The following is a 144,179-nucleotide window of genomic DNA, read 5'->3' on the forward strand; positions in this document are numbered from 1 at the left end:
TCGAGGGCAGGAGCCACAAGTTGGCTATTTGACTGTATTCCCCTCCCCCTCCCAAACCCCAAAGCTCCATCCAGTTAAGCCACTGAAACACAGCAGAGAAGGGGGAGAGGCTGAGTTTTCCCACTGCTTTAGTTGGAGAAATCCACACATACATACTGCCACCCACAAAAGGTGCAGAACTAGAGCCATGGAGAGTGTGGCATCACCATCTCTGAGCCCTCTGGTGTTGTGTGGAGAGTGTCACTAGGAGGGTGAGCACAGAAATAGGCTTCGTTAGGCATTTAGTCAGCAATGCCCCCTAGTGGTGAAATGTATGTCCACTAGTACCTTGGGCATTATGCTGAGCCAAACTTAGCTCTTCCTAAATGCCTCTCCAAATCACAAGGGAAGTGGTTTGGGGTGATAAGGTCGCTCTTGGGAAGCTGATTAGCCTCTCTTACCTTGATTTTCTCATCTATAAATGAGGATTAGAAAAATTTCCCTGACATCCAGAAATACTGGGTTCAAGTGAGGATGTGCTTTGAAGAAGGGACAAGTAATCTTCAAGAGCAAAGTGTGCCCCCCAGACCCTATAGCACAAAATTCTACATACAGTAAATGTTTGTTGAATTCTTATTCTCTTTTCTTGTATCACTGATCCTGGAAAGAAATCAGGGCCCAGGAAAAAAAAATCTGCAATTGCTTGCCATCTCATTCATTCATTCATTCACTCTCATTCACTCCTAGACGTTTAGGAAGCAGCTACTGGGTGCCTGGATTCGTGGCAGGCACCGAGAGGCACACAGTGCTGTCCCCAAGGAGCTGACAGTCTAGCTGGAAATGTGCAAAGCTCTCCAATAACTGGCCTTGATGCAGATCATCACCACAGAAGCCCTTACCTGATGGCAGTGAAATTCAATTCAACAAGTATTTTATTCAATTACTCCTCTGTCCTGGGCACCAGGTGCTCAGGATACAAAGACAGACATGAAGAGTAATCCCAGCCCTTAAGCTGCCCTGGTGAGATAGAGAGCAAGTGAACGACTCATTGTCTCCATTTTACCCAAGAGGACAGGGAGGCTTTGAGTCACAAATCAATTTGCCCAAGCCACAGGTACAGCATTGGAATTCAGGGCTATTCTGGCTTGCCTCACAGTTGCCCTTTCTTTCCAACCCTCCCCCGCCCCTCCCCTTCTAGCTTATCCATGGTGGGTATGGGCGAGGCCTCCAAAATGCAGCAAAACCCAGTTAGTCCCAGACATGGGCCTGCTACAGCAATGTGGAGAGCAGAGCAATTGTGGATGGCCACCCAGGTCGGGGTCCAAGGCAAGGAGTTTTAAAAGGTTCCCCCAAAAGTGCTTCCACAGAGCTAGTGCTCCCCATCCTCCGTGGAGTCATCTCTCGGTCTTTCTGTTTTCTAAGCAGTTATGGACACTGAACAGGCCCTTCCCACTCATTGCAGTGAGAGCTCAGTCCCTTGCAATGAAGCCCTTTTTAGCATTCGGCACTATTTTCGTGGCATGGCTGACATCTCCAAGTCCAAAGTCTCTTTTCTAATTTTCACTCCCAGCCTCAAGTGGCTGGAGAGACCTGCCGTCGCCCAGAGGCCTCCTCCGGGCTCTCAGCACTGCAGTGTGGACAGAGAGCCCTGTGTCTCCTGCTGCTGCTGGAGGAAAAAACAAAATCCCAAAAACCCAACAAAAATTAATACCCAGTAAGGTCGCTAGATGGCCCTCTTGTGATTCGAAAGAAGCACCGAGCCCCCCGCCTCCTCCCGGACCCAAGCGAGCAAAACCTACAGCAGAAAATGAGACAACTTTCTTTGGGCCAGCGTCCCTTAAACGCCCAGTGGCGGTGTTGGGTCCGAGAAGAAACGCAAAAAATATCAGGAAGGGGCTTTGGGTTACTAAGACAGTCAACGCGCTCGCCCCAGTCTGGGGGAAGAGATGGCCAACATCCAGACAGAGTTCCTTGGTTCAGCGGGAAGGACTTGGTAGGGGAGAGGGGCGGCTGCTTCGGCAGCTGTTACTTAAGACCCGCTTAGTGACTGGGGGTAGAGGGGCACGGCGAGTGTCAGAGAAGCTAAATGAAATCACTGAGTCTCCCGCCCCATCCACGCTGCCTCCTCTTTGGGGACCGAGGGTCCCTAGGCCCAGGTTTGCCAAGTGGCTCTCCCTGCTGATGATCGAACTCTCGGGAAGGGGCGCACTGGGCGACAGCCCTTTTCCGTCCCTGCAGGGGCGGGTAGAGAAGGGCACAGGTCTTTAACCGAGGCGCCGCGGGTCTCTGCAGCCAGCGTGCTATAGCAAGGACATTGAACTTGAATGGAATTCTCCACGTTGTCTTGAGAAGACGGTCGAATCTAGCCCTTCTCTGAGCTCTCCCTGAGGGCAGAGGGGCGGCTTCCTCCTCCTCTGGGGGTGTGCATCTCTTTAAAGGCCAGCTGCAATGTTAATCATTTTTTACCTGAGTAATTCTCCCATTGCTTCTTGACCTGGGGGATTGTTAATGGGCAGGACTCCTATTCAGACTATTTTCTCCAGCTCAATCAAATCCTGGAGGCGCCAGTTTACTTTTATCGATCAGCGGGTTCCTGACAGGCTTTGCCACAAGGAAGCAGCATCATCCTTTTTTTTAACTCAAAGGGGAACAGCTCGCCTTAAAGTTTACGGCTAAAAGCCTCTATGCAGAGCATGCAAACATTTTAGCAGGCTGCGAACGGTCCTGTTCGGAGAGAGCGAGCCCCAGACCAGTTTTAGGGAGATGCTAAACGCAGAAATAACAGGGTCAGGGGATCACACCCTTAGACCCCCCGAAAAGGTTTTGGTGGTGGTGGGCGGGGCGGAGGTGAGGCCTTTTTAATTACTGCTAAATGCCCTTTCTTCCCAACCACTCTCAGCAAAGGTAAGTAACTCCGCTCCAGGGAAAAAAAGAGCTCTCTCGGCTTTGCAGAGCCCAGAATCGCTGCTGTCCCTTCACTCCCATCCCCCAGCCTCGGCCCTGCTGGTTATTGAGCTATTTTCCTTCCCCACTTTGCTGGTCCCCACCCCTCCCGGCCTCCAGTCCTGTTGGTTTCCCTGGGCCCCTGCTCCCCCCGCTATGGCTCTGCTGGTCCTTGGGCCCTGCCGCTCCCAGGCTTCCTGGGCCACTTCCAGGATGCTGTCAGCCCGAAATCTGCGCCCCTACCCACCCATCCAAGGGGGGAGCTCCCCGCCGGCGCCTTCACTTGGTGGCTCCTGCGTTAGCTACTTCCTGCCCTAGGTTGTGCCCACCAGAGCCCCTCGCTTCTCCTCGACCCTGCACCCCTCCACGACAGACTGTTCGACGCCGACCGTGTGCTCTGCTGTGGGGGAGGGGGGGTCTCCGCCCTGAGGTGAAGAGATCTCCTGAGAAGTGAGCTTCGTTTGTCCTTTCCTCTCCCTCCCCGCCCCACTGTGAGAGGCTGATGAACCAGGGCCACTGGAGGGGAGGAAAGGAGAGGAGGCAGCAGAGGGAGGCAGGCTGCTAGGAGATGGCAGGTTTTTAAGAAAACCGGTGATGTGTCCAATTTGCTTTCGGATTGTCCCTTTGAGGGTGAAAGTGAGCCTTCTTACAGAGCCGAAACCTTGGGCTGATTTTTGCCTGGGCTAATTACGAGTTTGCTCACCTAGCTGTCTGAACGTTCCACCGAGCCTCCTCTTTGCTCTGGGGGGCCAGCGTTCAAGGCTCAGAGCCGCGTCTCGGTAGGATGAAGAAGTCCCCCCGCCCCCCGCCCCGTCCAGACCCTGCTCTTGCTGTTGGACAAACAACTTCTTCCCCCCAGTGTTTTTTTTTATTCCTACAGCTAGTGACCTTAATTAAGGTCCCTAAGCAATGATGAAGAGGTCCCCCACCCCGAGCCGGGCCGCCGCCGCCGCCTTCATTTATTGGGGCACATTCACTGGGGCGCACTGATGTCATTAGGTCTCCATTCCAGCTCTGTCCTTCCGCGCCCAGCGGGGAGTGGGCCCCTGAGCCTGCTACCCACGCCGACCGAGCCCGGACTTCCCTGGCAAGGACCAAGCGATGGGCACACAGGCAGAGCAATGCTTCTGCTGAGGGATCGAGGGTCTAGACTGGATTTGTCTTCCCCGGCCTATGCTCCATCGACTTGTTGGAACACGGCTTATTTATAGGAAGCTAGATTGCAAGGGGATATAGACACCCCCCCACACTCATACACAGACACACATATACACATATGGCAGCCCGAAGAGCGCAGCTGCTCCCCCACGCCCCCCGACTTGTATTTCATTAGGTGACGAACAAGTGGGAGAACGGAGCAAGGAGTGGAGCTTTAGTTACTGGCATCTCCGCATTCGCCCTGGCTGGGGTGGGGGGGAATGGAAGTAATGGGAGGGGGGTTGGGGGGCTAACAGCAGAACCAAGCTTTCAGAGATCACAGCCCTTTCCAACCCTAGCTCTCCATAAAGAAGATCCAAGCTAAAAAAAAAAACCCCAAAAAACCCCAGAAGCCCCCGAGCTAGATCAATGACTCTCTCTCTCTCTCTCTCTCTCTCTCTCTCTCTCTCTCTCTCTCTCTCTCTCTCTCTCTCTCTCTCTCTCTCTCTCTCTCTCTCTCTCTCTCTCTCTCGTCCCCCATCCCTCCCGCCGATGTTTTCCCCCACCTCAAGTGGAGAAGCAACAGAGCCAGGAAAAAGGGAGCGAAGAAGAGAAAAGATAGAGAAGCGGAAGGAGAGGTGTCTCATTAAATGATGGGGAAAATGCAATCTCCCCCAAATCTTTTCCCAGCATCGCCAAAGAAAGCGGCGGCGAGCGGTTCATCCAGAGGGTGAACTGCGGCGCTCAAACCTAGCCCCTCCCGGCTTGGGTACCACTTCTCTGTGTGTAAGTTTCTCCCTCTTGGCTCCTCCCCTTCGGCGAGCCGGCCCCGCCCCTCTAGCCAGAAACACGTTCTGCCGTCTGCTGATTGGCTGCAGCCTGGCGTAGCTCGGGCTAGAGCAAGCCCTCTCTCCAGATTCCTTGGCCAGTAGTTTGCGGCAACGAGAGGAGGAGCAGCAGAGGAGGAGGAGGCGACGGCGGCAGCGGCAGCAGTGGCGGCGGCGGCATCGGCGAGGTGGTAGAGACAGAGAGAAAGAGAGAGAGAGGGAGAGGGAGAGAGGGGAGAACCTTCAGCAGTACAGCTCGTACGCGCAAATGCATGGCAGTGCCGGGGTGGGATTTTTAAACGCACCCGCAGACGGTCCCCAACTGCTAGTCCTAGGGATTCTGGCTGCCTGAGATTTTGTGAGAACTTAAAGATCTCACCGCCGGGTACCAGCAGCATCTTCAGCTCCCTCACACATACGCAGACACACACGCGCGCGCGCGCGCGCACACACACACACACACACGCACACACACACACACACACACACACACACACACACACACACACACACAGATATCTAGAGAGCGCGGGGAAGCGCCCTTTCCGAGAGCCGCAGAGAGACGAACGAAAGGAACCCGGGCCTGGAAGTAAACTTTGGCTGCGAGAGCGAGCGAGGGAGGGAGCGAGCCGCGGTAGCCTAGTCGGGGCAGCCGTGCGTAGAACCGGATGCCTGCGAGAGGAGGATGTGAGCTCTGGGGGATTTGATCCAGCAGCAGCTGCGCCGATTTCGCACCCACCGCGCCGGAGCCTGAGGTAGAAGGCGAGCCCACACCTGCGGTATCTTAGACATTCTGTGCCAATCCATATCATTGTGACTTCTCCATCCTCCCTCTCCGATCCCCCTACTCATCTTACCCCCACCCCAGCTATTTGAAAGAACTGAGACTTTTGTTTCCTCGGGCAAATCCCCTGGCAGTTGGCTCAAAAACTTGAGGTGGTGGGGGGAGTGTGCGCCGGGGGGCGGCGGTGGTAACTCTGATTGCCTGATCGCAGCAGCCCGCTGCCCTTTGACTCGTTGGGGGCGATTCCCTGCAGGCGGCCCTCCTGTCGGTGGAAACGGACCGACGGGCGTAGGAAAAATCCCTTTGCAAACGAGAGCAGCCGCTTCCGCATCCTCTCCCCTGCCCGCTGACCTGAGCCCCTGGACCCAGGAGCAGCTGAGAAGCTCCAGCGTCTGCAGGACTTTCCGCCAACCTCAGCCACAGACGCGGCTTTCCTCCCCTCCCCTTCTCCAGACATTAACCAAAATATATCTATTTATCTATCTTAAAAACAAAACCAGCATCCAGACTGACCAAGCCATAAGGACGCGTTTAAAGTGTGCCTGTTTTCTGCAGTAAGATTTGTGCATTTTTGGGGAGGGGGCGAAGATATTTGCGCATGCCAGGTGCAAAGACATCTAATTCTCTTATACAGTGACTGTGTGTGCGCGCGGGGCTCTGTGCTTGTATTCTTGATTGTGTTTTAGCTTCTCATTTGTTTCGGTAACTTCTGTTTTTGCCTCGGCTGTTCCTTGGACCAGCCAGAAGAAACCTCTGTGCTCCCCTGTGCCTCCAACCTTCCTCTCCTCGCTTCCGATTTGGGGGGCTGTTGATCGCCTCTAACTTTAAAGCGGCAGAAAACTGAAACGGGGGTGCAATTGACTGGCTGGGCAGTCGGGATCGAGGAGAAGAGCTGAGCCAGCGCGCTAGCTCTCGCACTATTTCTGTCTCCTCTCCCTGTCTTTCCCAGCCTTTCCACATCCCAGGCGTTTGGTTCGCCTCCTGATTCTTTTTGGTCCTGCTCAGTGGGACCTAATCTTCTTGGCTTCTTCTCCTCGCTTTCCCCCCACCACCACCAAAAAAAAAGAGAGGACAAACAAAATAGAAACAAAAATAAAAATCAACAGGCAGACCAACCAGCCAAGTGAAAGGGAGCCCGTGAAAAGGAGAAGTCACGGAGCCAAGAAAAATGGATTCTTTTTTCCCCATGCTCCTCCTCGAAGCTTTGCTGTGGACCCAGGCGGCATCCTTGATCAATTTAAAATACTCAGTAGAGGAGGAGCAGAGAGCGGGGACAGTGATTGCAAATGTCGCCAAAGATGCCCGAGAAGCCGGCTTTCTGCTGGACGCTCGGCAGCCCGCCTTCCGGGTGGTCTCCAACTCGGCCCCCCACTTGGTGGACATCAACCCCAACTCCGGGTTGTTGGTCACCAAACAGAAAATCGACCGGGACCTGCTGTGCCACCAGAGCCCCAAATGCGTGATCTCCCTGGAGGTGATGTCCAGCTCCATGGAGATCTGCGTGGTCAAGGTGGAGATAAAGGACCTGAACGACAACACGCCCAGTTTCCCCAGCTCCCAGATAGAGCTGGAGATCTCCGAGACCGCGAGCCCCGGCACGCGCATCCCGCTGGACGGCGCCTACGACCCGGACTCGGGCAGCTTCGGTGTGCAAACTTACGAGATCACGCCCAATGACCTCTTTGGCCTGGAGGTGAAGACCCGCGGCGACGGCTCCCGCTTCGCCGAGCTAGTGGTGGAGAAAAACTTGGACCGTGAGACCCAAGCCCACTATAACTACCGCATCACAGCCCTGGACGGTGGCGACCCGCCGCGCATGGGCACCGTGGGGCTCAGCATCAAGGTGATCGACTCCAACGACAACAACCCGGTGTTCCCGGAGCCCACCTACTTGGTGAGTGTCCCCGAGAACGCGCCCCTTAACACACCCGTCATCCACCTCAACGCCTCTGACCCTGACGAGGGCACCAACGGCGAGGTGGTTTACTCGTTCTACGGCTTTGTCAACGAGAAGGCTCGCGGCCTCTTCCAGATCGACCCGCACAGCGGTCTGATCTCGGTGAGCGGCGCCATCGACTACGAGCAGGGCCGCGTGTACGAGCTGGACGTGCAGGCCAAGGACTTGGGACCCAATTCCATCCCGGCCCACTGCAAGGTCACCGTGAGCGTGCTGGACGTCAATGACAACGCGCCGGTCATCAACCTGCTGTCGGTCAATAGTGAGCTGGTGGAGGTGAGTGAGAGTGCCCCACCGGGATACGTCATTGCGCTGGTGCGGGTGTCCGACCGAGACTCGGGGGTCAACGGTCGTGTGCAGTGCCGCTTGTTGGGCAACGTGCCCTTCCGCCTCCAGGAGTACGAGAGCTTCTCCACCATCCTGGTGGACGGGCGCCTGGACCGCGAGCAGCGGGACCAGTACAACCTCACTATACAGGCCCGCGACGGCGGCGTGCCCTCTCTGCAGAGTACCAAGTCCTTCACTGTCAAGATCACTGACGAAAACGACAATCATCCGCACTTCTCCAAGGCCTACTACCAAGTCATAGTGCAGGAGAATAACACCCCTGGGGCCTATCTGCTCTCGGTCTCGGCCAGGGACCCGGACCTGGGCCTCAACGGCAGTGTCTCCTACCAGATCGTGCCCTCGCAGGTGCGAGACATGCCTGTCTTTACCTACGTGTCCATCAACCCCAACTCGGGGGACATCTATGCCCTGCGCTCCTTCAACCACGAACAGACTAAGGCTTTCGAGTTCAAGGTGTTGGCCAAGGACGGGGGCAATCCTTCCCTGCAGAGCAATGCCACCGTCCGGGTCATAGTCCTCGACGTGAATGACAATACCCCGGTCATCACCGCGCCGCCCCTGGTCAACGGCACCGCCGAAGTCTACATCCCCCGAAACGCCGGTGTGGGCTACCTAGTGACAGTGGTCAAGGCTGATGACTACGATGAGGGAGAGAATGGAAGGGTCACCTATGACATGACCGAGGGCGACCGGGGCTTCTTCGTGATCGACCAAGCCAACGGCGAAATCCGCACCACCCGCACCTTCGGGGACAGCTCCAAGACCACTTACGAGCTTATCGTGGTCGCCCATGACCACGGCAAGACCTCCCTCTCAGCCTCTGCCTTGGTCTTAATCTATCTGTCCCCGGCCCTCGATGCCCAAGAGTCCGCAGGCTCTGTTAATCTGTCCCTGATTTTCATCATTGCCCTGGGATCTATCGCTGCCATCCTCTTCGTCACCATGATCTTCGTGGCAGTGAAATGTAAGCGGGACAACAAGGAGATCAGGACCTACAACTGCAGGTAACGGCACCTGAGCCTCCCTCCCCCCCTTTGTTGTGCAGTTTTGGTGATGGTGATGATGTTTGTACGTCTCTGTGTTTAGACAAACTGCTTTACGGAAAAAAAAAGAGTCTACAAATGCATAAAGTTTACTTAAATGCTTTTTTTTTTCCCTGAAGGCAGTAAAAGGTTTGTCCCAGCCCGAGGGGATCAGTTCTCTGGCTCTGACACTTTGCTGTAAGACAGTCGTTTACTGTTTGCATTCTGTCATAATGATGATAAGCAGAGAAGCAATTATCTTTCAAAAATTTGCACAGCTGTCTCCACGAAGTTATGGCAGAAAAAAAAATAGAGAAAGAGAAGGAATAGTTTCCTTTCAACAACAACAACAAAAAAAATTAAAATGTACAGAGCCCCAGCAGCCTAGTAACCAGCGACGGAGCCTAGCTTTGGGCCAGGTCTGCCAGCTGCCCAGTCCCGGTGCAGGGGATGTGCCCGGGAGGGAGAAGCAGGGCTGGGAGTTTGAGCTGGAATGGGGGAGGGGAGAGAGGGGGAGGAGGGAAGGAGCGGGGCTATTAGAGAGCCTGGAGTCTGTGCTCCACCGAAGCGAAAAGCTGGATGCAAAGGAAACAGTTTTCTCAGTCATCTGGATGTTTCCAAAGATCTGGATGCCAAAGCAACTGATAGCACTTTCCCTTTTGTATCTAGGCGGTTATTGTTATTGTTATTTATTATTATTATTACAACAATAGCGAGCTGGTGGGCGGGGGCCCAATTCCCCTCCTGGGCGAATTGGTGGCGCTTTGCAAGGTAGAGGCATTATTAGCAAGGGGCCCCCACCAAAGAATGCCACAATGGATACTTGTGTCTCCCAGGCTTCTGAGGGGTGTGTACGTGGCGCAGGTGGGGGTGGGGGTGGGAATGCGAACCGGCAAAGAGAAAGGTGGAAACACAGAAATCGTAGAAGAAACAAGATTTCATGATCCATAGATTAATTAGAGGATAAATCCAGATTCTCTTATGCGGATTCTTCAAATCCAGACGGTGTTTATTATTTTTTACAGCACCACCAAATCAAATGGTTAAAAAAAAAAAAGAGGTTTTTGGAGTTTGATGCGAACGACTGCCGGGTTCCTGTGTCCTCCCCATCCCCCTCCTCCCCGGCCCGCCCGGACCCCGCAGGTGTGTGTGTGCGCGCGCTTTGCCACACAAGCATTTCTCCTGGATCTCAGTTTGACCATCTGTGCTTGACGTATGCCCCCAAGCAATTCGAAGCCGTCCTGGCCTGGGTCCGAGGCAGCGGCGGCAGAGGGGCAACGGGACGGCTTGGGTCCGAATCGGTGCTTAGAAGCCGAGCAGCCCGAGTTAGCCCGACAGAGGCGTACCTCTATGAATATCAATGAGGGCCCATAAAGGAGCAGCTGCGGCATCGCCTCTGAACTGGGGCTAATCCTGTTAGGAGGGAAGTGGCCCCGACTCTGCTTCTGCCCTGTGGGGTGGGGAGATCTAGGGAGAACCTAGCTGCTGCGGCTGCGGCTGTGGCTGCGGCTGCGGCTGCGGCTGCAACTGCCCCCGAAAGGATAGGGCTTCTTCCAAGTTGTATTTGGCCCCCGGCAGGGGCAGGTGATGGGACCCCAGGGCCCTGCCCACCCAGCACAAAGTGAGGGAGTGTCTAAGCCCTTTGCTAGATGAAAAAGATCTAGAGCCTGAACTCGAGAGATCCCGGCGAGCTCTGCACCCTGCCGAGAAGAGAAGCCCCTGGCTGCCAGAGAAAGCGAGCTCGGTCACATAGAAGAGAGCCCTTGTTGAGTCAGGGGCCAAGCTGGCTGCCCCAGGCAAACACCCGTCTGGGCTATTCTCCCCCTTCCCCCTCCAGACGAGTACTCTGCGACTCCGGATGGCTGGGGATTAACGAAGTACAATTCAGTGCCATGGCTGATAAATAAAGGGCAGTGCCCAGGATGCCTTTGCTGGGTACTGTGAATGCCCCTTTGCCAGGCTGCCCAGCCTAGGTGAGCAAAACAAGTGCAGCTGCCCAGTGATTCCGGGCAAGGATGCTGCTATATCTATATCTATCTGCGTTTTTAACAGCCGAGATACTGGGGTGCCCCCCACCCCACCCCCAACCAGTCCTAGCCCTATAGCATCAGTGTGCTCTCACTGCCTGTCTGCCCAGGCCCTGGAGAGACTTGAGGATGCTGGAAGCTTCTCAGCTCGAGGTGTGGGCCATGCCCAGGTGGTAATAGCCTCTCAGCGGCCGTTCTTTCCCTCTCCTACAGTCTACTGCTTGGGTTCCTCAGCGAGCTGGGCTCCAGGGGCCGGGCTTTCCTTTTCTGGGCAGCCTTAGGGTTCTCCCCATGTCCTCTGGCAGGGCCCCCCCCAATTCATAGATGAGACTTGGGAGATGTTATGCAATAGCTGTGTGAATTGCCCTTCCTTTTTGTAGGCAGACAATTCCATTTGGAGAGCAAGACTGCTGTCACCTTCTTTTTCCTTGGAAGAGAAAACCTGTATTATTTATCGGCCCTGCTCTTTTCCTTACTACTGTACAGAGATTGCATTTCAAAACAATGAGAAGTCCTGTGCTGTATAAAGTAATAAACGATTTGGAGAATCTGGCCCCATTTGAATATCTCTCCTTGGCTAAGCAGCCCAATAGCCGCTGTTTTGTTCTGTGCTCGTGTCTCTGTCTGTCTGGGTCTGTGTGAATTGAATCGAATTGAGTTCTCTCTGTTCCGTTTTCAGTCCCGCTGTCTGTAGGTCTGCCTCAGTGAGAAGCCTGCTGCTGAATGCACTAACCTTGACATTCTCTTGCAGCAGCTGTCTAGCCATCCCTCGCCTCTTCTGCCATTTCATAAAAAGGCCCAAACGGCAAGTGGAGGGTCTGCGGCTCTGTTTCTCCTGGGAACAGGGAGGAAGGCACAAAAGCAGGGGAGAAACGGAGCCTACCGGGACCAGGTACAAAAGACACTGCTCCCCATTCAAGCCACCGTGGGCTGGCAGACACGGGGGTGGGGGGAGGTTGGGAGGGGGATGAGACAGTGGCCTGGCACCCATTGCTGTCACCAAGGGGCACTCCGGACATGCTTGGCTGATCAGGCAGGCCAGTGGTCAATGACAGAGGAAGTGAAATGTCTAATGCCCCGATGGGGGGGATTATTAATTACTGGGTTCATTTTCCCTTTCCTTCATCCCCATATCTGTCCTTCCACAGGTTCTCTCAGGCCCGGTGGCAGCTCACGATTTGAGCATCTGAGCATTGTGTTGTATCTTTCCAGTGGGCTCCCTTTCCCCCTGCCAAATTATAACTAGCAAATTCCAACTGGAAGAATGGGGGCGGGGCACTAAATTTGGCCTGCAAACTTTGTGGTCCCTGGCTGATTTTCACATGCCAGAAGCACCAGGAGGAAACAACTCAACATAATGGGTGCAAAGAAGAAATTGAGTTGTCGGAGGAGCAAAGCCCTTTGGGTGGCTGCTCTTTATCACTCAGGGCATATTGCCAGGTAGCACAAGAGGCTCACTTTGCCTTTTCTGTCACACAGGATTGCTGAGTACTCCTATGGGCACCAGAAGAAATCGAGCAAGAAGAAGAAAATCAACAAGAATGACATCCGGCTGGTGCCCCGGGATGTGGAGGAGAATGACAAGATGAATGTGGTCAGCTGCTCCTCCTTGACCTCGTCACTCAATTACTTCGACTACCATCAGCAGACCCTGCCCCTAGGCTGCCGCCGCTCTGAGAGCACCTTCCTGAATGTGGAGAACCAGGGTGGTCGCAATGCAGGCTCTACCAACATCTACCACCACACCTTTGCTGTGCAGAGTGCCCAGCAGCCTGACCTGATCATCAATGGGATGCCCCTGCCAGAGGTGAGTGTGGGGAGCCTTCTGGGCTGCCTGGACTGAGCCCCTTTGTTTGCTAGCTGTCCCTCCACCAGCCTGGGTAAGTGGGGCTTTTCAAGGTAGCCTCTTTGGGGCTCAAGAGCCAAGATGGCCCTTCCTGGGTGCTGCCCTCCTGTGGCAAGGTGCCAGGGCATTTCTGCCCTGGCCTCCATGTTTCACCTGACAATGACAAGGTCCTTTTAAGGGGAAATGGAGTAAAAGAGACAGAAGTTTCATTTGCTGGCAACACCCAAGGAGCAGCAACTAGGATAGGGCTTCTTCCAAAGCTCTGCGGGGCATTGGCCCAGTGATGGGCCCTACATTTTTTTCCATTAAAAATTGAGGTAAGGAGGAAGAGGCCTGAGCCACAAGATATTCTGCCTTATTGGCCTCACTTGCTTCAGGAGAGCCCACCATTCTAGCAGGGGCTCTGGCAGGCTGGTGGAAAATGATCCAGGAGAAGTCAAGTTGTAGTGGAATTCGGACTCTACCCTCTATTATGCTGGGGCTGTGGTTCCAGTTTGGAAATGATTACAGCATGGGATTTGCCATATTTCCTCCAACTGGCATCTTCCTTAGAGGGTGGTTCAAGGGAGAGGGGCAGGAAGCAAAATTCCTTTGCCATTTGGTAGTAGCTCTGGTTGCTGTTGATAAAAGAGGAGGTTGAAACTGTCATTTACCATGTGATTTTTTTGGATTAACTGGATATCAGTTATTCGGGTCTGCCATTACTGTGGCGAGGTAAAATTGTCATTTACCATGATGGGGTTTGGATTAACTGTGGATATTAGCTATCTGCATCTGCCATTACCTTGAATAATCGAAGGTTGCTAATAGTGTTTTCCAATGGAAGCATTTTCTTGAAATACTAGGAAGGTAGCTTATGGCTATTGCAATGCTGGAGGGTGAAAGATGGGTATAGGTGTGGATGGGTGTCTATATGTGTGTGGGTGGGGGGAGAGAAGGGTAGGTGATGCTTACAATGCTGTATCTGATTTTGTTTTTGTCACTGAGTTGTACTTCTGTCTCCAGTCACTTAAGTCATAGAATATCCCAGCTGAAAGGGATTTGGGAAATAATTTAGTCCAACCCCCTTATTTTATAGATTCAAAAAATGAGACCTGGAGCAGGGATGGACATTTCCCAAGGACTACACATCAAGGTAGTGGCTGGTAGTATCAGAGCTAGACCCAAAATCTTCTGCCTCCCAGTCCAATGAGTGCTGTTTCTGTTAGAGCAGGGCCTCATTTGGCATGGCTTTCCAAGCTCATTTGGGCAGGGCAGAAAGGGTGCTAAATGGCTCCCTTATGCAATGGTTGTCCTGCTTTTCCATTCCATAGACCAATTTGGTAAAGCCAAAGATTTTTTGGTATATCTACTCATGCCTACTTGACCCTGAAAAAGATTCCCACCTCACTTATCCATCCATTCATTCAGCAAACATTTATTAAACCTCTACTGTGTGCCAAGCACTATGCTAGTTATGGGGGGGGGGGCTACAAAAAAATGAAATAGTGAATGAAATGAAAAAGGAAATGAAACAAAAATAAAAAAAACAAATGGAATAGGAGCTTATGTTATACTGTGTGGACATACTGTTAAAAATAGATAAGACATGCAGCATAATTTGGAGATGGAAAGAACACTAATGATTAGGGTTATTCAATTCAATTCAATTCAGTACCAGCTGAAGTAGGGTTGGACTAGGTGACCTTTAAGTTGCCTTCCAGTTGTAGATTCATGATCCTATTGTGCCTTGTACTGTGTTATGTGATGGATATAGAAAGACAAAAACAAAACTCTCTGCCCTCAAGGAGATCCCATCTTAGTGTGTGCATGAGTGTGTGTGTGTGTGTGTGTGTGTGTGTGTGTGTGTACAATATTTTAACAGATAAGGAAATGAAATGGTAATTTGAGTCAAGAAGAAGGACCAACAACTGGGAGGTTTTATTTCAGTTCATTTCAATCCAACAGACATTGATTAAGCACGTATTGTGTGCTGGGCATTGTGCTTGCTTGGATCTATGGATAAAAAGACCCAAAGCAAACAGTTTCTTCCCTTGAAATGCTTCCATTCTCCTGGTGGGCTACAGAGGAGACCCAAATAAGTACATGCAAAATATATACACGATGAAGACTGCATAGCTTTGAGGGCAAGGGAGAGCATTAACAACTGGGGAGCGAGTGGTGCTGCTGGGAGGGGGGAGGGGACAGGAGAGGCTCCAGTACAAATGGGAAGAACAGCAGAGCTTTTGGATGAAGACACCAGTGAAGGATATCAGAAGTAAATTATTCATTCCCACAAGAAAGTGAAGCACCAATATAGTCAATTAACCAATCAATATGTATTTATTGAATGCATATTATATGCCCGGTCCTGTGCTAGGCACTGTATAAATATTAATTAGTCTCAGTTGACAGTCCAAGAGACCAGTCCCCAGACTACTGGGAAGGGGCCCTTTTGCACCCTCTGAGAACCAATGTTCTAACGCCTGGCAAGCAGGAGTGTGCACCAAAATAGCTATGTTCCTGTCAAGGAGGGTCTTGATCTCAGTGGCTTTGGCCTCCAGCCTGTGGCAGAGTGAAGACAGCCACATTCTTCATCTTACAATGGCCAGGCCAATGAAGCAAGTGAAAATGATTAGCCCAGCTGAGTCTAGCTTGGCTTGAGGCACTAGGGAACATAGAACCTGGTGGCTATCATTTCATTAGAGCCAGACTGGGAATGTGCCTTGGGCCGACACCCCATAGTCCAGTTAAGGCAAAGAATTGAATTTGGATCATTTCCTTACCCTGTTTCTGGCTTCTGACTCAATGAGCCTGGTGGTGTCTGCTCAGCAGATCTCTGAGGGCAGGCTGGGACCTAGATGTCATGTTAGGTGGTATCCCATAGTGAGGATGGTTTCAAATTGGGGAAAGTCAAGTTGGCTGTGTGACTTGGGACTGGTCATTTCCACTGCATCCACCACAAAGTTCCATATGGGGAAGGGGGAGAAAAGACAAGTATTTCCCTTTTCCTTCTCTAGCTCAAGGTCCCTCAAAGAGAGCCGAGCAGCATAAAGGGAGTGATGGCTAAAGTGAGGGTCTCTTTGTGAACAAGCCTAAGCATAATGCCACAGGAGTGGTAGGGAGCCTATTGGTGGTGCCCAGCCTGTGGGGATGTGGCACTGGTATGCCCCCGGCATCTGAGAGGAATCACTTTTCCAGGCACTCCTCATGTTTATTTTCACTGGATTTCCCTGTCTCCATCCTGTCTTGGACATTACACATCTAACCAAGGTAGCACACACTGTGCTAGGCATGGTGCCTGATACAAAAAGAGTCAGAAGCGTAATTCCTGTCCTCAGAGCACTTACAGTCTAATACAGAAGAAAGGAACAAACATTTGTTACATACCGACTATGTTCCAGGAACAGTGTTAAGCCCTTTACAAATATTATCTCATTTGAATAGAACATAAGCTCCTTGAGGGCAGGGACTGTTTCACATTTGCCTTTTTTATCCCCAGCTCCTAACAGTGTCTAAGAACACATAGTAGGAGTTTCATAACCATTTCTTGGATTGGGTTAAATTGAATCTGGTTGGAGAGGCTAACTATACAGCACAAAATGGCCAGAATTGCACAAGATGGATTTCAATCCAATGCCAGGTTGTACACTAGAGCCTCTGAGGGCCCCAGGCCTCCCCCTCCCTCCATCTGCCATAGCAGTTACAGGAGAGCATATACAGCCTTTCTGTTTAACTGTCAAGGTTACCCACTTTGATGCTGAATTGGGGAAGCTTCTGCATCAATGCACAAACACAGCCAGCCGATGCCAAATGGAGCTGCCCAGAGAGGCGAGAAGCAAAAGGGCCTTTTAAGGCAATTAGGCTGATAAGGGGGTTGTAATAGAGCACCAGGCCCCAGAACTGAAACTCAACCTGTGGCACTTACACAGAGGCACTGATCTGGACCTGGCCAAGCTGCCAGCCCAGGAGCTCTAAGTCGCAGGACAAACTTGGGCAAGGAACTTCCTCTTTAGGGAAGTGAAAGGATTGGACCAGGTCATGGACTTTTAATAGGTGGTCCATGAACTTGTTCTTGAAAATATTTAGATAACTGCATTTCAATATGGTCAGTTTCTTTGATAATCCTACGTATTTTATTTATTAGATGTACCAACAGAGTGCTTGGTATGTAATAAGTGCTTAATAGATACTCTATTTATCTACCCATTGATGCATTTAAAAACATGATTCCTGAGGAGTCTATGACACAAAAAGTGAAAATCCCTGGACCAGATGATTTGATGTTGAGTCCAATGTGTTAAGGTCCATATGTGCATGATGTGTTAGAAGGCTCTCAGCTGAGTGATGTGATTGACTGCATATCCTTCCAGATCTCCATAGATACCTTAGATGGCAGCTTCTTGTATTTTGAGTGGCGGCCAATGAATAGGGATGGTTGAAATAAAATAGTGGGTGGAGATAAGAAGCACCCTGCTATAAGCCACCATGGCAAAATCAAGTCTAACCTTCTCCACTGAGTTCTCCAAAATTGCACTGATTAAGGAGGGGTGGTGGAGGCAAAGGTTCATTTACCCAAAAATATGTGAGACAACTAGAAAGAGCTCTGATAGCATGGCCAACTCATGGAGAAGTGGGAAGCCCCAGAAAGCACAGGAGAAAACAGGCTCCCTGGATGGCTGGAGACAATGGGCAGTGGCTGACATTTTGAAATGTGAGTTGCTTATTATGATGGAGGCCTTGGTATCCCAGAGTCATAGGTTTTGATCTGGAAGGGGCCTTGTTGTAGGATGTAAGCTCATAGAGGGTAGGAACCATTTCAGTTTTTGGCTTCCTGTCTGAAGTGTCTAGCATTGTCCCTGGTTCAGGGTAGGTGCTTAACAAATGTTTGGTGACTTGAACTCCAGGTCCTGTAGTCTAACCTCTTCATTTTTTAGATGACAGAACTCTTGGTTCTTAGCTAGTAAGAGACCTTCTTGATTATTATATGTTGGACAGATGAAGGAGAATTTTTTAGTCAGTGCAAACTGCCTGCTCTGTTGAGCCCTCCTAAGCATCCATTGGGCCTTTCTTCAGTGCTCTCAGAATGTTGAGTTTTTAGGACTGCCTGTTGTCCGCCATTTTAGCTCATCCACTCATCCTGTAGCTAGCACTGGAAAGCTTCTCCCAGCTGCTCTCAGCTTGGAAGACACATTCCCAAATAGCCTGCCCCATTGTTGTCTCCATGCAACTAACACAGAACCCAGTTAGTTTACATTAGGATTTGCTAATTTATTATTATCATTCCTGATTAGCAATTAGCTGGTTACCTTAGAGATCGCTTCTCTCCCTGTACACCATCTCCAAAGTTGTGTTCTTACTAATGATCCTGAGATTTCATCCCCCATGGGGATTGGAGGCAGGGCATTTTCCATAGAGGGCTCTCAGCTTTAGGATTCCTTTTTATAATGGTAAAAAGAATAATTACCATTATGTTTATTGTTAAAGTAGTCTTACCAATATCCACTTCTGACACCTCTTGGCTAGGTGACCCTGGGCAAGCCACTTAACCTTTTAGTACCCCCAGGATAACTCTCTAAGGTTGCAGAGTAGATACTAACCTGCTGGAAGAAATTCCTTATTGGGAGTTCTGTAAATTTTGAAATCAGAGATCTCTTAAAAAACACACATACCCCAACATATATATACATATATATATATATATATATATATATATATATATACACACACACACACACATACATACATACATATATGGCAAAGAAATTGGCAAGCATATATATGTATATATACATATACATATATGTGTTACCAATACTAGTGTAATATTAATTGCTAGGATGACATGGTGCTGAAGAAAGAACATTGGATTGGAGTCAGAGCACCTGGTTTCATAGCCTACCTCAGTCACTTACAAGCTGTGTGACCCTGAGCAAATGGCTTTACCTCTCTGGCCTCTATTTCATCAGCTGAAAAAATGAGCCCAGGATCCCTTCCAGCTGTAGGTCTCTGATCCTAGATCCTGATCTGACATCAAGAAGCCACTGTGGATGGCACACAGAGCCAGTCCTGGAGTCAGGAAGACCTGGGTCCAAGTATTACCTCTGACACATACTGCCTGTGACACTGGGCACCACTTAATCACTCAGTGTCCAGGGCCACTCTCTGGCATGAAAAGTTCTATATGAGCTGCTGATTTGTTTCTGTGGAGGAAGTTTCCACACTAGAAGGGCTACACAATGATGAAATCAAAGCTTTATGCTCCTCCAATTATATAGTAATTTAATTAATGTTAATTAGGAAATAGGGACTGGGCCAGTGATTTCATTGGTGTAGGGAACCTCCTGGTGAGGAAATTCCCTCTACCACCTCAGGTTAGCACCTTTTCTTCATTCTCAAGAACTGCCTAGGTTAATGGGCCTAATGAGGGTCACACAGCCAGCATGTGTCAGAGATAGGTCTGGAATCCAGGTATTCTTGTCTTGAAACTGAGCTCTCTATTCACTATCCAGGGTGCCTCTTTATTTTTTTAATTTTTAATTTAATTTTTAAATATTAAAAATAAATAATATAAACAAATAAAATAATAAAAAAATAAAAATAAATTAAATAATTAAAATTTTAATTTAATTTTAATTTTTTTTTTTGGTTAGGCAACGGGGTTAAGTGACTTGCCCAGGGTCACACAGCTAGTAAGTGTTATGTGTCTGAGGCCGCATTTGAACTCAGGTCCTCCTGAATCCAGGGCTGGTGCTCTATCTCCCCAGAGGTAGGATTTGAATCCTGGTCTTCCTGACCTCAAGTCCAGCATCCTCTCCATTATGCCATGATGCCTCTCATGGCACAGCTATGAGGTAGATAGTGCAAGCACAGACAAGAGAACTGGGGTTCAGGGAAAGGGAAATGACTCCTTCCAAAGTCACACACGGAAGAAGTTGCAGTCACCTAACTAGAAACTTCATTGCTTTAGCTCATTCTTTCCCCATTGACAGTTTTGTAGTTTGAGAGCATCTGGGACCCTCTCCCCCTTCGCCCCAACAGTGAGGCTCTGGCTGTGACATTTGTCCTCACTGCTGGATGTGTGCCCGGGGCAGAAGCACAGGGGGCCACTCATTATGTACTCGAGAAATGCAATGAGCACCACCTCTTGGTCTCAGGGACACCTTCAAATGACTGAAGGGCAGTGAGTCTGAGCTGAGCACCAAGGTCATCCAGGCTGACCCCTCCATGCATCTTTGCTTCCAGGGCTAAGAGGAGGACAAGCATTGCTTGATAAGTGACCATAGACATGGGAAATTAAGCCATTGGCAGGAGAGGTCTGTGTTTGAAAGAAGGGAACCTGGCTTAGCAAGGCAACCATTTTTCCCACTGAGAGGAGGCTGGATTTCTTTAATGTGAGCCTCATTTACTCCTAACAATTAAGAACCTTGAAGTGAAAGTCCCCAAGGATCAGTTGTTTAGAGAGGGAAAGGCTGTTCACGCTACATTTCCTCCTTGGCTGTTGTCTTGGGTTCTGAGTAGGCTTGGCATGGGCTGCGTGGGGAGGCTTACCCGGGTTTGAATAGGTGGCCCAGGGCCTCCACCTGCCTCCAATTGTTCCTGCTGGGAGGGGAAGGGACCTCGCCCTTTGCACCTGCAATTAGAAGATTGTGGAAGAGCTCAAAGTGCATTTGTTTCCAGACAAAGTCTCATTCTTTCTTCTGGAGCTGTTGGTTTTGAGCATTCCTGGTAGGGAGGAGCTAATGTTCCTTTCTCCACTATAAAGTTTAAGGAATGGAGTCATACAAAGGAAAATTCAGTTCAATTCTAACAAGCATTTATCAATCACCTATTGAGTGCCAGGTGCAGGGGTTCCAAGGGAAAAGAAAAAAAAATTAAAAAAACCCAGTCCTTGCCTTCAAGTAGCTTACATTCCACTGGGGAGGGGGAACAACACAACATATATTAAGAGAAGTACGTATAAAAGATATACAAAATAAATACACAGTGATTTGTAGGGAGGGGGAAGTGAACAATAAACAGCTGTGCCAATCAGGTGTTGGTGGGGGAGCATGGCTCCTATAAAGACACAGAGATTCAATGGAGTTCACAGGGAGCAGCAAATAAGCCAAGTTTGCTGGAACACAAAGACCTTGGAAGAGAATAGATAGATGGTCAGAACCACATTGTGAATGGCTTTAAATACCAAAAAGAAGAGATTGTATTTGATCCTAGAGGCCATAGGGAGCCACTGAAGCTTCTTGAGCAGAGAAGTGATTTGCCCAAGTCATAAAAGTAAAACCCAGGTATCCTAAGACATTGTCATATCAAATGAAGATGGAATAATAATAAATTGTGTGTGCGTGTGTGTGTGAGAGAGAGAGAGAAGGGGAGAGGGGAATGGGGAGTCCTGGACCTGTGAATTCAAAGGTATAGGAATCTCCCAGAATGGAAATTCCCTCTACCAATGCCAGTTGCCTTTTCCTCTAGTCTTAGAGGGTTGTCTGGGGCAGTGAGAAGTGAAGTGATTTACCCCTGGTCACACCACTAGTTTGTGTCAGAGGCAACACTTGAACCCAGGTTTTCCTGCATCTAAGACTGATTTTCTGTCCTATTCTGCTACACTGACTTTACTAATAATGATAATTATTAATTAATTAATTAAGCTGAATTTATGAAATGCTTTATGTTTATTATCTCATTTGAGCTTCACAATAACAGTGTGAGTCAGGTACCATAGGTATTATTATCCCCATTTTACACATGAGGAAATTGAGGCTCAGAGAGGTGAAGGAAATGACTTGACCAGGGTTACACAGCTGTTATGTTTTAGAAGTTAGATGGATTTGAACTTAGGTCATTCTTTACTCCAAGTCCAGAAGTCTATTCAATAAACCACACCAGGATGCTAGAGGGGTAATGCTTATTTCACATGAAGTTTGTTTAAGAATCTATAGGTGTGTCTCACTTTTTTTTTTTTTAGTGAGGCAGTTGGGGTTAAGTGACTTGGCCAGAGTCACACAGCTAGGAAGTATCAAGTGTCTGAGACCACATTTGAACTCAGGTCCTCCTGACTCCAGGGCCTGTACTCCTGTACTCTATCCACTGTGCTGCCTACCTGCCCCTGTGTCTCACTTTTTCAAAGTGAATGATTCTTCCCACCTGCCCTCTACCCCTCCCAACATGTATCCATTTAACCCGAATTTATATTGGCAAAAGTCTCACTATCATTGAAAGGTTGGCTCACTAGTCTCGGCCAAATCTGAACTCCTTCATGGTACCTAGTGAGTGAGAGGCGTGGCTTATAAACTGAGCTTGCCTGTGTTTTGATGCTTATCTACCATGCTGTGAGTGCTGAAAGGAGACAGCTCCCAGGTTGCTGTCCCAGGTCCTGAAAGCTCCCAGGGAGAGTAGCCGTTTCCTCCAGTGGTGAAAACCTGAGAATTTCATTTGAAAAGTAATAGGTCCTCTGGAACAATATTGATCCTTCAGTTGGGGCCTAAAGGAGGGTATACCTTTTATAGCTTTATTTGGAGCCCCATATGTGTATGGGGATGTGTTGGGGAAAGCATTCTGGATTCAAGTAGACAGCGAACTCAGTGGGGTAAAGCTTGTTTTTCTTTGACCTGTGTGTGATTTGAGTATCCCCAGAGCTGTGTGGCTGAGTCTTTAAACATCACCTTGATGAGCAGCCTTCTTTTGCTCAGCAAGAAAGACAATTTTCACTTTCTCCCATGGAGCCTCATCTGGCTGTAGTTCTGTGGAAAGCTGCCCTAACCCCCCCCCAAATCCCTCCCCATGTCTTTTGTTGTCATGAGCACTGTCTGCGGCAGTCTCCATTTTAATGATTCTCCCTCCCTCCCCCCTGCCTGCCACCAAATCTTGATTTCTGGAACATGAAGGACAATTCTCTCTATATCGTGTGTTTTGTTCTTCTGGACAAAATGGATTTCTTTTTTAATTTAGAGAAAAAAATTGTCAAGCCAGGCAGAGTGGGAGAGTAGCAAAGATAGAGATTCCAAATCTTGGTTCTGCTGCCTCCTCCCTGTGAAGGTTTGGTCACTTAATTCCTCTGGGCCTTAGTTTCCTTATTTGTAAAATGAGGGAGATGGATGAGAAAGATGATCTCTAAAGTCCTTTCCAGCTCTGTGATCCTATGACTAGTGAGTGCCATCCCTAAAAAAGCATCTTATACCTTCATTCCCCTGACAGATTTATCCTGGTAACATCACATTAAAATGACCAAAGAGGCCAGTGTGGAGGGGAAAGGAAGTCACAAAAAGGTGACAACCCTTGAAAGGAGTATATGGTAGTGGGGAGTGGGGTATGCACAGACTCACATCCTTTGCCTTGGTCAGAGGATCTTAGATTTGGAAGAGACTTTAGAGGCTACCTAATCTAACCTCCTACCTTTACAGGTGAGGAGATCCAAGGCCTAGAGAGGTTAAGTGACTTGAGACAGGATGGCCTCATAGATAATTTCAGGACTTGGACTCATAAGGACTTGGGTTCGAAACCCACCTCGGATGCTGAATGTCTCTGAATCTCAGTCTCCTCATCTGTAAAATGGGTATAATAATACCTTGTAGCAACACCTACCTCACAGGGTGGTTGTGAGACTTAAATGAATAATGGATACGAATGCTACAGAAATGTCAGGTATCATTTTGGGGGTTATTGTTAATATTACTGAAGGTCACACAGGGCCCAGAGCCAGAGGGATTTGAATCCAGCTTGGCTGCCTCCATTCAGCACTCTTCCCACTACCCCAGTTAATATATGCCCAGAAGCCTTGGGGTTTGCTTTTCAATTGTTTGCTGAGTAACAGCTGAGGAAGCGCAAGAAGTGACTTCCTTTGCCCCCTCCTGTCAGGCTGCCTCCCTGACTCACTTTGACACCTGGAGGACTGCTTTGCTAGTGACTAGCTTTTATGGAACTCCCTGGGTGGGAGGAAGCTAGGTAGCCTTTGCTCAGAATGCACTTATCAGCTTAAGAAAAATCACTTTATGTAGTTACAGAGAAATTTCGTTTCTGGGGAATTGAAGTTGTGAGACTCAGCCCCTTTTCTGGTTCCATCCATTTCTGGTCCTGTCAGCCCTGCTTCCTTTTCCCACTTTCTCCTCTTTCTCACCCTGTGCTGGCTGAACAAAGGTCAGAAAATGTCTTGAGTTTTTAAAGATAAACAGTGGAAAGCTTTGTATTTGGCTTAAAGTAGTAATAAGTATATAATATATAGTATATTATAGTATATAATATATTATATATAAAATATATATTATAACATATAATATAATAGTAACAACAACAATAATAACTAACATTTATATAGCATTTCAAGGTTTGCTTTCTGCATGCTGTCTATGTATTCCCTTATTAATATACACTTAGTAATTAGACACTTTTAAATCATGCTCATATTCCCTTTAAGTACATTCAGGTTGACTTGTGGGAATCTGGGACCCAGTTTTTCTTTTGTTTTGGGAAAGGTGCAGACCTGGGATATCATCTGCATAGGGAAACTCTCTCCACTGTTGCAGATTGGCAACTCCTCTGGAACTTGGAATCTAGAGAGTTGGTTACCTAAGGCCATATAGCTAATATATGACATAGGCAGAAATTGAACCCAGATCTTCTTAACTTTAAGATCAACCCTCTATCTACTGTGCCACAGTTTCTGTCAAGTTTTTTTTAAAATAAAAATATAAAATATAAAGCTAAGCTATGAAATATATGTCCACACATATACATATGTTTAGCGCTAGAACTTAGATTCCCTGATGTATTGAGTTGCCAATGTGGAAACTCCCACCACCAATGCAGATCCAACAACTTGTCTATACCTTAGAATTACCTGTGGCAGTGAAAAATTAATTAAAAAAATTTAAAAATTTAAAAAAGTGAAAAAAAATTAGGGGATTTACTTAGGGTCACACAGATAAGATGCAAACCCAGGTCTTTAAAAATAGACTGGGCTGAATGCCTTCTCCCCTGCTCTACCCACTTTCCCCCAGGGCCTTGCGGTGTATTATTTGCCCCAGCAGAAACGGTTCTTTGTTATGGCCGGGCATTAAGTACAAGTGAAAAGAACAGGTGAAATTCAAGCCGGGATTTTGGCTCTGGGAGATGGAGGTGGCATTGGCAGATCAGGTCATGGTGGTCAGCTTGTTGGGGAGCTCTTGGGGAGGCCCCAGGTGCCCCGAACTCAGAGGATCGCCATTGACTCTGATGTTGAAAGAGAGTGACTACAGTTGAAAGCTGAGAGGCCCAATTTTATCTTGTAAAATTAATGAGCATTTATTTTCTCTCCCTAGCCCCACTCCTACCCTCCAGATAAAAAAAGGAAAAAGAAAAACAAGCCCCTTATAACAGGTTAGCATTGTCAAGCAAAGCAAATCCCACATTGGCCACATCCAAAAATGTGTGTCTCATTCTGTTTATTGAGTCAACTGCCTTATAGAAACTCTTTTTGGTGGTGGCAAAGACGTGGGAATTAATAGGACATTCAAAATTGGGGAATGGCTAAAAGTTATAGTAGATGAATGTAATAGAATCCCATTTTACCTAAGAATATCATTTTGTAAGAAATGATGAAGGGAATGGCTTAAGAGAAACCTGGGAAGACTTATATGAACTGATGCAGAACAAAGTGAGCAGAAATATAATTGAACCTTGAATTAAACTTTTGAATATCTTCCATCTAATGAGATGTTATTAGAGAAGCAACTGAGGACTTGTTTTCTTTCTGAACATCTTGCCATCCAGATGCCATGGTGATGGGGAAGGTAGAGTAGAAGGCATCTACGTTGAGGGGGGAAAAGTAGAAAGAACCTGACATTCTATAGCCACAGATTTGAGGCAGAGTATGATAGTGACTTATGTACCAGCCTTGGAGTCAGGAGTATCTGGGTTCAAATCTCATCCCTTATACTTACTAGTAAGTGTCCAAAAGCAAGTCGGTTTACCTTGCTGAGCCTCAGTTTCCTCATCTGGAAAATGGGAGCAATAATGCAGATGAGATAATGTATAAGAAGCCATTTGCAAAACTCAAAGTGCTATATAAATGTCAGTTATCAATTGGATAATTTAACAGGCATTTTAAAGTATCTACTCTGTGAGAGGCAGCCAGGCTTGAGGGATATAGAGCCGGCCTCAGAGTCAGGAAGACCTGGATTCAAATCCTGATTCCGACACATAATGACTGTGTGACTTTGAGCAAGTTGCTTACCTTTCAGTGCCCCGGCCACTCTCTTAGAGTATAAGTTACAGAGGAGTTGCCTGATACGCACTGGTGGAGGGAATATCCTTGCTAGGAGTTCCTTATATCACACAAAAAGCACTGTGTCAGGTGTTGGGGATTCAAAGACAAAAATTTAAATAGTCCTTCTCCTTAAGGAGCTCACAGTCTAGTGGGATGATGGTTATGATGATAAGGTCACAATCATTATTTGACTCCATTTTTCTGTTGCCTTGGAAAGGTTTGGTGGGGTGTATACCTGTCCTGAATTTGAGAGAGGGCCTAAATTGATGGTATTGGTGATGTCCTGCTGTGTTCACTTCTTGGTCCTGGGAAGTCAATGCCAGTTCAGTGGATCTGGTTGGAGTTTGGCTGTCCTATAGCACCAACCTTCTGGAAAGAAGAGTTCAATGAAATCAACCAATCAAAATGAATGGCCAGAGGTGTGCCAAAGCCAGAGCAGGCATGGTAACCCCAAGCTTGTGAGGTTCATGGGCCTGCCTTTGCCAGGTGGCAGTGGTGGTCTTGGAGGTGGTGTTCAAGGTCACTCCAGGAGGTGAACCTTAGAAACCTGAGTTTTTTAGATGGTAGAGGTATGAAGGATGACATCAAATCCATCGACTTTCAGGTAGAAGTGCCCTTGGTTTTAGTTTTGATCAAGTCCTGTGATTTCATTGGTGGAGGAAGGCTGCAACTCCCAATCTGGGAATTATTTGCACCCCTGCAGATCAACAACACTCTGATAACTTAGAGTCTTGGAGAGTTGCAGAAAAGGTGAAGTGACTTGCCTAGAGTCACACGGCCAGGGTGTTAGAAGCAAGCCTTGAACTTGGCTCTTTGTATGGCCCTGTGCTATGACTTGAGTGGGCCTTCAGATGCCTAGTACTAGAGTTGTGCGCATGTGTTGGGCTACAATGGCACCATCCTTTGGGAGATTCTCTTTGGTCAGTGGGAGCAGAGCCCAGTGGGGAACATGAATGAGCTGGCACTGGCCCTAGCAAGGCCGATGCCAGCTCTCTGGATAAGCAGGAGTTTCGGTCCTCTTGGCTGGCAAACAAGACCTTCCTGGAGAACAAAAATTCACTTCAATATAAATTATGTTGATTATTACTCTACCTGAAATTCACAGAGCTGGGAGTAACCGAGATCTCCTTCTTGAGTCATATATTTTGGAACTGTTTGTGTATATCATGATGCATTATCTAACCTTTCATACCGTTGGAGGCCAACATTATGGAAATCAGTAGCTTTTTATTCCGGTCGAAGGTCAGCCTAACCAAATTATGCAACTTTGAATGCAATTGCTTGAAGCTCCCACTTTGAAAGTTTTTCTCATTTTAATACCTTGCAACAGAGATAAATATGTTCGCTCCCATTTGTGCCTAACAATTTATTTCTCCGATTGTCGCTTTCTTTGTGGCATGGGCTGGCACGACAGGCCGTTCAGTGTAGCTTTGTTCATTCTGCTGTTTGCTGTAGATTAACAGCAAAGGGCCAAGATTCAATAAAGAAAAGTGTTTTTTGGGGGGGATTTCAGGCCACTGGAGGCTGAAGAAGCCCTACAAAAATCAATATTTATGGGGCATTTGGGGTTTTGCATGGCAGCCAGAAATGAGGTGTATTTTCTTTTACAATAGATTTGATTTCAGAATTATGAAAAGCAGGTGTGTGCTGTAGGCTGATGGGTTAGGCAGGTGACAACGTATTCTCCATTGTGGTAAAGCCAGTGTCTCCCAGTATGCCAACTGTTTTCCCAGAGAAAGGGGTGGGGTGTGTATGTGTGTGTGTGTGTGTGTGTGTGTGTGTGTGTGTGTGTGTGTGTGTGTTCGTTTTTTGGGACGTGGGGCAAATTTGAAGTCCTGGTCCCCTTTCAGGCCGGTAAAGCATCCTTTTGTACATCAAGAGAAAACAGAGACCTGCTTGGTGAAACTCTCTTTGCTCCCCATACAAGTAGGTGCTTAGTAGAGAGACTCTTTTGATGATAATGATGAGTTCTACTCTGGATAGAGCGCTCAGCTCATCACAGGCACTCTTTTGTTCATCTTACAGCGTTGTACTTGGGCCTAAGTTTGGCCACATTCGTGAGTATTTATATTTAATAGGTGATGATAAGTATTGAGCACCTATGTACCAATCAGCACTTGGGGTCCGGAAAGCCTTTCTCTGGACCTCCTGGTTCTCACTTCTAAAGGGAAGGGATTCAGCTAGATGGCTTAGGAGATCTGGATCTTCCAGCTTGGAATGTCAAATCCTGTGATCCTGCCCAGGATCATGGGGACGAAGGTCACTAAGACACAGACTCTGCTCTTGTCAAGCAGAGCATCTCACTGGGGAGCCATGATGAAACACAGGAAGAGATAAACAGTAATTCTTTTCTGTCGATGTCACTTCTTCCTACTAGACTGTAATCCCCATGAGGGCAGCACCCATCTGTCTCATCCAAATGTCCACCTTGCACAGTGCCCTGCACATGGTAGGCATTAATAGACTATTTTTGCCTTCAACTGAATGCAGTGTTTGCTAAGTGTCAAATGAACAGTAAGTCAACATTGTAAATTTCCTGACACTGGAGAGAATAAAGAGTCGTTTTGTAGGGTATCCATTTTATGAATTGAATTCACCCAAATGTAGTGCTTTACTTTCTCTTTTCCCAATTTTTTTAGTGGGGGAGCCCAGATTTGTGATTTCATTGGTATAAGGAATTCCCAGTGAGTAAACTCCCTTTACTGATGCAGCTTGGTTACAGCCTCTGTAATGTAGTTTCATTAAGCGGCCTGGACCACCAAGAGGTTAAGTGACTTGCCCAGGGTTACACAACCTGTATATTTCAGAGGCAGGACTTGAAAGCAGGCCTTCCTGACTCCAAGGCCAGCTTTCTAGTGGCTATGCTATGCAGCCTTCCTTTTCTCAAATTAGCAGTGACAACATTTCCTTTGGATGATAACAGGTATGAAGGATTGCATCTTCAAAGAACCTATTTTTTCTTGGCAGTTTACTTTTTGAAGTTGCGAAATCATGGTATAAGAAAAAAATTTTCCTCCTCCCCCAGCTCCCTTGCCCATATGTGTGCTTGAGGTACCCAGAGCATTTCTCACCAATGCTAGACATCTGCTTTACAGATTTATTATGGGGTAGCGTGGTTTAAAAATAGTAACATTTATCTTTTGTTATAGAGCTGAAGTGAGATCCGCAGAACCAGAATATTTTAAGGGGATAAGCTATGTCAAAGGGGTCTTCTTAGTGGCTGGCATCTCCAGGGTAGCAAAGGAAAGGTTTAAAACTCTGGTGGTCAGTTCTGGGGGAGATTCTTACATACCTTCCCAAACATTTGCTACCATATTCCTAACTTCTTGATACTGAGTCAGACAGTTGGAAACTGATTTTTATCTTTTCACTGGGACTTGATGGTTGAAACGGCTAAACTTTGGTCCTCACTATGTCCATTGGCCCTGCCATTTTCCCCTAACAAAAATGGAGAACTACCTGCTCACCTCCCCCCAGCCCCACTTCTGATCTGGCTCTCTGATTGTGTGGGGAGTTTTCTTCAGAAATATGACTCTAAGGCCCAGGTCCATCCCACTGGGGCAGCTTCAGTGTAATTGACAGGCTGAAACTCGGCCCTGTCTCCTCAGAGTTATGGTTAACTACATGATATCCAGCCCAGTGGCCCCATATAGACAGAGACAAAGTGCTTAGATGTAGGTAGTGCAAATTCATCTGAAAATCTATATGCCCTTTCTCTATAGCTAATAGATGAGGACTCTGCAAAATGTCACCCTGATTGCAGATGAAACTTCAAGGGCTGGCTTGCCACTGGAAAAAAAACCATCTGTGGCCTAATTCTGCAGCTTTTCCCCTAGGATAAATGGGGAACTTGGCCTTCAGTGGGGCTGTGTTTGGTCTCAGTGCAAAAGGGCTTTGTGGTCATTTGATTAAATGAGACTAGGCAGTAGTGGGGAAGGGAACAAGCATCTATTAAGTGCCTACTATGTGCTAAGCACTTGCGTTTGATCCTTACAGTCTTGGAAGGTAGGTGCTCTTATCACTATTTTACAGTTAAGGAAGCCAGGCAGACAGAGGTGAACAGGTGACTTGCCTAGGGGCACGCACCTAGTGTCTGAGGCCGGATTTGAACTCAGGCCTTCCTGATTCTGGAGCAGCTTGGTGGTGCAGTGGATAGAGCACCAGGCCTGGAGTCAGGAAGACTTGACTTTGAATCCAGGAAGATTTGAACAATCCAGCCCCAGACACTTACTAGCTGTGTGACCCTGGACAAGTCACTTAACCCTGCTTGTCTCAGTTTCCTCATCTGTATAATGATCTGGAGAAGGCAATGGCAAACCACTTCAGTATCTTTGCCAAGAAAACCCCAAATGGGGTCCCAAAGAGTAGGACACAACTGAAAATTCAACAACAACTTTCTGACTCTAGGCCTGGCACTATGTCCACTGTACCACCCAGCTGCCTAATGCTGAGTTTTACATGGCTTCCACACTGAGAAATGTGACAGCAACTCAGATCAGATACATTTTGGGTGGATATGGGGAGAAGGGACTCAGAAAGGAGTATTGCAGCACAGCAGCATAGCATTAGGGCAAGAAGGAACCTTAGAGGCAGCAGTGTGTGAGTAAATATTTAACAATTGGCTCTCAAAAAAATATGTATGCAGGACAAACTTTTCAATTTAAACTGCATTATTAACACATTCTGCATCACTTTCTTAAATCTAAACAATCTACAAAATGACAAATCAAGCCTTGATTTATAGCATTTGCCAATTTCTGAGATATAGATGCTCACAAGGAAAATGTGTTAAATTGAGTTGCTTTGAGCGGGCTCTAGCACACTCCTGCTTAGGGGCTACCTAGTCTGTCCCCTTCTCTTACAGATGAGGAAACTGAGGCCCAAGGGGGTTAACTGACTTGTCTGAGGTCACCCAGGTAGTACGTGCCAAAGGCAGGATTCAAACCCAAGTCCTGGGCCTCCAGAGACAGTGCTATTTCCTCTTTAATAACTAGGCTGTCTAAGATGAGGGAGGAATCTGGCCCTTTTTTTCCCATCTTTAATGTGAAAGCTTGTGTGTGTGTGTGTGTGTGTGTGTGTGTGTGTGTGTGTGTGTGAGGGAGAGTGGGGGGGAGAGAGAGAGAGAGAGACAGAGAGAGAGAGAGAGAGAGAGAGAGAGAGAGACAGAGAGAGAGAGAGAGAGTGGTGGAGGGGGAAATGGGGAAAATGGAGTAGTAAGGACTTTGGACCTCAATCATGAATCATGATAGGACTGAGGAAGACTTGGATTTTGCTGATGTCTGGAACCACTGCACTGTTCTTTTGCTTGGCTCAGAAAGAAATAAAGAAATTGTATGGATTAGAAGGAGAATTTATAGGAAATTAAAATTTTTAATTGATTTTAAGACAGGATTTGAAAGAAGTCAGTGCAATGAAGCCGAGTGTCCCTGCTGTACAAACCACATAATGTTATCTACATTCCCATCACCCTCAGATGAATATGAAACTCCGGAATGTGGCACAAACCTATAAAAGGGGAATTTTGTTTATTGAATCCTGCTACTATTTCAGGCTGTCATTCAGTGTTGGCAATTCAGCCCTGGCTCTGTGAAAGGCAGGCAGGGCCAGGCGAACACATCCCTCTTTATTGGATGTGCACGGGGCCTCCATTCGGAGCTTGCTTCTATGCTTTGGGCAGGGGCTGGATGCTTGCAAATGGTTTCCAGTGGATGCTTGAGCAGGCTGACTTTTGGTGCAGGCTATACCCTGAGGTAGGACCCAAGCACAGGCTGGAGCTAGGGCTGGGCCTGAGAAGTTTTGACTCGATTGGTTGGGGGAGGATGGTCATTGTTGGGACAATGTGCTCCCAAGGAGGGGTGTCTTTCTGGGTTGGGCCGAGATTCAGCGAGGCCCTGGAATGAGCCCAGAGAGTGACCATCCAGTTGTTGGGGCTGTCATTCATTTCATGGTCAAAGGAGCAGAGTGTGATACCTCACCTGGAGAGCTCTGGAAGGTACCACAGGATTCTTAAGAGTGAGGCATGGATTGGCCACAGAGCCAGCCTTGGAGTCAGAAGACCCAGGTTCAAGTGCTGCCTCTGACATACACTGGCTGTGTATGCAAGTCATTTTCCTTGTCCATGCTCTAGGCATCCCTCTGAGAATAGAAGTGATGGAGGAGGTACAAACCTCCATTTGCGGAGAGTTCCCTCAACACATGAAGTCACAGATCCATTCCCTTGCCTTCCTCCCCTCCAAAATCTTAAGAAAGCCATAGCTCTCTTTGGAAAAGTAGGTGTGCCCCTACTGGCTGATATACTTCCTTGGACGTGATGAAACCCAAAGCTTCCAAAGATGGCTCTGTTAGACAACCATAAGCTAGTGTCAGAGATGACTGATGGAGTCTTGAGAAGTAGGCTAGTATGGCCTTCTGCTCTGGTCCCTCCAAATTCTTAGAAAATCATCGCATGTCTTGGCATATTTTTTCAAACAAACAGAAGCAACTCAAGAGAGGGTCTAAGTTTCCCTCAGAAATCCACCCCCCAGGGACTCATGGTCATTGAGTTGGGATATCCTTCCTAATGTTGTGTTTAAACCTCAAACCCAAGGGAATTTCAAGCCACCCTCCACCTCCAACCCTCCCTCTTGTCCTCAGTGGAAATGGAGACTGTGACTTGCTGACTGCAACTGAAACCTGTCCGGTCTTGTATCTCTTCAGTTCCTGATAGAGCTCGGCAGTTTGAATATGGCTGGATTTTCAAAGCTAGTTAGGATCCAGACCACTTTCAATAATAAGCTTCTGGCGTCCAATTTTTTTTCCTTGGTGGGTGGTGTGAAGATACATAGTGTTATACACCTTAATGGAGGGGGAGCGGAAGAATCTTTGCTCCCCTCCCCCCTTCTCATGATCTCAGTACCACTTTATGTTGGGGTAGTGGTGGTGGTGGTGGTGGTGGGGTGTGTGTGTGTGTGTGTGTGTGTGTGTGTGTGTGTGTTCCATTCACCATTCATGCTCCCTGTGACCTCTACAAAAGAAAGCTACATTCTCTGCTGACAGCTCCCCAGCCTCAGTGGGCTGCTGTCCCTTTAATCAGCTGGGCTAACCTCACTTGGAACCCCCCACACCAGAGAGGAATGCCTGGACTCTTCCCCCCTAAGCAGTGTAGATGGGCTCCAATGGTCCTTGAACTTGAGGACCAAGATCATCTTTTGTTATTTTCCTGAGACTATTTTTTCCAAATTGTTCCCCCCCAACCTCCTCACCCTTTATCACCTCCAGTAAGGGCATTCTCTCCTTGTCCCTTTGAGTCCCCCAGCCTGCCTTTCCCAGGCTCCTTGTCTCTCTTCCAGAACAGAGGAAATGGATGGCACCTCACATGAGGCTGCCTGGTATGTTGGAGGGAGGGAGGGAGGGAGGGAGGAGAAGCAGCTCTCTTCAAGTGTCTTCTCTGATTTTCTTTCTAGAATGAGTGGCTAGGCCCGTGGGCTAGATTCTAGCATTTGTTAAGCCTATCTCTGATGGCGCCTTGGAAGCTAGGGAGACGGCAATTTCATGGGCCACTGGCCTGGGCTTGTGATCTTACGTTAATAAATGCAGCCCCGATCCTGGTCTCTAATGGGACTTGCTGCGTTTGCAACCCTGGGCTTTATTTCAGGGCTCCTGCTTTTTCCTTCTCTTCCTCTCTGGCCTCCCCCTCCCCTTTCCTTCTGTCTTGGTCTCACCCTTCTTTTCCCTAATCCCTAATTCCTGTTCACCTCCCTCCTTTTTTCCCCTGTCTTCTTTCCCTTCATCTGTCATCCAGTCCAAAATAGTCGTTTTACTTTTGTCTCTGGAGCCCTGGTGCCTATCACAGTGTCTTGGTGCATAGAAGCGACTTCATCAATGCTTGTCGAATCCTCCCCATTGGGAAGAATTGTAAATGACCACTCTGCAGTGAGGGACTGTCAAGCTCCCATTCCTAGGACTGAATGTTGTCTGAGACGAGATGTTTAGCTGCCCAGGGAACCAGCCCACACTGGCCTGTGAAACACCCATTTTCTCCCCCTCAAATTGTGGGTGGTTGAGAGTATCCTGGGGGCCCAAGGGAGATGGCACTCTTCAATTCTGCTCTGGCCACTCGGGGGCAAAATGAGGAGGGACAGCAGGTGCAACAGAAGCAGAGCCAGGAATCTCTTCCCTGACATTGGCTGGGTCAAACTCCTCAGACCTCCAGTCCCTCCTCTGTCAAATACCTCGCAGGCTTTACAGAGACCATGTGCAGTAAAATGCCAAATAGAATAGTCCCTGCACTCAAAGAGCTTACATTCTACTAGGAGGAGCTTTAGAATCCTGTATTTGGTTCTTGGAGGAGGGAAGGGAGAAGAAAGGGTCTGCTTGAGGGTGGAGCAAACACTTGCTTTTCCAGTAAAATATTGAACCCAGAGGAAATTTTGAAAACAAAGTCACCTTCTGACTCCCTCCTTAAGTTGATCTTGGTCAACAAAAGACTGCCTGGGGTGGCTGGCCTAGTGGGCCTGTCTTACAGTGGTGGGCGGTGGGCCTGGTACTCTCCAGATGACCAGGAAAGCTCCCTACAGAGGCAGGGACTGATTGCCATTCACTTGCTAGGCATAGCGAGGCAGGTGGATCTTTTTTTTTAAAATGGTGTTGAGAGTTGTAATCCATGCACTTGTAATTAAAATGCTCTCTAAATGTGAGTGTGAATTTGGAGCAGCCTCTGCTGTGCTCAGGGAAGGCTGTTGCTTTGGTGTAACCACAAACCCAGGGTAAACCTCAGCTGGGCTGTAGCTATTTTGGATGTGAGGTTTCTAGCGGCTGACGTGTAATTGCCCAAGTGGCAGATTACATCATCTTCACGGCTGAGAACCAGGCAAAATATGGGACTAAGTTAATGATTCCGGTGTTGGGTGGACACTTCCTCGAAGAAGCTTAGAGGAGCTTCCCCTGTACTAGGCACCCTCTCTGCTGTCTCTTGCCTTCGATCTAAGCCTGAAGGAAACTCAGTGAGGGTTAATGGGACAGAATAATAATAATGGGGATGATGGGGATGATGAGAATGATAACCAAGTGCTTTCTTCACAGTACACGTGAGAGGTAGGTCAGGAAAGCATTATTATCTCCATTTTTCAGTTGTGGAAACTGAGGCACTATGAGGGAAAATGACTTGCTCAGGGTCAAATGATCATAGACTTGGACTGGAAGGGATTTGGGGGGTCACATAGTCCTAATCCTTCATTTACAGACAGACTGAGGCTCAGAGCGAAGAAACTCAAGATGGGATATCAGAGCTAGCAGGGTCCTATCTCTGTGATGTTCCAGGCCAGTTCCTTCATTTAACAAATGCTTTAACCAAAGCCAAGATAGGTGAAGTGTCTTGCCCCCAATCCCACAGCAAGGAGGTGGCAAGCAGGGATTTGAGCCCAGTGCCTCTGGCTGCCCCACAGCTAGGGCGTGTCAGACCTTAGGGCTCCCCTGACACCAAGGCCAATATTCTTCCCACAAAACCAAAGATCTGTATCACATGTATTGGGCTCTATAGCATTGAGAGCCTCCAGTAGACGTGATCTTTATTGGTAGAAATACTGAATAGTTGATGTGGTGGTGAGGAGAGGAGGGGGAGAATCATAGGGTTATAGATTTGGAACTGGAAGGGCCCTGAAAGGTCCAACTCTTTCATTTTACAGAGGAAGAAACTGAGGCCTAGATGGGGAAGTGACTTGCCTAAGGTCACACGGTGAGTGGGTAGCAGAGGCAGATCCTCCAGACCCAACACTCCCTCCCATCTAATTCAATAAATACCAGCTGAAAATGGAAATTGATTTCCAGACCTTTGGGCAAGAGTGAAAAAACAGTGAGATTTTCTTGGCCACAAGAGGTCTGGACACGACTCTTTTGCAGCTCTCACAAGGGTCTTAGCTTGTCAGATTAGACCATCTTTTGAAATGCTTGGTGTCTGCCTAGGGCAGACGTTAAAATGAATCTGTTGGTGGGTTGCATTAACCCATCCTGAGTCAGGTATGGGAAATCCCATTTCACCCAGAGCCTCTGGTGTGGTCTTTACCAACATTAGCCACCTGTAGGCTGTGCTAATAGATCAGGTCCAGTCATCTATTAGGTGGAAGATGGGCTTTAAAATCACAACATTTCTCTGTGGCCACACATCTACCATGATACAGAGACCAGTTTGGCAAAAGGTTTAAGAGAGATAGTTTTAGGCCACAAGCCTTAAAAACAGCAGCAGCTCCCACCATCCTTGGCTTTTTCTTGCTGAATAATGCCTCTTGTAAATACCATAGATGATTATTAAACCAAATGAGAGAGGAATGCCCAGAACTCAATATTAATTGGTTCAGTATCAGCTGGTGGCCTGTTTTCCGGATACAATGAAGTTATGTTATCAATATAATGTTTTTATGGATTTCTTGGTTTGCAAAATTAAGTAAACACAGTACAAGCACTCAGAGTGTTGCATTTTAGCAGGGTGCATGTGCATGTATGTGTGTGCATGCACACATGTGTATGTGTGTGTATGTGTGCTAATTTGGGACTTTTAAAGAAAACCTTCGAATGTAGTTGTGGGGGAGGATTGGGAGCCTCCTTCCTTAACCTGGCTCACTTCCTTTCTGGGAGCCCATGGATGAAGCCGGGGGTCTGGGAGATCTGCTCTGCTCAGAGAACAGGTGCCACTCCTACTGGGTGAGGTTGTTTAGTGGAAGGGCTCCAGATTGCTTTCTGGAGGGTTATTTATTCTTTATGATGATTTCAATTTTATAAATGGATTTTTTGGAGGGGGGTCTTTCATCAGTTCTGCTTTGAATATAGTGGGAAACAACTTGATCATACACTCAGGAAACCAGCATAAGCCAGAAGGTGATTGGAGCCTGGGTCTGAACTTGTCATTTCTTCAAGCCACCATTGACTGCCAAAGTGAGATGAGATCACAGGCTCCTAGACTTAGCACTAGAAAGGACCTCAGAGCCCGTCTAAAGCGATTCCTCCATTTTACAGAGGAAGAAACTGTTTCCAAGAGGGGAAGAAGTTGGCCTGAAGTCACACAGGAAGTGGCAGAGCCAAAATTTGAACCCAGGTCTCTGAATTCCAAGGGCAGCTAGGTGACACAGTGGATAGAGCACTGGCCTTGGCATCAAGGATTCCAATTCCAAGAGGATTGGATCAGTCCTCTTCCTGAGTTCAAAGTCTGCCTCAGACACTTACTAGCTGTGTGACTCTGGACAAGTCACTTCACCCTGTTTGCCTAAGTTTCCTCACTATAAAATGACCTGGAGAAGGCAATGGCAAACCACTCCAGTATCTCTGCCAAGAAAACCCCAAATGGGAACAAGGAGAAACACAACTGAACAATTAAAACAAAAACCACTTTGGATTTCAAAGCCAGCAGTCTTTCTACCATACTGCTCCATCTTCCATGTATCTTCATGTGCATTTGACAGTTGTGGAAACTGAGGCTCAGTGAGGTGACGTGGCCTGACTGGGGTCACAAGGTCATTTCTAGCAATGATAACCAACTCTACTTGAGAAAAGCTGTTCTACAGGAGAGAAACAGTTGAAAGAATTGGAGAGAGGATCTGCATTTCTTAATCTCTTATTGATTCCTGAAGCCTTGGTTCTGCACCCTTGGTGGACCTCATGGAAGATAAGTGGGGCTCTGGAAGAGCCCCATTAGTGAATCTTCATCCTTGATGCTGGAGAGTGATGCGGTGTTTCCCCTCTGGATCCGGGTCTTTTAGCACCTGGGGAAACAAGGCCCCCCGAGCCCATCCTGCTGTTCTTTAGAGCTGGCCTTGGAGGCTTACTTCTCCCTCTCCTCCCTTCTGTGCAGCCACCAGAGCGAGCATCTCCATGAAATTCTTCCACAGTACCAGCAGATGGTGTCCAGAAGCATCTAAGCCCCTTCCTCCAAGGCCTCTTGGTTTGTCTGGCTATTACACCGTGAGGCAGGACAGCCCTTTCCCACTCCTTCCCGCCTAGGACTTCTGCAAAGGGCTCCAAGCACTGATGTGCTGCCATGCAGGAGAAAAGGACACCTTCCTGCAGAACTGGGGTCGGGGAGGGAGAATGCCTTCAGGGAATCTCCACATGTCACAGGGACCCTTTACCCCACCAGCCCCGCAGGCCGGCTTGTCTCCCTCCTCTTCAGCCTCTCTTGCCAGGATGTTGTCCTGGCAGCAGCCGCCTGACTTCCTGACATGTCCTAATAACAAGATTGCTGTGGCCAGAAGGAGATTTATCTTCTCCCCCCACAATGTGACTTCCCGGCTCCTTACATTTGCTCATTGTTCCAGTCCAAAGAGGATTGCCTTGCCTTAAGTGCCCGCCCTGTTCTGTCTGCCCAAGGTCGGGGACTCCAGCTGTGGCCTGTCTGACTCTGCTGGCCATGGCTAGCAGGACCAGAGAGCTGTGCAAATGGAGGTGACAGCTCTGTTGGTGATGCGTTGAGACCCAGCGGCTCGGGCTAGAGCCTTTCCAAAGATGCCTTGGCCTGGCAGGGCTGATAAGAACAGGTGGCTTAGCTGGGGCCTCCGAGAAGATACCCAGAGAAGGCGGCCTTGGGGAGGAAGAAGGGACCACAGGAATTCTTCTGGTCCTGGCCTCTAAGCTCATTGTTCAGCTTCTGTGGGCCTCCAATTGCTCCGATGTCCTCATCCAACTTTTGTGGACGCCAGGCCCCTGAGAATTGCCCACTGCTGGCAGTTAGACTGGCTAGCATCTTGGTTCAAGTGTGGGGGCTTTGAACTGAGAAGTCCCAGAATGATAAGTATTCCCGGGGGGCACAAAGCATCTGGCCTGGCTACTCATTCCTAATTGCGCGCCCTCCATTTCTATAGCATCCAAGAGCTGCCGCCTGAAGAAGGGATGGATCCCTTCCGAAGCTGAGCGCCTTCCCTGGCCCGTAGTTTCTGGGGTTTCCCTGTGGACTTCTGCCTTGCTCCTTGCTCACCTCCCCACCCCACCCCACCCATGCGTGTTATTGCTGCTTTGGGTGCCAGCACTGAGAAGCAGACTCTTTCCCTTCCCTGCCAGGAAGGCACTAAGATGCTAAACAAAAAGGACATTTAACACAGTAACTGTTTCTAATGGAATGAGTGGAACTGCCAGCTCCCTCACCCTTGGAAAGCTTCTGTATGCAGCGAGCAGTATCCGGGAGCTTGGCTGGGGCCGAGCCCTGGGGCTGCGGGGGAGAAATGAGCAGTGGTTTTTTTGGGAAAGCGTTTGTACCGCCAGGCTCGTTTCTGCACCTTCGCCTCAATCGCTTGTTTTTGTGTGTTTGGAACAAAGCTAACTTCCACTGGCCAGTTTGCTTGTTTGCCCTTCCCTTTCCTCTGACTCCCAGTCCCATCAGGCCCCCTTGGGCTGGCTTCCATTCACGGGCCATTAGACTCTCTTACACTTGGCCACGTAGCAGGACTGTCCTCCCCACCATGGAGGGGGCTAGCTTACCGTACCCGGGTTATTGCTTGTTAAGTTGGATTGAATTCCCTTCCTTGTCAGGAGCACACATTTAGGGTTAGTCGGTAATTACCCACTCTCAGAAGCCCTTTCTCTACACATTAGCACTCTCCTTGCATGACTGTGTCCAGTTAGCCACAGGCTTTGATGTCACATTCCGTGACTTCCTTCTGCTGCATCACATCACAGAGGTCCAATCAAATGAACTTCAAGAACCCATTCTTTTTGCTTCCTGGGTACCATATTAGGACTGTCTGTGTCCAGGACTCCTTCCTCTGTAAATTGGCTGGTGAGGTGTTGGCCTCACAGTAGCCCTGTAAATGCCTGGAACAGTGCTACCATTTTTTGCCATGGATGGGGGAAATGGAGGCCCAGAATGGCAAAGACACTTCACCAAGATTGCATTGCAAGTCATTGGCAGGACTGGGATGAGGGCCCTTAGATCTGAGGATCAGAGATTTGGAGTTAGAAGGGACTTTACAGGTCATCAAATCAAATCCCCTCATTATATAAGATGAGGAAATTAAAATTTAGAGAGGTCAAGTGAGTTACCCAAGATCACACAGAGAGTGACAGAGCCAGGATTTGAACCCAGGTCCTTGGATTGCCAAACCAGGGCTTTTCCCACTATATCATGGGCCTTGGCTTTCCAATCTCTCAATCCTCTGGGCACTGCTTCCATATGAACCAATATCTGAAATCCCATAGTCTAATATTAGGAATGGAATCTTAAAATCCTTCACCTAGGCCACAACAGAACATATAGACCACAGGGTCCCTCTTTTAGAATTGGACAAGTTCAGCTAAGAGAAAGAATAGTGTAGTGGCTAGAGTACTCAGCTTGGGGTCAAGAATCCTGCCTCTGGAATTTGTAAGCTATATGGCCCTAGCCAAGTCACATAACAGCTCTGTGCTTCAGGCAGCTCCCTAGGGCTTACTTAATAGTTCTGTCACAGTGTTCCCCTTTCTTGATTCTGGCAAGGCAAAGACTTGTTCATTGGCTAATACCCATCCAGTAGGATGTCTCATTGGTGGGCCAGAGAATACGGATCTGCAGCTGGAGCCAGAAGGAACCTTAAGGGTCATTGAGTCCAACCCCCTCTTTGTATAGATGAAGAAACCAAGACACTGAGAGGTTGACGTGACTTGCCCAGGTGGGATTTGAACCCAAGTCTTCCTGGCTTCGGGGCCTGCCACGTCTCACAGACCGTGCCACTACTAGTGTCACACTGGGACCATGTTGATGGTGATGTCAAATTCCTGATCGTCTATCTGGAGTTGATGCAGTGCTGGTCATCTCCCTTCCTGGATCTGGCTCCCCAGGAAAATAATTGCCTCTCCCCTCCCCTACCATAGCAACAATAGCAACAAATATTTATTAAGCACCTAATACGTGTAAGGCACTAAGGTAGGCCCTGGGGGCACAGAGACTACAGCAAAACAGTCCCTGCCCTCAAGGAGTTTACATTCTCCTGGGGAAAGACAACATGTACACATACACACACACGTACGCACGCACGCACGCATGTATGAGTAAATACAAAGTAAATGCAGTCATTGCAGAATCAGGAGAACGCTAACAAATGAGGAGATTAGGAAACGCCTCATGTACCAAGTGGTGCCCAAGGAGAGCCCTGAGGGACGCTGAGCATGCTAAGAGGGAGAAGTAAAGAGAAAGAGCGCCCTCTAGGCCTGGGGACGTGCAAGGACAGGACAAAGGCACGGAGGTGGGTGATAGACAGTTGTACAGAATGCGTGAAATAGAAACAGGCCAAATTGAAGACTGCATTTCAGCCTAGAGGCAGTAGGGAACCATCGAAACTTCTTGAGCAGGGCAGCACTTGCAAAGTGGAATGAGCTTAGACACGGGGATTGAGAGAGGTAGAATAGTCACAGATGATATTGACTAGAAGGATGGTGGTACCCTGGGAAGAAAATAAGGAAGTTTTTTGGGGAAGGAATGAATTCAGTTTAGGATATTCTAAGTTTGAGAAGCCTATGGGATATACAGGTAAAGATGCCTGGCAGTCAGTTGGTGATATGGGATTGGGCCTCAGGGGACAGACTAGGGCTGGAAATGTAGATCTGGGAGTCACTGGCATAGAGATGATGATTGAACCCATGGGAGCTGATGAGGTCACCAAGTGAGAGAATGTAGAGAAAAAAGAGAAGAACATTTTGGGGACGTCCCACGGTTGGTGGCTATGATGTGAATGAAGGCCCAGTAAAGGAATCTGAGAAGGACTTGTGAGACAGGTAGGAGAAGAACCAGGAGAGAATGTGTCATAGAAGCTGGGGAAAGAAAGAGTATCCAGGAGGAAGGAGGAGTGGTCAGCAGCATTGAAGGCAACATAAAGGTCTGAAAGAATAAGGACAATTAGCAAATACTAGATACTAAATATCATACTAGAGTACCTAGGAACTCATTCGACATTTGCAGGAGTATTGTAGAGGCCTCACAGCAATCCAGAGCCATGCTTTGGTTCTGCCGACTCAACCACCAAGCTCTGTTGATGCCAAACTCCTTATTCAATGAGAATACCACTTATTGTGTACCTTCAAGCATTCAATGACAAAAGATGATTTCAAGAGAAAACTGCTACAGAAAATAACATGGTTACTAGAGGACTTGTTACAAGAATTAAAAACAAAATAAAACCCCCCAGAACCTTTGACCAAGAAAGAGTTTTTTGGCCTCCAAATGAAAAACAGGCATTTCCCAGTGTAAATGATTGAAACCGAGTTAACACAAAGTTGAAAGAGTTGATAGAGCCAAAGCTTTTGACTTTTAGTGTGACTGATCTAAGTACTCCAGTACCAAAGTAGGGTGTTTCATTACTACTGAATCCAGCCATAGAGTGTAAAGGTAGAGAGAAGAAGGGGTGACAGCAATGTGCACAGCCTGTTTCGGGGTTCTGTTGAAATCTGAAGTGTAGAAAGTGCTTCGGAGGCAGAACTTTGTTTCAACCAAAGGATCGCATCTCAAATGGAAATATTCTTTTACTTGTCTATGGTCATAACTGATAGCCAGAGTTTGTTATTTGAGTCTTTTCTCATGTTTCTTGCAGTTCTCTAAAGCCTGCCTTGCATTCTATTTTATTTGATACTTTCTACTTTTCTCCCTACAGCACTATAACTTCCAAATAGCATCCCCTAAACTCTCCTTTATAATAAAAAGAAACAGTGAAACAAAAGAGACTGACACAGCAATCTCGTCCAATGACGTATATGGGATTTTGCCTCCATGGTCTGTCACCTTTTAAGGCAATTAGGCTGATAAGGAGGTTGTAATAGAGCACCAGGCCCCAGAACTGAAACTCAGCCTGTGGCACTTACACAGAGGCACTGATCTGGACCTGGCCAAGCTGCCAGCCCAGGAGCTCTAAGTCGCAGGACAAACTTGGGCAAGGAACTTCCTCTTTAGGGAAGTGAAAGGATTGGACCAGGTCATGGACTTTTAATAGGTGGTCCATGAACTTGTTCTTGAAAATATTTAGATAACTGCATTTCAATATGGTCAGTTTCTTTGATAATCCTACGTATTTTATTTGTTAGATGTACCAACAGAGTGCTTGGTATGTAATAAGTGCTTAATAGATACTCTATTTATCTACCCATTTGATGCATTTAAAAACATGATTCCTGAGGAGTCTATGACACAAAAAGTGAAAATCCCTGGACCAGATGATTTGATGTTGAGTCCAATGTGTTAAGGTCCATATGTGCATTAGTCCGAGTTTGTGCTCTTGGTTCTGTTTTCTTTGTTCTGTGTCAGTTCATACAAAGCCTCCTAAGTTTTTCGTGTCCATGACTTCTTATAGCACAAGAATATTTCATTCCATCCATATACTACACTTTGTTCAGCTTTCCCCAACAGATGGGCATCCACTTTAATTCCAGTTTTTTTTTCCCACCACAGAAGTGTTACTCTGATTATTTTGGCAGTTCACGGTATTCAAATGTCCTGTCTTTGACCTACTTGGACTATATGCCTAGTAGGGTTAACACTGAGTCAAAGGCCATGAACAATTGAGTCACTTTTTTTTTGCATAGTTCCAAATTGCTTTGTGAATGGTTGGACAAATTCACGTCTCCACAAATGGTATGTCAGTGCTCTATTTTGCACCCTCAGAGCACACTTTGACATGAACACTTTCTTTCATGACTATAAGTATGTGTACTTGTTCATTTAGCAAATGTTTATTGAGTGCTATTTGTAGCACAGGCTGACACAATCATCTTCTTAGTGCCAAGATTTCTTTAACTCTTGCATATTTCACAACTTCCTCTTTTTGATTTCAATTTTTTAAAAACAATCTTTTTTGTTTTTGTATCACCTACATTTCCCCTGTATCCCTCAACCTCCCAGAGAGTCACCCTTTATGACGAAGAATAAAACAAAAAGAGGAAGAGGAAAAAAAAAAACCTCAGCAAACCTAACTGACACATTAAAAAAAAAAAATCTGATGTTAAATGCAGTGTTTTACACCCATGGAACACACCAATGGTCTGCAGCTCTGCATCAGAGTGGAGAGGTGTCTTCTCAGGCCTTCTTTTGGGGGCCAAGCTTGGTCTTCATAATTTCACAATATTCGGGTTTGACTGTCTCCTAGTTATCGTTCTTTCCATTTACATTGTCGCAGCCATGTTTTCTGATATGTTATTTTCCTGTCTCTTCTTATTTTACTCTGCATCAGTTCCCAAAAGTCCTTTCATGCCTCTCTGTGTTTATCATCTTCATTGACTCTTATACTACAGCAATATTCTATCATATTCATTTACCACAGTTTATTTAGCCATTCCCCAATTTATTGGCATCTACATTGTTTCTGGTGCTTTTAGAAATATTTTGGTGTATGTAGAGCCTTTCTTTTTTTGTCATTGACCTTCTTGGAGTATATATCTCACAGCAGAATTTTGGGGTTAAAAGGCACAGACATTTTAGTCACATTTTTTGCATAATTCCAAATTGCTTTCCAGAATGGTTATACTGATTCATAGCTACACCCACAATGCATTAGCATGCCTGTCTTTCCACAGTCCCTCCAACATTGACTGTCCCAGTCTTTTGTTATTCTTGCCAATTTGTTGGCTCTGATGTAAAAAGTCAGGATTGTTTTGATTCACATTTCTCTTATTATTGCAATTTGGAGCATTCTTTCATATGGCTGTTAATAGTTTGCAATTATTCTTAGAACATTTGACCACTTACTTATTGTGGAATTTCGAATCTTTTTTTTTTTATCACAACTCATGCTAAAGGCTTTCAGAGAAATGGTCGGTTATACTGTGCCCTCCTTTTCCTTGGTCATGACTTTATGAAATATTAGGGATTCTTTCCTTCCCATATTGCTAGTTTGTAGTGTTAAAGATCAGTGAATGACTTACCTGGCCATGATCTAATCCTCCCCTTCCATAGTCAGGGCATCATGGCCCCCATTTTGTATGTTCTGTGTGACTCACATAATCACCATGCAAAATGCATCATTCATAAATTGTTGTGCATGACCTTTCGCACAGTAGCACTAATTATTATTATCACAGAAGCCCAGTAAACTAGACTGGTAATTATCAGGGATTTATTTGAATGGACAGCTAAGCGATTCCTGGCAAGTTAGTGAAAGCTGTTGTCATGACAGCCATATGAATTGGGTTAATTAGGGTAATTAATAACTATTGTCTGACTCCCTTTCCCAATGTAGTATTTAGGTATTATAAAGAGAGGTAAAGGTAAAGAAAAAAGGAATTCCTTAGTTCCCCTCTCAGTTCCCCTATCTGCAACTCATTTTCCCCAATAAGTCATTCCCCAATCAATAAAAGCCAGCCATGCTTTTTGTGATTCCCATAGATAAATTGGCATTTTGTGAGCTTTCTCCTGCACTCCAAGCCCTATACTAGAGTGGGGTGACCAGAGCTTGGTCCTAGGACATTGACCTTCGAGAGCAGTGACAGCCCTTTTACTCCTTCAGAAATATCGAAAGCACGAAGTTAGCAAGAATAATTAGTTCAAAATAAGAGGGCTGGCTGGAGCAGCCTCTCCCCCATCTTCATTTAACTGAAGGCACCCTTTTTACGCCTTGGCCTGGCAACCTTTTTTGGGTAGTCATCTGTAGTGAAAACATACCTAGTTACTGCTCTGCCCAAAGCTGTCGGAGTCTCCGTGGAGCAGACTATGAGTAGAAGCCAAAGGGCCATTGCTCTTAGGTCCTCTCCCATCCTTTCTGTCAATGCAGAGCAGAGTTGTTGTCCTTGGGCCTGTAGAGACTGCTCTTTGTGGTGTCCATTCTGGACAGCCAGACTGGAACTTGTTGACTTTTCCATTGTTACTCGTTTTCTGTTCCTTACTTTTACCTCTAAATGATTTGGTGAGTTTTTTGCCTCATGAGAGTTTCTACTTCTCCAAGGTCTTCTTTCTTTTTTACTGTTGGAGGCCTTAAAAAATACAATGCCTTGGAGACCATCGAAGGTGGCCTAATGTTGTTTTTGTTCTTTTATAAAACAAAGGGAAAAGGGGTAGCTCTATAGAGCTTCCCCTTCCTTCTCTTCCTCCCCAGGGGAAGGGAGGAGAAAGGTTACCTTAAGTGCAAGAAAAAAAATGAGGGAAGAAAAAAGGATACAGGTTTCTTATAATCAAGGAAGACCATCCTCCTCACAGAGACCATCGTCCTCTTGAAGACAAGACTGTTCTGAATCCTTTTCCACTTCTCTAAAAGAGAAACTTCCTTCCACTCCCTTCTTTCCACAGCCAAGCTTGTCCAGAAAAATAATGAGAGGACTCCAGTGATTGACTGGCTTGGAAGGTCTTGCTTTTACCCCTGGTTAAATCCCCCCTGGCCAAAGAGGGGTGGTGTCCCTTGTTTCTCTTCCAGTTGGGCTGTTTAGACTATCTGCCTTCTAAGTTGACCCTAGCTGTCTGGGAGATTCATTGGATTCCACTTTTATCTCAAGTCTAGTCAGGAGTGTCTGTGGAAGATGGTTGTACCCTTTCAAAGACTTGTACACTCTCATTGCCTCAATTAAGATTCCTACCTCAAAGCTGATTGGATGGGGCAGCTGGGTGATTCAGTGGATAGAGCACCAGCCCTGGATTTAGGAGGACCTGGGTTCAAATCCGGTCACAGACACATAACACTTACTAGCTGTGTGATCCTGGGTAAGTCACTTAACCTCACTGCCTAGACAAAAAAAAAAAGCTGATTGGATGAGCCTTATAGAGACCATAGGTCAGCAAAAACCTCCAATAATTTTCTTCCTTGTTTCTCAGGAAGTTTCACTGTTTGAGACGACTCAGATAATGACATCCCCAAACCAATCATTCTAGGATCCCATATAATGAGTGAAAGCAAGCTAAGGTTGTTTAGAAGGATTCAGAATGCTAAAGCTTACTTTCACTCATCATATGGGATCCCAGAAAGATTGGTCTGGGGATGTCATTATCTCAGTCGGCCCAATGGGAAAGCCTGGCTCTGAATGAAGACAAACTTCTTAGAGATTCCAGAACTTTCAGTGAGCATGCTTCATGCCTTCCTCTTGGATATAGATTTTGTGAAATTCACAAGGAGCCACATGGGGTTAGCAGACTTACTTGATGCTCTCCTAAGGTGGTTCTACTATCATTAGGCCATCACCTTGCCAACATTTTCCCTTAAGACCATTTTCCCATCTCAACTCTTTTCTTTCTTTTATGGGAAATGTATGATGTTCTTCTGATTGCTAAGGTCGACTGGGGCCATCATTAATATCTTCTTTCATAGAATAATAGAATGTTAGTACTAGAAGAGATCATACAAGCCCTATAACCCAATCCCCTCATTTTTGAGTTGAGGAAACTGAGGACTGAAATTATTTGCCCAAGGTCACACAACTGGTGAGTGGTAGAGGTGGTATTTTAAATTTTTTTTAATTTTAAATTTATTTTTTCTCAATTACATGTAAACATTTTTAACATTCATTTTAAAAAATTTTTGAGTTCTAAATTCTCTTCCTCCCTTCCCTTCTCCTTTGAGAAGGTAAACAATTTTTTATAGATTATACATTTGAAGTCATGCAAAGCATATTTCCATGTTAGCCCTTTTGCAAAACAAAACAGATCCCAAAACCCCCAGACAAACAAGAAAAATAAAGTGAAAAGTATGCTTTGATCTGGATTCAAACTCCATAAGTTCTTTCTCTGGAGGCAGATAGTATTTTTCATCATAAGTCCTTCAGAGTTGTCTTGGATCATTGTATTACTGAGAATAGGTAAGTCATTCACAGTTGATCATCATACAATAACACTGTGTACCGTGTTCTCCTGGTTCTGCTCACTTTACTTTGCATCAGTTCATGTAAGTCTTCCCAGGTTTTTTCTGAAGCCATCCAGTTTGTCATTTCTTATAGCACAATAGTATTTCACCACAATCATAAACCACAACTTATTCAGCTATTCCCCAAATGATGGGCATCCCCTGAATGTCCCATTCTTCGTCACCATAAAAAGATCTGTTGTAAATAATTTTGTACATATAGATCCTTTTCCTTTTTCTCTGATTTCTTTGGGATATAGACCTAGTAGTGGTATTGCCGGGTCAAAGGGTATGCACAGTTTTATAGCCCTTTGGGCATAGTTCCAGATGGTTCTCCAGAATGGTTGGACCAATTCACAATTCCACCAACAGTGCATTAGTGTCTCCATTTTCCCACATTCCCCCCAGTATTTGTCATTTTCCTTTTCTGTCATATTAGCCAATATGATAATTGTGAGGTGGTGGGGAGAGGTGGTATTTGAACATGGGTCTCTGGAATCCCAGTCGAGTATTATTTCCAGCACAATACCTCTCCTTTCTCTAGGCCACCCCTTCCCTCCCTACCACCTCCCATGACAACATTACCAGGCTCCAGGTTTTCAGTGATCTTCATGGTATATGCATTTCCCCCAACAACATAGCCTAGCTAAGTAGGGAATGGCTAAACAAGCTTCTTGATGAAGAATTCTTTGGCCTTGGTGATGACCCCTTCCTCACCTTTACTGTATGATTTTTAAATGGTCATCTTTGCAGAGTGCTATTCCTCCCCAACCCCAATAGCCTAGAAGATAATGGCTAGTCAATTGCTTTTCATTGCTGTTCTTCTTTTCCCCTAAAGCCAACCAGGCCGCCAGATCTGTGCTTGGGGTGCTGGCAGTATTGTGCCATCTTGCCAGCAAACTGACCTAAGAGAACAGAGAGCATCGATAAAGGCAGTTGCTGGGTTTCCAATGCAAAGGCCTTGTCTATATTTTCCTTGTCTTTCATTATGCCTCTAGGGCTTCAAATCCCCTTTAAATGAAAGCCGGATGGGTAACATACATCTTTTTATTTTTATACTACAGAGAGCAAAGCATTTTAATGAAGAAATATATTACCCCATTCTCCTACAAACCAAGGGCTAATAGTCTGGAACTGGCACTTTGACTCCTTAAGAAGTCCAACAAGACAAGCCAATTATGAACTCAGAAATAGTTTTATTTTTAGTTCCCCGTCCTCGCGATGCATCCTCTGCTATGGTACATTGACTGGAGAAACAAGTTGAAGTGAGGGCTGGGGCACCTTTCTAATAATCAGCTGTGCTTACCATCTGCCTGATGGCACAGGGAATCAGGAAGAGGGGAGCAAAGGGAAAGGCAGGGGAGGGGGGTGAAGGCCAGGGATTCCTGGGGCTACTGGACTTCCAGAAAGGCAAACCAAGTTGTCATCTGTGGATTACCGTTTAAGTTCTCTGGGGTGATTTTTTTTTCCTTCAGTTTATTCTTCAAGTAGACAACAGTTTGGTTGTTTATGCTGATTTTCTGCTTGAATGTGTGATGTGGTGTTACTTTGGTGAGTGGGAATAATTAGTTGTTTACAAGTGGCCCAGCTGTGACACTTTTCCCCCTGCCACCAGCTGCCTGGTTGAGTGATATCTGCTAGTCTCCAGTTGTTCCCAGCACCTGGACACGGTACACACCACTGTCAGATTGACTCTTCTCTTCTTTCCATGGTGGTTGATTTCCCTATGGTTGGAAAATTCTCTTGTCTTTCCATTGATTGTAGTTGGGGTCCACCAAGTTGAGGGATTCCATGTCATCCACAACTGGGCTGGCAGGAGTCTTTGGGAGGCATCAGGGCTGCCATCTTGGAAACGAGATGAGTGAGCCAACAGGGTGACGGGGCTGTTGAAGAAAGCAAACTCAAGCTCAGACTGTGTGAACAGAAACATCTGTCTAGAACCCAGGGAATAAACCAACCAAGCCCTCACACTGGCACCTGCTCATTCGTGCATTAATGCATTCTGTCATTCCACAAGCCTTTATGAAATGCCTACTGTATGCTAGGCACTATGTGAAGCACTGGAAGGATCCGACATGTACATAAGAGAGGTGGCGAAGCATAGTGGATAGGGACCTGGGCTTAGTCTGTAAGCCTGGATTGAAATCTGACCTCAGACACACAGGCTGTGTGACCCTGGGCAAGTCACTTTTTCCTCTGTGTGTATCAGTTTCCTCATCTGTACCAAGAGGAGATTGGACTTGATTGCCTCTAAGGTCCCTTTTAGCTCTAAATCTGTATACTCTAAGTAAATATACGGTACAGGCAAAGTAATAAAAAGTAATTGCAAGAGAAAGTGCTGATAACTGGGAGAGGATCAGGCAAAGGAAGGAAGGAAGGAGAAGAGGAAGGAGGGAAGAAAAGAAGGCCTCCCAGATGTGAGGAACCATTACTGCAAAGGCACAGAGATGAAATGATAGAAATGAATAGAAATAGAATGTGGGGATCATGGGGACTGACAGAGTTACTGTACTTGGCCCTAGCCTGGCCACCCTCAAAGCTCTGGGTTATGTTCTGGGTGCCTCATTTAAGAGGGATATTCACGAGCTGGATTGTGTCCAGGGCAAGTGGACCAGACGGAGAGGGGTCTGAAAACTCTCATTTGGGAGTCGAGCCACTCAGCACGAGTATCACTTCTGCTGCTCATTTCTACTCACTTCCAAATGCCAGTTATTTCAAACAGAAAAGAACCTGACTCCATGTTTGGACCATGGATTATTTGATACTGAGTAAAAATGTATTTTTTTGTATTAAAAACACAGTAGAATATAAGCTAGTTGAGGGCAGGGACTGTTTTCATTTCTTGTCTTTGTGTCCTGAGCACCTAGCAACACACAGGAACAGGACTTGTAGTTTCATTGGCATAGATAGGGAACTCTCAGATGAGGAAACTCCCTCTACCAATGCTGATTGGCACCTTCTCTGCAATTGATAATCCTAGAGAGTTGCTCAGAGCACTGAGAATTGAAGTGACTTGCACAAGGACCCAGGGCCAGGATGTGTCAGAGGCGGGACTTGAACCCAGATCTTCGTGACACCAAAGTCAACTCTATCCACTATCCTCTGCTGCCTTCATCTGATGCAAAGCATTTAAGAAATGCATGTTGAATGAATCTAAAAAACTCCAGGGCTGGATAATCAGGTGCCCAGTGTCCACTCATGTTCAGACATGCTCAGTCCAGAAGCTAAAATCCAGGGTGCAGGGCCAGGGAACTTTTGCTTCCTCCTATATGGTGATATGTGTGTATGTGTGTATGTGTGTGTGTGTGTGTGTGTGTGTGTGGGCATTCTACCATGCTTTTGGAAATCAGTGGTACTGGCCACTGTGGAAGGCAGTGTCCTAGACTAGAGCAGGTGGTCATGCTTCTGCTGTCCAGTGTGCTTAGGGGAGAGGGGCGTTGTAAGGAGGGGATTTCTCAGTGCTGAATTGCTTATTGTTTCTTTTGCATTTAGGGAGGTTGTGAGGAGAAATACCTAGGGGATGCGTTTGCATTTTTGTGTATGTGCCAAGAGCTCTTGGGAAGAAAGGCACTTTCTAAGTAGGCAATAATATAATAAGCGATCTCGTGACAGTTGAAATATACACTTCTGGAAGGAGGATATTTGTCAAGGCACATTGTAATGAATAGGTTGGCTGCACAACACATGCTTCTCTTTGAATAACAATAACTGATGTTGCTTTCTAACCTCATCTCATTTGAGCATTATAACAATCCTGGTAGGTAATTCTGAAGTGCCCTTACTACACCCGTTTCACAGAGGAGAAAACCAAGGCTCAGAGAGGTGCTGATTTGCCCAAGGTCTCACAGAAAAATCAGGATTTGAACCCAGAGAGTCTTAGTGAAAGATCTGGAACTTAAACCTAGGTCTGTGCATCTAACAGGAAAAGATACTTAATTAGGCATATAGTTGAGTAACAGAGCAAGCTGCTGAAAATCATGTTTCAGTGGGAAAAAGAGAAAAGAAAGCATTGGGCATCTCCGCTCCATAGCCAGGTTGCTGAGTTTCATGATATTGACACTCTGGAACACTTGGAGAAATAGCATGGGAGGTGCTGGTAAAGTGAACGTCTCCATCTATAGGAATAGCCCTCATTTCCCATCAGCAGCAAAAAGAATGAAAAGGCTCTGAACAATTGACCCTTGCAGGAAATGTTTACTGGCTCACCAGAATCCATGGCAGTGTTTCTCTTTCTCTTTTTTTCTCCCTCTCTCCCCACCTCTCTCTCTCTCTTTCTCCTTTCTCTCTCTTCCTCTCTCTCTCCATTTCTCCCCCTATCCATTTCACTCTCCATCTTTCTCTTTCTCCCTCTCTCCCTTTCTTATGCCCCTCCCTTTCTTCCCCCTTCCCCACCCCTTCCTCTCCTTCCCCCTCCTCCAATCCATTTCCCTCTGGTCCTTGGAGGCCTAAAGGCCCTGAATGTAGTTTTGGACTATTCTGGCTGCCAAGGAAATTGGGGACCTGGGTGGCCGTTCTCTCCCCAGACAAAGCTGCTTTGGGCCCATACCTGTTCTGTAGCAGGCCATGACTTAGGAGGCCAGTATTTCTAGTCATGGGAAGTATTCTGAACTGTGTTCTTTGGCCCCACATGATTTTTCTCCTATCCTTCCTTCTATCCATCCTCCATGGTGCAGTAGGAAGATTGCAGAATATGGAGCCTGCCCAGGTCCCAGGTTCACTGCACCACTGATTAGCTATGTGACCTTGGCTAAGTCACCATGTCTTTCTTGGCTCCTAGCTTAGCTATGAAACGATAGGGCTAGCCCAGGTGCCCTCTGAAGCCCCTACCAGCTCTAAGTCTGGGCCCCTATGAAGGGTATTAGAGAAGGGAGGCGGAGCTGGGGCCGGGTGCAGCCGTGACCCAGATAGGCTCTTAGCACCCAGGGCTGGTGGCTGTTAAGTTTTGTTTTTATTTTGTCACCTTAATCATCCTTTATATATATTGCGGTCAAACATAATTAATTCCACCTAACAGGGGAAAGGCCAGACACCATCCGAATTGTCAAGCAGAAATACATTTTTGTAGTGCCCAGGCTATCCATTTACCTGGCACAACCTGCCACCAGAATGTTTTGCCAAGTCGAAGACCTTGGACCTGCCATAATGAAGAAATAAGAATGGTGTACAATTAGCATATTTATTGTTCGTAAATTGGTGCTTAAGTGGGTAGACACAATTTGTTCTCTTGAGTAGTTTAAACACTTCCCTTCTAATTTTGCTTAGGTCACAGTTGCCACTTTTGAAGCAAATAGTAGAGATGGAAACTTGAGGCTGGTCTCAGAGTGAGCCTTATTGCTAAGTCTCAATTGATGATGTCTGACTTAAGGAGGTCCCTTAGCGACGTGGCCGATTCCAGCAGGCGGCTGCAGATGCTGCCAGCGGTGGCCACGTCTATAGCGCTTTTAAGGTTTGCCAGGAGCTGGGCAAACATTGTTGTCTTACAACAACCTACTAAGGTAGGTACTGTGGCTGTTATAGTGCCCATTTTACAGATGGGGAAACCTCGCACATTGGGACAAAGGACCTAGACAGGGCCGTTCGTGCCATTCAGGTGGCCAGACCATCCTGCCTGCAAAGCCCCCCAAAGCAACTCAGCCCTGGGTAGCCCAGTGTGCTCTATGGGCTGCCCCGCCCCCCTTAGTGGCAGTAAAAATGAGGAAATGATCCCCAGTGGGCAAAACTGGTAGAAGATACTGTATTTTGATTGCAGTTTATCTCTGGCAATTAGAGATGAACAATTTAGGCAGCAACAGGGCAAGTTGTTCGCTCCAGCGAGGCAGTATTTCAGCGGGCTTGCTCATTCGCTGTTCTCTGGAACACTCACTTGGATAAAGAGTGTGTTTCCTTTTGTGTACATACATCCTCTTTCAACAGAGTCACTAGGACCACTTTCTTCTCTTAATGGTGAAATATTGACAAGAGATGATTTGCAAAGACCATCTGCACTGAATTTGACTTTTCATATTATAAACAAAGTGGGTTTGAGCATCATAGTGCTTCCCAATTCAGAGATCTGGGGAGGGGATTCTGTGCCCAGCATTTCAAGGCCTCCTCACTTCAGGTCTTATTTCAGATAATTCTCTTTTCTAATCAAACTGGCTGGCTGTTGTTGCCCGGAGGTGACACCCCATCTCCCACCTCTGGCCTTTTGCCCAAGCTGTCCTTTATGTATGGAATGCACTCCCTTCTTATTGCTACCTCTTAGGACACTATCTTCCTTCAAAGCAGACCCCTGGGGCTACTTCCTAGAGAAAGCTTTTCCTGGTCCTCTCCACTCAATTTTGAGCTCTATCTCCCTCTTGAAGTTATTTGGATTACTTTACAACTGCTTGGTATTTATTTGTCTGCGAACACAATGTATTCTTCACCTCCTCCCACCCCTAGTAGAATGTTCTTCCAGGGCAGGGACAGTTTTTTGTTTCAGAATCTCCAGGGCCCAACACAGTGTTGTAGCACATAGTAGGTTTTGTACATAGTAGCTGTTGGCTAGAGGATCTCCAAGGGCCCTTCTAGCTCTGAAATGCTAGGATTCAGCAGTTCTGGGATAAGCCTGGGACAAGAGAGGTCCTCCCAGCCTACAGCAGGTGGCCCAGTATGGCCTGGGCTCTTCTTTTTGCCAGAATCCATGGCCAATAAGCAGATGGCCAGCATGGGAGCGCCAGGCACTGCTGTGAGCCCAAAGAACTTGTCCTGGTGCGAAAGGATACCCTTTTCTTTATTTTTGATGGTGAAGGACAGATGAAAGCAGGTGACAGCAATTGGGGGCAGAAGCAGCCTATGGCAGTAGGCCATTGGCTGGTTAGGGCTGTCCAATGTCTAGAGCTGATCCAGGTAGAAAGATCCTGGGACTGGGGTTCAGGGGCCCCAGATTCTAGTGCTGCCTCTGTTGCTTACTTACTGGGTGATGTTGGCCAAGTATCTTCACTTCTCTCAGGCCTCTATTTCCTTATCTGTCAAAGGGAGACTAGGAACAACAACCCTGCCTACCTCCCCAAAGGACTGTTTGGCAGTGTCCCAAAAGGTAATGCTCATGAATAACAATAACGATAATGACAATGATGGAGGACATTTCTATCACATTTTGAGATTTGCAGAGCACTTTATGGATATCATCTTAACTGATCCTCACACAGCCCTGCGAGGTAGGTGATATTATTAGCCTCATTTTACAGATGAGGAAATTGAGGCAGACATAGTAGTCAAATGACCTGTCCATTGGGGTCACTTAGCTAGGCAGGACCTGATCCCGAGTTTTCCTGGTCTTTAATGCTATGCCACTCTGGTTCTCATGTATGTTTGTGCATCTGTGCACACATATATAGGGTAAACACAGGATGGCAGAGAGTGTATGAGAGAGCTGGGGGTGAAGAGAGACAGAGTCCCAGAGAGAGAGACAGAGAGGGCTGGTGGAACATGCAGTGAGCAAACATGTATGACACATGGCACCAGAATCTTGACCCAGGCCAGCTCTCATTTCCCCCCAGAGCCCTAGGAAATGTTGAAACAATACAAGTTAGGGTAAAGCCAATGGCTTTTCTTACAAGCATCTCTGAGGTATCTGCAAGCATTCTGGAAGGAAGACAGGCTGGATTGTCTTGCTCATCCTTTGGGGTAGCCTCAGCCATCATTCTGTTTGTGTTCGTGTCATGTTCCCTGTCCTCAGGTCCCCCAACAAGGGCCTGCCAAGACTGCTATCCTAGGCATCCCAGGCCAAGGCCAGTGGGCTCAGCCTCAGAAAGCAGCCTTTGCCTTCCTTTCCCTATTCCCCCATCCCCATACCAGGACAAGGAAGTAACTGGCTGGTGAGAGAGGGGATGACCCTCCATCGGGCTCTGAAGCCCCCTCTGAGATGCTCAGGGTGGGGAAAGGGGCCCACCCTGCTCTTCTGCTCTCTCTTTGCTCCCTTCAGAAAGTCTCATTTCCATCTGACAGCTCTGAATTATACATGGTAATGAGCTTTACTTAACCCTGGCATGAGGGTATTTAAAGCCAAGAGATTCCTGTGACAGTTCAATCACAACAGAGGAAGGAGATGGGGGAAGGAAAGGTGGTTTGAAAAGCATCTTCAGGACTCCAGATACTGCCTCTGGAGTCAGGCCTTTGGGGGTGAGGGGCAGCAGAAGCCTCGTCATAGTGCTAGGGGAGCAGTAATTAGGGAAGTCATGTTCAATTTTTTTTCCTGTCCCCCCCTTGTCAGATGCAGTATGATTCCCCACTTGGCTTATTACTTCTTCTGACAGGCTGGATGTGGTGAAAATATGATCAATCCAGTCCAGGCCAGCCTACTCCAGGAAGCATTTGCAAAGCACCTACTGTGTACAAAGTCCTGTGCTAAGCTCTGGGGACACCAAGACAAAAGGAGAAACAGGCCTTGCTCGCAAAGAGTTTCTACTCTACTGAGGGGATAGGAAGATCTGGGTTCAAATCCTCTCTTAGACACCTAACTAACTGTGTGACCTTGGGCAAGTCATGACACTTCTCTGTGCCTCAGTTGCTTCATCTAAGGACTCTCCCGACTCAAAATCTAGACTCCTAAGATCCATGGAAATTAGGCAAGCATAGACAGGCTAGTGCGAGGCTTTGGAGCACTAGCCTTGGAGTGATTAGGGAAAGCTTCCTGTAGGAGGCGGCAGCTGAGCTGAGCCTTGAGGGGACTCTGGGGTTCTACAAGGTCTTTGGAGGTAATGAGGGAGATCTCAAAAAGAGCCAAACTTGGGCAGGAATTTGGTGGGAAATGGGTGGTAGGCCTTTGGCCTCCAGGAGGGGCTGCTGGGGTTTTCTGTACAATCTTTTGTGGCCATCATGGCTGTCTTCCTTTATTTTGGCCTAGTCTGCATGGGACAAGGAGGATACTTCCTGCCCTCTTCTTTCTTAGAATCTTTAGCTTCCTTACTTGGGCTTTTCCGATGTTCCCCACCTCATCTCTTCCCAGTCATTGGTACATTCACCCTCCTAACTTAAGGAAATCCAAAGTATCTGCACTCTATGTACACGGCCCCCCAGTAGAATGTAAGCTTCCTGAGGGCAAGGATTAACATTTTCGTCTCTGTATTTTCCAGGGTCTAACACATTGCTTAGCACATGGTAAACACCTGATAAATGCTCATTGGAATGGAATGGAACAAGATTTGGTGCCCAACCCACTTGAGGTTTGGGAACTGAGGGGCCAAACTGGGGTACCCCTAGAGATGCTTAGCTGAGGCTGGCTGGATCTTTCTTCATTCATTTATCCTCATCCCGAATGTTTGGGTGGTATCACCACCTATCTCACGAGGAAGGCATCAGGGGGCATGGAGCAGCAGCTTCTGATGAGTGATGGTGTCTGTGCCCTAACAAAGCTGACTTCAGAGGTAGGGAAGGGAAGGCTTCTCCCAGGAGGGGCTGGGAAAGCAGGAAGCTGAGAAAGGGCCTGGCTGGTACCTTGTAGTGATTTAGTGATTGCTGCTACATTCCAATGTTGATTTTATTATTTTGTATATATGTATGTCCATGGGTATGTGTGCTGTATGCATACATGTGTGTTGGGGCCATTTGAGTTTGGAATCATTTCTGGAAAAGGGCGGAGGAGGGGCCTCAGGTGGTCCCCTTCATCATGCCTTCACTCTCCTGGCAGAGGGAATGTTGTCTACTTGTGCTCCCCACCGCAGAGTTGGTCATGTTGAAGCAGGCTGGGATTTCTTCTCCCCAGGAGTGAGCTAGTCAGCCAGCTAGCCCTAATTGCTTCCATCTCATTGCCTTTTCCAGAATCCCAGTGAGGTGTGGCCTAGTGGTGGGAACCCAGGACCTGGAGGCAGATCCCAGGCTCTTAACCTCTCCTGCCCCTCAGGGCCTGAGGTTAATAAGACTTAAGTTAACTGTGTATTTTGGGGGGAGGATTGACTAGTTAATGTCGGTAAGAATGCTTTGAGGAAAAGGAGTGATGCTATTAGTGTGGTAATTATGTTTGGAAACACAAATCCTCCTTTTAGGGCAAAATTAACAGGAGGCACCTGCTCCCCTAGAGTCCCTCAGCAGGGAGCCATAACTAGGGTGGGGTAACTGACACTTTGTCCCAGGGCACTGAAACTAGAATGCTAAATTTAGAGGGTGCTGACAGGATTTCCAGGCCTGGCAGCGGCATTTAAACACTGGCGTTCAGTGCTTATTTAGTAAGCATACAGAGTTAAAAGAGGAAGCTGGATGGTGGTCTGGGGCAAGCTCTTTCCCATCTATACCCACTCCCAGACCCTGTTTCCCAGCTGCCCAAACGTCATTCTCAGCCAGTATCTCAGGGTCTCTGTCTCTCCCCTGCCACCAATAACTCAGGATGCAGACATTACTAGTTCATTCTTCTTATGTGCATCAGGCCAGGTGTCTTTGGCTACTTGAGAAATGACATTTTTCCATTTTGCATAGGGGACCTTGAGGATAGCAGTCACTATCAGCCCCAGCTCCCAACAGGGGTGTCTGTTTTCTGCCCAGCTCAACTCCCTCCCACCCCACCCTAGCCAGCGGCTGCCCATTTGGGCCTCTCTAAGGCTCAATAACTCTTCTCCCTCCTGAAACCTCTCTTTGTTTCCTGTTGTTGGGCCTGGGGGCCGAGGGAGATCCCTTTGTAGAAGAGCCTATTAAATGCTCTGGTTTCTTTGGGCAAATGGGCAAAGATGTCCCATAAAGGCAAAGTGCCAAGTCGGCACTTGTCTCTATCTCTTCTGGAGCTGGAGCCTCATACCCTGACAAATTCCAGCTGCTGAGCTTCCTGACCACTTGGGGAAGTAGAATTATGGCTCCCCTGGGCATGACAGCCAACACGCAGGTGTCAGAAAGAGGCTTTTTGATTTGTTGGTCTCAGTTTGAAAATTGGGTCAAACCCGGACTCCCCTAACCCCGCCCACTCCCCGTCACCTCCCCTTCTAACATCAAATGAGAGAGCCTGGTTTTCTTTGTGAGGAGGCCAGGTAGGGGACCTCTGCTGATTTGTAAATATGAGTGCTCTGGGCCCAGAATGAGAAGACCTGGATTCAAACCCTGCCTCTATCACTTAATACCTGACTTCTCTGTGCCTCAGGCTCCTTATCTGTAAAATGAGGGGATCAGAGCCAGTGGCCTCAAAGGTCCCTTCCAGCTCAAAATCTATAATCCAATGACCCTGGCAAGTCACTTGACCTTTTCTGCATCTGTCAAATGGAGTTAATAATTTAAATAGCCAAAATGAGCTAATCTAGGTCAAGTGATTGCAAATATCAACGCACTCTGTAAACGTGAGCCAGTGTTTTTAGAGAGGTAGCCTCTTGTCCCATTACTGGCTGTGTGATGGGCAAACCATTTCACCCCTCAGTGTCCCAGGTAACTCTCTGAAGCTAGAACTTATGAGGAATGGCCCACCTGTTTTAGTGGAGAGAGTTTTCATACTGGGAGCTCCCCACACAGATAAAATTCCAGGGTTAGACCAATTTTGAATCCAAATCCATTGTAATCATGATGATGACGCACCTCCCTCTGGGGTCTCTGATTCTCTTTGTAGCTCGTAAAGGACCTCACCATCCATGCTCTTTACCTGGACCAGAGATTTGCAGCCAATTCCCAGGAGATGGAGGCAGGCAGGGGGTTCCCAGGTGCCTAATGCTTTCAGTAGGACCAGCTGCCCCAGCTCTAAGCCAAAGGCTGTCGTCACAATTAGAGGGTTCCCATGTTAAGCAGCCTGGGAGCCTGGGTTTGAGAGGCATTCATCATGCCTCGTTAAATTGGAAATTAGTACTTAAAAGGTCAGAAATAAATATTCTGTTTATGTTCTAGTGACAGCAAATAGAAGTGGCCCCACAGGGTGTGCCCGAATCTCGGGCTGAGCTCATTGCAGTGGACCGAGACACCAGCTTGGCTAGGCTGGCTGGTTGGCTGACAGAATGGCCACCCCCTCCTCCCTCCCCCCTCCCCTGCCCAAGAATGAGGCAAGGTTTCATTGATCAGGAGCAGAAAGACGACCGGCTGTATTACATCTCATTAGGAGCCGTCAATAGGAGAAGCAGAAGCACTTACTAGTCCCAACATGATCTATTATTCAGGTTTTTTTTGTTTTTGTTATTGTTTGCTTGTTTGTTTGTTTTCTGTACCACATATTACAGGGCTGAGCAACAAGCTGGCACAGAGAAATGCCTTCAGAAGGTGCCATGGGGCTGTTCCGCCTTCAACCTTTTAATAAGCTTGTTGTGACAACTGGATTTTAAGTGATGTTTAATACAAAGAAGAGAATCGGGGTGGGGACTGGGTTTTGGAAGGGTGGTGTTTTGGACGGCAGGCACAGGGCCAGCCACCAGCCTCCCTCCAAATATTTTGAAAGTCTTTTCAGCTGACATGCCTCGCTCAATAGAAACTCTGCTCTGCAGGCTGCCGGGGCTCTACTGCTGCCAGGCCATCGAGAATTGAGGCGTCGATCAAGTAGGATCCATTGGAACATGGTGGAGAGCTTGGCTTAGGGCCGGAAGCCTGGCGTGGGAGGGGCCCAAGGCTCTACTTTCTAGTATCTTGTCTGGCTGAGCTCCTTGGGCTGAGGACTCTTAGACAGTTGCTTGAGGGGACTTTCTAGCTTGGTGTCCTACAGCCGGAATCCCACTGAAGCAGCTTGACCAAGTCTGATCTTCTGAGCCTAGAACTATCTCATAAGAAATCCAACAAAATTCGATTGAGCATTTATTCAGTAACTGCTGTGTTCCTGGCACTATGTGTGCTGGCTTCTGGGAGTGCAAAGAGAAAACAAAATTGTCCCTTCCCTTAAGGGGCTTACTTTTTGGGGGCAATGACATGTATCCAGATAAGTCAATCCAGTATGAATGTAAAGTGATTTCAGGGTGGTGGACCGTTATCACTTAGGGGATCAGGAAGAGCTTTGTGCAGGAGGTGAGCCAGGGAAGGGAGCCAGGGTTTTCAAGAGGTGAAGGCAAGGAGGGAAGGCGTTCCAGGCGTGGGCCACAGTTCATCAGAAGGCGCAGATGAAGGAGATAGTGTGCCATGCCCAGGGAACAACGTCTCAGAATTAAAGCTCTTTGAGGGCATTTGGTCTTTCTGTCTATCACTAGGACCAAGCATATAATGGGTTGATGTTAAATGAATGCTCTGCCACATTTCTTATAAAATCAGGTTTAGGACCAGAAGACCGAGTCCAGTCTTCTTCATGTTAGAGATGATGAAATGACACTAAGACAGGTTAATTGACTTGCCCCAGATCTTACTGGTAGTAAGTGGCAGAGGCCAGATTTGAACCCAGCTCCTCTGCTGACAAGATCTATTGCTCTTTCCTCAGTGCCATACTGCCTTCCCAAATGGTCAGCATCACCCCTGAAAGGCCATGGAAATGGTCCCCAAAGGTGAAAGGAAGCAGATGTGCGGAATGTGAAAGGAAACCAGGCTTGTTTCGAGGACCTGGGATACGTGACCACAGGGCCCCCGAGATCTAGGTTTGAGGACTTTGTCTCCAGAGTCTGGGGTGTTAGTTCTGGTCTTCCCCTAGACCTGTCCTGCTTTGTCTGTGTTCTGTGATGAGCCAAGAAACAGCCAAGATAAAGGCAGTGCCATCCCCCGGCCTCTGAGGAAGGATGGCGTGGGATGCCGAGAGCGGCACTCCATCTCCCTTTCTCTGCTTTGTGTTTGTATTGCTGCGGTTCTTTCTGAGTCACTGTTTTCCACTCTGGCTACAGCACTTAGCTGAGGGTTTCCCTGACTGTCCTGTGGGCCCAGTCAGTATTACTTGCTCGTAAAGAGCTTTGATATTTGGGGATGAAAGGCACCGTGTGACTGCACAATGGTCTGAACATGTCTCCCGTTTCACATCTTGGGATGGCGGTTCAGCTCTGGGAGGCTGGTGCCTCCTGAGGACAGCCAGATCCTTGTGGTGGAAGTCTCAATGCCCTCAGAACGGGCCCTGCCAGGCTGCTGAGGCCTTTGGATCCCAACACCCTGTGCTTTCAGGGGTGTGGGCCTCTGCTCGCTTACACAAATGGCAGCAGTGCTGATTTAGGAATCTGAGGGCCTGGGTTCAAATCCTGTCTCTATCACCTACTACCTGTGGGACCTTGGGCAGCTCACTCCCCTGTCGGGGCCTCAGCTCTATTCTCTACAGCTTGGGCTAGGCTCAGTCAGAACTCTGACTGTTGGCATAGCCTCTACCAGCCAGGACTTCCCTTCATACCTTGATGAGGCATGGGAGGAAGGCCTTCTCTCCCCCACTTGAGCGGTGCCCAGAGTTTGGAGAGGGGCCAAGCGCCTCCTTGGAACGCCAGGGAACTTCACTGAGCCAGACTCGGGGCCTCCAGGTTGTACCCATCCTTTCCAATCAGCTTTGCAAGCCTTTGGCCATGTGGGGCTCCTTCAGAACTGCCTTTTGTAGCAACCTGGGCTGATACAGTTTCCCTTCAAAGCCAAATTTGGCTAAATCAGAGAGAAGTTCAGTGAAAGACACTGTCCTCAGGCCAGATTACCTCACTCCTGGGTGGTCTGAACAGCTAAATGGCCTCAGAGAAATTCCCTGAGTTTGGGGAGGGTAGACAATGAAAGGCCGCCTTTACTCTGGCCTGCCTGGGTATTAGCCACGTGGCCCTTCCCAGCCTTGGAAAGCTGCTGCACTTGAATCCTGTACAACAATTAGCAATCCTGCCATGGTGCCAGCCGCTGACTCAAGGGCCTCTGCCCACTGCCCACTAGGAGAGCTGAAAGGAGCCTCAGCACATATCCCACATGCAGCCCCCCTACTACATAGCTGGCAAGTGCCCCTCCAGCCTCTGCTTCAACGCCACTCCAAAGGGGAAGCCAGCATCTCCAGAGGCAGTCCATGTCATTGGGGAGAGTTGCCATTGTTAGCAGTCTTTCATAACCAAAAGCCTAAATCCCCCTGGTTGCCATTTCTCCCTATTCATTATTCCTGGTTTTTCTGTCCTCTGGGGTCAAACAGCCCTGCAAATACTTGAAATAGCAACCCCCATCCTCCCCCCACAACTCCGCTTCTCTTCTCATTGCCTTTTTCTGACCCTCACACGGCATGGTCTCAAGGCCCCTCTTTATCTTGGTTGCTCTCTCCAACTTCTAGATCTGTTGCTCCAGATGTCATGTGATCAGGGCAGAGTATAGTGGGGTTCTCACCTCCCTGTTCTGGGAAGCTTGCCTTCTTTCGTGTAGTCCAAGATCTCATTCAAATTTTTTTTTTTTGCTACCATGTTTCACAGCTGACTTGGGTCAAATTTGCTGTCCACCCAGACCTTGAGATCTTTTTCAGAAGAAATGCTGTGTAAGCATGCCTCCCCCATCTGGTACTTGGGAGGCTGATTTTTGGAAACTTTTTAATCCCCTTTTTAGGCATATAGTCGTGCATCTTCATGCCCATTTCCAGGGAGCTAGTAGGACTGGTGAAATTAAACAGGCAGAGAACACTCCCCCAGTGGGACTAAAGGTACTTTGGTTATAATTTGATCCTGGCTTCATATTTTCTTTTGGGGGCAGAAGGAGATAAGGCCTGAAGAATGGACATGGGTCCATTCTTTTCAGAAGAGTATCTGTCTCCCTTGCCTGGAGAAGTAGACCTTTTTGAGGATAGCAAACTCTGTTTGCCTTGGCCCTCTTGGAAGCTGAGTGTGTGTGTTTGGGGGGTTATGTAGGTCCTAGAGAGGAGGGACTTGTTCGGAAGCAGGCGCCACCCCTGGGCATTCCCTGGCCTGGCCGGGTCTGGGGTGGGGGGGGCCTTTGACTTTGGGCAAAATCTTACATGATGATGAGTGTTAGAATTTTTAAAACATCTGAAACTATGACTTGCATTCATTGTGGAGGATTCCCCAAGCTGCCCCCAGTGAGGGTAGGTACGTAGGGTGCAACTGAACATCCTTACAGGGCTGCCCCATGAAATCTCATAGGGCAAAAAAGGGAAGTCTTTTGGGGTCCCAAGTCCAAGCTGATGGTTAGCCAGTAGCTCATCTGTTTTTTTTTTAACGGTATCTATGTTTTATCGCATTTTTGTTTATTTTGTATAAAATGTTTCCCAATTATCTTTTTTTTTGTTTTTTTATATTTTTAAATTTTTATTTTTTTATTCTTTCCATATGCTTTTGAGTTGAAAATTTTTCTCCCTTTTCCTCCCCACTACCCTTCCCAAGACAGCACACAATCTGATAGAGGCTTTACATTTACATACCCATTAAACATATTTTCACATTAGTGAAGTTGTAAGTAAAAATTAAAACCAATATGAGGAACCATCACAAAGAGGAAACAAAACTCAACAGAAGGTAAAAATAAGTGATAGCGATTCGACTTCCGTAGTTCTTTCTTTGGATGTGGACAGCATTTTCCATCCCGAGGCCTCTGGAGATGTCTTAGATCCTCGTAATGCTGAGAAGGGTTCAGTTTAACAATCTTAGTCATTCCATAACGTGGCTGTTATTGTGTACAAAGTCCTCTTGGTTCTGCTCACTTCACTTAGCAAGCCAGTAGCTCATCTGAAAGGGATCTGCACCTTTGGTGGGCTGGAAACCGAGTCAGTGGTGTGATCCAGCCATCAACAAAGACCTGAGCTGTATGAAGCTGCTCGTGAATGAGGGAGTTGCTTCCAGAAGCAACTCATTGCGAACTGACACGCTGGCTAACAGCCACATGGGATTCCCCTCCTCGGCTTGGAAAGGCACTCCCTTAGAAGCCTCTAGAAGCCTTGGAGAAAAGCAGCCAGCACTGTGGGAATCAGTGACTCGGGCCTTCTCTCTGAGCCTGGAAACCTCTCATCCCTCCCTTCATTAGGGAAGGTACATGGTTGGGCACGTCCATGGCCAATTCCAGGGATGGGGCAGGCTTGATGGGTTTAGCCAGGGCACAGAGCTCTCATATGTTCATTTGTCTTCCTTTTCTACTTTGATTCTGTAGCCTTGTTACTACAACCTCCTTCACACCTACACCTCCATCCCCAAGATTACTGGATTCTCTGCAAAGTGGGCACAGACCTTCTGAGTCTTCACATATGAACATATGCATGCGACCATTTAATGTTGGCCAGTTTGAGTATTACAAAGGCTGTCACCTGGAAAAGTATTTGCCTTTTTCTGTGTGTCTCTAGACTCTAGAGGGTCAGAATAGGAGTAATGGATGGAAGTTACACATGTTAGCAAAAACTAGAGTTACTCCAAAATGGCATGGGAGGCCTTTAGAGGCAGTGGGTCTCCCCTTACTGAAGGTCTTCAAGCAAAAGTTTCCATGCCCAACTGTTGGGTATAATGTAGAGGGAGATTCTGGGTCACATATATATTGGACTAAATGGTCCAACCAAGGTCCCCTCCAACTTTGAGATTCTGTGATTCCTATAATTCTGTGCTTTCTTCAGCATCACCTCTCTGGGCCTCAGTTTCATCATCTGTAAGATGAGGGAGTTGGATGAGAAGATCTCTTCTAGCCCTATCTAGATATATGAGCTAATGACTGAAGTTAGGAAGGGAAATAAGTCATTTCTGTGGTACAGTTCTGTCTGTCTATCCATTTTTCTGTTCTCTCTGTCTGTCTTTCTCCCGGCTTTCTTCCTGTTTGGGAAATTCTTTCAAGCAGTCTTAAGCTAATATGGCCAGAGCCCCAAATGGACCTAGTACTGTTGCCCAGATGGAGGCTGATCACATCCTAGTGGTTTGGCACTCCCCCAGGCTGAATCTGGGGTTTCAGGTTTGGGAGCTCTTGCATGGTCCTTGGCAAACAAAGCTGTTGCATGGAACCTGGTAAATGTGGTTGAAATTTGCCTCTGTGACACCAACACAGAATTCAGTCCTAGCTTATCCCTTCTGAGTCACCAAAACCTTTAGCAATCAATGTCATAATGCAGAAACAAAGATGCAAAAAAAAAGCCATGGCAAGAAGTTTTCAAAATGCATCTCCATAGCTTTACTCACTGTGTGCAAGGATGAGCTGAGCTGTGCTGAGCGCTCTAACAGCAGAAGTGACTTGCTCACTGGTAGGGATTGGAGTGAGGGTCCCATTCACTCAGCTGAGACAGAACCGTGCTACCCAGTACAGTGCTGGCCACAGAGTAGGGGCCCTGGAAAAACTCCCTGAGTGACCTCTGCTAGACCCTCGCAGGCTGTCCTGTTCTCATGTGGTCTTCGACAGCCGTGGCTGTGGGCGTGGTAGCAGGCTGGCATTCCTGATTTATGAGCCAATCCCAGAGGCATTAACTCTTCTGGGTTTTTGGTCGATTTTTCTTGCCCTGGTGGCAGCAATAAAAGCATGTTTTCATCTTCAAGAGTAATTCATGTGGAATGGCCATGGGAGGAGATGCTTCTGGAGAGAGAAGGATGAGTTCCACGCGTTTCCTTGGCTGACCTGACACCCACTTGTTTCCTTGTCCCCTGGTGGAGGTAGGACAGTAAGAAGCCAGGACTCAGCCCTCCTGAAAATATACCTCAGCCCCCCTCCCCATTGACCCCAAGACTCGCCTAGTATTTCCTAGGGCCTCTAGTTTGGGCATTACTTAGGGTCAGGACTGCACTAGAATATGTGTATTTGGTGTAGGGTGGGGAGTGGGAAGAAGAGTGGGGATAGTGGAAAATGTCACTGAGAATTTGGGCCTGGCTCCCAGGTGCAATTTTTGCCCTGGGTCCCACCTCTTGTTAAGGTTGGCCTCTTTGGACAGATAGAGCTGTGATAAGCAATTCTTCTGTCTGAGATGGTTGCCACTAAATACACAGTGGGTAGGGAAACCTTGGGACATGAGGCCCAATGGGCTGAGGCTGAGATCTGTCCCCAGCACCGAGGGCCAGAGATCCCAGGATACTATGATATTGCTGCTAGGGAGGGAGGAGAAAGGGCAGGGCTGAAGGGGGGAGCTCACATCTACTGGGGGGAGGGCGGAAGTGCCTGCCATGGAGGAGCATCTCATTTTCACTATTTTTGCTAACTAGATTTTCAGACCTGCTGAAGTTGTTTAAGTGCTGTTGGTACTCTGGGGACAGAGGCCTAGTTGTCCCACCCTAGGGTTAGCTCTAATGTCCTGATGGTCTTTCCATCCCCTGTACACACACAGACACACACACAGATACACAGACACACAGATACATGCACACACAGACACACACACAGATACACAGACACACAGACACGCACAGAGACACAGACAGATACACAGACACACACACACACACACACACACACACACACACACACACACACACACACCCTACGCACACATACCTCTTTCATCTCCCAGGCATTCTGCGGTGGCTTTGGTGAAAATTGTTGCTTAGGAAATCTCTCTGAATTTCATTAGAAGGTGGTATTTTAATGATAGGCCTCAAGACAGGGCTTTGCTTGCTGATTTCCTGTTTGACACGAAAGACTTCAGGACCCGCTGGGGATTGCTCTTCATCCATCGCCCACCCCTGTTTTAGGCATGTTACCTGTTTGCTTTTGTTTTTGTGATAAAATGAAGTTCTTGCTGCATGCACATGGGTACGGGCACCATTCAAGATGGTGAGAACAGGGGCCATAGCAGGGGATTGCCTTCACCACATTTCCATATCTATGGAATAAATATTTTAACATGTTAATTATCTGCTACTAATAAAAAAATACCTTTGAACTTCTAGTCAACTTGACGGGTGCAGAATTGGGCCACTGGGGAACAGGAAGCAATTCGTTTCAGTAAAGGCAATGTGTCATATTGCTTCTTCTTCAGGAAGTGGTTCGTGTGGTCCCCGGATGCATCCATGTGTCAACTCTGTCAGACTCTTGGCTGGAGTCACAGGCCTGCGCTTTGACCCACAGAGACTCGCTGGCTCTGAGAGAGCAGGATTCGGTTCTCAGGCACTAATGTGGCATTACTTAGTCTCAAAGCAATCAGAGCAGTTGTTTCATTGTGGGCGCTGCTGGTTAGGAAGTGATAAACTGGAGAGCATCCATAGAAGGGCAACCAGGATGGGGAAGGGTCTAGAGTCCATGCTATAAGAGGACTGGCTGAAGAGCAGCTAGGGGGAGGAGGGAAAGGGGGAGATGTAAAAGCTCTTATATGAAAGCGGAAGACTCGTTCTTTTGATCCTAGATGACAGAACTCAGAACAATGAGATGAAATGATGGATGTCAATGTAGGCTTGGATGTTAGGAAAACAACAACGATAACAACCTACCCACCTCCTTAAGACTTAGAGCTATCTCCAGCAATAGCACTCCTAGGGCTATATCCCAAAGAGATCAAACAAATGGGAAAAGGACCCACATGTACAAAAATATTCATAGCAGCTCTTTTTGTGGTGGCAAAGAATTAGAAATTGAGAGGATGCCCATCCATTGGGGAATGGCTGAGCAAGTTGTGGTATATGAATGTTATGGAATACTATTGTGCTATAAGAAATGATGAACAGGCTGACTTCAGAAAAACCTGGAAAGACTTATATGGTCTGATGCTGAGTGAAGTGAGCAGAACCAAGAGGACTTTGTACACAATAGCAGCCACATTATGCAATGACTAAGAAAGTTAAACTGAACCCTTCTCAGCATTACGAGGATCTAAGACATCTCCAGAGGCCTCAGGAAGGAAAATGCTGTCCACATCCAAAGAAAAAACTATGGAAGTCGAATCGCTATCACTTATTTTTACCTTCTGTTGAGTTCTGTTTCCTCTTTGTGATGGTTCCTCGTATTGGTTTTAATTTTTACTTACAACTTCACTAATGTGAAAATATGTTTAATGGGTATGTAAATGTAATGCATATGTCAGATTGTATGCTGTCTTGGGGAGGGTGGGGGGGAGAAAAAGGGAGAAAAATTTTCAATTCAAAAGCATATGGAAAAAAAAATTAAAAAATTAAAAAAAACAACAGAAAAAAAAAGACTTAGAGCTATCCTGGAGGGGAACCGGCTGTGTGGAGAGGTGGGGGCTCTCCTCATAGGAGATCTTCAAGCCAGTGCTGGGCTGAGGGAATGCCTTTTGTGGTTATGGGTCAGATTCAGTGACCATGGAGTGCATTCCACTTCGGAAGTCCTGTGCTTTGGGGTACTCACTGTGGTACGGGTTTAATTCATGGCAGGAAAATAGGACTCTCTTCCATCTAATGATCTTTGTTCTTTGTCCTTTTCTCCTCTTTTTCAGACTGAGAACTACTCCTTCGATGCCAACTATGTGAACAACCGAGCCCACATAATTAAGAGGTATGTCCGAGTGTCCACTTGCTTGCCTCCTTTATCTGCCTGGCATTGACATCCTTCAGCTAAACTCACATCCCCTTTTCTCTCCTTCTTCCTCTTGTCTGTGCCAGTCAATTTTCTGTGAAAATGAAAACAGATCATTCTGAAGTAAGATTTATATCCCCAAGCTTCTCTCTACTCTGGTTTTAAGGAAAGGGAAGCCTGCTTTGAGGACGTTATTGTCTCATGTGGAAACTGCCATTGAGGTTCAGGAGATCAATGTTAACTCAATGACTCTGGGATTCATTTTAAAAAAAAAACCTAACTCTTTCCATGGCAAAATCAAAATTGAAATAAACCAGTATCTGCATGGGTGCTTCAGGAAAAGAAAGAAAACTCCCTTACACAGTTCAGTAAGATTGCAATGAAATGCCTCAGGTTGGAATCTGTGCCCAGTGCTGCTGCCAGAATGGAAGCAGTAGGCCTTGGTTTCCTCATATGTCAAGTCCTGGTACTTCTTCCTTCTATGGGTAATTGCAAGGAGTAAAGGTAATTGCTTTGGAAACCTTAAACTGGTACATCAATATGAGTTACTGGGATTCCTATAATAGTTGTTGGCTGGGAGGGTGAGCCATTGGAATCATAACAGGTAACACATATAGGACAAAATACTCAAATATTTATTTAAAAATTATTTTAAAAGTGGATAAGATTTGCAAAGCACTTTATAATCTGAACCTCACACTAACCTATGGGATAAGTACTATAAGGGTGAGATTTCTTTGGTGTGGATGTATGAGGTCATCAGTGTGGGTAATTCCCAGTGTGGAGAGTCCCTCTTCTGATGTAGATATGCACTTCAGCTGGGGCATGTATTTTTAGAGGGTTGCCTGGGGCATTAAGAGGTTAAATGACTTACCCAGGGTCATATAGCCAGTATGTGTCAGAGGCCAAATATGAACCCAGGTCTTCCTGATTCTAAGGCTAGCCCTCTAATGTCTATATCATGTTGCAGCTCACTAGAGATAATATGATCCCCATTTGGTATCCCAGGCTCAGGGATGGGGAGTGATTTGCCCATAGTCACACAGCTGGTAATTGTGTGTGAGGCAGAATTCAGACTCAGTGCCTGAGGCCAGCTGTCTCTCCTCTAGCCCAAGCTGCCTCTATGTTGTGTATGAGGCCATTGAGTTCTACAGATAAGAAACGTGGGGCTGAGAGCGACTGATGAGGGGGCTGGACTTAATGGTCTATGACCCTCTGGGGAGGGCCAAGCACAGACCCTCCAAAGGCTGTGCTGGAAGTTCATGCTGTCGACTTGCAGTTTCATGTCAACAGTCTATGACCTAGAGTGGAATTCTGTACACACATGTACACTTGGGATACAGTTGTGGAGGACGCAGAAGTCTATTCTTCTGTTGGTGCCAATCCCATAAATTGATGTCACCCAAAGAATGGGGCTTGAGGGAGTGACTGGCTTGTTGTCTGAGCTGCTTTAATTCACATTTCATGTAATTCACAACACTGAACTATCCAGTGAAAAGAGTGTAGGTTTATCTGTGTTAGAAGGGGATCGCTCACCCAAAGAATGCCAGTCACCTGATTGCTTGAGGGAATCTCTTAGCCTAGAATCGCTCATTGATTTATTCCACGTGAATTTGGGAAACACCTGCCATGTGTCAGGTGCTGGGGTTACAAAGACAAAACCAAATCATCTCTTCCCTCAAGAAGCTTCCGTTCTTCTGTACATAGCTAATTAAAGACAGGCATTGATATCCTGCAGTAAATACGTGGTAGTATCAGGGAGAGGAGAGGACCGTGGCAGTTAGAACACAGCTGGTACAGTTGGGCATCAGACAAAGAGGGCTTCCTTGGTCTCTAGGATCCTCTAGGCTTTTGTTTTAGGGGAAAACCACATCGATGATGAGATGTGTTACATTGGAAGATTCCAAAGCTTGGCCAAACAATGTTGATCTGAACCTCTCCCCCTGCCAACCCCAACCCTCAGGCCTTCTTCAAAATAGGCCTTTTCTCAGGAAAGCTGCCTTGGTGGGGAATTGGGTTTGTAGCCTGGATCCCTAAAGGGGAAACATGGGCTTGTCACAGACATTGTTTCCACTAGCTGCCAGGGAATGAGGCCTTTTGGATGGTCATTTTTGAAAGCAGTCTCTTCTCTGCTCAGAACACTTACTAGCCTTGTAGTCAGCCTTGCTGGAGGGTTGGGTAGGTCTTGAGGCCCAGGAATCTTGAAGACAGGGTTCAGTCATAGACTTCTGAAGAGCACGGCCTTGATTTGCTCAGCTGACAGAGGTCTGAGAACTTTGATTTGCCATTCCCAGCAACTCTCTTCATCCTAGCACTCCCCCAACCCTGAATGCCCAATTCTCTGCTTCCTACTATTATTCATAATGATAAGCAGCATTTCAATAGCGCTTTCAAGCTGTCAAGTCCTTTGCAAACCTGAGCTTGTTCGTACCTCACAACAACTCTGTGAGGGAGTGACTACACAAATATTCTTGTTGTTGTTGTTATTCTCTCTATCTTATAGCTGAGGAATGTGAGGCTCAGACCAGTGAAGTCATTTGCCAGGGTCACACAGCTAGTAACTGTCAGAGGCAAGATTGGAACTCAGATCTTGCCTATTCTAAGTCCCGATTCCCACCCACTGCACCCCTCAGTGTACACTGGAGAGATGAAATGGCACAGCCATTCCACCACTTGGATTTGGCAATGAGTGAGGCTCAACCAGAGCTCTGAAACTCCCTAGAAACATCCAGTTTGCATTGTTCCTGGGTCATAGGTTTATAGATCGAGAGGTGGCAGGGACCATTGAGTCCAAACTCCTCATTTTTGAGATTGGGACGCTAAAGCTCAGAGTGGTTAAGGAACTGTCCTAAGGGCACACAGGAGGAAGTGACTGAGCTGGCAGTTGAGACCTGGTCCCCAATTCCAGACCCAGTGATCATTCGCTCTATTTGCTTGGCCTGTCTTGTTTTGGCTTGGTTTTCACCCCAAATGTGACTGTGACATAAAAGTTCTGCCAATGGACAGTCTCTCCTGATGCTGCCTGAAATCCAAGTTAGCAGCACTTTCCTAGCGGCCACCTTAATTGAAAAGGAAACATTTGAGAGGTTGGAGAAGCCTGCATTTTTTAGCTTCCCATTTGTGGGATAGCAAAGCTGAAGATGGTAGGTGGTTCGCTTGGTTACTGTGGAGATACCAGAAGGCTTTGTAACATAATGAATCTGGTTCACGTCCTTCTTTGGGGCTTTGAAGCCCTGGGTCTTCTTGAGACTGAATGATTGGGGACAAAGCATTTTGGTAGCAAAGTTCCAGGGAAACCTGTCTGTGATAGCTTTTAGGGGCCTTAGCATTGCATTTCAAACATTCAATGTGTGGAAGATGTAGGAGAGTAGGGCCTAATGCTGAATAAAAAAAAAAAACCTAAGCATGATCAAACAATTCTTTGGTGGTATTCAAAAGCAACTGCACTACATATGGCTTCCTACAGACCCATTTCCATGCATGGGAAATGTTCCCTTCCGAGGCAAGTCTGAACCCCATCACTGGATCTTCATCTAAACATTTCAATCTCCATTTATTTTGCATTAAAATAAAAATCTGGCCAACTTTGAGGATGGCTCTCCCAGCTCTTCTCACTTTCCACCCCTGGGGGTGTGAGACCTGGATGCTACCTCCTGAGCCTCAGCAGCTGACATTTGCTAGCAGCTGGTCATCTTCCTAGTCAGTGACCTTGATCCCATGACCTCTCTAGCACAGCTGGCCCTTCTTCAGGGAGCTGGCCAGGATTCTGAAGGAGGAGCTGGCCAGGACTCCGAAGGAGGAGCTGTTCATTCGACCCTCACACAGGCCAGCCCTGGGAACTGGAACAAATCACTTCACCTGGCTGAGCCTCAGTTTCCTCATCTGGAACCTGGAGCTCCTAATGCTGTTACTGCCTGCCTTCAAGGGCTGTGGCAAGGACCGAATGAAATAATGGCAGTATAATCTTATTAAAGCTCCATGTGACATCCCGGGGCGGCCAAGAGCCCTCCAGGAAAAGCATCTCGAAGGGTCCACATGTGACATTGATTTCCTTCCTGCTCCTCTGAGTGATTAAGCCCATTAACACCACTTTACACCTGTTGTGAAAGTCCTCCATTCTCTCCTGCCGTGCCCTGATTGGGGAGGGGTAGTAGGCAGGGATCAGAGCTGCAGCTGGAAGGAAATTAACCAGGTGGAAATGAACAAGGCAGTGAATTAGTGGGGGCAGGGAAATGGGGACACTGGCCTCGTGAGCCAAGGACTGGGGGCTCGTGGCCCAAGCTGCTTCAATCCCTCTAAAAATCTCGGATTCCCAAGCACCTCCTAGCCACAGATTTCAGTTGGGCCCCACAATAACCCTTCAAGGTAGGAAATGAAAGTTAATACCTCCAGTTTCCAGATGAGAAAACTGAAACTTGGCAAGGTTAAATGATTTGCCCAAGATCCTGTGGCTAGTGAGTGAGTGAGTGAGTGAGTGAGTGAGTGAGTGTGTGTGTGTGTGTGTGTGTGTGTGTGTGTGTGTGGTGGGTGGCCTAGCCCAGATCTCTTGATTCCAAGGAGATCACCTTTAACCCAACACCCAAACCTCTCATGTAGCCCATAGTAGGTACTCAGCACATATTTTGAATGAATGGAAGGGAAAAGGAAGCTCTCAGAGATCTTTTATTAAAAAGGTGTTACCACCCAGTTACACAGATTCTGGAATGTAAACATTTGAAGAAAACTTGGAAATCATAACAATCTGACTCCTCATCTCTTCAGAGAGTGAATTGCAAGCCATTGTAACCTCTCTGCCCCATCCTGCAGGACTCTGAGCCATATCCCCCAGGAAGCCTCCCCAGGGGGCTGCCCCATATGCCGGGACTTCCCTTTGTGTCTCTAGATATTGCCTAGATACCAGTGGAACCCCCAGGCTGGCCACCCTGTCTCTTCACAGTCAGCCATCTGTCTCTTGACATCACGTCTCTTCTCTCGAATTCTCTTATCTTGTGCTGCTGATGTTCATACCCACCATTAACGTCTCCATTGATCTTCAGAGACTGTGGGATTCTATGACTTGCAGCTGATGTAGCATCGCTAGAAGAATACTGATGCTAAAGAGATGAGTTTGGGAGAAGCTTGGGGGTCACTTAAAGCATTGCCCAATTTTCCAAAGACTGTCTAGCCTGCTTTCCTTCTCCTGTTCAGACCTGGGCCCAGCTCATTGTTCATTTGCAATTGCTGCCCAAGATCTGTGTATTAGTGGACCTACTCTATAGCCCATCCACCCAAATATATATATCATGATCTGGACAATAGGCATTCTTCATCCACTTGAATTCTCTTGTATGGATGGTTAGGCCAAACTCTTTTGAGTGATCATGGATCTCATTTAGGAGGCTCTAATGGTCTTCTGGGGCTTGATGCAATTAGCTGTTTGTCACCTACAAATAACATCTAGAACATCTCATTGTAATTGCTGAGACATATTCATTAAGCACACATGTGTGTACACATACACACATATACATATACATACATAACACACACACATATGTGTAGAGAGAGACTCAATCACCTAGAAAGACTTGGCCCTTCCCCTTTGGGACCCTTATATGTCAGACAGGATTCCCTCTAGCTTAAGGCTGAATCGGTGCTAAGATCTGACTAATGGTTTTTCAAGGCTTTCTTCCCCCAGGAGATACACAGGCAATAAAGAAAATGAAATCAGCAATTTTTATGCTGGACATAAATTGTTATTTGCTCAGGGTATTTGCCGGGCTGCTCTATAATTTGCAGCATCTTTCCTTCTAGGTCTTAAAAAACCTTACACAGCTCCATTCATTACACCCCAACTAGCCTTCCAAGGTGAGGGCAAACGGCTCTTACTTTGCCAGATTGGCAAGCAGAATTCTCAGCATGTTAACTGGTGTAATGGCCACTCGCGGCTTTTGCAGAGGAGAACACACACAGACATGCATGTCACACAGACATTCATCTCAAGGACTCTCATCCCTGGTTTTCCTCCTAGTAGCTGCTGATCTTTGTTTAATCAGACTGCTTCTCCTTGTAGTTCTGGAATTCATGGTTAGCAGCCCTCTGGCGGGAGACAGTGTACTACACTAGTAGAGAGAGTGCTGGGTTCCAATCTAGGCTCCATGTGACAAGGCACTTTCCTTCTCTGGGCCTCAGTTTCCTCAGCTGTCAAATGAGGAGGCTGAACCAGATGGTCTTTGAGGTCCAGCATTGTATCATGCTCCATATTTCTGTCCTGTCCATGGGGTTTCCTTGGCAAAGTGAAGTGACTTGCCAGGGTCACACAGTTAGTAAGTGTCTGAGGCTGGATTTGAACTCAGGTCTTCCTGGCTGTAGGCCCAGCTCTCTCTCCACTGAGCCACCTAGCTGCCTCTTATTGATTGATAAGTTACATGAAATATTCCACTAGGCCAGGAAAGAACCTCCAACTTGGCAAAGAAGGTAGAGAGTTGTGTTTTCTCCTCTCTTCTCGATGGGCAACCTTGGTCATTATAATTCGACGACTTTCAGTTTGTTGTTGTCCTTCCCGTTTCTATTACTGTAGTCACTGTGCACCGGTGTTCTTGGTTCAGCTTCCTTCACTCTTCATCCATTCGTGTAAGTCTTTGAGTGCTTCTCTGCGTTCTCCGGGCTCATTGGTTTTTGTGGCACAGTAATTGTCCATGACTTTCATGCACCACAACCTGTATAGCCATTGTTCACTCCATAAGCACCTGCTTTGTTTCCAGTTCTATGCTACATTGCCCCATTCTTTGAATAGGATTCCTTTTGATCCTGGGGAGAGGGTGACCCATTGCTCCATTGTGTCAACACTAATGCTTTCCAGCCCACTAATTGAATGCCACCAACCTGAGCCCCTTAGGAGCCAGGCCAGGTAGGGTTCCAGGCTGAGACGATCAAGTAGGATTACAGTGTCCTCTCCATAGGAGGTCCCTTTTCCATAGTCTAATGGAGCTCACTGGAATTCCCACATGTGCCTCGGCTCCCCTCGACTGACTGGGAGAGGGATTCCGTACCCACGAGGTACTTCAGATGCATAACTGATGGCCTATGGTCCAGAACAGCTAGCTGGAAGCCATAGCAGATGGGGCCTCCTTGGATATACCCTATGTTTTTTCTTAAGGCGTGGTGGCAGCAGTGATGGTGGCCAGGGCCACTTCTGTCGGGATGGGTTCACACAAGCCAAGAGACATTTACCTCAAATTCTCTCTGAACTGAACTTAGTTCAATTCAATGAGCATCTGTTAAGCAGTATGGAGAGATATAGTCAGGAAGCCCTGGGTTCAAATCCTGCCTCTGACATATGCTGGCTGTGGAACCCTGGGCAGGTCACCTACCCTTACAGTGCCCTGAGCCACTCTCTAAGCTTAAAAGTTATAGAGGTGTTGCTCACCTGCTTCAGTAGAGTGGCTATTCATGCCAGGGAGTTCCTCATTGCAATGAAATCTCATGTCTTGACCCAAATAGATGCACCAGGCATGATGGGAGACCCTGGACTTCCAGCCAGAGCTCTGTTGTCCTTGGCATCTCCCGTCCCTTTCACGTACCAGGCTTCTCTGTCCTCCCTCTTGTTTTCTTTTTTTTGTTCAGTTACGAAGCTGACCCGAAGTCTCTGCGCCTCCTTTCCCTTGGTTTCCAATTTCTATCCCCTTTCCTTTTTTTCTGGAAGACACGCAGCAATCCTTTGTTTGTATGAGGATGAAACAAATCCTGCTGTAATTCTCCCTCTTTGTGGTGATTGTTTCCAATTCGTAGGGAATTCTAGTTGCCTATAGGAGTGCATTTGAAGATGAATGAATGAAAGGGTAAGCTTGCCATGGTGGAGTAGCCGAGGCAATTCGGAGTTGGAGCTATTAAAGAGATTCCCCAGCACACATCCAGGCCATGCAAGGGCTGGCCTGGCTTCAGGGCTATGACATCATCCCCAGTTACAGGAGACTTGCCTGCTCAGCCCTGCCATGATAGTAAATGACTGTTCTTTCTCCAACCCAGCAGCTCCACATTCAAGGACTTGGAGGGGAATAGCCTGAAGGACAGCGGACATGAGGAGAGTGACCAGACCGATAGTGAGCATGACATCCAGCGGGGCCTGTACTGCGACACAGCCGTCAATGATGTCCTGCATTCCAGTGGTGCCTCCATGGGTGCTCAGCTGCCTGACCGTGGTAAGTGCTGAAGGGGTTCAAACCCCACATCCTGTGCTCTGGGGAGTGGCCAGGCCATCATGGGGTGGAGGGGGCAGCAGAGGGATTAGCAAGGTCCCCTTGGGGTCACTAGGGAGGCATTGAGAAGGACTGTGGGGTCCTAATCAGGAACTAGTCTCCTCATGGATGGGTGGCAGGCACAAAGAATGTAGCTGGTTCTACTCTTTAAAAAGCTGAGCACATGGACTGCGTGTCTCCCGTTTTCTAACCATGTGAGGCACCAAGCTACAAAGAGAGTGCCTCTTTTGTCACAGGGCAATGGCCCTCTTTGCCTTTGGATTCAAGGCTTGCTATGTGAATTTAGCCTGTTAGTTGAGCTGAGGAGAATATGGAGCTAATGAAGCTAAAGATGGGGGCTCTCTCCCCATACAGAGGTAACGAGGTTTCACATGGGGAGAAATATGGCTCCAGCCTTCTCACAAATGCAGATAGGGATCAGGGAGGACAGGGGATAGCCACAGAATGAAAGTGGGGATGGTTCCATGAAAACCATCCCCCTACTGGAAAGATCTTTTAAAGCCCATGGCCTCCACGTGGATGACAATGGAGGATTATAATCCTAACAGGGGAAGATGACAGTTTTTAGAAACTGGGCCACAATCCTTCAGCAAGGATTTTTTATGAACTCTGCCAAGGGCCACAAGGCAAGCCAGGCCACGCCTTAGAGCTCAGATGAACTTGAGGGCAAATGTCACTTTGTAAACATCCTACTGATGCAAATATACTCAGAAAATAGCCTTTCCTTCTCAATTCAGAGGTTGGGCTTCAGCAGAGCCTCAGGAAGCCCCGAGATCTCTTGAGATAAGCCAGGCTGCTGAAGGAGTAGAGGAGGATGGGACAGAATATGGTTATTATGGGCTGGGCTTCAGCCCTTTCTGTTTCCCTGGAAACATCGTTTAAAGCTTTTGTTTTGACTTCATAAATGAAGCCAAAAGGAGAAAATAAAGGGTGTTCATCTCTATAGCAAAAGGTTTTCTTTCCAAAGTAGGAGAAAATGTATGGTCTTTAACAACCTCCCACAAACAAAACTAAGAAAGAGCTTCCCCTCCCCGCCTTTGGAAGGAAATCAGTAGAGAAGTCACCTCCCCATTAGGTTCTGCCAACTTTCTTAATTGGTCAACAGTTGAATCAAATTGAATTGAGAAGGCACTTTCCACTGAACCTTACCATGGCTAAAGAGGGGAAGAAATGAAACATGTCTATAACTCTAGACCTGGAATAGGGCCAATTTCATTCTCACAGTATGTCATAGGATTCAGATGGATATGAAAAAGGGTGGTTTTTTTTTTTAATTAAATGTGTTCGTAGTGGAATGAGGCCAAGAATGGAAGAGTTCACCCAAGAATGGTCAGGGGTGGGGGGTGGATGGAGAAAACCATCTGCTTCCTCCTTTAAGCAGTTATTCTTGCTAAGCACAAGTGTTCTCTTAATGTCAGTGCCCTGGTGAAATTCCCTGGGACAACAGAACTATAACTAGGGTGGGGTGATCAGGGCATTTCACCAGGGTACTCTTTCTTGGCCCTCCCTATCCAGGCTCCCTGACCTGACCCCCCCCCCCACACACACATTGAGACCTTGTGCCTCCTCACTCTCTGAGTTGAATTTGTCTTTAAACGTTTGAGGTCATGACTCCCATTGTTTGCCCCGGTTATATTTTGTCCTTGCCTGGCCACAAACACTGCTGTGTCTGGCCCTAGAGACATTGCAGAAGGCGTTTCTGAGAGGGTGGATCTGACAAGTTGTACCCGGTCTACCAGTGTGGCTCAGCTCATAAGCGGGAAGGTGAAGGAAGAGGATAAGCATTTATTAAGCACGTATTGTATGCCAGACACCGCACTAAATGCTTTACAAATAGTACCTTGGGAGGTAGGTGCTGTTATTATCCCCATTTTACAGTTGAGGAAACTGAGGCAAAGAGAAATTAAGTGACTTGCTCAGAGTCACACAGCTAGTAAGTGTCTGAGGCTAGACTGGAACTCAGGACATTCTGACTCTAGGATCAACCCTGTATCTGCTGTGGTGCCACCTAGCTGCCTCTAAAGAGATCTGGTGGTGTTCGCCCAAGCTGTGTAGATGCCATTCTGATCCAGTTGCGACAGGGGCCCAGAGTTGGGCAGCTGGGACTTCCCACCCAAAGGTGGCCCGCAGCATGGCCCAGACTCCTTGAAGCTGACATCTCTTTCAGACACTGGGCTCCTGCAGAGACTCTCCGTGGCATGTGTCTGATGCCTTGGACCTGTGAATTCCAATACAATTCTGAACTTGTCCCACAGACTCCCTTGCCCACTCACTACAAGTGGGGCAATTACAAAGTGGCCCCTCAGAGCATCAACAACCAGTCTCATGATGCCTCGCCCTGCTCTCTGGAGGGGTTTATTCGGGACCCAGGCTCAGCCTGAGGACCTGGAGGGTGCCTGGGAGAGCAGGTATCTATGCCAGGGCCCCTGTGGCGTCCTGATTGTGCTGGTGAGAGCCCCCAGAAGCTCTAATTCAATTGAATTTAAGAAATAAAATGTAAGTGCTTACTATGTTCACAGCCCTGTATTAGGTGCTAGAGTTACCAACACAGAAAAGAAATCGTCCCTGCCTTTATGGTGCATACCCTGATTCCTAGGTTCAGAGCCTACAACTTGTATGCAAGTTAAATAAAGAATATCCCAACCCAGCCCCTGGGACCCCTGAAGGAGCCCACAGCTGCTTGGCTATGTCAGGGAATGGGGTGGAGAGGAGACCCTGGGCTGATTGTGGGCTTTCCAGGCCTACCATGGTCCCAACCCAATTGCCAGCAGCCCCTCTGGAACTGCCTCTTCTCTTCTCTCAGGTTTGGCCACATGGGCACAGGGCAGTGGCCGGCACAGTGGGAAGCAGATGGAACAGGTCGGTCGGTCTTAGCCCTTATTTCTTTCATGGCATGTCAGCCTCTGGCCTTGGCACATATTTGGATAGTGAACTGATGGGGCATCCCGGGGGGATGGTCATTTGGTATGTCCGTTTATTTTTTCCTTGAGCAGGAATGAAATGTTAAAACGAGCCAGAATTCTGAAGAACTGAGTGTTGGAGCTGGAGGCCAATGTATGTGACTTTGTTCCCATCTTCCTGGGAAGTCCCTGCACTCTGTGCTTCCTGTCAGGGACAAAGGCTTCCTCAGGCTTGGTCTTTATGGTTTCATATACTAGCAAAAAGGTTGGACAAGATCCCCAAGGCTAATGGCTGACATGCTCGGACCACTTGCGGGGCCAAAGCACTTTAGGTTGTAAACACCATGAGAAGAAATCCCATCCCAGCCTCTTGTTTGCAGCCAGCTCTGAAAAGTCAGGTGATTGGAAAGCACTTTGTGAGAGCTCAAGGAAGTGAGTGCCTAGAATTGACCAGTTCAGCCCCAGAACAAAGAAACCATGAGGAGCCAAAGTTGGCCTTCCAAAGGCAGATGGCACAGAGGCGCCATGGAGCCTCTCTGTCTCTCTGTTGGTAAATCAACAAAACATCTTGATGGGCTGGGCCTGGGTGACCAGGAGGGAGAAGCTCCATAGTGAGCAGCTTCCTGGCTTGCTAATAATAATCTTGGCCTCACTCCCAGCAGGCCTTAGGACAGGCCCCTGGGTCAATGAACTGGCTGAGTCCAGTTCCACTTGTTCCCAGACAAAGGAATCCAAATTGCTCTTTTTGGTGCAATGAAGTAACATGTCTCTGTTTGTCTTCACTATTGTGGCCACGTAGTGAGCTCTTTATTGTCATGGCTATCTAGAAAAGGAGGTGATAGAGAATACTTTGTCCTGTTCTTCCCACTAGAATATTGCCTTTTTTGAATGTCCTCTCTTTAAGGCCCTCAGACTGCCTTGTAAACAAATAAGTGATCCCCCCTGAGCTTGACACTTTGTCTAGTTCACTCCCAAGAGGAACTTAATTCTAGCCTTGGGTACAGTCCCCAAGGCTCCTGGCCAGCACTGTTTAGCCCCACTAATTTCTGGAGCACCACAGATGCTCTGTGTGCAGGGAGCATCCTTGACAAAGAGAGGTCCCCGTAAGGAAGTGCCCAGGTTCATTCCTTTATTGACTATCTCCTTATGCCTGAATCTGTTCAGACTGGGTTTATCACCTTGACTGAATTGAGCTTGAATCAGTGGATGTCAGGGGCTATATCTGGGATCAGCTAAAGGAACTTGGGATGCTTAGTCTGGAGAAGAGAAGACTTAGAGACTTTAAGACTTGGGATTTGAAGATGGATCACCTGAAAGAGGGTCTAGGCTTGTGCTTGGCCCCACAGGGCAGAATCAGGACCAGCACTCAGCAGAAGCCGGAAGAGACCAGCTTAGGCTGCACAGCAGGCAGACCTTATCAGTGAGTTCTGGCCACAAGGGGCCTGCACTGCTTGGGGCCATGGTGCTTCCCCTCCCTGGAGGTCACTTGGCAGAGAAGTTGGAGATCTGGGGAGCTCTTTTGGGAGATAGGGGTTGGCCTCATTGGCCGCCGACATCTCTTCTAGCTGAGATTCCATGATGGCGACCTATTTGACATGACTTGGGATTTCCCATTAGGCTTATTTAAATGGAGTCTCTGCTATCACATAGGGAATGTAGCCCAAGTTTGTCAATTCCAGCCTCGTGTCTGGTGATTTTGTCTGTTTCAAAACAGAATCCCACCCAGTCTCTCTTACCTTATGATCTTAATTATTGATTATAAATTCATCAGCTGAAAAGATGACTCTAATTGCTCTAATATGGAGTTCATTACAACATTGGATTGTTTCCCCTCCCCTGGTAATTGACACCAAATGGATAGCACAGACAGACATGCTCAGGAACATTTAGCTACTGGTACCAAGCAGACCTACCTAGAGTGCCCAAGTGCCTGAGCGCTGTTTGCTCGGCCTTTTTACTCACCTACTTTATTTTCTGGTTTCATCAGCTAAACTTCATTCAGCAAACGTGTTTGTTGGGTTAAAACATGGGGCCGGGGGATTAGATCTTCACTGACTGCAGCTGCTGGTGCAAGCAACCCTGGGAGGCCTATGTGGTAGGCAGCTTGCTGCCATATCCCAGCCTCCCCTGCACATGTCTGCATTAAGACATTTATACTCTCGACATTCACCTTCCCCCCACGTTTGGAATTGCTTCTCCTCCTGCCTTTTAACAAAACGCTGAGCAGGTACCTGAATATCCCTCCGGCTCGCTCCCATATCTACCTGTGCCCCAACTCCTTTCAATTAGTCTCTTGGTGAAATGGGAGGACTGCTCCTCCTAGACCATGCTCCCACTCTGCCAAGCAGGCATGGGGGCCTCTGGGCGCTCAGAGTGCCAGCACCCAGACAGATGTTAGGCAGTCATTGAAAATTCCATTTTATCAGATGAGCATTCACTGTCAAAAAGTTTTATCTTGACTTCAACAAAGAGGTTGATTAGCTCCCCTAGGACCTGAATTAGCATCTTTGTGGCTGTATATACTATTTTGCAATTCACGTAGTTATGCCCCCCCCCTCCACCCCCAGTTCTGCTTGTACAGAATGTTGGATTTTTTCTTGGTAGTGCCTTAATTCTCTGACAAACACACCAGCTGACAAAGTTTAATTACTTTACCATAGGAATGTATGTGTTCAATGACCATACAACCGTAGAAATGATTTTCACGCCTTCAGTGGGGCATCCTTTCACTTTGCCTGAGGCATACAGCACTCATTATCTAAGGCCCCTAATCTCTGACTCCATATACCCCAAATGATGCAGATAATTATTATCTATAAGTCACCAGGTCACTGAATGTGCTAGATATTGCCATTATTAATACTGAAAGTGAAATTGTTTTCTCCATTGGCTCTAGCTTGGTTTGAATCTTAGCTCCAATGTCCACCGTCTTGATGGATTTGAGCAAGTTGCCTTATGTCTCTGGGTCTCAGTTTTGTCCTATGTAGAATACAGGCACTCGATTGACATCTAAAGATTCCTTCTATCAGCTTATGAATTGCGTTTTAAATATATATATATACAAAAACAATTCACACCACGAGAAGAGCTTGAGGTTATTAAAAAGCTGAACAATTCTGTGTTCAAAAAACAAAGGAAATTCCAGCAGGAGGGTCTTCTCAGCAGTCAGAGCGCTGGACTTCATGTCATAATGCCAGGGACTCAAAACCCACTTCTGTGTGAGCCTAAGCCAGTCATTTCCCTTCTCTCAGCCTCAGTCTCCTCACGTGTAAAATGAGGGTACTAACATCTGTAGTCCCAATATGGGAAGTTTGTTGTGAGGTTCAAGTATGACAATGTGTTGAAAGCACTTTGCATGCTTTCCAACGATTATTATGTCCTTTTCAATGAGAGAATGATACTGGCTCATCTCTTGACCCACACCATTTGCTTTTAGGTTTTGAACAGTGCCAGCCTCATTGTAGCAGAGGGGAAAAAGCCCTGCCTTGGAGTCAAAGGAGCTGGGTTTGAATCACAGCTCTGCTATTTACTTGCAATGTGACATTGGGCAAGTCACTCAACCTTTCTGGGTCTTAGTTTCCTCAGCTGTGAAATGAAGGCGTCTGGATGAGGTGCCCTTGGAGGTCTGTAACCTCACGGCTTGTCTTTTCTCAGTGAGCTTTTAGCTGACACCTGCGGGTTGAACATGCTGCTCATCCTTGGTCAGTGCCCTCATGGGATGAGGAAGCCAGGCTCCTTTATTTGTCCCACTGGTTTGGGAGGAGGGGGTTCGTCAACACCACAGGAGTGACTGCAGCTTTAACCTGTCCTATTAGGTCTCTGATGCTCAGCCGAAGACTATCCCCCATCCCCTCCCCATCCACTACCATCCACCTTTCATCTCCCAAAGTGCTGGGCAGGTGAGAAAAGTGACAGGTGAGGGCTTTCCTCTACTCCATCCACATTGCCCTTTTCCCAAACTGGCCTCCTTCCAAAGCATCGTTTATATTTTATTGGCAAGTCAGTTGTGGGGATAAAAGTTGTCTGTAAATAATGGAAGCCTGGCTACCAGCGGTTGTTCTGTGTCCTCATTTTGGCACTGGCACGTTTGTCCAGAAGCTCGTTTCAGATGGGTCTGCGTCCAGTTCAGTCCTGCCTGCGTACAGGATGAGAGGAACGTTCCCATATATTCTGTAGGGCTCCCGATATGTTGAAATGCTTTTCTAGCCCACTCCGAACTTGGAACTGCCTTAAAACCCACTTGTGGAAGAAGCAAAGATGGGTGGCAAGTGACTCAACAGCTCTCAAGATGAGAGCAAGCCAGGGCTTTCATGGGTTATGATGGCTATTAACAGTATCTTTTGTGCCCAGGGCGAGTTTCAGCGAACACGTCCAGACTTGGGCGCATCCTTGAATCAACTTTTTAACACAAGTTCAGCTGAGGCAGGGGTTGACAGAGACCTTGGGAGACAGTAAGGCCACATCCCCATAGATGTCTCAGAAGGAGTGCCCTTGGGGTGTGGTGTACCCCACCTGGTAGCTTTACTTTAATTATTCTTTCTAACTTCTTGCTAAATTCAGTTATTATCCCACTGCTGGAGGAGCACGAGTGCTGTCAAACCCTCTACATTTCAGGGTCTTAGGAGAAAGCCCTAGTCACTCCACTCTAGGTGTGTCCCTGGTGTTATAAAGTCCCACACTATTGAGCCCGTGGAAGGCAGTGGAGGATAGAGGCCATTTAAAAATACAGCACAAGTAGACCAGGATGGAACAGATTGCTTGGGATCTATTAAGAGATTAAGATTGTTTGAGTGGGAAAGCAAAATGCATTTAAAGGGACACTTGGGTGTGATGGGAGCCCTTTACATAGGAATAGATAGTGGCAGCCAGGTTCCAACATGGCACACTGAACGGACAGTTCTGTCCTGTTGGGGGAGGGTCTAACCATTAATCCATGAGGCACCATGACTAATGGATGAAGCCAACAGGAGCACAGGAACCGAGGAGTAGTTCTTTTGCTAGGGAATCATTACTTAGGGACTCAGGTAACATAGACATCTTCCCACTCTCCCAGAAATCCATCTAAAGTCACATATTCCCCTATCAAAAGCTTGGCTTATCCTCCTCATTGTCTTTCTCTTGCCCATGTTCTTTTCTCTGTGGAAATGGGCATGGCCCGGAGCCATGTTTAGTAACTTTGCCACGATGGAAAAAAATGGGACATGACTATGAATTAAGAACTGGGAGAAATTCCATTTTGCTTCAGTCACATCATAGTTATGCCGTCATCATTCAGAATGTCCAGGTCCCTGGCACACCACTGGGGCACCTGTGCTTGGCAGAAGCCTGTGCCAGTAAGATGAGTTTCATTCCCGCTGATCATCTCACTCTAGATCTCTTGTTCTCTATTGGTCTCTATCAGGCTTCCTGGACCCCAGAAAGGGGGGCTTGGCTTTCCCTGTCTCTCTCAAGACCTGGAGTTCCTCTACAAACTTTCTGCCTCCATTTGTATGTACCCTTTCTGAGTCAATTGTGAGGTTGCCCTCCTCTCCTGTGAACTTGGCTTCAGGCACCACAGAGGGGCACAGAATCAGAGTTCCTGGCTTGGAAGGAATCTTAGAGCCCATCAGAGCCCAACTCCCTGATTTGGTAGATGAGGTAACAGTCCCAGGGAAGAGAAGTGACTGGTCCTAGACAGCATGAATTGTGTCAGAGGCAGGATATGAACCCAGGACCTGCCTTGGACTCCAGATCCAGAGCTCTTGCCATTGCGCCTTGTCTGGGGAAGGCAGCTGTCTTCATTCCTGTCTGGGTGGAATTGGCTCCAAGCCAGGTTGGCAAGCCTGGCACTGCCAGATGGAGTAAGGTATTTGTAGCCATTTAACAGGCCCCCTGTTCAGCCTCTTCCTCTAGGGTGTCTGTTTAAGAGTGGACCCTTAAGATCCCCAGGTGGCCTGGGACTAGTTGACCCCTCTGCAACCAACGAGACATCAGAATTCATCCTGGTTGAAGTCCAAGTTAGACTAGATGATCTTTTGGGTCCCTTCCCCTTGGAATCTAGGATTCCTATGAAAGTGAATACTTGCTTGTGCTTTGGAACCAAGAGGTTGGTCCGTGATGTATCATATCAGCTTCCCAGATTCCTTTGTGGATGGATGTTCCCATTGTATTCATCCCTACCCCTTTGCCCCAGCCCTCATGGGAAGGGGCTTCAGGTTTCCTAGCAAACATCTGGCTTTGCTCTAGCAGGCGTAGGCCACAGGTCTCTGACACGGTGGATGGGCCCAAGTGTGGCTTCCGTCTGTGGCAGAGGAGATTGGGAAGGCCTGGCATCCTGCAGGTAACAAGAGAATGGGCAGATAATGAACTTGCCTTCAGAGCACCCTGAGGTGGCCTGCTGAGAGGTGCCCATTTTGGGTGGGGTCCCTAGGAAGACAGAAGCCGTGGTTCTCCTCCATTACTCTTTACTACAGTTTAGACAATAAACATGCAAGCTGTTAAATCTGAAACAATCGACGGTGCTGATTTGTGTGGAGTTGAAGCCTTTGTACTTGCCTGGCATCTGGGCGCCCCGCCCCCTAGCAGGAATGAGTCTCTTCTGGTGCCTTGCTCTCAGTGCACTGGGTGAAGTTAAAACCCCAAAATGGGCTCACCCCCACAGTCACTTTAGCTCTAGGCGCTTCCTAGTTAATAGCCTAGGTCCTGCCCAGCAGATTTGTAATCTGCTTTGGTTCAAAGGGTGCACAAGTATTCTGGGGCTGCTCACTTTAGAGGGATCAGGAAATAGGGGCTGCTAGGTTCCCTTGGAGCCACTTGGCTTACTGAGTTAGTAATAATTCATGACTGTAGGGTTCCAGGTAAGAGTTCAAAGAGATCTGTGGTGTCTCCTCCCAGCTCCGCTATCCAGCCCATCTGCCCCCCTTCTCTTTGCTCACGTATCCCCCACTCAAGTTCAGGCCTTATTGCTTCTCACCTGGTCTCCTGCAACAGCTTCCTGCTTTCAGTCTCTTCCCCAATCCAATCCTTCCTTCACACAGCTGCCAACAAGAATTTTCCCAAAGCACACATCTGGCTGGGGTACTCCCCTGGTCAGGAGACTGCCATGGCTCCCTATTGCCTCCAGAATAAAAGACAAACTCTAGCTTGCCTCTTAATGCCAATCACTGTCTAGCTCTGGCTTTTCTGGCTTACTGCACATTCCTCCCCATCATAGATTCCTCATGATGACCTCTCAACTCCAGCCAAACTGATTTCCTTGCTCTTCTCTGAACTTAGCACTCCATTTCCTGCCTTTGTACAGCCTGGACCACCCTCCCTTCTTGCCTCCCAGCTTCCTCGAAGGCTCACTGCGGTGCCATCTCCCTTCCCCCCCTTAGTTGGTAGTGCCATCTTCCTCCTCAAATGATCGGGTCTGTGTTTTTCTATGGCCACATTGTCTTCCCTCTGGAGAAGCGCAGCCCCTTCAGGGCACCAGCCATTGCTTGTTCTGCCAGAGGCTTGTTGGACTGACCGGCTCTGCCCCCCTTGGAACACCTGTCACCCTTCCTCAGGGATCCCACCTCATCCTGGGGAAGAATGGGTACTCCAGCTGGGACTGGCTCCTCCCCACCCCCTTCTCCTCTGCCACACTGCCAGCCTGGCTGAACAATAAGCTCCCCTCTTCTCTTTCACAAATGGCAAAGAGAGAAACGAGGACTGAGGCTGTTTCCACGCTCTTTAGGCTGGTCAACCTGTTCCAGAACCTCCCCACCTGCTGTTTTTAATCATTAATGAGGCTGTCAGTTGCTATAATCTGGGAGGTGAACCAAAAGACTGGTTTGGATTTTAATTTAATTTAAAAATCAGCTTCTTGGAAAAGGCCCATGCCTCCAGCTTGTAAAAGGCAGGTTGTGGCTGTTGATAAACTAAATCGAGGTAGGCCCAGAAGCTGCCCTATCACTGATATGCAAATGGGAAGACATGTTTTTGAACTGTGGGACCTAGTATTATTAGAGATAGTAAAGCAATTAGTATTTTTATTCTAGAATCCAAAAGCCATTGGGAGGCCCGGTTTAGAGCGGTGACCAAGTGTCCTACCTGTGTGATCTTCTGGAGGTCTCAGTTTGCTGGGCTGCCTATGATCCTGTAAATGTCACATCTGTTTTCTAGAGGGGTAACTGCTGCCCCAGAGGGCTAGTGAGCTAGTCAAAGCCAAGGGAAGGGTCAGAATAATAATCATTCTGTGAGGTAAGTGCTATTATTATTTCCAATGAATAGATGAGGAAACTGAGACATTTAGAGGTAAAGTGATTTGCCCAAGGTCACCCAGCTAGGAAGGAGTCCTAGACTTGGAGTTAGTGAGGTCAAATCCTGCTTCACACTGAGTAACTGGGTAGTAAAACAGGTGCAGGCTGGCATGGGCAAAAGGTGAGAGGGAGCCCTCCTCTGGTTAGCCCCTGGGAAGGGGCAAGAATCAAAGCAGCCTTCTGTCTCACCCAGGCATTTCCGGATTGGCGGGGGCAATCAATCTCAGTGGCTAATGTGGCTGAGGCTGGCACCAGGCTACTCCCGATCCAAATTAGCCAGCTGTCATTAACCTTGTGGTGTTCCCTTTGTGATGCTAATTAGAACCCATAAAGCTCTCTGCTATGGTTCTTTGGTCTAAAATACAATTTTCAAAGAAACATGATCCACTTAGAGGCTGCTCTTTGCACGCTTTCCCCCTTATGATGGGGGATGACTGGCTTACTGTTTAAGTAGACTTTGGGTGATTAATCAGTAATGTTCCTGCTCATTAAAACACCAACAAAAGTTGCTACTGCCCAACTGGGAGCTTTAGAACTCTTTCCAGGTTCCAGCTGTCCTGAATGTCCCCACAAGTTGTATTCAATTCAATTTGACAGCACAAAAGGTAAGACAGCTCTGCCCTCCAGGAGCTTCCATTCTGCTTCGGAGATATGCCATGCAAACCTCTAAGTAAGAGAGAAAATATAGATTATAAAATGCAGGCTGGTAGGGGGCGCCACAGTGGCTAGAGTACTGGGCCTGGAGTCAGGAAAACCTGAGTTCAAATCCCATCTTAGATACTTACTAGTGGTATGCCCCTGGGCAGGTAACTTAATCTCTGTTTGCCTCAGTTTATCTGCAAAATGGGGCTAACAACAGGGCCTATCTCGTAGGGCTGTTGAGAGGATCAAATGAGCCAGTGGATGTAAACTAGCTACTCTTCATTTCAGGGAGTGCGGCATTAAGAGCTGAGGGAATTAGGAGTGGCCTCTTGGAGGAGGTGCCATGCCTGTACAAAGATATGGAGGTGGGAGATTGAATGTCACATACAGGGAACATAGTTGGATAATGAAAACATTAAATAAAAATATTGCTGGGAAGAGTATTGCTCTAAAAAGATAGGTTGGAGCAGATGGTGAAGGGCTTTAAATGCCAACCAGAGGGGTTTAGGATTTCAGATTTAGAGGTCACTTAGTCCAACCCCTGCATCTTACAGGCGAGGAAACTGAGGCCCCGAGGAGTTAAGCCTCCCGCTCACATCTTGCCAAGGGAATACACAGTAAATGCAAAGTTATTTTGAGAGGGAGATCATGGGATTCATGGTGGGGGTGGGGGAGGCAGGAAAGGCTTTGTGTGTAGGAGGCAGCAGCTGAGCTGCCTTAGAGGAAGCCTGGGATTTGATGAGGCAGAGGCTTGATGGTCAAAGGAGCCCATTTCCCCTGGCTGCAGGCCTTGTGCCAGCACCAAGAAGGCCCGGGCTGGCACCTGTCCCTTTTCTGCAGTGTGGTAAGCCAGGAAGCAGGGGACATCCCCTCAGGGTCGGAGGACTGTTGCCCTGGAGAGAATAGGCTATCCAGTTGGCTTTCCACAGTGCCCACCTGCCACAGACTAGAATGCAGGAGCTGGGGCGGCAGGCCTTCCCCCTTCCCCCCCCCCAGAGTGCCCTTGCAACAGTATAGTACAGCTGGCTGGGATGAGCCTTGGCCTTCATGGACTTTTCCTGTGTAGCCACCCTGGCTGGCCATACTGCCTCACTCAGCCTCCCCTACCCTTGCTACCCCTCCCCCCATTATGCAAAATGAAATCTTGAAACTTTATGAAAAATGAGTGTGCCCTACATGATCCCCGTGAGTGGATTGTTCTGCTGGCTGGCTTGCGACAGGGCTGTGGTTCATCCAGATTGAAAGCACCAAGAATGAGGCCTCAGAGCTAGGCTTCCCCGTGATCTAGGCCTGAGTCTCCACCCTCCCCTGCTGGCTCTTCTGTGGAATGTCTCACTCACTCTCACAGAGAAGGAGACAGACATTCACGGAGAAGCTGATGTGAGAGAGGCAATTCAGGAAAGCCTGCAGGAAGGCAGATTCCTGTCTGCCTGGGGAATGGAGCAGTGTAGGGGTGGACAGGAAGTGGGCTGGCTCCCAGGCCCCAAACCAGGCAGGCCTTCCTGAGGCATGTGTGGCCCCAGCAAAGGGAGATGGCCTCAGTGACCTGGGCAATTAGGCCCCAAGCCTCCTTTGATATACCCATCCTCCTGATCACAACTGTGGAGGTGCAAGAATCCCAGCTGGCAGGCTTCCCATCTCATGTCCTTCCTGGTTCTCCTTTACAGGCTTTCATTCCACTTTGCTCCCCCCACCCGAGCTGGCACACAGTTCTCTGCAGGCCCAGTGCCTTCTCCCACTCATCCTTTCTCACCCCTTTATCCTCAAAGCTCCCAGGAGACAATACGTGGTGGAAACCAGTCTGGTTCCTTAGGGCCTCCCATCCCCAAGTGGGCTTTCATCAAAAACCAAAGATTCTGGGAAATGAATTCTCCCTCCCATATTCTTAGACACCCCCTCACATTCACTCCTCTCCCTTGAGTCCCTCTGTACCAATGGACTGCAGAATGGAGGGCTCTGAGCATGTCCAAAGGAAGTGTCATCTTTCTTTTCAATGGCGGCACTGGTTCAGGTATCAGGAATAAAAGGGCAGGTTTTCTCTTCTTAGAACCAGTCTGCCAAGTGACTCTTTTCTGCACTTGGATTTGCTGGTGGATGCTTGGCTTATGCGTCCCTGAGCAAGAGAGGGAGGACTTGGAGGAAGGGGCTGTGTGGCAGAGAACCATGGCAGGAAGTCATGTGTATTGAAGATCTGGTACCAAAGCTCCAGAAAAGCCATGTCGGGGAAGAGGACTGAGCAGAGGAACTATTGCTAGACAGACTTAGGAGGAGGACAGTGTCTCCTGATGGAGATGCAGAAAGAAAGATTGGCCCAAGAAGGAGTCCCAAATTCGATGAGTTAAGTAGACTCAGCCTTTCACTGGTTCTGTGAATCATGTGGACAGGGATGTCCCAAAGGAAGGTTGGGCCTGCCGGACTCCCAGGCACCTTTTCTTATGGTGGGCCTCAGCCTAAGTCAGTACCCCACATCTGGAGGCCTCCCTGTGTCCACGGGAGAAGGGGTGCAACAGTGGGAGTGACATGGCTTCACTCCCCAGGTAGAAGGTCTTTATATTTTCTGTTGGTCGAAAGAAAACATACCCTGTGCACCTGTATTGTGAGCCCAAGGGCTTGTATGGGAGCTTTTTAGACATGAGCCAGATTTTAATGTTCCAGGGCATACCCTTGGTGGGTACAAAGTGGACCAAGACCCTGGGTGGGGCCCAAATAAGCCAAGGAAATTATAGGAAGAAGCCCCTCAAGAGAGGACGGAGCTTTGGTGATGGGTCACAGTTTGTTTACCAAATGCATGTGCTAAGTGCAATATATTAATAAGGTAATTATACCATTGAAAAGAATGTCATTCCCTGTGGTCTAATGGGCTGAACACTTGGCTGGGAACCATAGTTTTCACTCTCTTCTTTATTCAGTCACTAACTTCTCCCAATTAGCCTATCTGTAGTAGACAGAGATGCTGCTGGTAAGAACTCCCTCACCAAAAATGCATCGGACAGAAGGATGAGCTTAGAGCTCAAAGTGGAATCCAGCTACCTCCTTTCACAGAGAAGAAAACTGAGGCCCAGACAGGGAAATGCCTTTCCTCAAGAGATCCAGGTAGTGAGTGGGAGAGCCAGGATTTGAACTCGTTTTACCTCACTGCAGATGCAGAGATCTTTCTACCATGCTGCTTCAGCATCGTGTCCTTTTTTTTTTTTTGCTCCTTCTTTGTTGGCTTCTAAGCTCCTGGAGATCTTTCCCCATCGGTGTCTCATGATGGCCAGTACCCTAAATTGGGAAACCTATTTTGTGGCTTTGGACCAGTCCCTGGCTTCCACTTTGGCCCTCTGTAGGCGAAGGCTTGGGCTAGCTGGCCTCTGGGAGGCCCAAGTGCAAATTCTTGGCATATCTGCTCCCATACATGCCACTTTCAGGTATCAAGGATTCCAGATTCCTGGGGATTCCTTCTCCTGCCAGTGGGACTAAGGAACAGATGGTTTATGGAGAGAAGAGGAAGGTTCTCTACTTGTGAGGGTGGAGGGTGGAGATGGCTCTTGCAAGTGAATTTCTTCCCTTTGGCATTACTTTCTTGGAAACTGCTCAAGGATCACGCTTCAGAAAGACATGGGGGTGGGAATCAAACTGTATAAGCAGGTGTCTCGTCAAGAGAAACATACTGAATAATTAAAAACCGATGCTGGAGCTTGCTAAGGAAGGAGACTTTGACAGGGTTAGAATCTTAGAATCAGGCTAGAAAGGGCCCAGGAAGGTCACTCAGGCCACCCATTGCCTCAGGATGGCACATAAACTTCCTGCCCAGGGAAGGAGTCATTCCACCCCCAAAGGATGTCAGAAAATACCTGGAAACACACAAGCAGGGACTTGGTTTGGACCCTGACTCTTGAACTGACAATTACCAGGGCCCAACCCCTCCTTGGCAGCCCCACCTCTTCCCAAGACCTTCACTCTCTCCTACTGGCATGAAGTAATTGCTTAATCAATCCTAGTAGAATGGCAGCTCCTTGAAGGTATGGCTCTTTTCTTGGGGGGATGTGTCTTTGTATGGTCAGTGCCTCGAGCCTGGTAGGTATTTACTAAATGCTTGTTGGACCAAACTGAATTGAAGGAGGCCCTGATGTGTCCCTCACCTCTGTTCCCCATTGCCAGCTCCTCTGGCAGCCAAGGTTGGACTTAACTTGTTCCTTCTGTGACCTTTCTTCAATGCAGCAGAATCCAGCTGGTCATTGTAACTTACACTGGATCCCTTCCTATAACTCAGAGAGTTTTACCTAATACGCCTTCTATTTAGCTTCTCTTGGATTATGCTCAATAAGCCCCATTCCTGGGAGCTTGCCTTCTAGGGACGGCTTCCATTTTCCATGTAGTTTTCATGTAGGAGAGAGCTGTTTTCTGGGGAACGGCATCTTTCTGATGATGCAAGCTTCTTTACATGTCAACCAATGACCAGCCTAGCTAAGTCCACAGAGGCTCAGCATCAGATTATCTAGGGGGGATGAATTTTTTTAAGGCTCCCTACTAAGTTCTAGAGTCACAATGTGTATGTGTGGAAGAAGGGCCCATAGTCACTAGTGGTTACTTTATTGAAGCCCCTTGTTTGCAAGGCCAGTGCCCTTCTCCACTGGTGCTGCCTCCTTCTCCCTTCTCCCTCCTTTCTCCCTCCTCCATTCTCCCTCTTTCCTCCTCCTCCTTCCCCCTCCTCCCCCACCCTCCTCCTCCATGCTGGGTGTAAAGAAGGCAACTCAACTCTGTTTTCCAAGTAATGAATCAATCTCAGCTTGACATCAGGGCTGCTTCAGGGATATGGTTAAAGGAACCCTTCTCACAGTTAGAAAAGCATTGGATTGGAGATTTCAAGCTGGGGGTGTTCTCTAGGTAAGAGCCAGCTCTTCCACATCCCTGCATAGAGGCCCTGCACTGAGTTCAGAAAGGTCAGCGAGGGGGAGACTCTAACCAGGAGGGAGGCGAATTGCTGGAGCATGTAATTGGCCCAAGGGGACTGAGTGCTAGTAGCCAGGTGTGCCTCCAGCTCTCGAGGCCTGATAGAGCAGCCCTGCGTTTGGTTCTGCTTTGCAGTCCCAGGGCTCGCCTGCTGTGCCCCTGGCGTCTCACACAATTCTGTTGACCAGGGGACTTCAATTGAATCACAGCTTGACTCATGTCGAGTTTCCTGCTCTAACCTTGCCTCCCCCACTGTTGATGCTTCCTTAAAAATGTTTCCTCTCACAGAGGGCCTGGAGGGAATTCAAGCCTCCCCTTCTTTCTGAACTTTCTTCTGCCTTCTCCTGCATAGAGCTGTGTGGTTGGGGTTGGTCGATGGCCCCATTCTTGGGAAGCCAGCCACACAAGGCCTGATTGTAGCTGACTGGTTTGATCCTGTTCCCCAGTGCATAGTGGGAACCTTGGAGTTATTTTTGGTTCTTACCTAGGGCATACCAAAATGGTGGTGACACCATCTTCCTTCAGTAAGCCTGTTATCACCTTTTCACCATCTATTTCCTTCAGGGCCTCTTTGTGGCCTGCCCTTGAGGGCTTAGAAGCCCTGGTAGGCCCTGCCAAGTACCAGTGAAATCATAGATCCTTGAAGTATTCCCTGTAGGCCTTCCAGGTGCTGAGCTCTCATCACTTAGGGAAACTACTCTCCATTCATTGGTGTTGCCTAGGTCGGGGGGTTGTTTGGCTTTTTGTAGCAGAGCACAAAGGGCCTTGTTCCAGGAGGTAGGAGATCAAGACTCTAGTGCTAGCAGTGTGACTTTGTGCTTTTCTGTGCTGAAAATGAGGAGCTTGGCCTTGTGATCTCTAAGGGAATCTTCTAGCTTTAATATGCCCTGGGTCTAGGAAATTCATATGGTCACGTGGTGCCTAAGGGTGCCTGGGAAAGGGATTGGATTCTGGCTGGGCTTGCGGAAGGGCACTGGATTGGGAGGTGGAGGGCTTGACGTTGAACCCTGCTCGTGACTCTATGACTTTGAGGCCCAGAGAGCTTCAGTGACTTGTGACTTGACCCCAATTTCCTTCTCTGCAAAATGAGGAGCTTTAGTTTAGATGACCTCTAAATCTGTGAACTAACACTTCACCACCTCTGCTAAAGAGGAGGCACAGTGGCAACCTGGCTCATTGACAACCACCAGGAGCTTCAGGTAAGGAAAATACCCTTCACACGGTAGCAAACGTGTGGAAACAGAAGTGGGAAGAAATGGTAGAGTCCGTCTGAGTGTTGGCAATCCCTCTTTACCCTCTTCCTCACGAGGCAGCATGAGTGGCCCAATGGACAGAGCTTTGGATTTACAATTATAGGGCCTAGATTTGAATCCTGACTTTGCCTCTTGTTACCTGGGTAATCTTGGGCAAATCACTTACTGTCTCTCAGCTTCGGTTTCCTTATCTGTAAAATGAGGGGGATGAGACGAGGTGACTTGTAGGTGCCTTTCAGCTCTCGGTCTGCTGTCCTTTGAGCCTCCTGATCTCACCCAACCTAGCTTATTAAATGGAGGCCTGTTGGCTTTTGTCTGACGAGCTCCCCTTAGTTTTCAAATGCAGCTCTCGCTTTGGCCCAGTTCCATTTCTCACTCATCTTTTTGTCCTTTCTTTGTTTCTGGAAGGGCTATGATGAGACCCTTCACCTCAAATGAGGACCGCAGGGTCTCCCACCCCCACGCGTTTGCTCTCCCTCACAGCTCTGCTAGCCCTTTCTCAGCCAGCCTCCAGTCCAGGCCTGACAGCTCTTCTTGCCTTTGGAGCTTGAATTTACCCAGACTGGATCAGTCCTGAAGAGTTCTAATTGTTCTGTTATCTCTAGTGTTCCTATTGGAAAGCCAAAACCCATGTCCCCTTCTCTGAGGCCAGGCCAGCTTAGCCTTAGTGATGGAGCCCCAATGGGGAAGTGCAGGAGAAGAGGAGTCGGAATTTATTTTGTCCCTCAGCAGTATTAACCTCACTTGTCATGGCCTCCAATCTCTCAGAAGCCGTATCACCTTTGTGTCTCGATCTTTTCCTTTTGTGTACCTGTGTTTAAAGAATTAACTGGCTCCCTTCTTGTGTGCTTGGACTTTATCTGCCCTTTGTTATTGTCACCCCCCAGTCTTAATTGTCTCTATATCCTTTTGTTGTCCCTTGCCTATAAATTCTAGTACTCCAATCAGCTTTTCTTAATCACTCTGGGCTCCTGGCTCATCAGCTGAAGGGATGTCCGATGGTGGGTTCTCTCCTAAATTCCCTGGGAAAGGCACAGGAGGTAGCTGGTTGGCATGGAGGGTCATCATCATCCTTTTGGCTTCCTCGGCCCAGCTCCTGCCCCCCCCCCATCCCAGTGCCTCTTTCAGTTTAATTAATCATACTTAACATAATATACATCTTGTCAATTTTTCTTCGCTAAGGCCTAATTTTTTTTTAAGGTCTACTGATTTCTGCATTTTCATCCACAAAAGAGCCCAGGGCTGGAAGTGGGATTGTGGAGGGGAAGGGCCCTTCTCACAACCAGTAGAGGATGGGGAAAAAGCAGGAAGCTCAGCCCTAAGCATGATGGGGAAGTTGGCTTGCAGTGACCCCTCTTGGTCCCTCTGGCTGTGTGCTCTCATAACTACCCAGGTCTCAGGGGTCCAGAGAAGCCTCTGCTGTGCTGCCCCTGGCTCCTAGGTTTAGAACTGAAAGGGAAGCTTTTGAGGTCACCTAGGGCAACTTCCTCACTTGACAGAAGAGGAAACTGAGAGCCAACGAGGGGAAGTGACCTGCCCAGGATCACAGCTTGTAAGTGGCCCAGCTCTTCCTGCCTTCAATCCAGGCCTCTTTTCTGCTCGCACTAGTTCTCATTTGATCATTTCTGAGCCTCTAGAAATGGCCTGGTCAGCATAGGAGAGAGATTAGCTGGGGCCCACTGAATGGCCACATTGGAAGACCTGGGCGCGGAAAGGAAGGGAGTAAAGGAAGTACAGGAGGGAAGAAGAACCACTGCCCAACAAGGCTGGCATTTGAGTTAGCCAGAAGGACCACTTCCACTCGGCTCCTCTTTGGGATGCTAAAAATGAGATCTGAGATATGGAGCTGGACAACACCTCACATGTCACCGAATTCAATCTCTACATTTTGCAAATGAAGAAAGTGAGCTGCAGAGAGGGCTAGTGGGCTGCCCAGTGGCACCCAGGTATTCAGATCTGAAGCCTGGGCCTCTGACTCCAGATCCAGGGCTCCATCTGCACCCTCCCCCCAGGCTTCCTGTTCCCAACCTTTCCTGGCTCTGGAGTCCTCCCAGCCCCTTTCAGCCAGAACAGCTGATCTTACTGTTTCATCTAGCCTTGCCTCTGCTTGCTAAGGCGCTGTACTAATTCATGCCGAGATGTTAATGGCTGATAATGACTTAACCCCTCTTCCTCAGAGAGCCTTTGTATTTGAATGGGGGGGGGCTGGTTTACATGGTCTAACCCAAAGGAGTGTCTAACAGTGGGTATTGACAAGCCTTTGGGGGAAGCAGGCATGTGCCTATTATGCCCATGGCTACCACCAGCCCTGACTCTCTCCCAAGGGGTGATGGCTGGTGCCTTTGTGTGGTTCGGCCTTACTCCAGAGAAGTAAGACCCCTTTGGCAAGGATCAGATTCAGTCTCAAGTTGCTCTAGTAGATTTGAGCTGCTTTCTCTCCGTTGTAAAACTTGCCTCTGGATACAACGATGCAGCAAAGACATTTTCGTTTTGCCTTTCCTTGCCCAAGTAATTAGCAAGGTTTCAAAGCTCCCTCACCAGGCTTTCGGGCTGGAGGGGCTCAGCAGGGCTGTGTGCCAAGTGCCAGGGGCTGGCTTTCTGTCCTTTCTTCTTACCCTGCCTTTGAGAAGCTTGAGAGGCCTATGGAGCCCCTTGGGAGTATTGGTGGACGGGGGGAAAAAATCCATCGCCATGTGCAGAGTAGGTGGTGGGTGAAGCTAGCTGGGCCTCCGGACTGTGGATCCTGGAATTTTCCAGAGGCCAAGGCCTGTTGGTGGAGGTAAAGGGAATGATCATATGGTGTGATGGAACAAAGGGGCTTTGGAAGTTAATGGTGCAATGACAAATTGTCCGTGTTGGGGTAGGGCTGGTGCTATCTTTTGGGGGTTTTCCAATTGTATTTCTGGGATCTATCTGCCAAGTCCTGTGAAGATGGCATTGGCATTCTGTGCTGTATGGGGAGCTTACTTCCTCTCTGTACCAGTAGGAGTTACTCAGTCCCTGGGCATGTCCATCAACCTTTCTGTTATTCGTTAGCGTCTAAGGAAATGGGAGAATGATGAGGAGCGTAGTGTGAAGCAGGGGGTATTCCTAGCCTGTATTGGATAGTCTCCAAGGTCAGGACCACTCCAGCTGTGTAAGCTCCATTGTCTAATGAAAGAGGCCTGTGATTTGGGAGGGGAAGACTAGGTCTGGTCTGGAGCCAGATGTTCACTCTGGTCCACACCCTGCAGGGTCAGCTTGCTCATCTTGGAAAGTCAAGAATGAGGATAGGCCAGATGGTCTCAGTTACATGGCTGTTCGAGGCTCCAGCCCTTGTCAGCAGTGGATGGGAACCACAGCAGAAAGCAGGCCAAATGTGAAGGGGGACCATTGGAGGGATCAGTACAGGAGGAAACAGAATCCTTGGCATTCTTCAAGGCTCCCCTCACATGCCATCCCCTATGGGAATCTTTTTCTCATTCTTCCAGTCATTGGGGCCCTCCCCTCCCCCTCCCCCCTCCGATTATCCTGTATATGCCTATCTGTTTATATGTTATCCCTCCCAGCAGAATGTTAGTGCCTGGAGGGTATGGCCTTGTGACCCTAGCACCTGTGAAAGTGCCTTATACAGAGTAGGTACTTAATAACTGTTTGTTGTATTGGATTTGATTAGATGTTAGTCCCATGCTCAACAAGCTTTAGTGGCTCCCTGTTGCCTCCCAAATCCAACACAACCCACTCCTAGTCTGGCTCCAGCTTTCACTCATGTCCTCCATGTCCCAGCCAAGCTGGCCTACTTACTGTACTCTATAGGCAGTTTTTAGTTCTGTGCCTTTGCACAGGCTGTGACCTATGCCTGGACTGCAGTCCTGCCTTATCTTGGCTTCTTGGTACCCTTGGTTTCCTTTATGACTTGACTCAGATGTCACCCCCAACCCAAGTTGTTAGTGCTATCCCAAATGCTTATACATATGGTATATATATAGTATGTATCCGTAGGTATAGATACACGTATATCTCTATCTGCACGCGCGCGCACACACACACACACACACATTATGTATTTGTAGTTCCTTAGCAGGGAACCTATATTTCTGGACCTCAGCAGGATGTAAGCCCTTGTGTCTTTGTATTCCCAGCAGTTAATAGCATGGTGCCTAGCATATTTTAGTTGTTTAAGAAATGCTTGTCAAATTGAATTGCATTGGAAATGAAGGAAGCAAAAAGCAGTCTGGCCTCCAAAGTCAAGAAGATATAAAAGAAGAAAAGAGTGAAGGCCTTGAAATGGAAGCTGTGGTGGCTGGGCCCTAGGGCAGCACAGGCTCCATTGTTCCCATCTGAAAATGATGAATGTGGCAAAAGCAGACAGCAGGGCCTGGCTCTGCTGCCCACAAACCTGCTCTGTGCAGTGATCTGCTCTGAACCCAAGCTCATCGTCTCCTGTTGCTGCCCCGTGGAAGACAGTGCAGTGCAGTGGCTAGAGACAGGAAGGTCTGCTGCTTTCAGGCTCAGTCTGTGACTCACGCTGCACGGCCCTCAAACTCTCTGTAGGACTCAGGCCGTGTCGTCTAGAAGTCAAGTGGCCCCTGGATCATGGATTCGTGTTGGAAACCTTCCAGGTGGATCTTCTCTAGTTACTGGCTTCTTGGACCTGGTAACTTTACTGACACTCTCCAGAGCCCGCGTCCACCATCAATGAAATCTGGATTGAGTGAACCAATTGAGAAGTCCTATTAAGCTAGTCTAAGTCATGTGTTGCTTAGTGGAGAGGCAGTTAAAGGCTTCAAAATAGTCATCTCTGGACCAGAGAACATACTTGACAGCCTTTTGGTTTTGGTTTTGGCTTTTAGGGGAGGAGGGTGGGAAGTAGAATGCTATTGATTTGAGAGACTGAGGAGTCCGATTAGTGAGACTTGAAACTGATGGAAAAATCATGTTCACTATAAGGTGGCAGGGCAGTATCACTGAGGCAGAGTGCCATTGTGTAGGCTGGGAGAGCTCTGCTGGTTTGAGGAGAGAAGCCAGTCCTTTGGTCAAGCATTCTGTCTGAAGGCATTTACAAAAGGGATTTCCAAGAAGAATGGAGAAGAAAACCTTTATGGGTCATCCCAGGGGCAACAATGAATTCTCAAATAAGGCAAGAGATCAGTGAGTGAAATCCTAGGGTTTATTGTATAATGTAGCACCATTTTGTTTGTGAACTACAGGAACCCCTAAGTTACTTGGGCTTTAGGGGGATTTGAGGAAGGCTGCTTCACTGGCCAGGTGCTCCTAAGTCTTCTGCCATCTTCTGACCAAAGAAGCAGCAATAGTTCTGCACCATACCCTGCCCCCCGCCCATCCACTGCCTTTCAAGGATATCTAATAGTTGCCTTACCTCTCACAACTCTGCCCACCTGAAGCATGGGTAGGGATGCCCCTTCCCACTGCACAAAATGGCTTCATCATCAAGAATGCAGGGAGCATCCCAATAGGATTTGTTTCACTTGTCTGCCTTATTGGGCCCAGATGCTGTTGAACATCCATTGACAGCCCTGGAAGGTCTCTTGGTTCAAGGCTTAACCCCTAATCCAGGGATGGGGAGCCTTAGTCCAAGTTTTATGGAACAAATCCTTTGATTAAGGGGATTCAGGCAAAGGGCTGCACTTGAGGACCTAGAGGGCCACATGTGGCCTTGAGGCCTCAGGTTCCCCACCCCTGCCCTAATCATTTAGGCGTAAGCTATTGATAGTTGATTGGGATCCGGAGACTGCTGGGCTCAGGCCATGGGGTTCCAAAGCATATTTGCTGGGTGGCCTAGCCGGGAAGGCGGTAGATGTTGGCAGGCCCTCTGCAGGCCTCATTAGTCACGCTGACTGTATCTGACACTGGAGGTTCCCTGTCACCAAGATGAAGTTTGCTTCCCCAGGCTTTGGCTGGTGGCCCAATGATATTTCTGTGAAGGACAAAGGAAGACCAGTGTTCATAAGATGAAGCTGGCAGCTTCCAATCAGCTTCAATCTCCGCCCAGTTGGGCCTTTGCTTGTGTGTTTGTAATTAAACCAATGCCCCATAGCCTTTGGGAATCTGAGGGAACAGTAGGCTTTTTATATGAGATTTTAGGCATTACTTCCCAAAAGTAGGAATGGGGTGGAGGCAGGCGGGTGTAGACCATCTATAGCTATGCAGTTGAACTCCTTTTCCTCAAGCATTCCCTAAGGAATGGTACTTGTCACACATTCTGGGGAAAGAAGGAACACAGCTGTTTCTAAGGACTAGAAGGAGGCCCCAGAACTGAGAGGCTCCCAATAGTGGCCTCCAAGGTGGGGGGAGGCAAGACTCTACAAGGCCAGTCCACTGACTGGGCAGCCAAGCCCTGGCCTGCCTGTCTGGGCCTATTATTCAGGGAGCTCCATCAGTGACACACACACCAGAAGGGTCCTTAATTGTAGGCATGATCTTTAAGTCAGCCATATCCATGTTCCTAGATGTGTGTGTACAATTGGTAGGTTTGTACATGGAATCCTAACTTAAATGCAAAGGAAATAACTGATCATTTAACCTGTGGTAGAGCCTTTTGTAAAATGAATCCTGCCTCTGCCACTATCGGTATTGTAGGGCACTAGGCCTGTGACTTCAGTGGTTCCAGGGGACTCCCAGGGGAGGAAATTCCCTCTACCAATACAAGTTGGCATGTTCTCTTCAACTTAGAGTCTTAGAGACTTGACTAGAGCAGTCATGTCTAACTCAAGTAGAAGTACAATGTTATCTAGATTTTATCGTCTTTTTATTTATTTTATTAAATATTTGCCAGTTACATTTGAATCTGATTTGGGCTGCCCCAGGCCACGTGTTGGACACCTCTGACCTAGAGCAGTGAGAGCCTAAAATGACTTGCCCAGGGTGGCACAGCCATTTGGGTCAGAGGTAGGCTGTAAACCCAGGGCTTCTTGGCTTTGAGGCCAGTGTTGGAAGAGTGGACTTGAGCCTAGCAGATTTTCCTAGGTTCTGTTGAGCTCCTTCAAGAGGCAGGGAGCTGAAACTGGCTTCTCCAAGGTATGTCCAGCAGCATTTAAGCTCTGTTGGGTCTCATGAGGCCAGGAGGCCTTTGAGGACAGGACCAGTGCTAGCCCAGGCCTTCTGTCCCAAACCTAGCCTAGCTAAGGTTAGAGAGGCCCATGAGCAGCTTGGTGGCAGGGGAATGAAATCTTCAGCTAGGGTTGCTCTCCAAGTCCTTCTATTGAAACACAGAGGGACAGCAATCTGCCTTAGTGAAGGGAACACCCATGCTGACAAAGTCAGAGATCTTGAAAAAATTGCTGGCTTCGTTTCCCATTTAGTGATGCCCACCTAGAAGGTAAGACTGAGGTCAAGAAAAGGAAGAAGTTTAAGAATAGAAAACACATGGATACCCAGGAGGCTCCTTATTGAGCGTCTACTCCATGCCTGGCACTATGTGGGACTTGATGGATTCATCAAATCCTCAGGTAACTACAGTGGCCATGACTAAGTCATTTAACTTCTCAGATGCCCCCAGGCAAATGGCTAATTTGTATCAGTGGAGGGAGTTCCCAGACCTAGGAGTACCCTACATGGGTGAAATGCACAACCACCCCAAAAAAATTAAACAGAAAAAAAAAATTTCCAAGACCCTCTTGAGCTGTTAGCCATTGTGTGTGGAATTAGCCTAATTCCACACAGTTCTTCCCACCATGCCACCCCCACCATCTCAGCATAATCATCCCTCTGGAGTGATTTCTTTGTTGAAATATTATTGACCTCCCATATCGAAATGGACAACACTGAGTTAAAAATGTAAATTTTTCATTTTGCATAAACTCTAGGAAAGACTCCCCATGGGAATGGAAGCATTTGTCAATGTCCTTGTTGGTTAGTTTCTTATAAGCATCTTATGCAGGCAAGATGTCAGCATTGCAATTCCATGTAGATGTGTGTGTATGAGTGTGTCTAATGTGTGCATGTGTGTGATTAATAACATTGGAGAACGCTTCAAAAGCCAGGAGATTTGAAAACATCCGTCTTCATCTCTCCCTCTTCTCCACCCCCTTTCCATACGCTCCCTGCTCCAGTGCCATTAGGGGAGATCAGGGGGTGATGCCTTGTCTTAATCGAGGAGTAAATGGCGCTCCTTGACTCTTCATTTCAGAGCAGTTTTAATAATGAGCTGGATTACTTGCTGCTCAGTAACTGATAGAAGCAAATTTAAAAAAAGAAAAGATTGCAAAGGGGACTTAAGAGGATATGAAACCTCTGGGGCCACAGAGCATCATTTTTTTAAATGAATAATTATAGAATTACTCTACCTAGCATATTTTGAGAGCGCAATGCCAACATCCTATATGTAGAGACATGTGCATCCTTCTCACCATTTGGAGCTGCCCAAGCCAAGGTTCAGAGATCATGAGGCATATGCAGTCTAGAATGGAACTTGTCTGGTCTCTGTACTTGGCGTTAACTTCTCAGGGCCTCACTCATCCTGTCAGGGAATGACGTTAGGCCCTGTAGTGTCAGGTCTCCAGACCTAGCTATAACCTAGTGGTGAAGGAGGAGTATTTTAACCAATGTGGAACAAATACAATAAAGCTAGAAACTGGGAGAGTAGAGTATTTTTGAGGAGTAGATTATTGCAAGGGGAGATACTGAGATACGGGTTTTCAGTAGGACATATAAGGCAGAGGCGGCTAGGTGGCTCAGTGGATAGAGCACCGGCCCTGGAGCTGGGAGGACTTGAGTTCAAATCTGGTCTCAGACCAGATCAGACACTTGACACTTACTAGCTATGTGACCCTGGGCAAGTCACTTAACCCCAATTGCCTCACTTCCCCCCAAAAAAATACATATGAGGCAGATAATAAAAATAAAATCCCAATGGAGAGCACTGGTCTGAGTTTGAGTTGAAGTTGGAAGACTAAGAGTGATTTGGGCTAGTTGCTTCATTGTGAGATAGACTTCCTGCAGGCCAGAGAGCTATCACTGGCATAGAATGGAAGCTCCTTGAAGGTAGGGAATATTTGCCGTTTTGTCCTTATATTTAGAGTATCTAGTACAGGGCTGAGCATACAGGAGGTACTTCATAAATGTTTCATGGATTAAGTGGGGTTCCATTGGAAAGCTTGCTGTCCCTCCTACATAGTGCCAGCCCCAGCCTCCTGTGCCATCTGTGCAACTGGGGTCCAGCCAGACTCCAGGCCTGACCTGGTGTTTCACTTGTCTCTGTCTGGAGGGAGAGATGGGCAGAGCAGCGGGACAGGACAACCAGGCAGGAATTGCCCAGAGTGATGAGCATGAGATTCTCCTTGGGGAAGGGTATAACCCTAAGAAATCACTTTCTCAGTAAAGGAGTCCAGATTTGAGAGCAGGTTCAGTTCTTGTAGTACAAAGGGAAGAACTCAGGGTCTGGGGTCAAAGGACCAGAGTCTGAATTCTGGGTCTTCCAGTGGCCATGTGACCTTGACCAAGTGACTTTCCTTCCCTGCTCCTCACTTTCCAAAATGAAGGCAATTGGACTGATGGCCTGAAGATCTCTTCCAGCTCCAAATCTCTGATTCTGTGATCTACCTAAAGCTGAGCTGCCCCGGCCTTGCTCCCCAGTTTGGCCAGAGGTTATGGAATCCACACCTTGAAAATGCCCCCTAGGTTTTGCCCCAGCCTGAGAGCATTAACTCTCCGTCATTCTCAAGGAAAGGCTAAGATGAGACAATTGAACATTGTCCACGGAAGATGGATAATAATGAGTAGCCATATAAGGGAATGTTTGATCCTTTCCAGTTTCCCATTCATTATTCATATTTATTATTCACAAATTCCCAACTTGCACCCCAGTGACATATCTGCATTTTATTTTCGGTTGATTTCTACCTGGTTTGCAAACAAGGGCCGACCGGCTGGGAGCTACCTCTCTTGCTTTCTTGCTACTGTGTTCCTATTCACACACAGTTTCTCTCTTTCGTACCATTATCACCCCTTATATCTTCCCCCCTCCCCCCATCTCTCTTCCTCTCTCTTTTTTTTCTTAATGTTTCAGGAAAAAAGATTTCTAACATGGAAAAGTGATATTTGAATAGATTCCCCCAAGGCAATCAATTTACTTTGAATTTGTCTGGAACTAAGCTTTTCTTTGTTGCAAGGGGGAAGGGTGGAAACTGCTGTAAAATTTATTAGCTTCCAGGAAGATATTTGAAATGACTTTTTTTTTTAATGATCATGCTGTTCGCTGTGCCCAGAAGCCGAGTTGTCGTGGCTGTTACAGTATTCCAGATGTCGCAGAAGAGACCCTGAAACACCAGGGTATTGCTCCACTTCCGAGGGAGGCTGCTCGATGGGAACAGAAAACACAAGCCAGGGTGCTCAAGGAGACGAACTCTCCTGAGTCTTCAGTGCCTCCGATCCCAGCATTTGTCTCTCCCCCATCTTCAGTGGTCCCAACCCAATCAATGATTCGGGAGACCTCCACTGACCCACTGCATCCCTTCTTTGGCAGGGATCGATATATAAGGAGGCTGTATTGTTCTGGGTTTGAAGAAGTACCTGGAGTCTTAAGCATGCTGTCATTTTTTGAGCTGTCCTTCCTCCTGGTCCCCACCCAGGCACACAGAAATGTTTTGGCAGTCTTCAACCATAAAGAATTTAGAAGCCTCAGATTCTCTTCACTGAGTTGATGTCTGCTCTGGCCTCTCCTGTTGCAAACTCTAATATCCCAGGAACTTAAAGAACCTGTGTGAATTCACAGTGAGTGGAGCATTAACCGCTAAGGCTTTTCATTTTTTCAAGCCTTTCATTGACTACCACCACCACAATTTCCAACTGGGTATTGTGCCCCATTGTTTCTTCCCTCTTGCTTTCTGGGCCTTCCTCATTCATGTCCCCCATCAGGGTACAGAATGCCAGCTTTGGAGTCAGAGTCCAAGGGCCAGCACTTCTACTTTCTATCTGTGTGACCTTGGATAAGTCCCTGGGTCTCAGTTTCCTCATCTGCAAAGTGAGAGTGTTGGATCCGATGGCTCTAGACCTATGACCCTTTGAGTCTAATCAAAACAAGCAGTTGAAGAAGTAAAGGGTTCTTTGGTACTCTTGTCTCTTTATACCACTGCCTGGCCTCTTAGCATCACACAGACAGAATTGAAGTGGCTGAGTTCTGGGAAGGCTACAAAGTGAGTTATAACAACTACCAATTTTCTCCCTCGCTTTGCCTCATGTATGCTTTTGCTCAGCTTGGCAGGGTCTTGGTATCGGTCTCCTTGGGCAACCTTCATTGAGCTTGCTGCGGGGCCTTCCATTTCCCTCGTAGGGCTTTCTCAAATGGTTTCTTAGCATCGAAATGAAGTCGAGCAATTTGTCAGCTGATTTTTCTCTGCCTTTGGAGCCCAAACACAAAAGGCTTGAGGCCAGTCAATCTCCGCTTATCTCAGTCACTGTCAGCGCCCTTTCTTTCAGAGGCTCAATTTTACTAGCAGTGCTCAACTTCATTTCCCTGCTCCCCATGAAACAGCACAAATGACTCCTACTTAGACCCATCTTGAAATCTCTTCTTTTCTGAATTGCATTGAATCGAGTCCCATCCTGCCCCACCCTCTCCTTGCAAAAATGGAAATTCGTGACACTCTTGTGACTGATCATTGAACTGCATGGGCCACGCCATCATCTAGCACAAATATGAAATTGGGAAGCCCTTCCACCTTCATAGGCTTGAACTTGCTCATTTTGCCCAGCTCAGCACTAAAGATTCCATTGAAGAGAATTCAATTGCTTTGGATTCTGAAAGGACCATCCTTTTCATTTATTTTTGGGTTCACTGGAGTAAGTGGATTTTGGTGAGCAGCCGGTGATGGGCAGGAGTGACTGGAGAGGTGAGGGGAGAGGGCTCCTCATTTCACCTAACTATCCAGCCAAGCATCAGACCTCAGTGGGGTGTGGCAAGGCTGGCATGGGGGCACCATTGTTTGTGAACTTGGCCACAGCAAAGCAGGCTGCAGGCTGCTATTGAGAAGGTCTTGTCACAGAAGTCACAGAGAAGTCACAGAATCCCAGAATCTCCAACTTGGATATGAATTCATCAACCATTTAAGTGGAACCCCAACCTGAACAAAGAACCCCCTTAATAACATAGTGGACAAGTGATCATCCAGTCTCTGTAGGAAGCCCCCCAAGGAGGGGAAACTAAGGAAAGCTATCCCTTTTTGGCATGTGGTGCCTGCAAACTGCCATGGGCTTCTAAAATGAGCTTAGGTGGCATACAGGCATCTCTTGTATTCACTTTCCCACCCCTAGCTACTGTGCAGAGCATATAAAGCTCTTATTTGAAAATGGTAGATCTGGTTAGAGTCAACCATACTGTGCCCTTGAAGGTCATCTCGGCAAAACTCCCCAATTCTCTGCTCTGTGCCCACCTTCTCCCTTTGGGTGCCCTCTGTGCCCAATCCCCTCTCACAGCTTGTGTGACCTTGGTTAGGTCACTCAAATCTCTGAGCCTTAATTTCTTCACCTGTAAAATGAGGGGGAAATTGGACTAGATGGTCTCTAAGGACCCTTCTGGCTGTAAATGTTAAGTCCTGTGATCTCAGAGCTTTCCTGATCCACGAATCAAAACTTACCTTTCTTGTGTTTCATTCTTTGGCGTTTTACTAGATGACTGAAGTAAATTCAATGAGCTAATTTGGATTTCCTTTGATAATAGCTCCCCGAGCTCTTTCCTGTAGGTAAGATTTTTATTGAACACGGGCCTTCATTGTGTTAACCCAAATTAGTGAGTGTCTGGTTGTGTTTCTTGTTTGTGTTTCTTGACAAGAAGCTTTCGGCTCTCCCCAAATTCAACCATGTGGATGGTTGCCGACTAACCCTCTGCATGTAGCCAGCCCAGGCCCCTGTCTGAATTGTGGCAATGGTATGCACGTGGTAGTGGAGGGGCCAGGTGTCATGAAGGGCCGCTAATAGATAGCAGGGCAGAGAAGGGGAGAAGAAAGAAGGGGGGAAAACTGAGGGAGATAGGGAAAGGAGAAGGGAGATGGGAGGGAAGGATGCATGAGTGTTGCAAATAGGAGACTTCTTCCTATGTGTATGTTCATGCACATTCCAGATGCTACTTCCCATGATGCACTACAAATGCTTGCATTGGTACCACCAAGTTCATAAGTCTCACAAAGCACCCAGGCAAGAGGATTTTGCTGGTGTCCCCTCCAGTGCTGGACAGATGGACTGGGCCTTTTCTTGGCAAAAATTCTTGGCCTTTCCAAAGGAAGTAAGACCCTCTTCCAACTTTAGAGCTATGGAGGGCTATCTTTTCAGGGGTCAAAGGTGTTGCTGAGTCCTTCTCATGACTCCACACTGCATGCTTTCCAAATGGCATTGGAGTGCTCAGGGGAGGGCAGTCACGAGATCGTGGACTCTCAGATTTGGAAAGGACTTCAGAAAGGATTTCAATGGCCATTGAATCCAATCCATCCTTCCCTCCTTCCCCTCCAAAATTCCCTCTACAAGCCCATAGGAGGCGGCTCAGCCTCTCTCTGCCTAAAGACCTCCAGTTAGGAGAAGCCCCTTACCTCCATTTGAGGATGCCTCTCATGGCTAGGAAGTTTTCCCTGACTTCAAGCCTCTATTTGTGTCTTTGGGGCTCCCTACCTCCGCCCCCACCCCCAGGCTTCCTACTTCTGTCGTTGGGGGCCAATCGGAACCAGGTGAATCCCCCTTGAAGGGGACATTCTGGCAAAAGACAAAACATGAAGGAGGTTGAATCCCATCAGTGCAGCAGGCTGCTTGCCGTTCTGTGCCCTCTCTTTATGCCTTTGCCAACAAGTCTGCTGCTGCATGGCTTGGTTGCCTGTGCTCCTTTCCTTATCATGAGCTATTTTCAGACCTTAAAAATGCTTACTGGTTAATTGTAGAGTTTCTCATTTTCTTTGCATTCCACACTTGAGTGGGAAAAGAGTTCCATTATGTATACCTGTAGGCCCTCAGACTAGGGCTAGGCATACCAGCTTGGCACTAATGGGACCCCACTGATTCAAAGTACCTGGAAGAGTTAGCATTTGAATTAATTATTATTGCTAACTTGGTGCTAAGAAGCCCAATAGTTTCTATGCTGTTGCAGGGCTATGAGCTTTGTCAGGGCCCGCTAAGGTTCATCACTCTGGGATGAAGCCCTGATTGACCTACTCTAGTTACATCCCTGTGCAAGATCACATAATGAATGAGCAGTAGAACCTGAACCTAAAATTCAGAACTCTTAACCTCCCAAAGAGAGCAGTGCCCTTTCCTTAACATTTACTCCCAAGAGACCGCTCCAGAACATGTGTGTGCACTTGGAAACATGTTCTTAAAAAATCATCAAAATCCATAGCATCTGGACTTGGCATGTTTTGCCATAAATCCCCTTCCTGATGGTGAGGCAGCATGGTTTAGGGGAGAGAGGGATGGCTATGAGGTCCAGAAGACCCAAGTTCAAGCCCAGCCTTTGACACAAACTGGTTGTATGACCTTGGACAAGTCTCTTAACCTCTTAGTGCCCCAGGCAGCTTCCTGAGACTCTAGGTTACAGATGACTTGTCAGTGGAGAGTGGTAGAAAGTGTTTACACACTGGGAGTTGCCTACATAATGAAATCACAGATACAGCAGAACAACAGCCCTTCCTGATGGTCCGCTGGGGTTACCAACATTTATTCACAGTCTCTGGACTGTTGGCCAAGGTTTGCCCTGTCCAGCCCGTCTTTTGTGTTTTTTTTTTTTTTTGCAGTAGTCCTAGGGACATTGTTAATACTGGGTTAGTCGATTTAGTAACGTACTTCAGCAGTGAGCCTTTGAAGGCATCACTGGAGACAGCATGGTCCAGTAGAAGGAAGTCCTGGAGGAGAAATCAGAATACCACCCAGCTTACCTTGCTTCCATTTTGGCCATGGCCTAGCTAGTGAGGATTAAGCTGAGTCTGGGGGATGTGTGTGGGTGTGGACAAGGATGCTCTTTTGATACATGTGTTCACCTTTTTTTTTTTTTTGTCAGGGACTATGCCCTCAATTGGATGTGTGTTGGAGTGGATTGGTTTGGGCTGATTTGGAGTGGGCCAAGCATTAACCATTCCTTTCTGGGATTAGCTGATTTCTGTTGAAGTGATGACTATTATTTTAACCATTCTAGCAGGGAGGAGTGTCTCCAAAGCCCTGTGATCTTAATAGGTCAAGACTTTGTTTTAAGGTAAAGGACCCCTAGATTATTGAACATATCCATTGTGGCTGGACATCGATATGTACCTGGCACACTGGCTCTGCTTTCCAAAGCTTTGGTAAAGCCTGGGGTGGACTTCTCAGCGTTGCTTTCTGCCTGGTTTGGCTGTTGGTAGTATGCTGTACGTGAGCTTGTTCATCTTTCTAAGAGACAGGCAGCTTCAGGCCCTAAGGAGGGAAGGAATTACTGTACGAAGGTTGGCTATTGTCAGCATGAAACAACACTCCCGGTGCCTTTCTGTTTGAATTGCTTCCTGATCTATTAGGTCTTAGCCACTACTGATTCTTTTGCCTTCTCAAACCCTCTGAAGACTGATAACTTTATTTAAGTCTTCTAAGTGTTTTGCCTAAAGGTTCATGCAATCTTCTCACCCAACTTTAAAGACAAGTTGCCACTGACCATTTTCTTTTTAGTGGCTGGATGGTGCATGTAGCAACTTTTCATAAAAACATTCAGATCCACTCAGAATTGAAACGTTCTTTGGCCTCAAGGTTTGGGTTCTATTTCCACCCCCGCCCCAGCCCTGCATTCATATATGTGCCATGTTCAATGACAGAATCTCCCGAATTCCAGCAACAGCAATGCTCCCCCTTGCCCCAAGATCAAATACCCATTCTCCAAGCTTGGCATTGGATGGTGTCCATAATCTGGCCCCAACCCCCCCTTTCTAGCCTTAGTTTCCATTAGTTTCTCTACCCTCCCCCACCTCACACATTCTGTGTTCTACTTGGTTCAACGACTTGGCAGGAGACCTGGTATCTTAAGTTTGGCTCTGCCACCAAACAGCCATGGCCTTGGGCTCTCTCTGGGTCTCATTTTTCTCTTCTGTTTAATGAGAGGGTTGGACTAGATGCCTTCCATGGCGGTCTCCATGTTTTTTTTTTTCCAGTGCTGCCATTGTATACATCCTCTAATTACCTGCTGCAGCTGGTCAGAAGCAAAGGGACAGCTGGGGGGGGGGGGGTGGATGAGTCTCTTCACCACCAAGCAATGGCTTTCTGAGGGTTTTTGTTCCACTGTCACTGGCTGGCACCCTATTCACACACCTTGCTAGCAGGTAAGCAACTCTCAGGGAGCCCAGGAAGCATTCTTTTCAGGGTGTGTGTGTGTGTGTGTGTGTGTGCGCGCGCGCTCACAAATTATCTCCGTCATACAGTTTGTAAGAAGAAGATGATGATTGATGAATTCTGGTCAGTTCAGCTGGCAAACAACTACCTATCTGTGTGTTTGGGCCACATTCCAAGTGCTCTAACCTTGTTGCCCTCATAAATGGGGGGAGTGAGGAAGAGGCTGTGAATGACACAGGCTAAGGTCCTGAGGCCTTCCCTTGAAGAAGTGTCTCTCAATGTGAGTAGCAAGTACTTCCTACCAAGACAAGTGAGGTAAAAAAAAATCCTTAAGGCTAGGCTCCCAGGACCTGTTCAGAAACAGCTAGCAAAGGGACTGGATTCTGACCTTGGAATGAGGAAGACCTGGAGTCAGATACCATCTCTGACACTAGCTGGAGAGCTGTTGGCTAGTCACTCTCCTTTACTGGCCTCTGTTTCCTCATCTGTAAAATAAGGGTGCTCGTAATAGCCTTGTCTCACAGAGTCATTTTGAGGCTCCTAGGACTTACTATCTAGAAGGCACTTTGCAAACTTGAAAGCATCATAGAAATGTTTGTTATCTTTTCTTCATTGTCCTTTGGGTTGGAACCCCCAAATGCCCTTAGTAGGTCTGAATCAAGTGAAGTTGACATGGCACATAGACAGGGTGGGAGGTTCTCCCCCAAACCCACTGGGCATTTGCTTCCTCCCATCCCTGGTGTCTAAGCCAGGCCAGGCCACTGTCACTCTCTATACTCTCAATACCTGCCTTGTTGCTCAAAAGAGAGTTTCTTCTCATCCTCCAAACATCAGGCTGACCTCCCCTCCTCTTCCCTCCCCCAAACATCAGGCTAACCTCCCTTCCTCCTTCCTGCCCCCAAACAGCAAACTAACCTTCCCTCCTCCTCCCTCCCTCCCAAACAGCAGGCTGACCTCCCCTCCTTCCTCCCTTCTGCCCCCATTACCAACCCTCCTCTAGCATTACATGAGCAGGAGCTGCTGGGGTCTTAGCAGTCACCCAGCAGAACCCTTTCATTTTCCAGATGAGGCCACACAGGTAACAAGAAGAGTGCACATTTCTAGAAGTCTTTCAAGTGGACTGAACAGTCGCCGACCATTAGCTCCTTTGATCCTTGCCACAAGCCTGGGGGCCAGCTGCCACTCCCTGCATTTCACAGACAGGAGGTTGAGGCTCAGACCAATGAAGGGATATGCTCAAGGCTGCACAGGGTCACAGATGGATGCTTGCAAGGGACCTTTGAGGTAGTTCCATTCAGTTCGAAAACCATTTCTTTAGCACCTGCTGCAGGTAATTTATATCTAGTAGAGGATGCAAAGACAAAAAAAAAAGCCAACCAAGTCCTGCCCTCAAGAAGCTTACATTTTGTTGGGATCATCTAGTGCAGCCCCCTTATTCCACAGATGAGAAAACTGAGGTTCAGAAAAGTCATGCTGCCTGCAGAGTGTCAGGGCTGGTATTTGAAGCTGAATCACAGGATCATAGATTTTGAGCTTGAAGGGACCTTCTTGATTTATTGAGTACCTACGATGTAGCGTACAGCACCATGCCCAAGCTTTGGGAGCTCACACTCTCCTGGGATCTATGGTCCTGGCGTATGTGCTGTGTGGGGGGAGGAGCAGATGTCAATTTCCCACTTGCCAGTTTCAGGCAGCGAGAGGGCCCTGGCCCTGGAAGTGGGATGGCGCTTTTCCACCCAGGTGCATCCTCAGCGGTAATTTTGCTGTCACTGTTGTATCCATCCTCTTGATCCCACAGGGATGTTTCACAGCTGGCTGGGGTTTAGGAGGCACTCGGTTGGGAGGTGTCATTGGCTTTTTCTCTCCATGCCTGTGATCGGGCTGCTAATAACTGTGATGAGGACAAATAGCCCCTGGGAGCTGACTTACCTGGCCCAGTTCAGCCTGGCTGCACTTACTTAGGTTTCAGCCAGGTCTTGCTCTCCGTCAGCTTTCAGCTGGCTTGAGGAGATCAGGCAACAGTCTCCAGGCTGTGCTGCAAATGGACATCTTCCTGGGACTAAGCTAGCCCTAAGGCCTTTTTCCTAGTGGCTGAACTATGTAAGGTCTCCTCAACCAAAGCTTCTGGAGGTGCCCCTCCCCCTGCACCTGGACCCACAGTTTTCTATCTCAAACTACAGATGAACAAGGCAGGGCAAAAATAATTTTCAGGGCAATTTCTTGCTTTGCTTATGCATTGAACTTCTTTAATAACAAAGCAAAACAAGGAAGATCACCACATAGAAGGCCTGACTTCTGGGTAAGCTCATTGGCAATGTTGGCTGCTGTGCATGGGAGGTTCCAGGCATTGTTAGCCAAGGCCCTGGAACCACCCATTGCCTCCACAGCTGCTTGCTTTTCCCAGAGAGTGCAGTAGGGCTAGGGACCCGGTGAACATTTGGGGCATAATTTTTAAATGATTTTGGTTCGAGGGAGTGTGTGTGTGTATGTGTGTGCATATGTATATGTGCATATATTTTACCTTTCGACCCCTGTTCCCCATCCAAGATTTTCTATAAATGTTAAGCTGCTTATATTTTTGGTGCATTGTATGATGTGATGAGAATTTTTATTAGCTGAGCCTCGTGCTAGAATGTGGTAGAAATACAAATGTAGCCGAAAGCTAAGGTGCTAAACACCCCATGGAAAATGAATGGGAGGGTGCAGGTGAGCAGAAGGAAGCCCTGAAACTGGACCCTGATGAGGCCCAGCCCTCCAAGGGCCCCAGAGCAGGCTTAGCCCTTGATGACCTTGGTCTAGAAAGGCCTTACTAGCTGACAGATGCTGAGTCCTAGCCACTGACCCCTTCTGCAGCAGATTCTAAATGCTCTCTATTCTGCTGCTGCTGCCTGTGAGAAACCCAGCTTGAGTCAAATAGCACTAAGGGATGGGGTGAAGGAGATGAAGTTCAAACAGTTGGGCATCAGTATTTAAACCTCAGCCCTGTTAAGTCTATACTGGGGAGGGGGAGAGTAGAGAGAGGAGCTGCTGGCACAGGCCTGCTCAGCGTGGGGGAAGCTAAGGTAGAGCTGAGCAGAAGGCCAAGATTGGTCCACCTGCCCCCAGCTCTGGGGGAATCAGCTCTGCAAATGGCTTGCTGCCACTGGGGACCCTCTACCCTGCCCTCTGATTGGGCTTTAGAAAGTAGGATGTCAATGGGGGGATCTCGCAGAGTGGGAAAAGAAGAGTGAAGAGGACTTAGAAAAACACTTGGTAAGGAAAGCCTGGCTGTATATGTCCTACCTAGAGTGTTGGGTGGCTTTCTTTCCTCTTCTCTTGGACAAAGTTTCCAATATTCTGCCTTTGAGCAGGCCACTTGATAAGAAAAATGCTGACTAGCAGCACTGCAACACTCTGGACAAACCTTTTTCAATATGTTTCTCATCCTAACTTGTTTCCCTTTCGGTTTTAGTTCTGGGAACAGCAACACAAATAAAAAGGCTGGGGAGCAAACGACTCACATGTGACCCGTTAGCAATCCCTTGCCTAACACTTGGTCCAAACACAATAGAAGCTTGACTCTTGGAAGGTGACAGATATTTCTGAGTTGGCCTTGAATGTGGGGCCTGAGAAACTAGACTGTGGGGTATTGCAATGGGTGCTAAGAAAGGCTGATGGAACTGATCTTTTCTTTTTTTTTTTTTTTTCAAACAGATCAAAATGAAGGCTTTCATTGCAGGGAAGAGTGCCGCATTCTTGGTCACTCTGATAGGTGCTGGATGCCCCGGAACCCTCTTCCTACTCGGGCCAAGTCCCCAGATCGTGGAAGAAACATCATCACCCTGTCTATTGAAGCGACAGCTGCCGACGTTGAGGTTTACGAAGACTGCACGACGAAGAGAACTTTTGCAACCTTTGGCAAGGATGGGGGTGACCATGCCGAGGATCGTTCCACCCAGAAAGGCAAGAGAGCGGCAGACCTGGCCATCTGCAGCCCCAAGGTCACCAGTGCCATTCGTGAGGCAGGCAACGGTTGTGAAGCCATCAGTCCAGTCACTTCGCCCCTCCATCTGAAGAGTTCTCTGCCCACCAAGCCAACGATGGTCACTTACAGTGCCATCATACACTGCCCTGCTACCCACACCGTGGAGCAGTTCCCCAACAATGGGCCTTCTCGTCCCACTGAAGCAGAGCCACGCGGAGCCGACAGTGAGAAAGTGGTGCGGGAAGTCAACCCTCTTCTGCCTGAAAGTCCCGAGAAAGAGTCCCCGGGAGTGAAGAGGCTGAAGGATATCGTGCTGTAGGCTGGACACATGCAGAGGAGGAGCAACCATGGTGACAACGGATACACAGAACAGCCATGGCGATGTATGTGACTCAACCAGCTCAAAAGCTTTTCTGTGGCTCACCAATGCCTGTATTTCAAAGGTTTCCCTAAGTGTATTGTTTGTTTGTGAATGATACTGTCATAATGTGACAATCCCTCTTGTTTCAAAGGAGACGAGGGTGTTCATTTGGAGAAAATTAGCTTTGGTTTCTGAGGGCCTTGGGGTGGGACAAATTGAGTTGTAAGAAGTATTATGTCTTAAGTATTTTGGATTTCTATATTTTTCTATAGTAAAATTATAATGTAAATGACTATTGTTTGTGGAGCCGAAACTAGCCCAGACTGGGCCTGGGGCAGATTTAGTTGGGGGAGGGAAAGGTGCAGAGCACAATCTAAAGGTGGTAGGAAGGCATCTCAGAAGAGGGATGCCATAGTGATGGATTAGGGGCAGCTACCATCCATGTCTCTTGAGGACCATGGCGGGGAAGAACCGGGGACAGCAGTCACCATGAGGAGGAAGCACACCCTCATGTGAGTACCCTGGACTGAAAGCTCATGCACCCTATTCTAGTTACGGCTCAGATTATTTGTAAAGGATTAAAAAACAAAAATAAAACAACAACAAAAAAAACAAAAAAGCAAAAAAACCCCAAAAAAACAAAAAACAAAAAACAATAACACTGCTATCTGGACATTTAATCAACACATCAATGTCTCTGTTTGGCAGACAGCGACTGGCTGTTTCCTAGACACTGTACTACCAGGAATTCAATGACTTCAAGTCGAATCCCTACAAAGGACTCTTGGAAAACTCACGCACCTGACAGATGTTGCTAGTTTCCCATGGACACCTGCCCACAAAGAAGACTCCGTTTGTTGTCACTTGATTCTGATTCAGTGTTTCTGATTATCACACTTGTGGTGATGGCAGCGGGCTTGAAAAGTTGTGTTTCCAAAACAAACCACAGCTCCCTGAACTGGCAGCCACACCACTAGGTACCGCCAGCAGAGATGGAAAACTTGGGGGAAACGGCACAATCCTGAGCCCATGTAATGAATGATGGCTCATCATTTGCAAAGTCTTTTTCACAGAGCAATGATAGCTCATTGGAGAGAGGAGTTTTCAGATAGTCGGCTGCCTAATTTGCGGGTGTCAGAAATACTCTGCTGAAAGTTTTATGAGATCCGTTTTTCTAATTTTCAGGCACTGAGCAGGAAAAGTTGTTCCCTGTACTCCTTGGTTCCCAAGTTTCACTATTCCCTGTCTCCAATCATCTAAAACTCAAAATGACTGAATCTATTTAGAGAGAGAAATTAGCATGTCTTCAGACCTACACTTCCTGATTCAGTGTTCACCAATCATGATTGGAATTAGTTAGCATAGCTCATCTCGGGCCTGAAATTTCAAATGTTCTTTCTCTGTACCCTAGGCTTCTAAATAGGGATAGAGTAAGTAATAGAAAGTATAACATTTAGGCCAACTAGGGGAAACATAGCAACGTTACTAATCAAATTTGTGTGCCTTCCATATAGAGAAAATTGAAAGTTAGTCTTTTTGGAATGAGCACATTTCGGGGTGATTAAAGATTTGAACACGAATGAAGACACTAAAATGAAAACCCATTAAATTGACTTAGCTTAACAAACAACCATAGGCTAGAGTTTATAACCTAAAGACTTGCTTTTCTTTCTTTTTTTTCTTTTAACCAAACTGACTATAATTTGCCATTTTCTAAAATTGCTCCCCCCCCATTTAAAAAATTCATTTGCTTAATTCTCAGCTCATTCATTGTGTTTCCTAGCCAAAGGAGCGTGTGTGTGTGTGTGTGTGTGTGTGTGTGTATGTGTTTAACCCAAGTGTTCATTATTTAAAACAAAGCGAAACAAACCAGGTCTGATCTTCTCTCTGCCTTGAACTTCTAAGGACAAGAGTTGTTTCTCCATGACCAAGTGTTTTGATTCTTGTTCTCATTAGTGTCAACGATTGAAATTCATAGGAGTGCCCAGTAAGAAAGCTTCCAAGGTCAGGGCACAAGCATTCAAATGAGATTGTTCTTTCTTCTTTTTGAGGTTGAGGTAGATTAGTCAACTCTATTCCACCATTTCTGTGGGGTTTTTTTTTGTCCGAGTTTCTGCCTTTGTTCATCACTAAGAATGTTTTATCTATGTGGTAGTGGTAGGGGGATAGGGGGGCAGGGGGGGGGATAAAGAGTTTCGGAAGGAATCTCTAGTGAAACTGCTGAATACTGCTACCTCATGCAAATTATTAGCACAGCCTCAAATTTTCCTCTGAGACTGACACAATTAGAGATCAATCACCATGCCATCTACATGTTTCTGTTCTCACTGGATTTCATTCTCTGCTGATCCCATGTTCTTTTCCTTTCCGTTTATTTCCTTCCGATGGCAGTGCACTGACATTGAAATCCTAGATAGTTTATTTTCTTTAGCAATTGACCATTCTGTTAGAGTAATAGAAGAAAGAAACCTTCCCCCCCCTTTTAATGGCTAGTGCTGCCTGTAAAATGTAGATTGTGTTCTAACATCTATTCTGATATTAGGTTGTTAGCTACCACCAGAGGGTCTCTTTGAAGTCAGATCTGACAGTCTTTACACAGCTGTAGCTCCCACTATGCTCAGTGGGCACCAGGGAGATGCAGAGGTTACAGAAAAAGAGAACGCTAAATGTTACTTTCTGTGGTTGCTGAGCCATAGAGACCACTGGCTGCCGTGTCTCTTACCGGCAGAGTTGAGAATGGTTGGATCAGGCCTGACAGGATTTTCCCCCCTTTTCTTCCCCCTTCTCCCTCCCCCACCCCTTTCTGTGTCTTAGAAATCCAGTTTCGCTTTGGAGGCCTGTCCTCTCTCCTTACCTAGATGCCTTTGTTTCTACTCAATTATATGGATCTCTCGGTGGACAATCAGAGAAGTTGTGGCTTCCAAGCCCTCAACTGAGCATATGCACGGCACAAAAATAGCCTTTTTTTCCAACTGCCCTACTTGACCCCTCCTAGGAAACCTCGAATAGATCTAGGAAGGCTTTGGGAACCAGGTAAAGCCAGGCTGTGATATCTAACCAGAACTGTGTGCAAGGAAACCTAAATTTCCCTGAGTGGGTGGGGTAATTGATGTTTTCTTCTTGCTTCTTCACAGGCCTGATGAGAGGCTACAAAGATCAGAGGGCCAAATATCCCCAATCCTCTCTCCCCTCTCCCCCCTTCACACCTCATCCCTAAACCATGCCACATACCTTAACTTGAGGGAAGGACTTTAGCTCCCAAACCATCAGGAGCCCCTGTTCCATTTAATCTGATGTCCCACAATGAGAGGCATGGGAGTTGAAGAGCAGTAACAGCTCTGTTACCAACAGCCTTGGGTATCTCCCGAGGCTGGAAGCGCCTCCGTACAAAATGGAGGTTTTAGTTTTAGTTTCATTGATTGATATTTTTTCCCAACTCTGGGAATATAATATATGGGGACTAAGGAGTAGAAAACCATGCAGTGTGGATTCTCCTATTTTCTTTCCCCTATAATAAGGTGTGAACCTGGTCAGATGAAGCCTCCCTCATCCCTGCCACCCTACCAAAAGACGATGGGTGACATTACCACCAACCTTCTTGCTGTATAGATGATGGGCACAAGGAGCCCACAGTTCATCTTGAAGGAACAAACCTACCGACTAGAACTGTCGACAAGAGATGTCGATTCATGAATTCCATAGGCGACAACACACTGGCTTCCAGTCAAAAATGCTTGAGGAAACATAGCGTGAGACGTAACCATGGGGCCACCCAGCAGTGTTTCCCCTTGAGACATCGCCAAGGGTATCTCTCAATACCCTTCTTTCAGAATGGGATCGCAAGGAATTCCATTTCTTTTTTCTCCCATTTAGCTCTATGATCATTCAGGAGCTAAATTGAGGTAGTCTTGAGCGGAAATCCGAAAAACAAAAGGCGATTTGGGGCAAGGCCTAGAGACATGGGAGATAGCTGGGCCTTTGGGGATCTTGAAAGATTTAATGTATATTATAGCTCTAATTGTAAGTGTAATTTCAATTTAGCTTTATGACATTCATTTTGGTGGTGACTTTTTTCCCAAAGCATTTCTTTCTGGCAAATCTGGTCCACTCCGCTATTTATCCAGGGCAGCAAGACCCTCACTCTGCATAGCTAGCTTTGAAAACTGGCAAAAACAAGCTTAAGAAGTCCATTGTATACAATCCTAGTGTTTGCCTACTTGGTGAAGTTCCATTTAGGAAGTCATTTCATGAGTCAAATCATATTCTTACACGGAAGTCTACTGCAACACTGTTTGGGGGTTTTTTCTTCTCAAGTATATACAAGGCGATATACAAAGGGGGGATGTGTGGGTGGGGCTGGGACTGGGGGGGCTTTATATTCGTTATTAAATCCATAATGCATTGTCCTAATGGAGTCGTTGCAGTGAATCCCTGTTTATTGTGAGACTGGAGCTGACCTGTGGGTCACTTGTTGTACAACCGTCAATTACTTTTTAAAGTTGAAAACGAGTTGCTTTCGTGAAGAACATGTTGTCTGATCAATGTTGGAAAAAAAAAATAAAAAAGCTCTTGTTACAAAAAAAATTAAATAAAAAAAACATGCAAAAAAAATCTAGTTGGAGTGAAAATGCGTTGTCTGTCATGGGTGGAAAACTGCTAATTGCACAGTGTCAGTTTAAAAACAAACAAACAAACAAAAAAACGACTGGTCAACCTTAGTTAAAACACCCCCCCCCACCACCACCAACTCGCCCACTACTCTTCCAGCACTGGCTGGAGGCGGTTTTTTTCCACTGGCATCCGCTGAGATAAGGTAGGATAGACTAGAATGGCCACGAGCCGGACTGGCCCATGCTAGATTCCAGCAACCAGTAGCTGACTGTGCTATTTGGTCTTTCAAGTATTCATTGCGAGAGTCATTCAGGCAGCCTGTGTCTCCCTCCTCTATGAGGGGAATGAACCCAGAGAAGCAATGACCATTTTTTCCCTGTCAAACCAGGGTGGACTTGGGGGATGCCAGTGGCTGATTATATGAAGACTAAATTGTGCCATGTACTGACTAGGTGTTATATAGGGGGTTTTTTTGGTGATCAAGTCCTCTTAAGTGAAAACGAATTACTGTTCTGTTTTATGAAGATGATAAAAAAGCAGCTTGATTAAGTTATTACAGTTATGGTGTTACCTGTCACATTGTTCCTTTTTATCTGGTGGCTTTCCTCTTAAGTGTGGTTTTCTTAGCTTGGAGCATTCAGTGCACTTTAGTATCACAGCAATTATTGAAAAAAATGACTGTTTGCTAAAATGTGACTTGAGTGAGCAGTCCGGGGAGAGGTGGTGGTTGGAAAGGGCTCTGGGTTGAGTTTGGGCTGGGGGCTAGCTTCCAGAAAGAGGCTGAAGGAACAGGCACATAATTAAGGTGGGGTGATCAGAGCTTTGGCCCAGGGCACTGACAGTTCTTTCCTTTCATAGGGAACAACTACATCTAAGCTTCCCTAGCACCTGCTTAGCAAGAATAATTTAAGGCAGGAAGCCCAAGCCATTTACCTCCACACTGCCTCACAACATCCTCCTCACAGGCTCTCCATCTCCTCACTGACAAGGCCTTACCTTCTCTCCTACCTGAAGTGTCCCAGGTGCTAAAATTGCTAGTTATGGCCCTGCCAGGGAGTCTTAATTCTCTAAGCATAGCAAACACCAGAAGCTAAGTCAGTCATACATCTATCTCCTACCCGATATTTCTTTTCTTTTTAAAAAAATACATTTTTCACACTTTTATCTCTACATCATAGCTATATGCAGATATAGCCACTCCCCCAACACACAATGAGTAAAATGCAGCCCCTTCCCACTCCTTCCCCCGCCCCCAGCACCACCAAGGAGTGAGGTACATTTCAAAGAGGATGCAACCTGGAGCTGGTATAGGACTGTCACCTCATTAGCTCCCAGCCCAGTGCAAAGGCCCAAGAAGTTTCTGAAAGGTTCCCCTCTTACCCTTTCCCTCCTGCACAGTCTCCAGCTCTGGAAGGAGAGAGAACATCTTGCCTTCCTTTGGCAGGCTCGGGGATAGTTATGGGGAAAGGGCTTTTCCAGAGAGCTGCCCATCTCTCCTGGGCCTGTAACTGTTTTCTTAGAGGAAGACCTTAGAGGGAAGCCTGTTTAAGTCCAGTTTGGTCTTTAAAACAAAACAACTAATCCAGTTTACTTTAAAAGAGGAAGACAAGGAAGAAGAGAAGAAAAATCCTCTCTAGGCTCCTACCTAGAGCAAATTCTCTGTAGAATTAATTGAAAGATCAGTGAGAATTAATGGAGGCTGGCCTCAGAGGAAAGGAGAGCAAGGAAGGCCAGCAAATGAGGGGAGGGGCCGCTTCGACACCTTTGGACTGGAAAGTAATGGGACAAGAGAGGCTCTGGCTTTGCACCCCAAGGCTGCCACTGTTACCAGAGCTGTACCAGACCTGCATTTTCCCAGCATCATTTCTAGGAACTGCACTCCGAAGGCCAATGTGAAACATGTCTCCTAGGACCCTCCTCCAGCCTGCAGCCAAATGGGCCTCCTTGGAACCTCGGCTCCCACCACAAACATCGGCACCCTGGGGAAGAGTGTTACACTCCCCAGGCTAGTCATGGCTCTAAATAATGCTCTTGGCATTGAGGAGCTGAGACTCTAGGCCTCACTTTGAAACAGTTCTGGTTTCTTAGCAGAGAAGTAGAGAGAAAAGCAGAGCCCAAATGAAGTCATGCCCCTAATTCAAGGGAGGGGAATGTTCTTTAAACTGCTCCATCAAACCATTTCTGAGCCATTTTGGGCCCATTGACCCAATGGCCAATGGATTCTCCACCCATCCTCCACCATAAAGACTGAGGCTCAACTGTGCAGTCAGTGGCCCTGTCTTGGTAGGAAGTCTGTGCTCTTCGGACCCCCAGACACACTAGTGAATGGCCTGCATTGCCCAGCCTGGCTTCTGAGGGAGCAGAATCTCAGAAGTCCTACAGCTCTCCGACCGCCCCCTCCCACATTCCTTCATGGGAATGCCTGGAAATGCCCCCTGCACACCTCCTCCCCAGCTGCCAGGGTGCTTGCTGGGCCTCAGCAGAGTCTGAGCCCCTCTGCTTCGAGCCACTGCACGAATCTGACATGACATGTGCAGCAATGAGAACCGTAGGAAATGAAACAAAATGTAAAATGAGAACAGGCAGGGCTCTTAGAGGTTATCTGGTCCAAATCCCTCATTTCATAGAGGGGGAAAATGAGACCTAGAGAAGGGGAAGGACTTGCTCAAGGTCACACATTGATCCCAAGTCCCAACTCCATAGATGCGGAGGTCTGTCCACTTCACCACACGGCCTCCAGGGAAGCAACAGAAGCTGCCATCTTGGCCCGCTTGCACTGTCTCCCTGGACCATCTTGGATAAATCCGTTCTACACTCTGACCATGATTTTTCCTAGCTCTAAACTAGAGTCCAGAACAGTCAATTCTTCCCACCTCCCATGTCCCTTTCAACTTGAGAGTCCTGTGACTAGAACGTGCCCCACAGTGCCAAGCGTCCCGGGTAGCAGAAGGCCAGCATCACCAGCTCCCTCCGTCACTTGCTCAGATGGTAACATGTCGCCCACTAGGAAGGTCTGATTCCCTGCTGTCCTGGAACAAAGAATGTGGGAACAAAGCCATGAGCCTTCGCATAAAAACCTAGAGATCCAGAGAGAAGGAGGGAGAGAGAGAGAGAGAGAAGAGAGAGAGAGAGAGAGAGAGAGAGAGAGAGAGAGAGAGAGAGAGAGAGAGAGAGAGAAAGGGGAGGGGGAGGGAGAGGGGGAGAGGGAGAGAGGGGGGAGAGAGAGAGAGGGAGAGAAGAATATCTATGTCTGTCTGTATACACATACACACATATGAAGAACAAATGAAACACTTTTTCTACACAAAATCAGCTTCCCTCCCACTGTACTCAGTGTAGCTGGTGGAAGACTTCAGAATTGTGGAAGCCACTCCCTTCCCCTCCTTCCTCACATGCCCTATCAGCTTGAGGGATCCGATTGGACAATGTGGTTTTCACTTAAATTCAGTAAGAATCTTTTAAGCACCTACTATGTGCCAGGCACTGGGAATACAAAGGAATGTAACAGTCCTGGGGCACCAAGAACTTACATTCCACTTTGGGGTTGGGACAACATGTGCACAGAGAAACAGATACAACCCATATACCAATTATTTGTGTCTTGCCTTGGCTTATTCATAGCTGTGTGACCCTGAACAAGTCACTTAACTTCTCAGTCCTTGAGGTAACACTCTAAGACTATTGGTTATAGAGAAGATGCTGACCTACATTGGTGGAGAGAGTTTCCTAACCTGGGAGTTCCCTACGACAATGACAGTTCATGTCCAGTGCCTATCCTTATAAATAATACATATAATATAAATAAATGATACAAAGTTGTCGTGGTGGCTGGGGTGCAGGCAAGGCCTTATGTTGGAGATGATACTTACCCCGAGCCTTGTGAGGGGCTAGGGATTCTAAGAGGCAAGGGGGAGGAGGGAGCATATTGTCAACATGAGGGGGCAAAGGCATGGAGGGGGGAAATAAATGTTGCGTTCCCCTCAATATCCTTCGCCTAAGTGTGGTTGTCCCAGAAGACTCTGTCCTGGGCCCTCTTCGATGCTCTTTATATACTCTCCCTTGGTGATTTCATCAGCTCCTGTGGGTTTAATTATCATCTGTATGCACATGACTCTCAGGTCTCCATATAGAACCCTAATGTCTCACTTGAGAGACAGTATGAGGTTGTAGTGGATAGAGAACCAGCCTCAGAGATAGGCAAGTGAGTTCTCTAAGACCCTGAGCTGTGAGCTGCCAATCTGCAGGGGGGAGAGATTTCTAACACCAGGAGTTCCCTATGTGGATGAAATCTCAGCTCCCTACTCCCCAAAAGCCCTCTCCCCTGAGCCTCAGAGTCTTACAGATCCAAGTACCTGCTGGACCTCTTCATCCAGGTGTCCCATCCGTGTCTTAGACTGACTCTATCCAACATGGAACACGTCTTTCCCACAAACTCATCCTGTGATGAATGGACTTCCCTATTCCTGTTGACAGCCTCACCTAGTTTCTCCCCCTTGACTCTCCCTCCCTCCCCAGAGCCAACCAGCATCTTATTTATCCATCCCTTTCTCTCTACTCATACTGCCACAACCCTTGTCCAGGCCCCCATCACCACTCACCAGAACTATTGAAATAGCCTCCCAATTTGTCCCCCACTTCTATTCCACCCTCTCCGTAGCTGCTAATCTGATTCCTAAGACACAGATCTGACCATGTCATTCCCCTGCTCAACTATCTTCACTGGCTCCCCATTGCCACTAGGATAAAATACAACCTTTGCAGCCTGGCATTTCAAGTCCTCCATAATCACTCTCTTTTTGGCTTTATTGCAATTACTTCAGGTATGCCAGAGGCAGCATAGTGTAGTGGGTAGAGGACTGACCTCACTAGTTCAAGTCCTAGCTCTGTGACATTGTGACTGTGTGACCCTGGACAAGTTATTTTACCTCTCAATGGTTCAGGCAGCTCCCTAAGCCTCTCAGCTGCAGAGGAGGTGCTGGCCTGCATTGGTAGAAGGAATTTCCTAAAACACCAGTGGAACCATAGGACTAGTCCTGATCCCATCTCTGAATTCTCTCTTCCAGTCTGACTGGCTTGCTTGCATGCTTCATCACTGGCTGGCCTCCCATGTCTGGAATGTGCTGCCTCCTACACAAAGCCTCTCCCCATTCCCCCCCCCCCAGTTCTCACCCCCTCCATTTGGAAACAACTTGATATATATTTTTTGTTCCCGTATCTACGTGGTCAGATCCCCTAGGAGAATGAAAGCTCCCTGAGGGAGTTCATTATAGTGATCAACACTATCCAGAATCTTTGAGAACATGCCGTGTCTGAAGCCATTGGCTTGGCTGCCCTCAGGAGCTAGAAAGGGAAATAGGACCCAGAAAGGGAAATAGGACCCAGCTGCTTCCCTTTAGGAGGCCATGACTGAGAAAGAAAATAGCCAAGCATGTCAGTGGGAATGATAAGACAGAGCTTTCAGGTTTGCAGGGCAATTTACACCCAGTAATAATGATAATAATAATAATAACAATAACTAACCTTTATACAACACTTGGTATATTATCTTATTTGATCCTCACAACAACCCTGAGAGCTAGGGAGGTAGGGGCTATTATTATCCCCATTTTAGAGGTAAGGAAACTGAGGCCCAAAGAGGTGACTTGATTTGCCCAGGGTCACATAGCTAGTAAGCGTCTAAGGCCGGATTTGAAAGTAGGTCTTTCTGACTCCAAGTCTAGCACCTTCTCATCAGCGTGGGTGCTGCTCTTTCTCCACTCTGGCTACTTCAGCATAACATTGAAGTCCAAGCATGAAAAGCCACATGGACCAGGAGTTCCAAGTATGGGGGACTTCAGCAGAAGAAGAGCTCAGCCCCGATTGGAGACTTGAGCTAAGTCCTAGGAGAGTAGGAAGCTGCAGATATAGGTGGTGGATGAGAGAGGGCAGCACATACAGAAGCAGGAGATGAGAGAGGCCTGATGGGATTGGGGACAGCAGCTGGATGAACCTGATCTGGTTGAACAAGAGGAGAGTAGTGAGTGATAGAGTGGATTTAAATTCGTAGGCCATGGAGAACTTTGGAACCTAGAAGCGTCATGCTCCAAGGGGTGAGTTTTGGGGAAATGCATCTGGCCGTGCTGCATGGACTAAGTTACAGAAACTCATGGAGCTGGGAGGTAGGTGCTATTATTATCCCCATTTTACAGATGAGGAAACTGAGGCAAACAGACATTAAGTGACTTGCCAAGAGTCACACAGCTAGCAAGTATCTGAGGCAGGATTTGAACTCATGTCCTCCTGTCTCTAAGTCTAGCACTTTATCCACTATACTATGTAGTTACTTCTCCACTGGACAGAAAGAATTGTCTGTCTGGGCTGTACTAGAGTAACTGACTTGGCTTCCACAGATGATCCCTGTACCCAATTTCTTTCATCTTTAAACAACAAACATTATGCTGATGATTTAATTACATTGCTATCATTTCCCAGCAACTCCTTTTACTCCAAAATAGGGGCAACAATTCAGGCATGCCTCATTTGGCACCTGTAGTCCACCACCACCTGTCAGCTAAAAGGAAGGAGGTGTGTTTTGATGCCAATCTGTGAAAGTCTGGATTGGTCACTGCACTGGTCAGAGTTAGCTGTCATTTGCTGCTATTTTCCGTTATAGTATTATGGTCATTATGTCAACTGAGCTCCTGGTTCTGGATACTTCACTCTGCAATGGTTCATACAAGCCTTCCCACGATTTTGTGAATGCTTCACATTTCTCTGGCATTTTTGTGGCACAAACATTCCATTGCATTCATCCACTATAGTTTGCCTCATCATTCCCCCAGCTGATGGGCACCCACTTGGCTTTTAGTGTCTTGCTACCACACACAAAGTGTTGCTCTAGACATTTTGGTCTGTATACCTTTCTCTTAGTCTCTGGCATCATACAATGAGGCAAAAAAAGCCCTGAGTGCCAAGGAAGTCTCTGGCTGCCTAGGCTGCTGAGGCTTGGTGCCTGGGAGGGTTGGGGTGGAGCAGCATATTTCATATTTTCCAATGGCAGGTCAAAGACATGCCCTGTGCCAGTCCCTCTTGAAAGCTCCAAAGTCAATGAAAGATGTTTTAACTCTTGCCCGACACTTTGTGGGGAGCCCGGGCCAGACTTTGATAAGCTGAGGAGTAAGATGATCAAAACATCAGCCTCAGTGGGAAGGCACTGAGTCAGAGAAGGCCTTCCTCCCAGGGCCAGCATGAGAAAGAGAGCTATGATTGTAGGGAAAAAAACCAAACCCATGTCCCTGGATTTCCAGCTTCCAGAGTAGGGAGGGACAATATGGCAGACCTTGGAATATATATATATATATATATATATATATATATATATATACACACACACACACACACACACACACACACACACACACACACATATACATATATATATACATATATATACGTGTATATATATGTGTATATATATATAAAATACGTGTATATATAATATTGATGGGTCTTTAAGAAATATTAATAGTCACTTGCCGCTAATTCCCTGCCCCTATACAAATCCCATAGGACCCTCTATTTTAACAAAGAAATCTAGTTAAATGAAATAAACCTATGCATCAACCATGTCTGACAGTGTATGCCTTATTCCATACTATAGTCCACCACCTTTCTGTCTTTCAGAACTCTTTTTGACAATGCTGGCAGATGGAATAAACCAACTTCCCTGAAATCTCAGAGTCACCTATGATCCTCCCATCTCCCTGGCAGGAGGCATCTTTGACCGTCAGTTCTCAGAAATCACCATAAATCACTACATTGATCAGCTTTTGGGTGTCTTTCAGTATTGCTTACCTTCACATTACTGCAGTTACAGTGAGCATTGTTTTCTAGACTCCACTTACTTCGCTCTGCATCTGTTTTATAGACATTTTCCCAAGTTTCTCTGGTTTTTTTTCAAGTGTCACTTCTTATAGAACAATATTATTCATATACACATTCTTCATCCACTTCCCAAACACTGAACATCTTGGTTTCTTTTTTATGGCTGACACCCTGTACCCAATTAAAAAGATGATACACTGAAAAGCTGTTTCTGGGGAAAAAATCTATAGTAGCCCCACTGTGCTGAGGGTTGGCCTTGTAACAGTAAGCCATATGGTGTGATCTGAGGGCTCCCCCCAACACAGTGGCTGGAATTCTCTGGAGATGATTTGCTAGGACATGGGTGACAGAATGGAGGAAGAGGTGAAGCCAGGGGCCTAGAAGCTACAGACCAGAGAATGGGCCTCTGCCTGTTTGCTATTTGGTTACAAATGCTATGCTTGTCTCCCCACCTAGGTTTCTGCCTCCAGGTCTGTGCCATGCAAACATTCTGCTGGCAGAGGGCTTTGGAGGTAAGATGAGGTGGGCGGCTAGGGCTTGGCTTCCCCCAGGCCTCTGGGTGCATCAGGCTAATGAGGAAGCTGGCTCATTAAGGAAGGACTGAACAGTTGGTGTCATCACCTTGCTTTTAACTCTCCTTAGCCAGCAAGAGCCATCTCAATTTACAGGGATTGAGGGAGAGGTTCCAAGTGCATCAAGGTATGGCATATTTTCTCACACACACACACACACACACACACACACACACACACACACACCCTCCCGCCCCCATCATTTCCACACCCATTGATGTCAGTGGCATGCCCTAGGCTGTGATTTAAGCTGACCTCACTACCCAAGAGGCCCAGGCTAAGGTGAGAAGCCTGGCAGAGATGAGCAGAGTGCTCCCCTCTGGTGGTACCCCTGGCCTTCTGGCCAGAGCCACAATGAAGGCACAGCATATAGGCTTTCAGCCCAGGGCACCAACTCTACTGTCCCAGGCATGCTTTCCCACCTCCATCCCCACCCCTCAGATCCCTTTGCACCTCCCCAGCATCAACTAGTCCTTATCAGCATGGAAACTCCATGTAGCCTGGGCTATACTTCCTTCCTTCCCCAGGTGAGGCCTCCAGCCTGTCCAAGGCACAAAACTTCCAGATCTGTCTGATCTCTGCAAGCCTTCACCTTTCTGAACACCACAGAGGTCCTGCAGTCCATTCTGATCTGTGGCTATGTCAGACAGCTCCCAACAAGTTTGATTAAGCTAGCTACCATCCAGGCCTAGCACGTTTGATTAAGCCAGTTATTGTCCAGGCCCAGCTCCATGTGGTAGCCCTCAGATGTCTTTCCCTCTCTGGCCAAATATTTGGAGGCCATCCCAAGGACGAACTTGGAGCTCACAGAATGGGGGACTTGGGCAGGTCCCAGTGGCCATCTAGTCCAACTCATATGTAAACAAGAATCCCCTCTGTGACATACCGAGCTCATGGTCATCCGGCCCTTGCTTAAAGACCTACAAGGACAATGTTGGGAAACAGGTAGAGTTTGTCTTGGGCATGATCTGTTTTCTTTTCTTCTTCCTTCCCATCAGTGAACCAAGAAAATTTCTTTATATATCCAGTTCCTTGTTGACCTTGTCCCTCCCTAACACTAGGACACCCCTCCAAACTCTAACTCCCCTCAATACCCAGTGCTCCCATCATCTTCACTTTGCATGAAAGCTCCCCAACTCCAAATTTCTTAGATGCCCAGTGCCATCCTCAGGTCCTTCTCTTTTTTCCCTTTAAAAAAATAACAGAGGTGGGTAGGGTGGAGCCAAGATAGCAGAGTAAGAGCAGGAACTCATCTGAACTCTGAACAACTTTAAAATAACACCTCGAATTGGATTCTGGAGTGACAGGACCAACAAAAGATCAAGTGAAACAATGTGCCAGCCCAAGACAACCGAGGAGAAAAGCAAGAAAGATCTATCATACCGAGTTGGTGGTTGGCCTTGGAGGTGGCTGCATCAGTGGCAGCAACAGGTTGGGGAGCTCTCAGTCCACAGACAGGAACGGGATTGGACAACTGGTCAGAAGGAGATTACAGAGAACCCTTTGTTGGACTGGGTTCAGGGCCCTGTCGCATTGCTCGTATGCAGTTCTGGGTCACACTCCCAGTATGAAGAGGAGCACTAGAACTTGTGGCCTTGGGGGAACAGGGGCCCTGGTCACCTTTCAAAGGCAGAGAAGAGTGTGGGGTCACTCACAAGGGAGCAGGGGACCTGGTCTCAGTTCTAAGGCAGAAAAAAGAACTAGCACTTGTGGTTGCAAGGGAACAAATGAAAGAAGTAGAGGAAAAATTGGGAAAAGAAATGAGAGATGCAAGAAGATTGTGAAAAGGAGGCAGCTAGGTGGTGCAGTGGATAGAGCATAGGCCCTGAAGTCAGGAGGACCCGAGTTCAAATCCATCCTCAGACCAAACACTTGACACTTCCTAGCTGTGTGACCCTGGGCAAGTCACTTAACCCCAATTGCCTAAAAACAAAAAGAAAAAGAAAATTATGAAAAGACAGTCAACAGCTTGATAAAAAAAGGCACAAGAAATGCTGAAGAAAATAACACCTTAAGAAACAGAATCAGACAAACAGAAAAAGAGGCACAAAAATCTGAAGAGAACTCCTTAAAAAACAGAATAGGCCAAGTGTGAAAAAGAACTATGAAAGCTCACTGAAGAAAATAATTCCTTAACAATTAGAATCGGGCAGGTAGAAGCTAATGACTCCATGAGACACTGAGAAACAATCAAAGAAATGTGAAATATCTCAGTGGAAAAAAACAACTTACCTAGAAAATAGATTGAAGAGAGATAATTTAAGAATTATTGGACTCCCTGAAAGCCAGGATAAAAAAGAACGTACACATCATATTTCAAGAAATTGTCAAGGAAAACTGCCCTGACATCCTAGAACCAGAAGGTAAAATAGAAATTGAAGAATCCATTGATCCCCCTCCGGAAGGAGATCCTAAAATGAAAATCCCAGAAATATTGTAGCCAGTAAAACTATACTATTGGGAGACCTCAATTTTCTCCTCTTAGAACTAGATAAATTTAACCATAAAATAAACAACAAAGAAGTTAAGGAAATGAATAGGATTTTAGAAAAATCAGGTATGATAGAGTTCTGGAGAAAACTGAATAGGAATAGAAAAGAATATATGTTTTTCTCAGCTGTACCTGGTACCTACACAAAAATTGACCATGAATTAGGGCATAAAAACTTCATGGTTAAATGCAGAAAAGCAGAAATATTAAATCCATCCTTTTCAGACCATAATACAATAAAAATTATATTCAATAAAGAGCCACAGATTAGAGTTAATTGGAAACTAAATAATCTAATCCTAAAGAATGGGTGGGTCAAAACAAATCAAAAACAATCAAGAATTTCCTTAAAGAGAATGAAAACAATGAGCCAATGTACCAAAATTCATGGGATGCAGCCAAAGTAGTACTTAGGGGAAAATATATGTTTCTAAATGCTTACATTAATAAAATAGAGAAAGAGTAAATCAGTGAGTTGGGCATGCAACTAAAAAAACTAGAAAAAAACCCCAATTAAAAATCCCCAATTAAACAACAAATGAGAAACCCTGAAAATCAAAGGAGAGATTAATAAAATGGAAAGTAAGCAAACCATTGAACTAATAAAACTAGAAGATGATTTTATGAAAAAAATATTTTAGACAGCTAGAAAAAATAATTACAAAATTCATCTGGAAGAACAAAAGGTCAAGAATAGCAAGAGAATCAATGAAAAAGAAATGTGAAGGATAGTGGCCTAAATAGAGTGGTGGGTCAGTGGAATAGATTAGGTTCACAATACACAGTAGTAAATGACCATAGTAATCTAGTGTTTGATAAACCCAAAGACTCAAGCTCTTGGGAAGAGAATTCACTATTTGACAAAAATTGCTGGGAAAACTGGAAAGTGATTTGGCGAAACTCGGTATAAACCAACATCTCACACTGTATACTGAGATAAAGTCAATATGGGTTCATGATTTAGACATAAAGAGTAATATCATAAGAAAACTAGGGGAACATGTAAAATTTTACCTGTCAGATCTATGGATAAGAGAAGAATTTATGACCAAACATGTGATAAAGAGCATTATAAGATATAAAATGTATAATTTTGATTATATCAAAATAAAAAGTTTTTGCACACACACACACACACACAAACAAACCAGTGTAGTCAACACTAGAAGTAAAGCAGGAAATAGGGAAGGGTGGGGGGAGATTTTATACCAAGTTTCTTTGATAAAGGCCTCATTTCTCAAATATGTAGAGAACTGAATTAAATTTGTAAAAATGAGAATCATTGCCCAATTGATAAATGGCCAAAGGATATAAATAAGCAGTTCTCAGAAAAAGAAATCAAAGTTATCTATAGTCATAGTGGAAAAAAGTTCTAAATCACTATTTTGATTAGAGAAATGCAAATTAAAACAACTTTGAGGTACCACTTCACACCTATCAAATTGACAGAAAAGGAAAATGACAAATGTTGAAGGGAATGTGGAAAAATTGGAACACTAATGCACTGCTTGTGGAGTTATGAATTGAGTCAACCATTCTGAAGAATGGTCGGTATCAACAAAGAGATCAAAGGAAAAGGAAAAGGACAAAAATATTTATAGCAGTTTTTTGTGGCGGCAAAGGATTGGAAATTGAGGGGATGCCCATCCGTTGGGGAATGGCTGAGCAAGTCATGGTATATGATTGTGATGGAATACTATTGTGCTATAAGAAATGATGAGCAGGATGCTCTCAGAATAACCTGGGAAGACTTACATGAACTGATGCAAAGTGAAGTAAGCAGAACCAAGAGAACACTGTGCACAGTAACAGCAATAGTATATGATGATTAACTGTGAATGACTTAGCTGTTCTCAGCAATACAGTGATCCAAGGCAATTCTGAAGGATTCGTGATGACAAATGCTATCCACATCCCAAGAAAGAACTGATGAAGTCTGAATGCTGATTGAAGCAGACTTTTTTAAAACTTTGTTTATTTTTCTTGGGTTTTTTTTTTTTTGCTCTGTTTTCTTTTGCAACATGGCTAATATGGAAATGTGTTTTCCATGATTGCACATGTATAATCTCTATCAAGTTACTTGCCTTCTCAAGGAGGAGGGAGGCAAGGGAGGGAGAGAAAGAACTTGGAACTCAAAATAAAAAAAATGTTAAAAATTTTTACATGTAATAAAAAAATTAATTGAGGCAAAGGAGCAGGAAAATAAGTTATGGCTTCATAGAATCTTTTAGAGTTGGAAAGTGCCTTGGAGGCATTCATTCATTCATTCGACTAGCATTCATTTTGCACATGCTGTGTGTCATGAACTAAGCTAAGCAATGAGAACCTCATGAAAAAGCCCCCAGCCTCAGGGAGCTTCCACTCTCCTGGGTAGATACAACGTCAATACAGACAAGTCACTATGAAATGTGTACAAAGTAAGATGGAGGCAGGATGAGCATGAACAGCTAGGGAGGGATCATTGAATTTCTTCTTCCATCTCACCATTTTACAGAGGAGGAAACTGAGGCCCAGAGAGATGGAAGGGACTTGTCCAAGGTCAGTGACCAGGCTATGGGTTTAGTCCACTGACAGGGAAAGTGAACAGCTTGGCCGGGAGCCTCCAGAATGAAAAGGGGTACCTCTCCCAGAGACACAGCCAGGTGTGCCCATTGTGAGTCAGTCAGCTTTCGGGCAGGGGGTGGGGCCTGAGGGAGACCATCAGTGAGCAGTGCTGAAAGAAAGACCAGTGTTTGATATTTGCCCTTTTCAGTGAAAACTTTAACTAAGAAAGAGCTGGCAGTGGGATGGTCCAGTGGAAAATGCACTGGGCCTCAAGTTAGGAAGACCTGAGTTAAAATCTGGTCCCGTGCCCTTCCTAGCTGTGTGACCCTGGGGAACTCACTTTACCTCTGCTTGCCTCAGTTGTCTCAGGGCTTGTTGAGAGGATCATATGAGACAATATTTGTAAAGCACTTTGCAAACCTTAAAGCACTATCTAAATGTAATAGCATGTAATGCTATTATAATTGTGAGGATGAGGACAAACAGAGCTCATCTTGCTGTTCTGCCTTCAAATGGCAAAATGGTATGCCTGGCTGTTCCCGTCGCTGGTTTCCTTTCTCCTAACATGAAGATCCCACTTGGTGGTGTATCCTTAAGGTACTGGTTGCTAACACAATGTTGACAGATCAGATAGCCTCTTTAAATGCTTTGGGGGAGGTTGATTTCTACCCACCCCACCCCACTCCCCACCTTAAGCATCAAGTACCCCCTGCAGCACCTTAACTGTTTATTTCATCAAAAGACTCTCTAAACATATCCTGTATTTATTGTGTCTTTGGGAGCAATAATTTTCTTCCCAGCTTTCAAATTACTACATATTTGTTACCATGCCACCGAGAGAGGAGATCATTTGTTATTAGTTGCTTGTCGGACGGGAAACATTTAATTCAAGCTGAAACCACCACAAGAGAAAATAAATAGCGCATTGCATACGCCAAGTGTCTGCTGGCATGGCTGGGCAGTGGGGGGAATCATTTGGACCATATGGCGGGTGTTTGTCTTGGGAGATCTGCATTCCTGCAGCCTTTTTGTACCGTCTTCCTGACCAGGGCTGTCTTCAGAATCTTGGGAGGTATCTTTAGGGAAGAGGAGGGAAGAGAAATCAAGTCAAGTCAGAGAATCCATCTGGGAGTTGGGCTGCCCCACTAAATTACTGGGGTTTTTTTGTGGGGGGCATCATCTGCATTGCAGAGATAGCCCAAACCTACCATGTGAATGAAGAGCAGCTCAGTCAATCACCTGGATAGTTCTTGACAGCAGGATAATTCCCTTCTGATCCCTCAGGTCCAGCTCAGGTGCCTCTTCCAGAAAAGATGTCTGTGAGCTCAGACAAACTGTGCTCCTGACCTCTTCTCCACTTTTGTCCTCTGGGACAAGTCACATCAACCTGAACCACGGCCTGAAAATGTGTCCTTTGGGCTCCACAAATTCCTAAGTATCCAGAGGCTCTTTAGATTAAAATCCTATCTAGAGAAGAGCCTCCCTAACCTCCTTAGGCATGGCCACAAGCTCTCTGCTAATAACTTTTCAAAGGAAAGTACATTGAGCTCTGCCCCCTGCTTTCTCGGGTGGAACCAGGAAAATGGCACATACATAATAGGCACTTGTCAAAGACTTGTCAGTTAGCTGATGACAGGGTAAAAGCCCTAGGAACCTTTGGGAGATGGCACAGCCACTTATGATATAATGTTGTTTTTTTAAAAAAAAGTTATTTTTTAGTTCAAGCCTATGATTTCATTGGGGAGGGGCGGGGAGGAGAAGGAATACTCCAGATGTGAAAATCTCCTCCTGATGCAGTGAGCTACAATGGGAAAAGTGCTGGATTTTTTTTTTTTTTTTTGGTTTGGCTAGGCAGTGGGGTTAAGCAACTTGCCCAGGGTCACAGCTAGTAAGTGTTATGTGTCTGAGGCCAAATTTGAACTCAGGTCCTCCTGAATCCAGGGCCTGTGCTCTATTCACTGCATCACCTAGCTGCCCCTAAAAGGGCTGGATTTAAAGACCTGGGTTTGGATCCTGACTCTTCCATTTACAGTGTGACCCTGGGCAAGTGACTTTACCTCTTGGGGCCTCAGTTTCATCATCTGTAAAATGAGAGGGTTGGATTAGCTGACCTCTAAAGACCTTTCCAGCTCTCATTCTATCATCCTATGGTTAAATTGTCCTGTTTCCAAGGATCATCTATCCACTATGGCACACACCATGTTACAACATGACCAGGGAGATGATCAATAGTCACTCCCTCTATACCCTTTGTACTCTCTAGCCCTCTAATTATGTACCAGAATACAGAGCTTTACAGCTGAATCCACAGGACAAAAGAGAGAGGACTCCCCCCCACCCAATGTAAAATTCTCGTGAATAAACGCCAGAGATCTCAAGTACTCACTCAGCATCTGTTCTTTCCCAGGGACACACACATGAAGATGATTTGCAGGTTTGTGTCTGGGGACCATCAAGTTACATCCCTTACTATAGAGATACTTCCAGCCTACCTTGTCCCCCTCACTGCTCCACACCCTAAAACAAGCACTGACTTTACCCAGACAGGTGAGTAGGAAGGCAAGCAGTGAAGATAGGCTGCCTTTTGACTAGAGTTTAGCCCTAGACTAGGGCCCACTGAGGTTGTGGAGACTCTGCCCAGATCTGTCCCCTCAGAGAGCACTAAGGACAGGGATATAGACCTGCAAACTAATGTTCCAACATGTGAAGGATGAGGCAGCTTTGCAATCCAACCTGTGGGTGTATCTACCAGCAAAGGGGAAGGAACAAGAAAGTGAGATATCAGGGAAAATAAAAAGGCTGAAACAACAAAGATTTTAAAATGGAAAACCCTCAATAAGAGCCTCAGAGTACAAGGAGATAAATCGACAAAGAATGTCCTAAAATAGAAGGCAATGTGAATACTAAATCCTCAAAGAGATTATGAAGCTCTCTTATCAAACATTACTAGGAAAAAGAACCAAGTCCTGATAAAATACAGAATCCTATGAACAATATGAAGGCTCAACAGAAAAATGAAGTCCATAAAAGCAATTAGGAATGACTGTATCTCAGAAATTAGAGCTCTCAATGCAGAATGTTAAAAACTCAATTAGATAATTAGAAAAAAAATGAATCCGAGATGTAAAATCTCTATAAAGAAGTGAAAGAGAAGTGAAAGAAAGATGAACAGATCTGAAACACAGAAATACTTAGAAATACTTACAAGAAGGAAAAATTGGCAGAATAGAAGCAACAGATAACAATGATAAAAGAATGCATGAACTCTATACCAACGAAAGTGATTGAACTTGAAGACTAGATGAGCTGAGATAACTTGGGGATTCTTAGTCTCCCAGAAGAATATGATAAATGAATAAACCTGATCACCACAGTGCAGATAATAATGCAATAAAAGTTCCCAGATCTTTGGACTACATAAAATAGAATCTACAGATCACTTGCAGAAAGACAAACAAAACTCACAAAACCTTGTTCTTCAAACTCCAGGACATAGAGTGGTTAGATTTAACAATTTTAGTGGCAAAAACCATATTTTGCAATGGCCAGGAGAAAAGACCTTCAGACATAAAGGAAAAAAAATTCACGTACACAAGAAATTGCAGGAAAGAATGGAATACTATATTCTGAAAAGCAGAGAAACCTCAAGCTGCAACCCAAAATGATGTAACCTGCAAACACATCTAAAAATCAATGACAAAAAGATACATTCATTAAGAGAGGCATTCAAGGAATCCTTGGAAAAAAAATCAGATGTGAGAAGAATATGGAACTTAAAAACATCTCAAGCAAGAGAAACATAAGAAAGATAAATGAGTACATTTACCAATGAGTTGCCCCATATTGAGAGAGAGAGAGAGAGAGAAAGAGAAAGGGGAGTGGGGGAGCGAGAGAGACAGACAGACAGACAGACAGACAGAGAGACAGGCAGAAAAAGAAAGAGAGAGAGAGAAAGAGAGACAGAGAGAGAGAGAAACTTATAGAGCAAAAAGTGGCAAATAAGAAATTTTAAAGGCATGAAAAGGGCTAAAGATGTATATAGAGCCTAAAAAAACAGAAGAAGTGAAGGCAAAGGAAAATTAAAGCAAGGTAAACTAAAGCCCATGGCCTCCCTTTCCCTGCCCCCCCCTTACACATTCATCAATCTATATTTGAGGAGGAGATTGCGGAGTGGGACAATACTTAAATGTGGAGGTAGGGGACTGAGGCAGATGGGCGGTGGTGTGCTGGTAAATGTTTAACAACTAGTTCTCTGAGAGAAAGGTATGTTTGGCACACAAGTTGAATCTACATTATTAACATTTTCTCCATCACTTTCTTAAGTCTAGACGATGGATAAAACAATAAATCCAGGCCAGATCTGCAGCATTTGTCAGTTTTTGAAGTGTAAATGTTCACACTGAAAACTTATCCAGCTTTCACAAGACCGTTTGAGCTAGCTTTGGAGCCCCTGGGAATGGATGATGCACCCCTACCAAATCCATGGGTGAACAGTGAAGGGGTGATGGTTCTCATAGCCTCTCAGCAAGAAGCAGGGGTGCAACAGCAAAAGAATGAGAGGAAGCAGAGGGGAGGAATTGAGCCTGGAAGACTGAAAAGGTGGGGGAGCAGTCTCAACCCAAAGAGTGGGAGTCGGGCCCCATTGAAGAGGAAGATATGTATGCCTGTACTAGGAGATAAAGACCCCATGATGGGTGTAATCTGGAAGAGTTGTTGCTTTGGGAAGCTCTCTTCTCTGACAGAATCCTGGACTAGCAGCACAAACCTCAAACTAGGGAAAGGACAGGAGAATGGGAAAGCCAGGAAGGGTAGAGTGGGTGGGTGGAGGGGAAGAGAGACTAGAGGAATACAGTTGCATTGAAGTCATTTAAGTAAAACTAATTTCAGTGGAAAGGTATTGACTTAGAGGAAGGGAATTAAGAAAGTCTTTTAAAATACCAAAGTAATAAATGAAGGAAAAAACAGGCCTAACTCTTATAATTTTAACTGTGAATGGACTAAACAATCCAGTTAAATGACAAAATGACAGTAGATAAGAAAAGAAAACCTTGTATTTCATTGTTTACAAAAAATATCTAAAAAACAAATGCATAGTGAGTCAAAATGAGTGGGTAGAACAAAATTTACTGTGCATCAGGTGAATCCTAAAAAGCAGAAGTTGTAATCATGTTCTCCAATAAAGCAAAAAGAAAAATTCCCAATGTCAATAGATTTATACCACAAAATGATACTTAGCTTAAAGGAACAATAGATAATGAATAAAAATCACATAAACATATATGCACCAAATAGCATAGCACCATAAAGGAAAAGTTAGCTGAACTGCACAAAAACAAAGATGGTAGCACACTAATAATAAGGAAATTTAATATTCTTCTTCCTGAGCCAGACAAATCTAACAAAGGTTAAAAAAAAAAGGCAACACAATTGACCAAACTATTGGAGAATTTAGAGCTAAATGATTTATGGCACCTTCTGATTTGGAACATCAAAGAATATAGCTAGCATTTATATAGCATTTTAAGGTTTTCAAAGTGCTTTCTATGAGTTTTCTCATTTGATCTTCGCAACAACTCTGTGAAGTACATATTATTATTATTATTATTATTATTATTATTATTATTATTATTATCATCATCATCATCATCATCATCATCCTTAAAATAAGGATGAAGAAACTGAGACTCAGAGAGATTAAGTGACTATTACTACACTCTTTGTAAAAAATCATGCATATGATGAATATAGAGAAGCATGAGAAGATGTATGAACTGATACAAAGTTCGGTAAGTGGAATGAGCGAAACATGTAAATGGAAAGAATAACAAGAAAACAATCAAAATTCAAGGTTTCAAAATTATAATCACCAAGTTTGACACTAAAGAAGAGATTTTTCAAAGGCACCCTAACCCTACTTGGCTTCTTTGGGGGGAAAAGGGACTATGAGTGTGGAACACTACATATGTCAGACTTCTTTGATATGTTTGTTAGTTTTGGTGAACTGGGTTTCTTTTCTCTTTTTAATTTTTTGTCATAAGGAATGGCTCTCTGGGAAGTGGAGGGGGAGAAGAGACACACATTGGGAAATGTAGGTGATGTAAAAACAAAATATATCAACAAAATGTTTACTTAAAATACACAGCACCAATAAACAACATCCTGATTGTGAATCATGGGCCACCGTGGACCCAGTGTCCAGAGAATTGAGATGGAGGCTCACCCATGGGCCAATGGAGAGGCTCACAGTGGGTGTGACCAGACCACACACAGGACAAATGAGGAATTTATGCAAGAGAAGCTGAGGAAAGGTGTCATCAAAGAATGGACAAACAGAAAAGAGGCTGGGCTGAGGACCTGGTGAGGGCATTGGAGAGCAGCTTCTGTCTTCTGTTGATATATTCATGGAGAACATGGAGCAGAATTGCCCAGGACAGGTGGGAAGAGATAGGTTATGAGCTGCATGGTTGGAAAGCCTGCCCAAAGATTTCCACTGGAGCACTGGTATAATGGAAGACTAATCTTAATTTTTTTTTTTTAAAAAGTTATTCCCAGAGAAGCAAAAAAATAGTAATTTTACCAACAGCAATGTTTGGACTCTATTTTGCTGTTGCTCTTTTTTATCATTTGCAATTTTTTTTAATTGAAAACCAACTGTAAATTCTGACTCTCTGCTTGGTGTTACTCACTCATCTTCCTGAATGCGGAAGTGTTATATGAGTAGGTCTGAGTCACTCACCTCTCTTATCTCCATGCACCCCTCTTCAGATTTCTAGTGTCTTTCAGCCTACCAGCTATAGGTACTCACTGAAGATATTAAGCATCTCGTCTTTTTCTGTTCCTGAAGGAGCAACACTTGAGCACTTGGCTAAAGGAGCAGCCATGGCCACCCTGGATTTCCCACAAAGAATAGATTATGTTGAATTTAACTCTTTGTGCCCTGACTTGAAATAAAGCTGGACATGACAACTCACATGTAATTGGACATCAGCTCACGTTACTTTGAGTGTAAAAAGAAACTGCTTCCCCAGTTGGCGGTGCCATAGGAAGCCAACACCATGGGAAGCACTTTCATGTTCTACTTCATATAAGAAGGTCTGACTTTTGTTCTTTGAACAATTTAACACAGTATGGATTTTATTATCTTAGGAGAACTATTGACCAAAAAAAGCACATATTGCAATCAGAAGTCTAATGACCTTGTGTGAAAAGGAACTCTGTAAATCCTTTTCACTTAAAACAAAATTGGACAAGGCCTTGCCTCTTTGCCAAAGGAACCATGGCGTGATAGTTAGGAGACAGTGAGTGAGATGACCTGATGTGGCCTTTCCATACTCCACGTCTATGACTCTATGGTTCAGTTCTTACTGTTTCCATAGTGAAATGGACCAGACACATTGAACTGAGTGGCTCTATTTTCTCATTGGTCAGTTTTGAACTGGCAGGGTTAATGTTGAGATCGGCACAGAGAATACTCTCCTTTCAGAGCAAAACGTGAACACACTCAGCACTTGCAGGTTCAAGATTGAGCAAGCTGGTGAGGTGATGAACTTGAACTTGTATCTCTATCAGCTTGGAGCCAGCTTCCAGGCCCCACCAGTTCCAATTGCTGAAAGCGTAGCGAGCCTGGGTGATGACCCTGCACTCCTCATCTTGAGCAGATGTTTGCTCTGGAAATAGGCTTCCCTCTTCAACATGAGCCATCAGCTGCCATGAGAATCTGCTAGCTTGTCATTTGCTTGGTTACATGTTCAGTGTGGACAGATTGGGAGGCCCTGAACATTTTGGAATGAAACTCGATAAAATGGTGGCTGTCACCTAACAGTACCCATTCACCCTCTGCTGGGTCACAGGGGCCAGGAACATGTATGGAAAGTTCAGTCACACTTAACAAGAAGTGCCAAGGCCCTAATCCATACTCACTTCACAAAATGTGGCCCAGAATGAGCCTTTCTGTTATTAATAGGGTGAGAAAATGTAATTTTTCTTGTGACTTCCTCACACAGTTCAAGGCCATGGGATCAGAGGTTTAGGCTGGAAGGAATCTGAAAAACCACTTAATTCAGGTCTTCTTAATATCATTTTTTGGGGTCATGGGCCACCTTGGAAATCTGGTGAAGCCTGTGGATTCCTTCTCAGGATCCCATGTTTCAATGTATAAAATAAAAAATGGTATTACATAGGAAATCAATTATATTGAAATACAGTCACCAAAATATTTTTAAGAACAAGTTCACAGACCCTAGGTTAAGAACACTTAAAGAACAGGTAGTCTGACCTGATAATTTTACAGAAGGGGAAACTGAGACCCAAGGAAATTGCGATTTACCTAGGATCACACAGGTAGTACATGACTAAGCTGGGGCTGGATTCTGAGGCTACTGACTCCACTTTTTCCACCATAAATACTGCAACAAGAGAAAAACAACATTGGCCAGATCATTTATGTTACAGTCAGTTAGGACAGGAGGTGGGGAGGGGAGTGACTAATGAGTCTGGGTCTCCCATCCCCCTGTCCCAAGAAAGGGAACTCTTCATATATATTTTCTCACTCTGACTTTTCTACCCCTCCCTCTACTTTTCTCCTCTTGGGCCTTCCCTCCTCTTCCCTCCCTGCTTATTACCTTCTCACAGCCCCAAGAGTAACCAACCATCAGAATAAACAAAGCCAAAGGCCCAGGTTCTGACTGTGCCCCTTCCTCCCCTCCCCTCCATTAGCGACTTCATTGTTCCCTCTGCTTGGAGTGAGCAGAGTCCAAGTGTGGTTGGGTCTCTAAAATAATCTCTTTTTTTTTTTTTTAAGTTTAAGTGACACTTTTTACCTTACAGTCATTTCCAGATATCCCCTAACTCCTGTTTCTGTCCATGAGAGTTCCCTTGTCACTAATAGAAGAGAGTGCTATACTCTTTCACATTCTGGCACATTTGCAGGTTGTAAGGGGCAAGTGACAGAGCAAGGCAACATAAGGGTGCATCATAGTGCATTTACACAGCTTTAGCACTTGGTAAAGGGTAAGCCCCTTTCAGATTTGAGCAGATCTTTGCAGGCTTTTTCCCACCTTCTAAAGGGTTTGAGGCTGGAATGGTCATCTGCAGAAGGACAGGTTGCCACCCAATCATTTGCATGGATCAACAGGAGGAACTGGGACACCTAGGTGGCGCAGTGGAGAAAGCACCGGCCCCGGTGTCAGGAGGACCTGAGTTCAAATCCGACCTCAGACGCACAACACTTACTAGCTGTGTGACTCTAGGAAAGTCACTTAACCCCACTGCCTAGCTTAAAAAAAAAAGCAGAGGAACCCTGCATCATAGAGCTGTTTGGTGATTATTGAGTAAATTGCCGTTGCCTGGCTATGGCCTAGACTGAAGAGCTGCAGAATAGGGAGATAACCTGGATAGTCACCATGAGTTAGGGTAAAATCTCCCATTGTGGAGGCCCAGCTCTGTATCATATAGGGAAGAATAGTCAAAAAAGGTCAGCCTAGCCTCAGGGCATTGGCTTGTTGTTGACCTTACTGTGTGAGCAGATTAATTGAAGATCAAGATTTTGGGGGGCCCAGACATACATATATATGTCTGGGCCCCCCCAAATCATTATATATAATTATATATTATATGTTATTATATTAATATTCATGTATATAATCATATTATTTGCAAATTAGTCTTACAGAGTTACCTGGAGTATAAAGAGGTCAAGTGACTTGCCCAGGGTCACACTGGCCATGTAACCCAGAGGCAGGACCTGAGCTCAGGTCTTCTTTTTTTTTGGTGGGGGGAGGCAATTGGGGTTAAATGACCTTCCCAGGGTCACACAGCTAGTAAGTGTCTGAGGCTGGATTTGAACTCAGGTCCTCCTGACTTCAGGGCCAGTGCTCTATCCACTGCGCCACCTAGCATCATGATAGCCCCTGATCACCTGAGCTAAAAAGATAACCAGACATCGAACCTTTAAAGGCTTTCCCAATCTTCAATCTTAGTTCCTTTCTCTCTGAGATTCTCTCGTTTATATGTAATTGTTTTCATGTTGCCTCCTCATTGGAATGTGAGCTCCTTGAGAGCACAGATGTTGGGTTGGGGTTTTTTTTGTTTCTTTTTTTTTTTTACCTTTCCTTGTATCCCCTGGCACATAGTAGGCCCTGAAGAAATGTTAGCTGATTGATCGATAGGCTTTCCAATCAGTACTTTTCTCTCTCTACCCCTCCAAAGGTGTGCCATTTGTGGACTGGCTGCCGATGCAAAAGGAGAAGGACACAGGTGAGGAGAAAGAACATTCAGG

General features: G+C 46.6%; 1 protein-coding gene across 5 annotated transcripts; it reads left to right on the forward strand.

The window, feature by feature from the left end:
- Positions 1 to 4,924: 4,924 nt before the first annotated feature.
- PCDH19 (protocadherin 19) lies at positions 4,925 to 119,572 on the forward strand. Of its 5 annotated transcripts, none has more exons than XM_020963456.2 (6): positions 4,925 to 8,979; positions 11,776 to 11,916; positions 12,504 to 12,831; positions 68,927 to 68,985; positions 77,017 to 77,186; positions 115,191 to 119,572. In XM_020963456.2, exons 1-6 carry the CDS (start codon positions 6,839 to 6,841, stop codon positions 115,778 to 115,780), a joined length of 3,429 nt encoding a protein of 1,142 aa, XP_020819115.1. In that variant the 5' UTR covers positions 4,925 to 6,838; the 3' UTR covers positions 115,781 to 119,572. The 5 variants fall into 5 exon arrangements, with proteins under 5 accessions (XP_020819115.1, XP_020819113.1, XP_020819114.1 ...); XM_020963454.2 differs by having other exon boundaries at positions 4,926 to 8,979; positions 77,014 to 77,186; XM_020963455.2 differs by having other exon boundaries at positions 4,926 to 8,979; positions 11,779 to 11,916; positions 77,014 to 77,186.
- Positions 119,573 to 144,179: the final 24,607 nt, after the last annotated feature.

Source organism: Phascolarctos cinereus, unplaced genomic scaffold (assembly GCF_003287225.1).
Source record: "Phascolarctos cinereus isolate Bilbo 61053 unplaced genomic scaffold, phaCin_HiC Scaffold_8;HRSCAF=390, whole genome shotgun sequence".
NCBI classification, from domain to species: domain Eukaryota; kingdom Metazoa; phylum Chordata; class Mammalia; order Diprotodontia; family Phascolarctidae; genus Phascolarctos; species Phascolarctos cinereus.

Excerpts from the sequence above, each read along its gene's own strand:
- PCDH19 (XM_020963454.2), top strand. The coding sequence starts at position 6,839 with ATGGATTCTTTTTTCCCCATGCTCCTCCTCGAAGCTTTGCTGTGGACC. Across the intron at positions 11,917-12,503 it reads ACGGAGCCTACCGGGACCAG|GATTGCTGAGTACTCCTATG; the intron begins GTACAAAAGACA and ends TCTGTCACACAG. Across the intron at positions 68,986-77,013 it reads CGAGCCCACATAATTAAGAG|CAGCTCCACATTCAAGGACT; the intron begins GTATGTCCGAGT and ends TCTCCAACCCAG.